The 138,661-nt window shown below is 40.9% G+C and overlaps 2 protein-coding genes across 10 annotated transcripts; one reads left to right on the plus strand and one right to left on the minus strand.

Moving 5' to 3' along the window:
• Positions 1 to 19,055: 19,055 nt before the first annotated feature.
• Positions 19,056 to 104,941, minus strand: CDK8 (cyclin dependent kinase 8). 5 transcript variants are annotated; one of them, XM_032496420.1, is made up of 13 exons: positions 104,321 to 104,941; positions 70,301 to 70,376; positions 60,544 to 60,654; positions 56,537 to 56,677; positions 38,716 to 38,773; positions 36,267 to 36,398; positions 29,860 to 30,003; positions 27,396 to 27,465; positions 26,500 to 26,572; positions 23,586 to 23,683; positions 22,859 to 22,937; positions 22,580 to 22,735; positions 19,056 to 20,323 (listed from the first exon to the last, which is right to left on the minus strand). In XM_032496420.1, the coding sequence occupies exons 1-13, from the start codon at positions 104,446 to 104,448 to the stop codon at positions 20,198 to 20,200; spliced, it is 1,392 nt and encodes a 463-aa protein (XP_032352311.1). In that variant the 5' UTR covers positions 104,449 to 104,941; the 3' UTR covers positions 19,056 to 20,197. The 5 variants fall into 5 exon arrangements, with proteins under 5 accessions (XP_032352311.1, XP_032352310.1, XP_032352313.1 ...); XM_032496419.1 differs by having other exon boundaries at positions 22,580 to 22,738; XM_032496422.1 differs by lacking the exon at positions 70,301 to 70,376 and adding an exon at positions 57,358 to 57,430 and having other exon boundaries at positions 22,580 to 22,738; positions 104,321 to 104,439.
• A 14,540-nt stretch (positions 104,942 to 119,481) lies between these two features.
• RNF6 (ring finger protein 6) lies at positions 119,482 to 128,663 on the plus strand. Of its 5 annotated transcripts, none has more exons than XM_032496416.1 (5): positions 119,482 to 119,924; positions 120,585 to 120,667; positions 122,225 to 122,432; positions 123,307 to 123,402; positions 125,844 to 128,663. In XM_032496416.1, exons 3-5 carry the CDS (start codon positions 122,243 to 122,245, stop codon positions 127,589 to 127,591), a joined length of 2,034 nt encoding a protein of 677 aa, XP_032352307.1. In that variant the 5' UTR covers positions 119,482 to 119,924; positions 120,585 to 120,667; positions 122,225 to 122,242; the 3' UTR covers positions 127,592 to 128,663. The 5 variants fall into 5 exon arrangements, with proteins under 5 accessions (XP_032352307.1, XP_032352309.1, XP_006192994.2 ...); XM_032496418.1 differs by lacking the exon at positions 119,482 to 119,924 and adding an exon at positions 119,994 to 120,094; XM_006192932.3 differs by lacking the exon at positions 119,482 to 119,924 and adding an exon at positions 120,035 to 120,139.
• The last annotated feature ends 9,998 nt before the right edge of the window (positions 128,664 to 138,661 follow it).

Genomic DNA, 138,661 nt, shown 5'->3' on the forward strand with positions numbered 1-138,661 from the left:
GCTAATAAGCATCAACTCCATCTCAGCAAAGAAAGCAATTAGATCAAACTGAAAAAAATTATGCTTGAGGGGAAAATACCTTTAATTGAAGCTGGAAAGCCTTGCCTTCACTCTGGTGTGGTCTCTCTTTGGGTTGTCATGCCTCATGCCCTAGAAATCATTGCCAATGTTAAGGCTTGTGGTGGAATCCCTAAGTTTAGCAGGATCCCTCAGTCCCATTACCATGAGAGTAACTCCATCAACCAGAACCAGAAGAGCTGGACAGGAAAGCACATTGTGGTCTGAGTGAACATGACCCCAGAGATAATACACTCTACGTATGTGTGTGTGTTTGTGTGTGTGTGTGTGTGAGTCCTTGTACTGGCCAATGGAGATGTCCTTGGTGAGTAATTGGGCTCTAGTGTGACATCGGGGGGGATCAGGGGGAGATAATTAGGTTTCTCTCTTTCTTTCTTTTTTAATGGGGGCACTGGGGATAGAACCCAGGACCTCGTGCATGCTGAGCATGCGCTATCCCACTGAGCTACACCCTCCTCCGTGACATTGCTTTTTTTTTTCTTAGGAGAAAATGAACATTCCAGCTAGACAATCATCAGATTGTGAGGCTAAGATTGGAAACTTGGTTAGTGGTGACAGTAACCCTCAAAAATGAGCTGGAAGTTTCTTTCCTCAGATACAGTATTTGAAATTTGCTCTTTCCTGACACTCTTATGACACATTCCTTGACCTTTCAGAATTTTCATTTAATTTTAAAAGGAATTATGATAAAAGTACATCTTATCCTAAAATATATTTAACCTTCATTGTCAGTGTCATTAAAGTGTTCTGTGTAGGTTCACACACACACACACACACACACACACACACACACACACACACACACACAGGGAAAGAAAGTACATGGAAGAGGTAGATAAGGAAAGAAAAACAGAGACGAGAGAGAACAGAACAGAACACGCTGGGCCGCCCGCGGGCGAGGACCCAGGTGTGACTGAAGAGCCTTCAGTAAGGACATCACATCTCTCAGGTCCCCTCGTGGGCATTAATAAATACAGGAATTTCTCACCATTGCAGGGCTGACTGCAGTCAAGGGCTACCAGCTGCTTCCTCACTTAGGACGGCAGTCCCCCTGGCTCCCAAGCAAACGTCAGAAATGCCTCCCCTACTCCCAGACACGTATCTCGGGAAAGACATTCTCAGAGCAGCTGAGGACACTTGCTTCCATTTCCTTCACATCAGTGATGTCTCTGACTAACACACTTGACCCCCCCACTGCTAAGACTTCCAGAGGGGAATTCTTTGCAACTCTCTGTGATACATTATCTGGCCCATGAATAAAAACCTGCTTTTCTTTCCTTTGAGGATAAACAGTATCGTCAGTGGATGGGAGAGAGATTTCTCAAAGTTCTCAAAGTTAAGATGGAGCCCAAGATCTTGGACTCAAAAGGTCAGGGATGGGTCATCTTTGATTGAAGGGTTTAAGTTAAGGTGACTTTCACTATCAGCTCAATGTGAATTAACTTGGAAATGTGGTGTGCTCTGGAAAGAAGCTAGAATGACATTGCAGAGAGAGGAATAATAGTCATAACAGAATCTAAAAAAAATGAGAGGAGGGTGATGAGAATTTCTCAGTAAGTGCATGCCACTGTCCCCAGAGAGGAGGTCAGGAGTGTGACCAGATGTCTAATCTCCTTGCCATTCTTATTGTGAAATAAATAATTTGGTAATCCTGGTTTATACAGGTGTAAATCTGTGTTTGAATAGGTTTAGGTTGAATGATAATTTATAAATCCATTTTTTAAAAAACAGCAATAAAAGTGATGGTTAATACAAACAGAGACTTGACTATGTGCCAGACCTTGATCCCTAGAATTTCTTTTCTCTTCTTTATCACCTGGCAAATAGCTAGCTAGCTATCTTTCAAGACTTGCCTCAAATACTCTTTAGCCTGCTCCCTCCTCTGGAATCAACCTCTCTGCATCCTGTGTACAGATATCCATCAGAGCCCTCTCGACACTTTCTTGCACTCATTTTTGTAATTGCAGGCACCTGCAGGCAGCGACAATGTCTGATTCATCCTGATCGTCCCAGCACAGCTCAGGCAGAAGACTTTGGTAATTTTTTTTGTCAGCATCCTTGAAATGTAATCTGCATACGGTGAAGCTCACCATTTTTTATTAAACAATTCAGTGAGTATTGACAAGTGCATACCATTGTGCACATGATCACAATCATCATACAGAATATTTCCATCTCTCCAGAAGTTCCCTCTGGCCCCTCTACATTCATTCCCCCTCTCCCACCCCCTGACCCATGGCAAACTTTGATCTGCTTTCTGTTACTGTATTGGCTTTTGTAGATTTCACATAAGTGAAGTCAAGTAGTATATTTGTGTCTGGCTTCTCTCACTTAGTATGATATTTTAGCAATCCATCCATGCTAATGCACTTGCCTCTGATTCATTCCTTTATCTTCCTGAGTAGTGTTCCATTGTATGGATATACCACAGTTCATTTATCCATTCACAGGTGGATGAGCATTTGAGGTATTTCCAGTTTGGGGCTGCTATGAACAAAACTCATAAGAACATTTGAGTGCAATTTGTCATGGACATGTGGTAGGAGTGGAGGTCCTGGATCCCATGGTAAGTGCATGTTTAACTTTACAAGAAACTGCTGAACTGTTTTCCTAAGTGACCATAACATTTTTCACTCCAATCATCAATGCACAGGAGTTCCAGTCACTCCAGATCCTTGCCAAGGACTTTTTTTTAAATTGAAGTGTAGTCAGTTTACAATGTTAGCTTCAGGTATACAGCAAAGTGATTCAGTTATACATATACATACATACATATGTATATTTTCAGTTTTGTTTCCATTATGGCTCATCACGAGAAACTCAATTAAGTTCCTTGAGCTATACAGCAGGTCCTTGTTGCCAAGGACTTTTTAATCTTAGCTATTCTAGTGGGTATCTCAGTGATTAATCAGGTTAGCATCTTTTCACATGTTCATTCGCCAAACTCAGATCTTCATTGATAAACATATTGTAAATCTTTTGCCCATTTTATTAAAACGTTGGGTTGTTTGTTTTCTTTGTATTTAGCTGTAGGCATTCTTTATATATTGTGGATATAAGTTCTTTGTCAGAAACATGTTTTGGAAATACTTCCTCCCAGCCTGTGACTTGTTTTTAATTTTTCAGCACTATCTTTGGAAGAGCATAAGTTTTAAATGTTTATGAAATCTAACTGATTAGTTTTTGCTTTTGTGTCCTATTTAATAAATCATTGCCCAGCCTAAGGTCACTAAGAACTTTCTCCTCTGTTTTCTTCTAGTAGTTTTATAGTTTCAACTCTTTTATCTTTTATTTGTATCCATGTACCATTTCAAGTTAATTTTTATAAGTGGTATGAGGTAAAGATATATATATATATAGCTATCCAGTTGTTCCAGCATGATTTGTTAAAAGATTATCCTTCATTAAACTGCTTTGGCAATTTTTTCAAAAACTCATTGGCCATATATATGTGGATCTATTTTGAAGATCACTACTCTAGTTCATTGAACTACTTGACTGTCTTTAAGTTGATACCACACTATCTTGATTTCTGTTGCTTGTAACCAGGGGGTGTGGGTCCTCCAAGTCTGTAGTTCTTGTTCAGAACTCTTTTGACTATTCAAGGTCCTTTGCATTTCCATGCAAATTATAAAACCAACTTGTTGATGTCTATTTAAATAAAAAAAAGCTTACTGGGATTTTGACTGGTATTGGTATTGTTTTGAATATATATGTTAATTTGGGAAGAATGGACATAATTGTAGCTGAATACGTGAACTCCTTTTACATGCAAGGTGCTTCAACCCATTTGATTTGTATAGCACTTCATAGTTTCCAAAGTCAATTCACATATGTAATCTCATTTGATCCACGGAGCAACCAGAGGGAAATGCTGACCTCACTTTGCAAATGAGAAAACTGAACCATAAGAGACTGACTCGGGGCAAAGAGTGGGTGTGTGGTGGCGCCAGCTGGCCTGGCTTTTTCACTTCACCTCTACCGGACATTTGATGCCTGATCCTGTAAATATTGATCTGGTGGATCTGAAATGCTGGCATGTAGGCCAACGCAGAGAAGACCTGGCACAGAGCAAACTCAGCCCTACACTTCCACTCCCTTTTATTTGGTAAAGAGTTGGCTGGAGACACAGTCACCCTTGCTTTCAGACCAGCCCTGGGGAGCTGGCGCCAACCATCTTGTGCATCATAAACATCCCGGAGCTTTAAAAATGCAGATGCCTCTGCTCACCCCCAAGGTTTTGATTCACTTGTCTCGGGGTAAAGCCCGAGTATTAATAGTTCATAAAAGCCTCCCAGGTGATCCTAATATACAGCCGCGTTTGCAAACAGCAATCCCAGTGTTCCCAGGGAAAGAAAGAGCAAGAAACCAGAGGAGAGGCTTCTGAGAGCTGCAGAGAGTGAGAGGCCTGTGGGTCAGTGGTCCCCGGCGTAACGGCCCCCGCTGATCAGAAGGGAAGTGAGATGAGAGCTGCGCGGAGGGTCTTGCGAAATTCCTTAGAATCAGGAGCAGAAACCATACACATGACCACTCCCTGCGGGGACCGATCCCCATTCCTTTAAAAATACCCTTATCCTCAGTGAATAATCAGAAATTCAAGTCTCATAGAATCAGATAAATTCATAGCAGGAAAGGGCTCGAGATTATTTTGTCCAACTTTCTCATTTCACAGATAAGAAAACTGAAGTCCTCCGAGGCTAATGGCTGCGTCAACACCGTCCGCCTCCCCTCAGACCGGGCCCTTTGCACTGCTCTGTGCAGCCTGAACCATCCGTCCACTTTTTATGAGGAGGTAACGCCAGCTGGGGTGCGGGGCTGATTTCTGGCTTATGGACCGCTCAGGCCACTGGCTCCCAAATCTTGGCACATCCAAAGCATCACTGGGGAATTTAAAATATAGACTCCTGAATGCAGCCTAGAGCCCAGATCTTTGGGGTGGAGACTAGGAATATGATTCACCCCCTCCCTTACTCCCCCCTGGCTCCTGTCTGGCCTCTCTTGTCCAGTTTAGTGTTTCTTGCAAAACTGTGACCCTGTCTTCATTAAGCCCCAACGCCCCACCCACCTCCCTCCAGCCCCTGGCAACCACCACCTACTTCCGGTCTCTATGAATTTGACTCGTAAAACAGGAGAGCAAGCAAATTTCCATGCATTTTCTATTGACAACATTTAAAACGTGATGGTGATAACTGAGTTTATTTTTCGGTGAATGAGGGAGGAGGGGCTGGGTCTGGGGGCCCAGTTCTCCGTGAACTTCACCTTCCTCTGGGGGGCTCTGTGCTGCCGCAGAGGCGCTGACGCTCCACCCCAAACAGCGCGGGGGCGCAGCGCACAGAGGAAGCTGCGCTCGCGTCTGCGCCGCCGGGGCGCCCGGCCCATCTCCTCCTGCATTCCCTGCAGCCACGCAGCGATCACCAGTGACCCGGTGGGCAGGCGCATTCTGTGTTTCTAGCAAGTTCCAGGCGAAGCAGATGTGCAGGCCTAGGGACCACGCTTTGAGAAGCAAGGCACCTCTCCAGCTGGGGGAACCTTGATACCCAGGCCAGGCAGGGCCTCCCTGAGGTTCAAAAAGTCCAGTCCCAATTTGTTTTTTGCCTTTTTACTTAATCACCTGATAGATTAAAAAAAACTTTTTAAATTTTCTTATTATATTATTTTGGCTGGGGGTAGGTAACTAGGTTTGACTTTTAGAGGAGGTACTGGGGATTGAACCCAGGACCTTGTGCATGCTAAGCATGTGCTCTACCACTGAGCTACACCCTCCCCACAATCACCTAATACATTTTTTAAATGGGAGAAAGCCAAAGCAGTTACAAAAATATTGGAGTATTTTAACTGTTCACGGTTTAACAAATTAACACGTTGGTCACACCCACACAGATACAATGAGTGTAACTGTGCCTGTCACAAAATCATGTGCTACATTTAAAAAACAGATGAATTCCCAGAGCACGGCAGGTGTGCGGTGTGGGAACGGGACACAATTTCAAGGTGTGGGATGAACATCTTGCACTCTTGTCAGTGTTCTCTGGGGCTGAAGGTGTAATTTATTTGGAAATAATGTTGAAGCCAGGGGTCCCGCAGGCCCGGTGCACAAGCCTGGTAAATGAGGCTCGGAGACCAGAGGCCTAGCCTTGCCAGCAGGGCCCGCTGTCCCAGTCCTGGTTTGGGGACCGCCTCTCTCCAGATGACTGTCACAAGGTATGTCTAATTCCTCCAGTGAGTCCCCACCCTCTTCCATCCACAGAGGTTTGGGCTGACTGTGGCCTCAGCAAGATCCTGCAGGACGCGCAGGAGAAAGTTACCCGGAAAACACCAGGAAGGGGGCGTGGGGGCCATGCCCAGCCCCACTGCTCTCCGGGCCTGGGCGGGGTCTGGCCACATCCATGGGACCATCTCAGAGGCTGATCAAGCCTCTCTAAGGCTTCCCAGCCCCTCCCTGGGCCTGTTTCTTGAGCTTCCCCATGTTTACAAATGGGGTGACTTTGAATTACAAAAGTTCTCATTTTAGGAAAGGAAAGATGACATTTCCATCTGTAAGAAGCTAGTTTAGCAGACTTAAAATATTAGTAGGCCTGCAGCGTGGGCCGCCTTCCCCCAACCACCCACCCAGCACACACACTTATTCCCATCAGTCCTTGGAACCTAATATGACATCTGGCTGGCCTCGGTGAATGGATGGAGTTGTAAGAGCGGTCCTGTGAGACTCCGGTATCACAGTGGTGCCTGGACTTGCCTCATGAAATCCCAGCTGACCTGCGGGGCCAGGGCCCCCCCAGTCCCCCGGAGGGGTACAACCACATCAGAATGCCACGGGCCGGGGCCAGCTCTCTGCGTTGTGACTCCGTCAGGGTACCTGTCCTCCCTGAAACACCTGGTCCTGTCATCGTGTTCACTGGCTGTCCTTGTTCTTATGCAAATCTAAGCCACAGCGCTAGGGAAATCAGTCCTCTGTAGGTACCGGAGCCCCGGGCGCTCCACCTCCCCAAGGGCTGGGTTGCTGTGCAGACCTTCACGCACCCAAGTCTGTCTTCTCCAGGTTGCACGCACCTTGGGCACTGCTCCCTCATGACTGTCCCCTCTCCCTGGCCAGGACAATTAGAGCGACCTCATATCCCCATCTGGAAGTCTTTGGAATCTTCTCCGCCTTCCCAGGCAGGGCCGAGCAAACTCCTTAGTAAACAGGTTGGCACGACACCAAGCCCTTTCAGTATTCAAAACCATTTACTCCTGAGCCCCAACTCACCTGGCTGTGTGATTACCCTTTAGACGGCCGCTTCCTCCTGTCCTTGGGGCTGAGAAAGTGGGTTCTGTCTAAGGATAAGAGCGTCATTTAGACATCATCCAGCATGCAGAAGAGACTTCGGCTTGGGACAAAGGCAGACCGTTTCTAAGCCAGTCTCTGCTGTCTGAACGTGGTGGACGCGTCCCACAAGGCTGGGATTGTGCGGCTCGCAAAGAAATAAATCAGCTTGGAAGGGAGTGTGAAAGGGCTTTGTGAGACCATGCTTGCCGTGAATGCGCCACCAAGAAGTAAGTGTCACTGCTTCCTCCCTGTAAGAGCTGGACAGTTCCATTAACTCTTAGGGGCGTGCGATAAACACCGAAGTTAAAAGATGAAAAGAAAATACATTCACGAAAACAAAATCACGCGAACACATTGTTCACCATCTATTGACGTAGTCTGACTTCCAGCTGGTATACGATAAATGTCAAGTAACCTTTCCTTAAAGAAGAGGCTCCTTCAGAGAAGAAGCGCGTCTGTAAGTAACAAGCAAGCGGCAGAGGCAGCAGAGGGAGAGGGACCCCAGACCCAGCTTGCCCGGTGCGTCAGTCAGAGTCCTTCCATTGCAAGTAGCCCCAAACCAACTCCAGTGGCTTCCAGAGAAAGGCTACTTATTGGTTATGGAACTTCAAAGTCCAGAGAGGGGACAGGCTTCCAGGGTGGTAAGTCCACCTCCAGCCCCTGGCTTCGTGGTCTCTCTGCTCTGCCATCCTCGGGGTCAGTTTTCTCCCAAGACCGCTGCCCCCCTCCCTCCCCTTGCATTGACTTCATGGAACAACGTGATGTCACTGACTCACTGTGGAGGGAAAGATGCAGATGAGGCGAAATGTGAACGCTGGCTCTGCCGGGGAGCCAGGCGTCCCGGGCCAAACGGGCACCTCTTAGACACTAGCTCCCACATCTGGAAAATGAGAAGGGAAATAGGGTCTGCACCCTGGGGTTGTTGTGAGCATTAAATGGGACGGGGAGGCGGGGGCCCCCACATGGTGAGCGTGGATACACGTAAGAGCTCACTCTTTGTCTTTATGGGACATATTAAGTGCTTACAAAGTGTTAGGCATTGTGCCAGCTTACAAAGACAAGAGTTAGAAGAGAGAGACGCGTGCGTGGTAGGCACCCTCCCTGGATATCCTTACTCCCACGACAGGAGCAAGGTGGGGAACCTGTCCGACTGGCATCTGGGGTGTGGTGGAGAGAGGTGGGCAGGAGAAATGGGGGAAGGTGACACTGGCCTCCAGGGCTGCTTCAAGGCGTTTAGGCTCCTTCACGTTCAGCACGGAATTGATTTCATGTTTAATTTCCAATCAAACCACGTACAGAGACACTTCGGGCTCCATTCCAGACCACAATAAAGTGCGTAGCACAATCGAGTGAGCCACATGAATGTTCTGGTTTCCCAGTGCATAGGAGTTATGTCTGCACCACACTGCCGTCTGTTCAGTGTGCAATAAAATAGCGTTATGTCCGAAAAAACAATGGACACACCTGAGTTTTAAAAAATTTACCGCTGAAAAATGCCGACTATCATCTGAGCCTTCAGCCAGGCACAGTAGTGACATCAAAGATCCCTGATCACAGATCATCATGACAGTAATGGAGAAGTTTGAAATATTGCAAGAATGACCAAACTGTGACACAGAGACACGGAGGGAGCAAATGCTGTTGGAAAAACGGCTCTGACGGACTTGATCAACACGAAGTTGGCACAAACCTTCAGTCTGTAAAATACGTGGTATCTGCGAAGCGCAATACAGCAAAGTGCAACGAAACAAGGTCTGCCTGTCCTCAGGTATCATGGGGTCAAAAAAGCAAGCAAGAATTTTGTTAACTCAAAGGGAGCAGAGATTTTTTTTTTTTTTAAACACAAAGGGACACAACATTTTCTAGGACTGGAGAGCAAAGTGCCCACACCCTGCTCAAACCCAGGGAGCCTGGGCGGTGCGGGGCTGTGGGAGGGCTCAGGGGCGGGGGAAACGGGGTCCCTACTTATTTATTTTGGAAGATGTTAGGGAAAGTACTGAAGCGTGCTTGGAAATGTTCAATGCTATTAGTAGATGTCAAAAATTGAAATGGCTAAGCAACTTCCCCCAGGAAGAGAAAAACCAATCAAAATCTATTTAAAATAACCATAAAAGTGAAGACATTTGACCTCTTAGAACTTCTGCTCACTATGGGGGGAAAAGTCAACTAGAAACTGTAGCTTTAAACACCGTCTTCCCAGATGAACTAGTTTAACTCTTTTTTTTAATTGAAGTACAGTTGATTTACAGTGTGTTAGTTTCAGGTGTGTAGCAAAGTGATTCAGTTTATATACGTGTGTGTGTGTATATATATATATATATATTTTTTTTTTTTTCTTTCAGGTTCTTTCCCATTACAGGTCACTAAAAGATAGTGAGTATCTTTCCCTGTGCTACACGGGAGGTTCTTGTGTTCGCCTATTTTATATGTAGTAGTTTGTATCTGCTAACCCCAAACTCCTCGTTTATCCCTCTCCCCACTCTATTCCCCTCTGGTGACCATAGTTTGTTTTCTATGTCTGTGAGTTTATTTCCGGTTTGTAAGTAAGTTCGTTTGTGTCATTTTTTAGATTCCTCATATGAGTGATATCATATTTGTCTTTCTGTCTGACTTACTTCACTTAGTATGACAATCTCTAGGTCCATGCTGCTGCAAATGGCATTATTTCATTCTTTTCACAGCTGAGTAGTATTCCATTGTATATACACTGTATCTTTATCCAGTCATCCGTCCATGGGCATTTAGGTTGCTTCCATGTCTTGGCTGTTGTAATGGCTTTAACTGACGTTTTGTCATCAAGTGCCCCCTCCCTGGCAGCCGCCATGCCAGGTGCCCCTACTGGGTGCCCGTGTCCTTGGGGAGTATATCAGGCCGGGTTTCTGCTCCTGTGACGCTCAGAGGGTGGGCAGGTAATGCGGAAAGCAGGTGCGGTGAGCTCATGCGAGGCCCCTGCCAGACTCTCTGGAAGGCTCAGCTCACCCATGCAGACGGTACTGGCACTCTGTAAAGATGCCAGCATGGCTTGGAATTCACCGAGCAGCCCTGAGTCTGCCTGTTGGGACTGGTTACTCCCCACGCTCCCCGCTTCACGCAGGGAAACCCGAGCCCCAGAGAACCAGACTGAGGTGTCCCACTGCTGCCCCAGGAGATGGTGAAGCCCAGACTACAGTTCCCCGTGTCTTCCTCGGGAACGTGCCATGTCCTCAGGCCAGGCGCTAATGGCCCCTTTTCAGTCTGACCCTGGACCGCACATCATCACTCAGCATAAAATACCATGAAGGGAATCCAGTTCCAAAGGAAAGACGGCCGGGCATCCTTTCAAGTCGGCTGGATGAGAGGGGCTGCAGAAGACCTTGGCCCCGGCGCCCTGGCCCTGAAGAATGGAAAAACCAAAGCCCGAAGGAAATGCCATTTGTTAAATGAATGTTTAAAAACTCCCCCTTGAAAGTGCTCGATTTAGCACACAGGCCATCTTCCTCCGCGTGGCCCACTGTGCGGGAGAGGACTGGGCTGGCGGGTCTCTGGTTAGTGTCGGCTGTCTGGCTGGTGGAGAGAGGATGGCTGGAAAGGAAGGCGGGGTGTTCTTTAGGGAAAGGAATGTGATGGAGGAAAAGGCCTTTGAACCCGGGGCTTGAAGAAGCTGCCAGCCTCCCCAGTGCATCAGCCTGCAAGGCGGGGAGCTCTCAAAGTTTCTCAGAACCAGCAGTGTCATCTGCCCACAAGAGAAGCAGCTGCTTTTCTACATAAAAAGAAGAAGAAAGCAAACAAGCTAGAGAAAATCCCTGAATTACAGAAGGCAGTGAATAATGTGCAGAAGGGATTTTCCCAGCACACCTGGGCAAGATCTTCCCCTTACCAACTGGTGAATCTAAGAGCTTCATGCTTCCCAGGGCTGTTTTATTGGGTTACTTCCAAGTTTTATCACTTTACTTCCAATTTGTATCCTTGGGGACAGAACAAAAGTGATTTTCTGAATCATAGGAAATGATTCAAGCCGGGTACAATTGGATACTAACCGAGGGTGTCTGGGAGCCGCAGATGAACAGAGCACCTCTTCACAGAGTCTGAGCCGGAATTCAAAGTGGCAAACATTATTTTTTCCCCCTAATGTAATAAAGTGACAGAACAAGTTAAGTTATTAAAGCTCTGACACCCCACCAGGATTCTGCAGCACTGGGGTAAATTGAGTTACTCTTTCTAAATAACATAGCTGGGGAAAATGAAAGTGTTATTGTTTCCACACCCAAGAATAAATGAAGAAAACATGTTTAGTTTTATGAAGAAATTCAGTCCTGAAGACTTCTGTTTAAACAAAAAGTCAGTGTGATTAAAGGAATTCTTTAATTCTAGATTTCTTCCTTGATCCTACAACTTGCCATTTAAATTGCCTTGCAAGCACTCATAGCTTAGCAAATACCTGCAGTCTGTGGAGTCAGGATGGTGGGTTAAGATGACACTTGCCTTTGAAAAATGCTGCTCTGCCAAGACTCGGAGAATAAATCTGAAGACGTGGACATACTCTTCCAGTCCAAGCCCATGTTGAGAACACCCTATTTTAATTAGTCATGTGGGTTCTGGTGGCATTTTTCAGACCATAGGTGAACCCCGTCTTTTAATACTTTATTCTCCAAAATAATTTCCATCTCCCACCAAAGAAAAAAATTACTTGGAAATACATTCAAGAATGCTTATGGCATTGCATACTGAGGAAGAAATCACTGTTAATGCCTAAATATAAAGTGAGATTGTCTCTTAGTATCACTCAGAATAGAAGGGATTATCTGATATGCAACATTTTAGACTGAGTAGGGCCTAGACTAAACAAGGGTTGTCAGATTCAGCAAGGAAAAATCTGTATATTTTTATTTTCACTGGGCATTCTGTAGAAGACTTTATTCTATAAGACTTTGAGGATAGAAAGTGAGGAAGACACAAGTAAATGAAAAGATACTCCATGCCTATGGTTTGGAAAAATTAATATTATTAAAATGTTTATACTACTTAAGCAATCGAAAGATTCAATGCAACCCCTATCAAAATACCAAGGGCATTTTTCACAGAAACAGAAAAAACAATCCTAAAATTTGTAGAGAACCACAAAAGACCCTGAATTGCCAAAGCAATCCTGAGAAAGAAGGACCAAGCCAAAGCCATGACACTTTCTGATTGCAAAATGTACTACAGAGCTGGAGTGATCACAACGACATGGCATGGGGTCCAGTTTTCCTAATACCATTTATTGAAAAGACTGTCCTTTCCCCACTCTGTGTTTTGGCTCCCATGTGGTACATTAGTTGACTGTCTACGTGAGGGTTTATTTCTGGGTGCTCTGTTCTCTCCCACTGAGTTTATGCATCTGTCCTTTGTCGGTAACATACTGTTTTGGTTTTTTTTGAAGGACTGGACTTTATTCAGATAATTCTTCTTTAAGTTCCAAAACAGTAACACTTACAAATAAGCAAGTTTATTTGCTTATAATGTTTGCTTAAGTTTTTATTTATTTTTATTTTTAGAACCAAAACACATACTTAAAAAGAAAGGAAATACTCCATTTTTCCTATTGTTTCAAAGTGCAGATCCTTAAACGTAAATATTAATATTTAGATAATTTTTTCCCATTTTTTGGAGGTATGAACACCCATGAAATAAAAATACAACAAAGACAACATCAACAGAATCTTAAAGAGGTTTAAAGAAGTCCTTAGTACCAAACTGTAACAGTAATTTTTAATTATTATAGCTTTGCAGTAAGGTCTGAATTCAGAAAGTGGGAGTCCTCAAAACTTTATATTCTTTTAAGAAATTATTTATTTATTTATTTATTTATTTATTTATTTATTTATTGGGGGGAGGCAATTAGGCTTATTTACTTATTTTCAGAGGAGGTACTGGGGACTGAACCCAGGACTTCATGCGTGCTAAGCCTGTGCTCTGCCACTTGAGTTGCGCCTCCCCCCTAACTTTTCCGTTTGTCCAGATTGCCTTGGCTATTCAGGGCCCCTTGCAAGTCCATGAATTGGAGGATAAGCTTGCCCGTACCTGGGGAAAAGGCTACTGAAACTTTGATAGGAATGCCACTGAGGCTGTAGGTTGCTTTGGGTAGTACTGACATCTTAACAAGTCTTCCTGTCCCTGAACCCAGGATGATTTTCATTTCTTTAGATCTTCTTTAATTTCTAAATTTTGGGGAGGGGGGATGTTACTTATTTATTTATTTTTAGAGGAGGTGCTGGGGATTGAACTCAGGACTTGTGTATGCTAAGCATGCACTCTACCACTTAGCTACACCCTCCCCGCCCAGGTCTTAATTTCAGCAATTCTGGTATTTTTTTACCTTGTTGCCTAGATGCATTCCTAAGGATTGCCTTCATTTCTGTGTTGTTTTAATTGGAATTGCTCTTCTCTTTTCCTCTCTGGATGGCTCACGGCTGGTGTATAGGACCACGGCTGATTTCTAGGTGCTGAGCTTGTACCCTGCAAATTGCTGGACTCATTTATCAGCTCTGCTGTGGATTCTCTGCACTTTCCGTATGTAACCTCACGTCATCTGTGATCAGAGACAGTTTTACCCCTTCCATTCCAATTTGGATGTTTTTCTTTTTCTTGTCTAATAACTCTGGCTGGAACTTCCAGTACCACGTTGAATAGCAGTGGTGGAAGCTGGCATTTTTGTCTCGCTCCTGATCTTAGGGGCAAAGCTTTCAGTCTTTCACCATTTCACGTTAACTGTGAGTTTTTCATAACTATTCTTAATCATGCTGAAGAATTTCCCCTCTATTCCTAGACTTCTAAAAGCTTATATTAAATGCCTTTTCTGCATCAAGATGATCATTTCCCCCCTTTATTCTAGTAACAGGATATATTACATTGGTGGGTTTCCTTTTGTGAAACTAGCCTTGTATTCCTGGGATAACTCCTGCCTAGTCATGGTCAACAACCCTTTCCGTAAGCTGTTGGATTTCCTTTGCTAACGTTTGCTTGAGGATTCATCTCTTCCAAGAATCACTGGTCTGTAATTTCCTTGTGATGTCTTTCTCAGGCACTGGTATCAGAGTAATGTTGGCCTCATGGAATGAGTTTGGAAGTGTTACCTCTACTTAAAATTTTTTGGAAGAGTTTGAGAAAAAGAGGCACTGATTCTTCTTTAAACGTTTGGTAGAATTCATCAGTGAAGTCATCTAGCCCAGGACATTAATTTGTGAGGGTTTTGGATTACTGATTCCATCTGTTTACTTGGAGGAATGCTGAGATTTCCATTTCTTCTTGATTCAGTTGAGGTAAACTACGTGTCAGGGAAGGTGTCTACTTCTCTAGGTTATCCGATTTGTCAGTGTCCAGTTTTTACAGTATCCCCATAAGCCTTCTGATCTCTGTAAAGGCAGCAGTAATGCTGCTTTCATTTCTGATTTGAGTTATTTGCACTTTCTCACTCCTTGTGTCAGACTAGCTGAAGTTGTCGACTTTGTTTATCTTTTTCCAAGAACGAGCTTTGGATTGCAGTGGTTTTCTCTATTGTTTTTCCTGTTTTGTTTCTCTTTGCCCTACTCTTTGTACTTTCTTTCCTTTTGCTGTCTTCGGGTTTAGCTTATTCTAGTCCCCGAAGGAGTAGTTACGTCACTGGTTTGAGCCTTTTCTGTGTTTTCCTGTAGACGTTCGCAGCTCTGTGTTTCCCTCTGTGCACTGCTTTGCTCCTCCCATAGCTCGGGGCACGTTGTGCTTCCTTTTTCATTTGTCTCTAAGTATTTTTGTTCGAATGAACGCCACAGTTCTAAAACAGTCACTTCGGACTGTTTCTGCCAGTACGGTTGTTGTCCAGGTGGAGGTGGATTCCTGGCATCTCCTAACCCAGCATCTCCCGTGACATCACTCTCCTGTGGACTATGCCATAACACAGAGTTAATGCAGCCTTGGAACAAGACAGAGTGTATGGCTGACCTTCCCATGGAAACATCAGGTATTTCCATCTTCCTTATTGATGGGGAACCAAGGATGTGTTTGTCTAACCAAAAGCCACATACGAAGCACTAGCAGCTGTGTTGGTCTGGTCTGGTGAAGCAGAACTGTCCAGCACAGCAGCTGCCCTTGCGTGATGACTTGGCTCAGCTTACGCTAAGTTTGCATCTGTCAGCCACCCACTCTGACCCTTCGACTTTTGCAGCATGTCCTGATAGTTGGCTGACCTGAGCTTATCTTTTCACTTTTTTGTGTCTTCCAAAGCAGTTAACGAAGCCAGCCAACCTGATGATCTTTTAAATACCCAGGCCCCAGCTTCTTCATAATCCCATGATCCACCTGTAGCTCATCCCAAATGACCCCAGGGAAAATCTCAGTAACGTTGACACTGTTGCAAATCATGGGTTAGCACGGACTTTACCAGCAATGGGTTCCTTACTGCTGACATCTTCTGAAGACCCATTTGAATACAAACTTTTCTAGCCTGGATTCCACACTCCCCCCAAACAGTAGACAAGACAAAGAATTGCACAGTTGGTTCACATGTGAATGTGGTCTCAGGGGGCAGCAGAGTGAACTAAGGGAGGGAACAAGGAAGGAAACCAATGCAAGGACGCATATTCGGCTGGCTGCCACTGTGGGTGACTGGTGCTCGGTTCTGTCAAGACATTCTGAAAAGCCATATGAAACGCATCTCCAAACTGCTCTGCTTTGGGAATCTACCTACTGATTCCTTTAATCCATTGCTCAAGGTAACCCTATGGGCATCAGTTCCCCTTCGCAACCCGAGTTCAGTGAGGGTCCTATGAGCATTGTGCACCGAAGCACCAGAGAAGCTTAGTGGTAGGGAAGGACACACACTTGACGTGGGCCCCTGGCAAAGCACCTGACCAAACGTGGGTGCAGCCTGTGTGGAAGCAGTCACTGGAGCAGTGGCTGGAGGAAGAAGGGGGCCAAGAGGATTCTTAGGGTGCACAGAGTCCAGTATAACTGGGCATAGCAAAAGCCTTTGACTAAGTCAGAGAAAAATTTTCAGTGCCTCTTTTTGCCTCTGTACAGCTTACTTTTTGCCACTGCGGAAACTCTGCTGGAAAAGCAATTACTGTATACTAATCAAGTGGATTTTAGGGCCTGTTAAACCAGCACCAGTTTTTAAATCCACTGTATTGTTGAGTATGCTTTCAACAGACAGTATCAGTAACTAGTACCACAGAAGTTCTTTTTGTAATTTAAATGCGAAAGCACACCAAGAAATGACTTCCTCTGAAAACAGAGCAGCCCTCCCTGGCAGCGCACAAGCTTATCCTTGTCACCTCTGGCGACTGCTGCCCAGGACGCGTTCTGCGCTCGGACCGAGGCCACTTCACCCTTGGTGACCGTCCTAGGCTCCCTTTCTCTGGGGCCTGGAGCCAGATTTGACTCTGTCACTAGGCTGACTGAGTGAGTGGGGCACGATCTCTCCAAACTTCACTTTCCTCATTTGTAAACTGGGGAAAATAATACTTAATGCATAAAGCCTTTGTGAGGAAACCTTACGTGTGAAATGCTTCACAAAGTGCCAGGTACACGGTGGGTGTTCAGTCTACTTTAGGGGTCCAGATGCGATGAGAGGGTTAATTATGGAAATTTGAATAGAGGTTTATAGTTTGCTTTACACAGTGACTTCCAGCATTTCTGTGACCGTGAAAGCATCACCAGCATTACTGCAATTCTTATTACTGGCAGGGACTTGGAAAAGTTGAATGACTTTACCAAGGACTTATATTAAGTAACCAGCAGGGCCAAGATCCAGGTCTTCTGACCCCAAGCCCCGCCTTCTTCTGATGCTCTGCACCAATCCTCACCTGCCAGGAAGCCCTTCCCACCAGGCTACTCTCTCCCCTCAAAACAGGACAGCTAAGCGGGAAGGGTATAGCTGGTGGTAGATTCAATCTCCAGTACCTGCATTAAAATAAGCAAGTAAATAAATAAACCTAATTACTTCCCCCCAAAACAGAAATGAAAAAACAAGCAATGAATAGAAAAGAGGACAGCTGTGGTTCCCAACCTTCCTTTTAGTGCTTGACCCAATGTTGTGTTTCCAGCGTGTGTGTATCCTGACTCCTTGACTAGAGGTTCTGTTTGTTTCATGGACAACTAACTGACCTGACATGTGTTGGTACCTTTCTGGACTTTCATACTGTTCCATTGATCCATCTACTATTTTTCCAGTACCACCATGCCTCGATTACTGGAGGTCTAGACAGGTCTAAGTCTGAACACCAGCACATCCTCTAGCCACTCCTTTATTCCACTCCTTTGCTTCTCCATATAAATTTTACAAAATTTCATTGATTTTTACCAAATACCCTTCTAGGATTTTAAACGGAATTGTGTTGTATCTATAGATCAGTGTGAGAAGAACTGACATTTAAACAATATTGCATGTTTCAATCCATGAAAACAGTATATTCTCCATTTATTTATTATTCTTTGATTCCTTTCATCAGTGTTTTGTGGTTTTCAGTAAACGTATCTTGCACACACATCTTATAAGATCTGTGCCTAAGTATTTCATGTTATTTTGGTGCTAACATAAATGGTACTTAGAAAATTTTTCAATTGCTAATTACTCAGTGCTAGTGTAGAAAAAATACAATGATTTTTGTATACCTTGTACCCTACAACCTTGGTAAAATTCACTTACTGGTTCTAACACCTTTTTTGTAGATTGTTTGGAATTTTCTATATGGACAAATATATTATCTGTTAATACCAATGGTTTTATTTCTTCCTTTCCAGCTTGAATACCTTTTTTGGCTTGTTTCTTTAATTCGGTGCAAACTGAGGGAAATATATCAGGAGAATCTTAAAATCTAACAAGGTAGGCAGAGCAATTTCAGAAGTGACTGTAGCACACACCACAACTAGGAAATACAGACGATGGTGAGTATTTTGGTTCAGTTTTAAGTTCAGATATAAAAATAGTTATTGAATGCAAACTAAACGCCAAGCACCACCTAGTTAAGGAAGAATGTGGGGAGTCCCTGCCCTCAGGGGGAAGGACAGACGGACAAATCCACAAACAAAAATCCACATGTACAAAAATGCTAGGCAATGACCGCTGCTCTGAAGAGAAATCAAGCAGGGAAAGAAGATAAACTGTGACCGACGGAAAAGAAAGCAGAACTCAGTGAGCTGAGAGCGAGCCTGGCAAATGCTGGGGCCGGTGCCTGCACAGAAGGTACAGCAGGGAAAATGCCCCGAGACAGGAATGTGCTTGACATTTTTGAGGAAGAGGAGGGAGGCAAGGGCAGCTGGAGGAGAGCCGTCGACGGGGAGGGGAGGCAGCGAGGCAGAGAGGGAGCTGCCGGACGGAATACTTGCGGTGATGCTGTGTGCGGGCACCACGCTAGCTCGCTCTCAGCAGGACTGCAGAGTCCCCGCCTTCGCGGTGGAGACAGACATCAAACAAATACACAAACAAAAAGCCACACGTGGATAAAAATGCCAGGATGCCCGGCACACTAGCGTATGCTATACTCACACTGCTGTACTGAGCACTGCAGAGAAGACAGTTCGTGTGGAATCGTAAGTCATTACTTCATCACGGAGGCAGAAGATGCAGGTAGTATTAACAAAAACAACTGAAGAGATTTATTCAGAGGCCACTTGTTAAGGTACATTTTAAAATAAAATAAAACACCTTTGTGTCCATAAAAATACAGCTGACTCCATATTTAGATTTATGAAAAATAAATTTATTACATAACACCTTGTTTTTAACAATGTTCGATTTTTTTAAATTCAGAATACTTGTGTCATTCATGTAAAATAGTTTGATACAGTACATTGTATGTTATAGGGGTTTTTTTTCCTCAAAAATTCTAAGGCTCTCCTACTCCTTCTCCTTCGCTGAAGTAAGGGCACCCTAAACAACGTGCGGACAAGTTTTAAAAAAGAAAATGAACAAAATTTTAGTAGCACTACACCAACCAGCTTCAAAATCAGGACAAAATATCTGAACTGGATGCCGCACCTTTTTAAGGAAGTTATCGTTCATGCTTTTTTCATCTTAAAGCATGCTCACAAGCCAGCAACACCAACAGGAAAAATAAAACACTGTCTATGACAATCATTTTAGTTTGTTTGCTGAACCAAACAGGTTTATATCAATGACAACATATTTAATTACTATCAAATAGCAGCTTTAATACCAGTCAAGTCATAGATTGAAAATAAAAACAACTTATAAGTTGGAAATTAATCTTTGGGAGTTTTGAAACCTTCCTGGAAAACCTATGTGGCTTTTAGTACTTTCAAAAAATCCAAGCAATCTTGGTCAAAAAATACTGATTAATGTAGAAAATGAATCAACCCACCGATAAGACACTAAAATGAAAGGTGTATCGAAATCATCTCATTCTGAGTCTTGGTTATTTTGTTTGAGTTACATATACTGCATGTTTCAAGTACCAGTTAAACGTTTGTGTATGCGTGTGTACTATTGGTCAGGTAATGCTGTTACACTGAAAGAATTCACCACACATGACGACGAATGCTTGCCCCTAGCGCATTTCACAGCTTCAACTGCTACAGACTGTCACTGAAAAAAACGCACTGGTCAGTCTGAACCATGTCAAGTAAACCATGGAAGTAGCAAACCCACAACACAAACTGTGCTAGCACTTTCTCCTCAAGGCTAACTCCAGACAGGTACAACTTGGAAGCCACCACCCCGTCTGCGAGAAGTGGTGGCACTCGGCTCCTGGACGCCGACTCCGGCTGCACAGCACGCCTGCGGGGCCCGCGCCAGGCGCCCGCGCAGCCCGCGGCCGGCCCGCAGCCCAGCGGCAGTGCAGGGACAGTGTCCAGCGCAGCTCAGTACCGGTGGGCCTGATGAGAGTACTGTGGAGGCTGCTGGGAGGTAGCTGAGTATCCCATGCTGCTCTGCGGCTGCGATGTGCTTGGTCCAGGGTTGGCGTAGGCAGCATGTGGATTGGAACGCTGCAAGAGGAGGGGGGGGGAACGTGACTCGGGTGTTTCTGCGTGCTGGCTGTGTCCCAAGCCAGCAAGGCTTACGTGTGTTTGAAATGTCACTTATCTTAAGGCAGTGAGAACCTACAAGTCTTGGGCTGTGTACTGGCTTTAGAATTAAAGTGACAAAATCCCCAAATCTTTGAACACCGCCTTCTCTTTGTGAAGGTCAGAAGTACTGCTAGTGAGCACTACCGAGCTGAGTCTACTGTGCTGAGCAGTTCATTTCTTTTCTGTAGCAGGAACCCCTTTTATGCTGCTTTGCATCTACTCGATAAATAATAACTCATTTGTTTGGGAAGCTTACAGTGGAACTTAATGATGTAAAAGCTAATTTACACACGTGTTTCTTCAACAGAAAACTCCCCAACATACACGTGACTAAGAATAAAGATGAGTAAGACAAGAAAGGGTACCAGAGAATCACCTTCTTCGGCATTAGATACCTTTATGCTGTTTACACTAATGAATCTTATTTTCTGCTGCAAGTGATGTGTGAAGGTAAAGTTACAATTACTGAAATGCAGCAAGAGGGACATTCTCAGTTCTAAGAACGGCACAGTGGGCGGAGTTTAGGTCCTCCAGTTTCGGTCTGTTACAGCCTTATCCTCATTCCTGCACCACTGCTGGTTCCCAAGACAAACACTACAAGAGATTAACCATAATTTATTACTTTCCTCTTTCAAAACATATTTAATAAACCATATACTTCAAAACTCAGCCAACTCTAGCAAAAGTAACATCTTAAAAAGAGTGGACACATGAAATTCTAGTCAGAAAGACGATTTTTGAACTCACTAACATAAACCAAGCACAACAACAACTTCCACAAAGGGCACAGCGCCATCTCCTCGGATCCGGCGGCCAAGGTCAGAGCCCCGCCCCGCAGCACTCTCAGGACGCGTCGCCCGGGCGGGCAGACACACGCGTGTGCTGGAGGGGTGTGCTCCTCCCTCCCCTTCGGACGGAAAGGGAAGGTCCTGGAGCAAACGCCAAGCCCCACGGTGCCTGACCTGGCATCCCCTGCTTGTTCAGCTCACTGGGAGACAGTTACTGCTCAGACAATGATGTCCAGCGTCTGGTGGGCTGGGCCGCTGTTAACCACAACAGGGTTAAGACCTAATTCCTGAGTGTGGCAGCAGGCTGAGAGCCTTATCAGTTTAATAGGATCTCTGTTTCTCTTTTAGTAGGTCAGTAACTCTAAATGGTCAAGTCTGCAGTGTACTTCCCACACTGAAAGCCAGATTAATTGGGAATAGGATTAAGTAAGCGGGGAGGTGGCATACAATTTTCAAACTGGGTCTGCCTGCAAAGGAACTGACAACGTCCCGTGAGGGGACCCACAAGTGGCAACAGAGCAGCCTCTGTGGTGGATCAGAGTCTGTATCCTGGGCCCATGGCCCACTCGCTGGGTGAACACAGGGAAGGTGTCTCACCTCCACGAGCCTGATTTCTGAAATGACAATGGTGACACTCACCTCACAGTTAACATAATGTCTGGAGGAAGCCCCGCCTTTGTCATACTCAGCTGTGCACAGGAAGCACCTGGCAAGCTCCTACTACAATCACGGTCGTCACCAGCGCTCAGCACCTGAGAAGTGCCCCCTGCGCTGGGATCGCTGCTGAGAATTTTAACGATGGCATCGTAACAGGAATGAGCAGCCTGCCAAGGGCCTGTCAGCCAGCTGGCCACCATCCTCTGCCTACATCCTCTCGTCTGCTCCTGACCTCAGCCTCGTGCTTACCATGATCCGAAATCTGCAAGTGACGAGACTGAGCACATCTGAACCACTGGCCCCAGGCTGCCCGGGAGTCGGTGGCCGGGCTGGGGTTTGGAAGCCATCACAGCGGTCCGCTGCTGTTTCAAACCCGAGACACTGCTTCCTGAGCACCTGCTGTAAGCTGGGGCTAAGGTCCATAAGGTCCACTCCGCCCCTATGGTGGCTGCGGGTTGGGCCTCGCGTCTCACGTCACAGACGAGAAACTAAAGCCGGGACGTGCACGTTACCCGTCCCAGGTCACAGAGCTAATGATCAAACGTGTCACCGCGCTCGGCAGAGCCCCTCCCGCACCGTCAGTACCCTCGTGCCAGTAGCTCTTCATGTCACCGTGGGTCCTGGGCACAGCAAGGTCAGTGTTTTCTTAATGATGTCGCATTTTCCAGTGCCCACAAACCCACATGCAAATACCAACACGGCAGGTGAAGACAAAGGGGACTTGGAATACCTGATAGTCTGAGGTCACGATCAGTCCGCCTGAGGTAGTGGTCGGGGGGACCACTCTCACTTTCTTCAGCGGGGGTCCCTGCGCGTGGCCGCTGTCCTGGTTGCCTGGGTGGCCGGTCCCGTTCGTGTGGTTATTGCCCTGCTGCTGCTGCTGGTTCTTCTCAATGGGTTCAAGACAAAAACAAAGTTCAACTCAGAAGGAGAACAGAAGACGTCCACCAGAAAACAGGACGTGGCCCTGAACAAAGCATGAAGCAGCCGACCGTACTTTAATACTTACTTTGTCTCCTTTGTCATCGGGTTCTTCTTCTGTTAAAAATTCTCGTTTTGGGTACGGGATCTGACAACCGGCAAAAACGCTGATCACAAGAAACAGAAAAACGATTTCTGGTATGCCAATCAGTACTCCAAATGCTTCACTGAAGTGGTTTCCCTTTTAATCTTTTAAGGTGGACTCTCTGTCTCCCTGTTTGTGACATAAGCACCTTTCACGCACCTGTGACACACTGAGTCTCCTCCCTGACCAGTGACACCACAGCAGGACACAGGAGTGCCTTGAGGTGTATGGAAAGAATCATCGTCATCTAATTGGACTCAACATCCTTCTCTGATTCTGCGACTACTCCTTTATCACCACAGCCAAGTGCAGACTCCAGCTGGAATGTCACTATTCAAACACATTTTTTTCACTCTCCATACTACATTTAAAATGAGAGTATGGGGAACACAAACGGACTGGGGACTGGGGTTAGAAATGTAAAGCTGGAGCTGTGAGCAGTGAGCAGGCGCAGGGAGCCCGAGGGGGCGACAGCGTGTGCAGCCAGCCTGCTGGGGGTGATGTGACCAAGGTCACGGAGGAGTGGACGGGAGCCTCCCCAACCGTGACCCTGCCGACACTTCCGTTGTCAGAGCTCAGCTTCTGCTGCTCACGAGGATTTCCCCGGAGCTGACAACTAAAAGAAAGCGCGCCCCTCGATCTTCTGTGAGGCAACAAACTGACCACTTACTCTGATGTGGGAAGCGGATCCTCCAGGAAATAGGGATCCTGCATAGCCTGTTCTGAGGTAATTCGCTTTATTGGGTCCATGGTGAGCAACTTCTGAAGCTGAAACCACAAATCACAAGAAACCCCTGCATTACTTCACACAGCTAGACCCTCCGGCACACCTGTGGGAGCCGTATGTTTTTTGATTAATAACACCACAGTTTGGAGGGTGCTTATTCCTCCAAATTAACCCAAAAACTCCTTGTTAAATTTAATGTAGTCGTGGTAACTCACATTTCAGTCAAAGATTCATGATCTCACTTGGTTCTCCTGTAAGAAGTAACTAAACTTAACATCTTCTTACTCTAAACCAGTGATCTTTCCCGGCATTATCTAAATTGCTATATCCAATTTAGTGCAGGGCTAAAATTCTTATATTTTCTATTATTTTTCTATTAAGGGGAAGATCGTAACACAAGTAATACAGTAGCCACATGTGACTATTTAGATTTAAAGCCAAATTAAATTTAAAAACTCAATCTCTTAGTCGTATCAGGTGCACTTCTAGAGCTCAAAAGTCGCATGTGGCTGGGGGCTACCCTGCTGGACCGCACAGACCACCAGACGAAGTTCTCCTGACAGTGCGGCGCTAGGCTGAGAAATACGGTGACTGACCTGGAATTTGTAAAGCACAGAGGTGTGGTTACCAATGGAGACTCTGGAAGGGGACTACTTGGCTTCAAATCCTGACTTGCATTTATTAGCTGAGTGACTCTGAACAAGTTACTTAACCACTTGTAACCCCATCTGTCAAATGGGGATTAAAAACAGCACTTGTTCTCATAAGCTTGTTTTCAGAATTAAACGAGTTAATGCATGGAAAGCAGTTACACTGAGGCTGGGCGGGAAGACAGCACCATGTACGTCTTAGCCATTGTTATTACCACTATTGCTCCACATAGAAATTTCACACTAGTGTGAAAATTCAGTACTTTTTGGTTGAAATATAATTTACTGAGGGCTCTATGAACTAGAGTATTTGACTTCAACATGTAATTTAAGAGATTCTCTAAATAGTGGACACTTAGTGTATAATCTCTGCTCTAACGCAGTGTTTTTCAGACTTCCGAGGACATCCGACCCGCCCCTGGACCTGCAGCGCTTCCTAACGACTACACAGCTCCTGCCTAGAAAACCTGGGCAGGAGCCCCGGCACCTGCACCTCCAACAGCGACCAGTGACTCTGGTGCTGCTGCACTAGGACCACACTTTGAAAACCAAGGGATGAGCAGACACGGGAGTCAACGGGAGACGACACAACCAGAGACCAGGACAAGAAATACTCAGACGTGCAGACAAAATGCTGGGATTCAGAGATTAATTGTAATGATCTGCTGTTTCAGTGGAAGCACAATTTAATTTTGAGATTGAAAGGAAAAGCTTGGATTTGCTATTTAAAATACTCAATGGGGCAGGGGGTGGAGAGTAGAGCTCAGTGGTAGAGCGCATGCTTAGCATGCACGGGGTCCTGGGTTCCATCCCCAGTACCTCCATTAAAAACAGATAAATAAATAAACCTAGTCACTCCTCCAAAAAATAAATAAAATAAAATAATATATATAATAAAATAAAATACTCAACGGTTTTAATGGGATTATATCAGAGCTGTCAGCCGGGACCACCCAAGACAGGTCATCTTAGTTAAAACAAGCAAGTTGCCAAGGCAGACCATCTGGGAGTCAGCGGCTGCAGGGTTGGGGGTCTCCCCAGACTGCACTGAGGAGCCGTGAACTGGCGGGGAGTAAGAGAATTCCCCTACATTGTGACTTCTGGTCTACCACTAGTATCATTATTTTGTTAGAATAAATAAGGCTGTAACTTTGAAGGCTCTAACTTACCTTCCAATTTGGGTACTATTTTAACTATAAGAAGCCATGATTTGAATAATAATACACTGTGTAGTAATATGATAAATTAAGTACTGCTTTTAAAAATGCTGATTAGATACGAAATACACGATACATGACATGACAAAAAAATTACTGTAGAAGATGTAGAAGCAGAAGAGTTAGAAGGAGAAGAAAAAAGCAGAAATAGAAGAAACATCTGCCAAGTAGCCTGGTACTATAATAAAGGAACATTCAATCCTTTCGAAGTAAAAAGAATTCCCATTTAATGAACTCATTTAAAAATACTGGGAATAAGGGATTAAATGAATTTTAAGCCAAGCAAAATACAAACTGCTTCCCCAAATTCCCCCTTTATATTACTTTTTTCAAAAACATAAAACTGAAAAACATTTTAAATTACAATGTAAAAGTGGAAATTTTACTGTAAACAAATTTAATCCAACAATAGTTGAATATAATCTTCCAAGTGACCTTGACGGTGCATGGATTCACTTAGACTCGAGGTCAAGTCATTTTTCCACTATACATTTCTTACATACGGCATCTCTCAGACTCCTCCAGGAAAAGCAAACAATGCATGCTCTCCCTGAAGGACCCCTCACAGACAGGTGTGTAAGAGGTATGCTGGGAGTTAAAGTTTTACAAACAATCTTTCAAAGAGTTGAAATACAAAATAATCTGTAAAAATTATTCCTGAATGGTAGGATTGTTTTCATCTTAATTCTTCTTTGAAATTTTTAAATGATGAAAGCCAATAAATGGAATTTTAAAAATGATTTGATGACTATCTTAGAAAACCTGATGTAACCAAACATTAAGTCTGTCAAACCACATTATGGCATTATGGGTTTGGAAAAACAAGTGTTTTGATATCTTTACTAGTATGCACCAACAAGACTTCTGTATTTACTATTAGAGAACTGTAAGAGTGCTGAGCAACCATATAAACTGGCGCAAAAAAGCCTCAGGTTGGGCTTAACAGGGGGAAAAAAATGCATTTCATTAGAACTGTCCTCTAAAGCTTACCAAGTGGAATGCTTTACTATCTGGTTTAACTTTATGTTTTTCCATATACTTGATAAGGCTGCAGTTGGTATACCTGGAAGAGAAATACTATGAAATATCTCTATTAGATTTGAGGTTAATTTTACATTGGCTGAAGTTTTTCCAAACAGAATTATTTTAATCATAACTGATACAGAATATATACTGAAAATGGTATTAAATCAATTTCATATTTCATTCAATGTTCACATGAGTCACTGTTGAATGGATGCCACTGATTAAATGCAAGATAATTTCATGAATAAAAATTGTATACACTGTTTAGCTCTGTTTCCACAAATGCAATCGCAACAATTATCTTCCATAACATATGGGTCCAGAGTTTAACTCAGCCTTACTAGTAAGTTTAAAATAGACAAAAATTTAAAATAAATTTGCCATAGGACTATAGGTCTATAAACTCCCTCTCCCAATCCCCTGATCTTGCATTGAAAGTGAATGAAATAGTCCTTGTTCTCCATTAAGACTTGCTTAAATTTACAGCATGACCTGGGTGAGGGCAGGCGGCCGCCAGCACCGTCCGTTCACTTCAGCCCCTTGCTTCTCAGCTGTGACCCTTTCCTCTGATGCACAGCTTCCAGAAGGTAATAAACAATGGAAGAAATGAACTGACTTTTCCCCTCATAGCCAAGTCAGCTGCTAATATTAGATATTCATCTTCTTTATATCACCATTTAAATATCTTAAGAAATGAAGACTATCATAATGTGAAAAGATTTATTAGAGTAAATAAGTAAGATTATTTAATAGAATAAGCTTATGTTGCGTATTCTGTTACACTGAATAGTATTCAATCTTAGACTGAGTATTCTAGAAAAGCAAAAATCAACAAAGGGTCCGTTTTTTTTTCAACTTACGTATTTCTTCTGAAATCTTTCATTAATGTTGAATGTTCAGGCATCTTTTTTATATCTTCCCAGTCTTTATCTGTGAAACACATTGATAAAATTTTATATTGTCTATGTTCCTATTCTCAAGAATTTTAATAAAGGTCGCTTCACTTTTCTTTACCTGTCCTGTACTTTTAACTTCCATGAAAGCGCAGACTTGAAATAAATGGTCAGCTACAGTAAATACCTTAAGCCTATAAACGCAACTCCCCACACCTTGTATTGAATTAGAGCTCTCTCTTTTTAACTTTATTTTTCTAATGCCTACTTCCCATGTGTTTTACCAGAAGTCATCTCAATTTCTGTAACAAGGGGGGAACAAATTATAAATAAATACGGCTTTTATTAAATAGTTCTATCTGTAAAACCACTTTTTTCCCCACCAAATTTCAGCAACCAATCTCTTCAACCATAAATTTAACATTTCCCCCCTCAGCAGCTTTAAGATGTGCCTCTTTTTGCACGGCCCCTCCTCACGTTCACCTTACTGAAGACGCGGCTCTCGGCGGTGACCAGCGTGAGCAGTGACAGCTGTCTGAAGCAGGCCAGAGTCGGCTCTGACCAGCGCAGCAGTAAGTCAGCAGGGGCCGTGGCTCGTTCCCGTAACACTGACAGAGACAACCCCAGCTACTGGGTACGTCAGGTGGGGAACATGCAGTCGGGCTTGCTGGCACCAGCGTTGCCCGACAACCCGGGCGACGTCAGAGGCCTGCGGTCACCTCAGAGGACTCAGACGCTGCCAGTGCCCCGCACTCTTCCAGGTGGCGCACAGCGCCTCTGCTTCTACGTGAGCTTCAGGGCTTTGCCTTTCTTTCAATTTATTCATAAAACACTTGCTACCTACCCTCCACAGAGAACACGTATTGTAAAGAAAACCAAACGCATACTTTAAACTCCTAAATGGAACTTCTCCTTAACTACTTCCTCGTTCCAATTTCACGATTTCTGTCAATTTCTCAAGCTAGAAATCTTGAGATAATCTTTTATTCGTCCCTCAATTACACGCTTTCTGTAAAAAGCTGTACATTTATCCTTTCTTCTCCAGCCAAATCACTTTCCCCCCGGAGTACCACTCCAGTACTGTTACCTCTTTTAAACTGATTTTTACACACCACTGCCATACTATTCTTTCTGAAATACAACGTAAACCACGTCACTGGCTCTCAAGAACTTAATCAAGGCTCTCACTCTGCATATCAAGTCCAAACTCTGCTGCCTGCCTCCCAGGTTCCTTACAAGCTAAGTGCCCCCCAACGGTGGAACCACACACCAAGAGCCATCTCCCACAGAGGCCACCCCCCCCACTCCTTCCCCTGGGGCCTCTGAAATGGTGAGTGCGTTCAGAAGTGGGAAGAAGAGGCCATGCGTCTCCATCCACTCAAACTACTCCTGTTCTCCCAACAGTCTACTTTGGAGCAGAACAATGTCAACTCCAAGAGGGCAAGAATCATGTCTGCTATACCGACAGTATTTTATAGTTAACTCAGTGCCTGAAACATGGCAGGTGCTCGATAAACATTAGAGGAATAAATGAAATTCCCATCACGACAAAGCAGTCTTTGCAGAAACGTTGGTCAATTTTGGAGAAAGGGAATGACGCCACATTTACTGATAATTAACATCCTTACAAGGGAAGGTGGAATTAGAACTGTTAGATATTTCTCTGTTAGTTCTGAGTTACTGACCTGAGAAAAATTCCTAAAAAGAAACAACTATTAATAAGTGCTTGACTGGCCAAAATTAGGAGGCGTTTTAACCAAATTTTCACCACTCGGGGCCTCTGGGCAGAGTGTGCTGAACCGTGGCCCTGTGGTATAATGAGGGGTCGGGATACAGCTGGGGCTGAATGCCTGTGATGAGACACCCCAGGAACCGGCCCCTGCTCCAGACCAGGGCAGGCACAGCTGCTGTGAATGCCAGGCCTTCACTCACATCCTGACTGTTCTTCCCGACAAGGATCATAGAGCAAAAAACGCTATTATTCAATACAGTGTGATTCTGTACAGTGCTCTAAACAGAAACAGTGTTCAAATTTGTATTCAAATACTAAGTAACGGCATTATCGCCTGTGCCGCCAGACAAAAATACACACCACTGAGTTTTATTTAGTTTCCAATGGTAAGAACTAAAGGCACCTTTTAAATACACGTATTGCAAATATTTTATCACTTCAAATATTAAACAAAACAAAACAAAAAACAAAATAAAACAAAAATACACTCCTCAAATTCAAGAAACCTATAAATATTTTACACTAATTGTGAAATCTACAAATTTTGCTATTTCTACGGATCTTTGTTTAATGCAAGTCATAAATATAAAGAATTGAGTAAGAGTAGCTTTCAACAGCTAAAATATACACTTTCCAATGAAGACACCTAAGTTCAAACAACAGTGATTTAAAAAGCAAAGACAGAAGCGTAACGTGTACCTGCAGGGAATCCCATTACATTGAATATCCTGTCCAGCTGGTCATGGTGGTAAGGGTTACTAGTTTTGATGTCCTCTTGTCGACAGTGAAATATTGGTTCTGACGTTAGTAGTTCTGCAAATATACACCCTATAGCCCAAATATCTTTAAAACAAAAAAACAAAAAAACAAAAAAAAAAGGAAAAGAAAAAAAAAAGGAAAAAAGAAAAAGAAAGGAGGAAAATAAAGTGGTTCTTTCCAAAAGAAAATGCATTTTTATCTTGGCAGGGAGTGTTTTTTCATTCTTTTTTTCCCCCTAATAAGTCATATTCATTCCTAAGCAATTATAAATACCAAGGAATATTGTTTGTAAATACATATTCCCCCCCACCCACTCCAATTTTTCATTCTGTTATACCTCCGTCCCGCCCAATGGCTTCATTCTAAGTTTAAATCAAATTTATTACCTAAAATTTTTGGCAAGTTTAAGTGCCTCAAACATTACCTTATCTGTGAAACACATACAAAGCTGCATATGGAGCACAGGAACCATAAATAAACAAAACTAAATGAAAAAATAAACAAACAGAAAACCCAAATAGCCTTTGAAACTGGAAATACTTGCCAAAAACAATCAGCACCATATCTTGAGGTAAAAAATATTTTTTCTAGTTTACGCACTCATTAATTTGCAAAGCCTACCTAGTAAGTACCCTCCCATGCTAGTGCTAGTTAGCAAGCGAAAGACAACGCCTGGTCTCAAACACGCTAATGAAACAGCATTTCTGCTGGAAAAGCTTTTCGTTCAGCGTGTCTTTATGCTACAGCAGTGTCAGACTGTGCAAGTTTAAGTATTACATAAAGACAAGAAAATATGGGGCAAAGTACTACTTTTAAATGGGCACGGAGGTTATAAATTCCTAAGAATTATTTATAAAAGCCAGGCAAATGAATTCCTTGGTACACAACAAATCCTTTTCATTCACTTTACAATACAGGCTAACTTTCACTCATATTAAATTCTTACTAATGGAATTATTAGTAGAGAAAAGATATATATATATGCCAATTTAGAATCTGAAGCTGCAAGTACACCATTTCTACTCTTAACAAATCCCTGAACTGACGGTGTTAACTTCTCTACACCAAGAACAATGGTGTGCACACAGCAGACGCTCAGTAAGTGGTTTTCAACTGATCTAACCGATACCTATGGTAAATAAAAATAACTACAGAAGGACAAATCAAAATCACTATTTTATTAAGGCTGATTATTCCTAACTCTATTTTGATAACTCAAAATAGAAAGTGAGAAAAATGTTTGTTTATACTTGAGTATATATTTAACTGAATATATATTTAAATTTATAAATAACCGAGAATTCTTTGAGTCTAAAACTGAAATACAGATTTTTAATTTAATGTAAAATGATCACACTGACATTTTAAAGTAACAAGTTAATCCCCTATTTAAGATTGCAACTCTGACTACAGGCAAAGTGATTTTTAAAATGACACCATGTTTGCCCAATGGTTTTCTCCCCCATTAGAGAACCAAGTCTAGCCAATATGGAAGAGTCTCATCAAGAAATGGAAGCTAAGCTATTTTCTTTTCAGCATCAGAAAGTAAATGGGAAAGTTAATTATCTTGGGGTTATTCTTTTCACATGGGTGCCCCATCTGCAGCTGGCCTCTGATAATCTTAATCCAAGGGGAGACATGCACACTAAGCGGGGCCACAGAAGGGCCTGGGGTTAGCCTGCATCTCTGAAACTCTGCTCATAGCACCCAAAACACTGGGACAACCCATTCTGGTTGTGAAAATTCTAAAGAAGAAAATAAAACACGTAAAGGAGGATGAGAGGTCAGTAAACAGATCAGCTATCCTTAGAGCTACATTGCTTTTAAAATAGAAAGTCAGGGAAGCAGGAAAAAATACTTTATGGAAACTTGCTTAACCTTACCCTAAATAACCTCTTTCTTCCTATTTTTTCTATTATCTTTCACCTTCTACCAACTTCACCACCTTTCCCTTCTTCAAAATCCTGACCCAGCATTAATCATGAATTTTAGTCAGCTGATCAATTATTTCTGACAAATTTCTACATCTCTGTAAACAAGCCCCTCTTCCCTATCTCGCCTGTTCTCCCGACTGTGCCAGGTTCATGGGAAAGTTCCCTCCTGCTCCCCGACCAGTCCAGCTCCTTTTGGAATGAGTTTCCGAACTACAGACACACAATCCCACCTTCTGCTCAGCCCTGTGATGCTCACGGGTAGCTGCTGAGCTAACTGGGCAGAGCGGAAGGCAGTGGGCAGGCTATGGGGACCCACACGGGGGAAAAAGATTGATTAAATCATGTTTTACTCAGAAAGTACACTAATAGCAAGCTTCTATCTTAATGAAGGAGTAAACTCTCATTTTTCCTGTCTTACTGCGTATTTCCCACTTAATAGAACACTACATCATCGGGGCATTCGGTTACCTGAGGACAAGCACCTGAGCATGAAAGTCCATACTTCAGTAAAACTTTTAAGACTGCCCTAGCAACAATTAATTAATTAAAGACTGATAGCCTTCTGTCAGCCTTCTCCACAAAGTCAATCAGATAAACCCCCAAACGCTCAAAACTGAATTCAACCGTGTCCCTGGGAGTACCGTGCCGACATCCTCTCTTTGGGTTACGGATCCTGCTTGCAGCCCCACACGAGCGCTGTAACAGAGGGCGGGAACGTGCCAGCCAGGGTGGGCTCAGATTGTGCCTGTCGCCCTTCTGCTGCTTCTTAGTACCTTCAGTTTAATAGAATCCACCAAACTGGCAGATTCAGTCCTTCTAAAAGATGCCACTAAAATGAGCTTAGGAACATATTAGCAATTGGATGTAAATTCACCTGCACCCAAGTTAGCTTCCTCTGTCACCACCCAGAGGGCAGTGGTTTCTATCTAAGGGCAGAGAACTTTTAAAACTGAAGGGGATCTAAGAGATGATTTAGGCTGAACTTCTCATCTTCAGAAAACAAAGCCATAAAGGACTACATTCCTTAAACACACAGCCACCCCGAGCGGCAGAGCCAAGGCTCCAAGTCAGAGCACTAGCGTTTGCTACTTCCGTTGTTCAATGATGACAAAATTATTTTATGCATATATTCATACTGTTTTCTCACCTGGACTGGAGATCCTTTACGGGTAGATGACAAACTTTGCATTCACTTTGGTTTCTCTTAAGTTTTAAAAAGTTTATCTAATAGTTATCCAATAAATTTCGATGTTGACGAGGAGGAGGAAAGTCATTTGAACAAGGGAATCTACCTAATGGCTGGTAGCCCAGCTGTGTGACAAACGGCCAGGATTGAAACTGCTGGACTGCAGAGTGCACTGCTGAGTGAGAGGTTGTACAAACCTCAATGCTCACAAGAAAACACAGGTGTCTTAAGAAAAAGATAATACAAGATGAGCCAGAGTCACAAGCCTATGTGACAGTGTATTTTTTACTCAATTTAAATCAATTCAGTCTCAAGTCTTCTGCCAAAAGCAGCTAAGATTAGGTCCCTGTTTCCTTATTTCCTTACTTGTACTGTCTGTTAACCTGTCTTACCAAAGGTAATGCTGCTTTTAAATATTCATCTTCTAGGTGGAAAATAACCACGTACATATTAGAATGCACTTGTAGAAGAGATAACCAAGTGTGTGCTTAGGTAGTAATACACATTCAAAAATAGGGCTAGCTTCAATAACATTTACTTTTCCTTCTGACATTTCAAAAAATAAATACTATATTTTGGAATAATTTCAGACTTGTAGAAAAGTTGCAAAGATATACCGAAAAGTCCCATATCTAACTAACTTAATCTCCCTTTATTTTTCTATACAATAAAATGTGACCTCAAAGCAGGTATGAAAATTAGTGAACAGAAGAGATTTTGTGAAAAAAGACATGCTGGATTCAAGATTAATATGGGGGAATGATCCCAAGTACCTGCCCTGTCCCCTTCTTGAGTACACACTGAAATGGCAGCAAAGTAATAAAGGTACAGATCCAATAAAAAGAACAGGAGGTCATCAGGGGCAAGAGTCACTCATTCACTCGGCAGAGAACCCAGTTCTCGCTGCAGAGCACGCAGGCGCCGGCCTCCAGGGGTGAGCAGCCAGGCGCCGCCTACCTGTCTGGCGGGATTTTACATCCTGCATGATGCTCTCCAGACCGTGAGATGCAGGTGTGATGGGGAAGGCAGGGTGGCTACTTCAGACTGTGATCAAGGAGGTTCTCTGCAGAGGTAGTATCTGCACTAAGACCTGAATGAAGAGAACCTGGACATGTGCAGACCTGGCCTGGCAGGGACACAGGTAAAAGCGTTTCTGCAAACAATTCAGAGAAAGCTCCAGTCCACAGTGCTACTGCTGAGTGGGAAGACGTGTGTCCTGGGAAGATTTTATACTTGGAAACACCAACCACAAAGTCTGCATTTTGAACTGCTGACCCTCTCCCCAACACCCCGTTCATTTACTGCCCTGGGGCTACCAGGTACACAAAGCTTGGGCCAAAAGTTGGAGGATCTGTCCCTTAAGGAATCTGAATGTCCTCAGAGCAAAGACGTGAGCACACTGGCATCTAGTTTCCCCAGTTAAGGGCAGTTCCCTGCTGGGCCCCCCTGAAGTAAGGCCTGCCAGTCCGGGAGCCCTCTGATCTGTGTACAAAGTTCCCAGGCAGCACTCTGTAACCTGACTCTTCAACGCAAAGAGACACCAAGAGTCAACAAACAGCTGAACACTTGCCACGTGACATGGAGGACCAAGACACAGAAATGAAGAGTGACCACAAAGAAGGAGACAATTATTCCAGGAATACAGCAAATCACAACAGTTAACACCTTCATCACTGTCCTCACAGACATCTAAGCTTCTCTTTTCATAAAACAATGTTAAGATGTTATGAAAAATTAATAATCATAGAGTAAGAAGGGATTCTTAGAAATAACAAAGACAAAGGTAGAAAAACATGAGAAGAACAGTGGTAACAAAGGATCAATCTAAGAAATCCAACATCCACGTACGCTCAGTTTAGGGAAGAGAAAAACAGCAAACAGAGAGGAGGAAATCCAGACTTTACAAGAGAACTTCCACACACCTGGGATGTAAACTTCGCACTGAATGAGCCTGTCCAGTGGCCAGCACATCACTGTGAAATATAAGGATGAGAAATCCTATTTGTTTTCAGGAAGGAAAAAAGTCCCAGGTAACCTACCAATGACGGAGAAGACTGGCATGAGGCTGCACTGACATGGCGCTAGGAGACAGCGGGGAGCATCACCACTGGAACTGTGTTGTACCTGGAACTAAAGCCTGCCAAACTGTAAAGCATAATCAAGGTCTTTTTTCAGAAATACGAGAACTGGAAAATCTCCTCTAAGATGCCCTTCCAAAGAAAGCTGCTTGAGAATACGCTGTAGCAAAGTAAGGAATGAAATAAAGAATCCAGAAGGAAATAGACCCCACCCAGGGAAATCACAAAAGGAAAAACCAGGATGGAAACCAGTGCAGAACAGAGCAAAGTATGGAAGAGTCGGGGATGGAATTGATCCAACAAAACAAAAGCGGGTCTAATGCCATGCTGGAGAACACAGAGCAAGTTAAGTAAGCAACAAAGACACACAAAAGGAAAAAAGAAAGGCGAAAGAAACACTTAAGAAAAAACTACTTGATGATAAAATTCTACCAAATAAAATGAGGCAGAATAAAGATGCCAGTAATGGGAAAGCTGTGATCAAAGGGCTGTGGTCGTTGAACATCAAATCCATTACAACACATAACCTCAGGATAAACAGTGGGAATTACGGTTTGCAAACAGAACATAAATGCGATAAACGGGGACAAAGTCGTGGTAGTAACAATGATGATAATGATATTACTCATGTGGCTTATAAACTGCTGGGAGGAGCACAACACTAATTCCCTAATTCTGCTAAGAAAGAGGAAACCAATACGACCAAAAATCAAAAAGCGGATAAAAATGTTCTAAATTACTACTTGCTTTCATGATCTTTTTTCCTTTAATTTTATGGCGATCTTTTAGAAGCTACTTATTTTTTTCAGTGAAAGAAACATTTGTCTGAAGCTCAATGATTAAGAAATTTCAGTGTTTTATTTCTCTTTTTAAATAAAATAAAATTTCAAATACTTTTTATTTAGAATTCATAGCATGACCCCATATATGTAAAAAACTGTTTTAGCATCTATTTCTCTCCTGGAAAGAGATGGCTGGGACGATACACCCCTAATGCTGACGATGGTGTCTCTAGGTAGCAGAGTTTAAGGATAGTTTCGCTCTTTTATAATCTTCTATATTACTTGATTGAAAAATATATAGAAATATGTAGATTTTACAACAACAAAGCTACTTTTAAAATATGGAATTTTAATTAGTTCTACTCACCAATAGCTTTGGTATAATGTCTTGCTCCAAGAAGTAATTCTGGGGCTCGGTACCAGAACGTTACAACTACTGGATCCAAATCTGCTAAAGGCTTCAAAGGTGAGTTAAATAATCGGGCAAAGCCCATATCAGCTGTAAAAAAAAAAAAAAATAATAATAATGCTAAGTAAATAGATTTTTACAAATTTAGTTGATTACTCTAATTTTACCACTGTTACTCAGTAAGATATGAAAAGTGTGAGTTCTGGACAGAGAAGACCAACAAAACATCTCATCCCTTTCAGAAGTCTAAATATAAAACAAGTATGAGACCTTCGTTCCTTGCAAACTTTTGTCACTCGCTGTCCCACTGGGTTAGAGACAGGTTCTGCTGCCAGAGGTCAATGGTGACCCTACTTCTCCGGGCAGATTTATTTCATCTGTTTTACCACCACTGGGACGGGGTTGTGAAGCTGCATTTCCATTCTTTTTATTGGTCACAAGCACCATGAAACTAGATCAGTTAGAGTAAGGCTTTCCATTATCTGCATCAGCAAGCGTGTTCGCTGATGTAATCAGAAGTTGGCTATGCAGTATGTTAGCACCGCTACTGCCCCTCACTTATTTGGGTTGAATTTTATTAACTTCATTTTAAAGAATCATGGTATTTTTTTAAGCTGGAAAAGACTTTCAAGGTCATATAATTCAATCACTTCCTTTTTCAAATGAGGACATTGAGGTTGGAAGGAATTACGTGATACGACTGATGTCGTAAACCCCTGTCTCAGAGCTGGAGCTGCGGTGTGCAGCACGGAGGGCAGCCATGCGGGCGTGGCTGTTGGCTACTGACCGTCATCCTCTCATAGACAAAACCTGGGCTCTCCATCTCTCTGCCTTCTAGCATCGAGTGCTGTTACGACAGAAAGTTTTTGCCAAGTATTATGTTACGTAAACAATCACTATTCATACCACCTATTCAAAAATTTCAAGATTCATTTATCATTTGTTTAGTTTTGCTCTCCTAAGATATATTTTTAATGAAGGAGACCCTAATCTAATCTACTTAATTACAGAAGTTAAAAAAAAAACCCACAGAAATTTGGCAAAGAATTAAAACCACAAGTCAGATTTACTGAATACTGGTTTGCAGAAGAGCTAACATTTCTTCTTTGTGAATGCTTTAAGCTGTTAAGTGTCCCCCAACCCTGCCAACATCATGCATGTTATACAGAAGTTTAATTCAAAACTAGGTTATTTTTAACATAGTATATAAATTTTCCCAAAATCTGACAGTAAAGAACACATCTGTAAATACTGTTTGGCTGGGTCTTTTATACTTTGCATGCTTTGAGCTTGCATCTGATTTTGATGCCAAGTGGGACTGGACAAAATCCTTTAAGAGCAACGTCAGGATGTAACAGGTGTAGATGACACTAGGGGCAAGTACGGACAGGGCCTGGCTCTCAAAGGAAGTCACGACTAGGAGTACTTCGAGGTGCATCAAATTTCACACTACTAAAAACTTTGCGAAGTTCATACCATAAAAGAGTATTCTGAGAGTCTAATTAGAAGTGAAAAATGAGATTTGGGGACTTTCTAGGGGAGGACAGGGAAGATGCGTTAGAACACCCAGGTTTTTCTTTGTTGGTGAAGTGCTACAAGTCAGTTGTTAATACTAATCCTTACTAAACCCTGCAATCGGAAACTCCTGTCTAGTTTACTATATACTCCCATACTCCTGCTGCTTTTAAATTATTATAATTTAATTACTACATTTCTCCTACCCTCACACAGAACAAACTAAATAAATGTGACAAACACAACTTGGAAATGACAATGGAAAAATAACCAGTTAGGATAAATAAATTTAGTTCTATCCTTATAGGTTATCAGACCAGAAATGAATAAAATTTTGCACTGATATATAAGAAAACAGCTATCAGGAAACATGCCGAGGTACAGATTGCTCGTTCACTTTTTCCCCTTCAGGCAAAGGTGCGTCAGAACCGAAGGCTCTGCGCCCACCCAGCCTCGGCGGTGTTCCTGGTCTCATCCTAGCCCGGAAGAGGCTGAGAGGCACACGGTCTGCTCTGATCTGGCTCAGGCGAGCAGCCCGGAGGGTGCAATCACCAGTATGCTGTGTGCCCTTGTCCCTAAAGGTGAGGCTGGCTTCCCGCATGGACAGAAGGCACTCACCTGTACATGCTATTTTTTAATGATGGCAAAAATTTCTAAAAATACCTGCACAGCTTGTTTTGTAATTAGAACAGTTCAGTCTCCAAGGAGTGCCTGACACGTTTGAAGGGTGTGGACAATTTTCACTTTTAATGTATCCTCTTTACAAGTGGATTGATCACATGGAACTACGTGAATATATGCATATTATTACAGCAAAAATCAGAAGCGATAAAGCTGCCGGCAAAGGTTTTAAAAGAGTGCTACACTGTGACTTATCAAAGATGTAACATACCAATTTTTACTCTTCCTCGCTCAGGACCTTCACCCATAACTAAAATATTAGCAGGTTTCTGTGGAAACAAAATAGTGGTTTTTTTCAGTAGACAGTAGTGGTTTCTTTTAAATAGACAATACGCCAATATAACATAAATCCACCTTTAAAAAAACCACATAATATCAAACCCAGAAGCAATCAAAGCAGCTGTACGTGTATATATGCAAAGCAAGTCGCAGACCTCAGGAAGGCCCAAGTGTGACAGTGCTGTTCTCCACGCAGGGCTAAGGCTTTTCTTGGCGCTGCGATCAGCCGGCTTTCACGACTGTGGAACATCTGGCAGAAAGTTATAATGTTGTACTTCCTTCTAACTCTTTCAATTGCATAAAATATCCTGCAACTTTAAGGGAAAATGAATCTTCAAATGAAATTTAACACTAAGTAGCAAATTAATTACAAAGAACGGGCCACCTGATATCCTTCTTTGGAAACGGTGCAGTATACACTCATGTTTCAAGTTAAGTTCTACAGAGATCTATTTAATAAAGTCTCTTCTAAATGAGATAGCAAATAGGAATTTTCCCATGACCTGAACAGTTTTGAGGTTTTCATCTTTTAAAAAGAAAGGAAGCTGACAGTTGAGATTTTACGAAAGCAATATTTCAGTTTTAAAATCTCTGCAAATGTGTAAGAGTAACTGCCATGTAAAACCTGTTAGAGTGGGGTCTGCTGTACTATCCTGGGAGGGCCACCCCTCTTCAAGGAGGACGAGAGGGAAGGGGAGACAGCAGAGGAGGAGGAGGGAAGGAAGACCAGTCCCAGGCCTCACTCAGCTGCCACCCTGCGGCCCCCTGATCCGGGCTGTAATCCTACCAGTCTGCTAAACAAAAGTGAAACTGGGTGACAGCGCCTTTCAAATACTGACCAAGGCAACCTGACAATCAAATTAAAGACTTTAATGAAAGCTGTTTACAGTGGTCACCAGCGCACAGGCTTCCCTGGCCGACTGAGTGGCAGCCCCTGTGCTGTCAGCGACACGAGGTAACACAGTGTATCATTCTATCACCTACCAAAGATCTAATCCTCAGCAAAAACACGCTGCTAAAATGGCAGCATATACATTTCGGAGGTGAAAAATTCCTACAGTTTTTAAGGTGAGGAAACTAGGCACCAGGGGGAGTGTATGACCAATGAGACCGGGGCAGCAGCAGAACCTACCCTGTCTCTGAACAACGCAGCCCCTCTTCCAAATATACCATCCTGGAGGTAATTTTATGCGGCAAGTTTTAAAATGAATGTGTATTACCATAACAATAACAACGATGATAATGATTTGTTTCAGGACCCCTATCGCCGTCCACACACTCCTGCCCATGGAGATAACTGGCTGAGCACCTAAAGGAAGAGAAGCACGAACAATGTTCCCCAGGAGCCGCAGGGAGCAGCAGGCACAAACAAAGCTGTTCCCATGCACCACGCTAATCAATCAACACCGGTGAGTCTCTGCAGAGACTCGGAGCTCAGCCTGCTTCACATGAAACCAGAAACCAGAAACCAGATCTCGAAGTCGCCTGTGAAATGCTGATGGCAGGGGAGGGCCCTCCAAGAGGAACAGGCAGCCTGTCTACCTGGCTGAGGGGAAAGGCTTGCTCTCAACTCACAGTGTCTCAGGCTTAGGAGGTTACTTCATGTTTGTGCTAGAACCCTCTTGTCGTGGTTCATCAGGGCAGGACTCCCTAAGCATCTCTTGAACCCCGTTCTGATTCTCTTCCCATCCATCTTCTGTACCATTCCCAAGGTTATCTCTCTAAAAGACAAAGCTGATCATGTCATGCCCTTGCTTAAAATCTTCCACAGTAACAGGGGAAATTATTACCAGATCAGGTGAAGATAGTGGAACACAAAATGATATGTAGATTGTGATTACAACTAGGATAAAAAAAAGCGCTATGAGTAAGGACTAGGACAAGAAAGGACAGAGTAACAGAGATAAGGATAAACCTCTTCAAAGGTTCTTTGAATGCTTTCACTGTACTTTATTATTAGTAAAATATTTCCACTTTCCCTAGCCCCTCCCCGTCGGTAAGACAAGCCTTTATAACGGGACGCCAGGCACCTGTAAGCTCGACCGCACTGATCTCTCCAGCCCCACCTTCCAGCACAACTAGGTCAGCACTTAGCCCATTCTTTCTGCTCCAAGAACTTTCCTGTGTCATCAGGCAAAATCTGATTCTTCCCCCGCCCCTCTTAGCGATTTAAGTAATAGACGAACACATCTGGGTTATAAACGAGTCAAACTATAAAATCACATACAGTTAAGAGTTAAAGACTCTCTGACCACCCATCGCTCCTCCAACACATCCCAAATTCCACTCCCTCCTCCTGAGTTACAAGCTGGGTAGCTGGTTTGCTGTGGTGGATTTTTCTCGCACTGAAGTGCTCCTAAAAGATCCTCTCCGTACCTGCAAAAGCACAAGCACACCAGGGCACCTCTCTCCCTTTCTTCCAGATGCAGTGGCAAAGGTCTCTCTCTTGCTTTCTTACTCATTCAGCAGCTGGGCAGATCTGAGAGGCCCTGGGATGGGTGGTACTGGTCAGCCTGCTACAAGGCAAGGGGGAAAACTCCCTCTCTTGGTCTTCATTTTATTACAGAATAACTGGACTGGCCAAGTCCCAAGCTTGGGTTTGAGCACTGGTGGGAAACAGTTTCTCTGTCAAGGTCTGGCCTAGTACTGGGGTTTGGGGCCAAAGCTCCGGCTGATAATTAAAAACTACTTTGCTAGGCAACTCACTGCCTACTCCATGATACAAAGCAGGTCTGGGGGCTGAAAGTCACTACTCACACTTAAGTAAGTAAATTTACGTTCTGTTTGGGCATGCGTGCAGTCAGAGACAGAAGAGAATGGTTTTAGTGCTGTTTTAATAACACCACTTAAAAAACAGCGGGTCCCTCCTCGTGGCAACTTCCATGGTGGCATTCCATATGCCACGGGGTATGCTATTCTGATTTAGTAGGCAAATCTAATACTGAATTCTTTTGGTGAATGTAATCTAATGGAAATCGCAAGAGAAAATGGTAGAAAGGCCATAAAGATCACGAATACTCATATTTGTTTTGTTGCCTAATACATAAGGAAGGCTTCAAAAGACTCGAAGGATAATTTTTGTTTTAGTACTTAATGTCACATGGAAACAATATTCTGTTCTCCAAAAAGCTAATTTCTTTTTTCTTTCTCTCAGTGGGAGAATTTGATAGCAGTGTTTAGCTCTAGAGTCAAAGCTTCCAAGTGTTGGTGATAATACATGAGATAATTAGTAAGAACAATGACTTTGGTCAACAGTCCATGATCTTCAATGTGCTATCAAACATACTCACCTTAAAAGATCATGTAAGACTTTGCTGGTGACATTCTGAGGAGGCATATACTCCATTAAATTATTTGTTGCTATGGAGACCAGAGGTCCAATGTGACTTAGAAGTACTAGAACATCAAGACGTCTTCAAGAATAGCCATCCTATGCACAGAGCTGATTATCGAACACCCTGAACTGCCTACTGAACCATGGACGGAATCAATGAGACACGTGTTTCAAGTATACTTATTTGACTGTTTCAAGCTATGATATCCTTCTCTTATTTTATTTCTCCCAGAAAAAAACTATTCTTGTAATTTAAAAAAACATGCCCTTGTTCTAGTCTCATGGCTTTTCCTCTTGTTTTCTGTTGCTGTGCTCCAAAGAGCCCCACTGACACTTCCTAGAGCAAGATGTGTGCGTCATGGAGACAACCGCTCCTGCAGAGGCTCTCTGTGCTCCAGACTCTGTCATGCTGGGAAATGGCAGAGACAGGATATCAAAACTCCTTTAGTTTTTCAGTTTCATTCATCATTACGATTTTAACCAAATTTACAAAAAGTGTACCCAACAGTTAATAGTCAAATCTGAAAATCACTGTAACTCCAAATATTAGCCTAAACAGTGTTAACTTACACATTTGGTAGCTTAACAGCGATCACTGAGTAGTACTGTTTTGTGCTGTCTCCCCAGTACGACTTTCTTGATAAATCTGGGGGTTTGCATATTACTTTTACTAACTATATTGTATTCCTCTATTAAGAGACACTTGGTTGTATCCCACACCCCCATCCCCCACTTTTGGCACCAACCCTAATGATGTTCCCATTGACATTGTTTGTATAAATTTTACCCCTCACCCAACAAACCCCTGACACGTATTACCAGGTAATTTCCTTGGGACAGAATCTCAAAGACAGAATTAGAAGATCAAATAATATCAACAGCTTTATTATTTTTATAGATAAGAATGACAAGTTAGTGTTGCAAAGATAAATGTTACTAATGTACATAAAACATTTAATATGTGCCTCATATATTAAAAGCCCTAAATATATTACAATGACAGCTAACACTATAATCTGGTCATACAGGGGCTCACTGCTGAAGTGATTCTTAAGTAAAAACTTCCCTGGAAGCAGGGTACCCATGTGTGATTAAATGATACCCCCGAGATGATTCCTCTGTAACACCCTATGTAATACCCCTAATTGCTTTTGATCATCTTCTAGTTTTTACTCACTTATGCCTTTTATTGATTAAAAAAATGTTATTAGCAATAGCTTTTAAAAGTTAAAGTAATAAAAACAGACACTCTCAGAAAATTAAAATACAGAAATGTATAAAGAAAGTAAAATTGACCTGAAACTTCACCTCACAGAGTTAGGTTATTACAAACATTCTCGTGGACATAATTCTAGATTTCTCCAAATCTGTATTATTTATATTTATATAAATATTTTGGAAAGGCTCTTTTGATTCCTGTATTTGTTCACTCAACAGTGAACAAATAATAAATGTACAAATACAGCACTATTGTGTTTATCCTACTTTATTTAGCCTCCTCTGTCATATCTATTTAGGTTATTTCCAGACCAGAATAGTTCCAGACATTGTTAAATAATAGTGGTAACAGAAAGGTTAGAATAATAGCTATTGACTTGAGATAGAGATATAGATATAGATATATACACACACACACACATATATACACATATATGTACATACACACTTACTCTTTAAGCTTAGAAGTTTCCTTCTTTATTTTTTAAAGAATTTCAATCAGAAATGAGCATTAAATTTTGTCAAGTGCTTGAATACTGAATTTTGCAAAAGTTTTACATTTACAACTATTGAGACAGCCATAGCATTGTTCTCTTAGCATTGTTAATATGAATTTTGTTAGCAGGCCTCCAAACACTGAATCATCCACACATTCTTGAAATGTGCTTCATTTACGTAGAGCATAGCATTCTTTAATGTTTCCTCTGGATCCTGTCTGCTAATATTTTATTTAAGATATATGCATAAATATTTATACGTGACACTGACTCATTATCTTTGTTAGGTTTATGTCAGTGTTACGCTTCCTTCCTAAAGAGTCATTAGGGAAGCCTTCTCTCGCACTGCTCTAGAACAGCTTACACAATGTAGGACCTGCTGCTTGATGGCTGAACAACTGTGAAGACATCTCCATTTGTTATGTTTTTTAGAGGTAGCCCTGTGACAAATGTCTTTAAGTCTTCCATGGTTACTAGTCTATTTAATTTTTCTTCCTCTTCCAGGGTCAATTATGGTCATCTGTATTCATTTTAAAATGTTTATTTTATCCAGGGTTTTGTAGAACACCAGAATAATTCAACAACTATTAAAGAAATTTAAATGGTAGTCAAAAACCATCCATCTTCACTTCAATGTACCAGAATCAGTTTTACAGATGATTTTTACCAACCTTTCAAGAACAACTCTTACATTATACAAGCTATTTCAGAGACTAACATCATTTTCTGAAGCTAATCATGATAACAAAAGAAAGTGTACAAACAGAAGATTACTGACCAACTTCACTTGAGAATATAGACAATAAAATATTAGCAAAGGGAATCCAATAATGACTGGGGAAAAAAAAATCAGGACCAAGTAGTGTTGACTTCACTAATTGCAAGTATGGTTCAACATTAAAAACCAAACAAAACCTCATAAATGTAAGCTACCACATTAAGAGATTAAAGGAAGTAGCCATATGACCATGTCAAAAGATGCAGAAAAAGCATTTAATAAAACCAATTTTGATTTAGAAACAACCAGCTTAAATGGATGTAGAAGGGAACATCTTTAACCTGATAAAAGGTAACCACCAAAACCCCAGAATAAACATCACACAAAATGATGAGACTTAATAATTCTTATTAAAGACAGAAAAAGTCACCCCAATTATTTGCCACTGCATTAGTCAGTCAGTCCTAGCTATTCACCACAACCAAACGACAAGGGAAAATGCACTTATAGATTCCAGTGTTTACTTTCCTTTTAAAATTTTACTATTTCTGTAATTGGGTTATGTCTTCTGAGCTCTAAGGACGACAGCTGAACTGGCAGCATGTTTTCTGTCTTACTGATACATAAACAACGCTGCAGCTTTCAGCTTTCCAGCCTGCGCAGTAAAAAGACATAATACGAAACGTTGAGGATAGATTGAGTGTCCCAGTCTCACAGGTAGGAGGCTACTAAGGAATTTTAGGGAGGGTGATGACATAATGGGATTTACTTTTTAGTAGGATGATTCTGATAGCTTGTAGATGCTAGACCACAGAAACATAAGACCACAAGCAGAGAAGATCACCTGGTGTTTTCTCAGTAATCCAAGTACCTTGGAATAGAACAGCAGTGATAGAAATGATAAGAAGCAAATTCACAAGGCAAGGAGTAGAGTGCAAAACATTCAACTGTGTGAAATGGGATGTCAAGTTATGTAGGGTCAATGAACAGGAGTTAATGACATGAACTGGCAGACCTGGAAGCCTACCTGGAAAAACCAAATCCATGTCCTGGCAGCAAGGAATTTTAGAATCTCCCTGTTAGTCTGGCTCCTGATTTATGGGATTGATCCAGGGACACTGAGCTGGGAGAACTGCAGAATCCCTGCTAAATTTGCCTTCCTTTCACGGTTTATTCTTCCCACCACTTATTCTCCCTGAAAACAAGCACTGCAGTTTACTTTTCTTTGAGAAAAGACACTGTCTTTTCTCAGATGACTGGGACCAATGGCCACTGTGCTATATTCAAATCTGAGTAATAGGAGGGTCTTAGTTCAATCAATGTTTTGAAGGTAGAGTTGATAAGAATCCATTCATTCAGTGAATATGTATTTACTGCACATCTAGTGTGCGCCACTCTGGGTACTAGTGATGCAGCAGTACATGAAATGGACAAAGTTCCTGCCCCCAAGGTACTTATAGTCCTAGGGTGACCTGACACTGGACTGGAAGTAAAGCACACTGCCTGAACACTTACTACGCTAGGCAGTCCTAACACCGCAGACGAATCTCTATCAAAAAGACAAAAATATGGGCCTGGCTCTATTTTGTAAATGAGGAAGGCAGCACTTAGATTAATCCTTCCAAAGGTTACATAATTAAGTGGTGGAAGCAAGATTCAAACAAATCTCAAGTCTACTACAACAGGGGGCTCAATTCTCCTTCCAACTCATGATGATGAAAACTGATCACTAAGGACAGAAAACCTAGGATCCTTTACCGCCCCCACCATATGCAACTCCCTTATTTTTCTTATTTTTCCTTTTATCTTTCCTCTCTTCTCCCCACTTTTCACCCAGCTCTTTTTACTTTCTGATTCTGTCCCTCTTCACCATGACAACCCAGACAACTTTTGAATTTACCAGCTGGTGTTAATCAGAGGGGAAAAAAATGAAAGAGAAGATCAGTCAAAAGAAGAGAGAGGATCAAAGGATGAAGTGTCATGAATCCCAAATTCTCGACTCTATCCTCCAAGGCTTACAGCTGGAAACGCTGAGCAATCGCAGGACGGTTACCTGCTGCAGGTCTTACCAAGAACTGCCACCCCAGCAAAGGGATGAGAGTGGTCATTTCTAAGATGCCTTTCAACTTCACGGTCTATTAGTCTATGAAACCAGGAAAAACAAAAATGGTCTTCATTTCAAATGGCACATGGTATTTATTTAAACAGATTTTTGAACTAATGAGTTAAAAAAATTAGCACTATACCTCCTACCTTTTATATTTTTGTTAAATAATTATCTTAAACTGCACTGACCTGAATTACAAGCTTATCTGTGACTTGAAAAGACTGGAAATTCAGAGAGTTGAAACTAATCTTAGCAATCAGACAGCGATTTTAGTGCCAATAGTTAGGACTCCTCAGCTTGTATACCTACTTAGAGTACTCTACGGCATGACATAAATCTGGAGGCAAATTATATATAAATTAAATAATTAGAAATAGATATAGGTAATTATAACAAAGTGATATAGTAAAAAGGAAAAGCAAAATCCAGCTGTACTGGAGAGTGGGAAACTTTAATAAAGAAATATTTTTTTCAAGTTAATTCAATAACTATTGCTGAATCAATACTGAATTGTACCTAAGGAATTTTTTTTTTAATTTTACTAAATCTAAAAAATAATTCCTCTGTGTTGATTAGGACAACATTTACAATAATTTACACAAAATCTTGAACTTTTAGGTTGAACTGACTTGGAAATGCGGCTAGCTGCTCGCGCTTACGCCTGTAGGAAGGCTTTCTTTTCCCCTCTCGTCTGGACATTTCTCATTCACCTCTATCCAGTAACGAGAGAGAGTTATCAAACTGGAAAAGGATGAATGAGAGATGTATGTGGTCATGGGCACCAGTGACTTAAACCAGGTTTAGGCAACAATTTTAGCTGAGATAAGAGAAAGCCTTATCTAATATATTGCCTTTAAAGATTAAACTACTTTGGCAAATCTTCAGAAATCTGAAAAATTATATAATACTGTAAGGCCTGACTTCATTACTAGAAAGTTAGACTGAGGTGTTAATTTTTATATGCTTTTCCTGAATGTAATTCACAGATTTCAGAAACTTTTTTTTGGAAAAACCTTTGCTTGGTATTCTCACTACAAACAGTGTATTTCTCTTTATCTAACGTAAAAGTCCAAAGGCCAAATGAAAAAAAATAGGGTGACCTGGTAGGGACCTGGTAAACTCTCATCCTTAATAATGTGACTCAGAAGTCCTTTAGATAAAACTTTCCCAAATCTTTCCTGTTTTAAGAAACACATTGCTCTGGATAATAGTAAATTTGGTTATAAAAGTGGGAGCAGTTAAAATTACATAATGGTGTGAGCCATCAATTACGTTAAAAATAGATAAAAGATATATGTGACTTAAAACTCAGTTAATACTTTTAGTTGATTTTCAGGATTACTCAAAAATATTTTCTGAAATTGTATTTTTTTAAAAAGCTTGATGAAATTATTTAAAATATCTGTTCTTTTTTAATTGAGTTTTATTTTTAGTAATTTATCAAAAAAATTTTAATGATTATGTCTTTAAAACCTATAATAATACACTGAAAGCTCTGTCCTAAGATTAGCCATATAGTTTTAAACAGATAAATTTATAATCTCATTCTTGTGCTCACATTACCTTTAGATAGGTATTTACATACCATGGTAAATAGGCTATCTTCCGTATAATTTATAGAAGAAAAACAGAATATCTATTTTTGATCAGTGAGAAATTTGACTAAAAAGATTCTAGCATTGTGCTGATAAAGATCTGAAAAGACTCATCCAGAATCTAAGGAAAAGTAGACTAGAAGCAATATGCAAACCAAGTAACACAGAATTTTATAATCAACTTGTAATCTGCCCATATTAGCATGTATATTTGCAGTTGTGCTATTTAGTAAAACTAAGTGGGCCACTTTTTCATTATTTACAAACAACAGAACGCAGTTCACCGTGTATGCTCAACATCAGTATCAAAATTACACAAACGCAGCCTGTATGAAGAAGCCAAATGGGCTGCTCACAACCAAACGCTTCCAAGAAGGAAAACCGCCCAACTGGTCATTTAAGTAAGCATACTACAGAATAAGCACAACATCCATCATACTAACTGAAATTAATGCAAGTCTCATTTAAGTTCGCCTTAGTCCATTCTTACCATAGAACCCACGTTTTATCTTTAAGCCTAAATTTTATGGATGCAATTTTATACTTTTTACTAGTTACACAATTAAACAAACAAGAAAATTAGAGTAAATCTTTGGAGATTTATTTATTTTCACTTATTCCCAATAAATGCAGCAAATCTCAAGTAATAGGCAGTGATTAAACCTGACAATCATAAAGCATTTTTCTTCAAAAAAGCTCTGTTTTAAAGAAACATGCTTACTACGTTGCCAACACTCACTCCAAGGAAACGGAAGGACGGAGAAGGGGCGGAAGCGGAAGGACGGAGAGGGGGCGGAAGCCGAGCAGAGGCGAGGACACAGGCCGCGCGCGGGCTTCCCTGCAGTGCAAGGGCTTTGGGGCTCCACCTCTGTCAGCATTTGAACAAAGTCAGTGTCCTTTCTGCTTTTTCTTCCCCCTTAAAGAATGTACTGGCCCCTCTTTTTAGGCAGAAAAAAAAGTGTATGTGTGGCTTTATTTATTTTTAATAGTAATCTTCCTCTACCTACATAAAATAAAATACACCAAACGACACTGAATATTATGTGTAAACTTTAATGCAAGACTAAGCAGACATTTTCCTCAGTCTCCTGGTCCTATATGATTGTAACAATAATATATGTTAGCTGTAAACTACTCAGACAATTTAGGAAGGTACTAAAGGAGGAAGCTTTGAAAGAGCTCCAGCATCTCTTAAATATGTTAAACTTGCCTGAAATTCCCCCACCCATGAAAAAACCCTTCTCAGAAAAATATATTCCCTACAGGGCTACTGCTGTTCAAAGTGATTTTATTATCAATGTCAATAAATTTGCATAAAACATTAAAGTAATTATAATTCAAGACAAAGTATTTTCTAAAGATTTGACTAAGTTGCTTCCTTGTTCTCTTTTCCTCACCAGATCCAGTGTCTTTGGGGAAACAGTCTAGTGCAGCAGCTTGCAAACCTTTTTGAATACAACCCATAGGAAGAAAATTATTTAATATTATATGATCATACTCACATATACACATATATAACTCAAACAAAAGCTTCATGAAACAGTAATTTCCCTCAATACATATGATGCACTCTGATGTTTTATATATTCTACTCTATTCCATTAAAAAAATAAAAAAGATGGTTGTACTATGTTATTTCCCAACTCACTTATGGCTTACAACCTGCTATTTAAAAATCACTGACTTAGAGGAAAAATCCCTAAATTCAGTGACCTAGCTTTGAAACAGTTCTCCAAGTAACCAGAATCAAGCCACGTAACCTCCCTTGCTTCTCAGTCTTTCCACTTAGTAGTACAGAGTTCAGCAATTAATAAGAAAGTGCATCTTAAAAAAACCAAACAAATCAACTGATCATTTCATCATGAGCAAACGTTACTATTAGTAAGCAAAACTAATAAACCAGGCAATCTTCCACTCGAATAAAAACAATCAGATCCAAAAATATCCCAATAATTCATCATATTACAATCAACACATAATAAGGTGTCTTCATAAAGCAGGCCCTATGAAACTGAGTTTGAGTCAATGGCTCACTCCGAGATTTTGATCTTACTGAACAGTTGCTAGGAAACCAACTCATCCTTCACCAAACACAGCTGAAACCCCATCAAGTGAATCCAAGTTACCCAGTATAATTAAAATAAACCGTGCGGCAGCAGCACTATCAGATTTTTTTTTTAATAAGTCAGATTAAAGCTTTGATACAGCTCCAGCATCTCTTAAACATGTTTATTACACAACGGCCCACTGGCCTCTTCCACATCACGTACACTCACAGGAGTGCATCCCCACCCGGACACTCCCAAAGGAAATCTCTGCAGACTTATTTTCTAGGACATCTTACCATGACAAACGAACAAACAAAAACAAAACAAAAAGCCCAAAAACCTATTCTGAATTGCTTTAGGACAGCAGTGACCAACTAGTAGACAGCTGCAATACTCCAAGCACTCCAAATTTCATATATAGCCTTGTAATTCAGCTTAAATGAAAAAAGAGAAAACCATGATGAACAGTTGTATCATAGTGTATCTCACTCAGTATCATGGCCCACTTAGTGCAGGAGGATGAAAAGACAACCCCACGTACCCAGCAATTCCAAGTTAACTCCTGCTACGATAAAACCATCAAGGGAGTAATTAAAATAAATTCCGGATATAGATTTTTTTTTTAAGTGGAACACATTAATGACCATATGAGAACTTAATATATACTGAATGAAAATTGATGGCAAATAGGCCAGTCATAACTATTCTACTAAGCTCCTTAGGAAATATGTCAAAAGCCCAGGTCTTTAACACTTACTTAAATACAAGTCTGATTTAAGTGTAAATCATTTCTATGGTACGTCTGATACGGCTGCATGAATATTTTCAACAAAAAGCATAAAATTCAGCCAACATTGAGTTCACCAGAAAATTTTAAATGAACTATTAATAAGAAATTAAAATATCTACATTATGATTAGTCAGAGATCAGTCAGTTAAATTGATCAAGTCAGTTAAATGTAGTATTCGTGAAATACAGGGGGGCGAGTACAGCTCAAATGGTAGAGTGCTTGCTTAGCATGCACAAAGTCCTGCATTCAATCCCCAGCACCTCCATTAAAAAAACAAACTAATAAGTAAATAAATAGACCTCATGACCTCCCTCCACAAAAATATATTAAAAAATTTTTAAAAACGAAATATGAGAGTTGCAAGTGCAGAAGAGCTGGGATGTTTAGGAGAAGGGAGGTATGACCCCTTACCTACAATTAAAGAATAATTCACACAGAACTTTAAGATGTTCTTGAAAAACAGGGAAGGATGTAAATGAACTATGATGGAACTGTTCTACCCCTGAGATTAAAGGAAAAAAATTGGAAAAAATAAATGACACAAAGAGAACAATATCAGAACAAAGAGGCAAAGGGCCAGGAAATAGGTCTCACTGGGTGGAACAAAAACCCTGTGTAGAGGAAGAGTGTGACGGAAGACACCAACAGACCATCAGTAGCTGAATGGTCTTTGAACTGACTGATAGGAGCTACGTTCTTTCAGGTGGAAAGAGGAAGGCTGCTGAAAGGACTCACAACGTAGTACGAATAGAGAGACTTTCCTCTCCACTGACCCACTGCACTATATACCATGGCAGGGGTAAGAGGGAGCAAACAGCAGCAGTGCAGCAGAGACCGTTTCTGGACAGATGGAGAGGCATCAGGTAGTTCCAGAGACAACCTACGGAGAATAACCTTGGAGGCCACTTTGTTTCTGTTAAAAAGGGGTAGTTCACTCATTCAACAAAGATAAGCAATACTGTTTATACATAGTGTGTATTTTGCTAGGCACTGGGAAGGATACAAACACATAATAAACCACAGTCTTTGCCCTTAGGAACTTATCATTGAACAGAGGACACACAATTACCAAAACCAGTAAGTGCCCCATGGGTAGTTCAAAGTAACCGCAATGGCATTTTAGATGTAAACATTCTCACTTCCAGCTAGTGTGATGGTGGTGGGGGTGGCCCTTTATTGATGAGGTAGCAGGAACAGAGCTTTAAAGGATAAACAGATTTTCAGATGCTGGAGATGAAGGGAGGAGGGGATTCAAGCAGGCAGGACAACCTCTGGGTTGGCTGGATAACAAGGATAAAGAGTGAGACGGAAAAAACAACTGCAGCGGCGCTGTCAGTCTTCAGGTCACTAACACCAGCATGCATATGCATGTGCTTGACACCGCTTTCCAAATTTTTAATCTATCGTTGAATTTTTCCTAGTAAAAGAAAAATTAACTGAGTTGGAGATTTCACTACTGCACAAGAAAACCATTCCTAAATTTAGAAAGTTTTATAAAAACTAGTAAGTTCTATGGAAAGAGGCCAGATAGAGAGTGAACTGGCTGCATGTCCTCAAAAAGGTCACGCAGAGGCCCTGGTGGTGAGAACTTCTCACGCCCCCACCGATCTGCTTTAACTCCATCCGGGAAGACCATCTCTCAGAGGAAAGAGTTCAGTCACCACTGCTGAATCAAACCTTGGCTTCTATGCAAAAAGCACTCAATATGATTTTGGTGCTTCATGTTTCTTTTATTTGACCACCAAACTCAATCCAATTAGACTAAAAGACTTCAAATCCTTCCTTATTTTGAATCACTTAAACAAATCTTTATTTGAAACTTTCATAATATTTCACCCTTGGTTCCTCTTTATGACATCCAGGCTAAAAAATCTTATTGTTCCTCAACCCAACAGTTCTCTTTTATATAAGCAGGTACTGGGTGGGGGCAGCGGGATGGGCCCCTGAAACACCTTGTCCCACATTACTTAGACTTGTGCCTTGGTTAACCCATTTATATAGGATGGTCTTTTCATGCGTCAACTTGGCTTGGCCATAGTGCCTAAGTATTTGGTCAAACATCATTCTGGACGTTTCTATCAAGGTGTTTCTGGATGAGATTACATTTTAATTGGTGGAGTTTGAGTAAAGCAGATTACTCTCTGTAACTTGGGTGGGCCTCATCCGAGCAGGTGAAGGTCTTAATAAAACAGAGACTCAACTCCCTGAGCAAGAAGGAATTCTGCCAACCTACCCTGCAGATTCTGGACACAGCAAGACTCCACAACTGCCTGAGGGAATTCCTTAAAAGAAATCTCTCTCTATATATATGTACACATTCTGTTTCTCTGGAGAACCCTGGTTAATATGGACAGTAATGCCAGAACCAGGACTACAGACTCTTAGCCACACTGTTTTCCTTTCTCAAGAAGAGGCAAATAAAAGAAAGGGGGAAGGAATTAGCCAAAGGAAAGAACAAAGCTAACTTACACACAGCTTTGTTTTTATTCATCTCTACCTACAGCAAACAGAAGACCAACTCATAAATAAATATTTTAATGCTCTAAAACCAGAAAGCTTGGTTTGGATTCATAAGTTATCTCACAAAATAAATACTGCATGTTTTTCCTTTCCAGCCCCCTTTTTCTTAGAACATCCACATGTGTACTTATACCACCTTCAGAGTTCCAGAATTATTAAATCTTTATTTCCCACCAAGGATGATGGCCCCGGTTACTGATCGGCTACTACATAGTGAATAACAGTGACAAAGTTAATCTTTACTGAATAGGATTATTAAATGGTAAAGTTCAACCATACATATCAAAGAAAGACCTTCATAACCCAATCATGTCAAACCAGTATTTCTATTAATAATAAGCCAATTTTATTATGCAGAAGCTTCAATAACATTCTGAACTATTATCAAAATGGTGTTTTTAGGGTATCTGTGCCAACTATCCACCTTAGTATGAAGTTTCTTGTGGAAAGTCAGCCACTTAACCAGTTAATGCAATTCATAACATTAGAAATCTGCACAGATTTGTTAAGGTCAGTATCGCCTAATATCATCTAAAACTGACTGACAAGGAGCAAAGAATATAATTAATGAGGAATTATATTTGTTCTTACAGGGTAAATATTTCATCTGCAAATAATAAATATTTGAGAAGGGGTTTAAAAAAGTCACGTTATATAGCTTCTAAAGGATGTCCTTCAGAGTAAAGACCTTACTACTACGTATATTAATAGCTTATGTAGCTAGAGTTGAAAAACTATAAAATATCAAACTCTAAAATTTAATTTTCAGTTGGCAGGAAGGTGAGCATATAAATAAAAAACTATGATAATAAATCTTTCTTTCAAGAACTGAAGACCAGTTCAAGCGGCAGGCACCCGGACCAGTCAGAGCCAGATTAGGGGCAGAGGTTACCATTTTAATGAGACAGTGGTTCTGTGGGCCTCTGTGTTCCTGCAATGCACAGAAGGGCTTGGTCTTTGGAAAGAGTGCCTAGAAGTCATTCACAGACAATACAGGACATCTCACTTCAAATAGGAAAATCAAGGCGGTAGCAGGAGACGAGCAATGTATTACAGTCTGGGAAATATTTCGGATGAACAGACTTCTGAGCAGCTAGCAGTGGCACACCGAGGAGGGGAGAGAAGTAGAGCTGGTTTGCCTCAGTGGACAGGAATATTTTATCACCAATACTATTCAGAATTGCCAGAGTACCGTGACAATACAAAGCAACTATTTTTAGTCTGTTTCATTATCATTTTTAAATCAGCGACTGACAGGCAGCCCTTTGTTGCCTGCACCTAGGTACACTGCTCCACTGCCCCTGGCTCTAGGTACCATGACCAGAGGCTTCTGAAATGACCTGCTCTACACTGCCCCTGTGCCAAAGACAACCTGTTTAAGCTGTATCAATAGAAAGAGCGCTCCCCAAAGAAACAGAAAAGAAATCAGACTTCGTAATTATTTTCACTACTGCAGTTAATACTAACATTAAGTGGTTCAAGTATTTTATGACATTAATGTAAAAATTAAATCTTGGCTTAAAAATCAGTTTGTACTCAACCAATATACATTCTAGTGATGAAAAATATTTACATTAAAAAGAAAATGTAGTGTTATCTTAGCATAATTAAATCCATGGGGGGGAGGGATATGCCCTTTAGCCACATTTTACTCTTTCAGAGATCATTAAAAAAGGTCAGTAGTAACAGTTTTTCCCTAAGTTAACTCTCCTCCTAAAACCTGAAATTTATTTTTTGCTTCATAAAGGGCAAAAGGATTTATCTTATTTTGGTTCTGTAAATTCATTGTTTATAAACAAAACAAATTCTATTAAAAATAAAGTTTGCATAAAAAAAGTTCCTTCAGCCAAATTTCTGATGTGTTACTGGTCCTATTCTAAATGCTTTCTAGGTTTGAGAATTGGAGATAAAACAACTACCATTAAATGTATTTCAAGGAGGTTTACTGAAGATAGATGAAAGAACCAGAGACTATGACATTAAAACACCTGATCGAAGGCCAGACTGAGTGCACTGAATACAGAGCAGCTTGGAAAGAATATCTGAGTGCGGGGCCGAGCGGCTCCACCTCAAAGCCAGCCGTTCTCTCCTGTGTGCACATGTGATTATAGAGACCGGAGCATCACTTCCAGCACTGTGTGTATAATTGTTTGAAATGAAGGCACTGTTACAAACCTTGCTAGAATTACTACCTTTACAAAGAACAAAAAAAAGCACAATGTAATTATGCAATACGAAAGGGGGAAGGGAGAATCTGAGATTTAAATAATTTAGATCTATGAAGATTAAATGAACAATGCACAACTTAATAAACAATCTAAGGCTATATGGGTTAAAGAAAAAAGGGCACAAACTATTCTACCCTGTAATACAAAAATAAGAAAGTCAATTTCTGAAGTTTCTAAATTCTTAAAAGTTTAATACTCTTTAACATGACAAGGCTTCTCAAAAACATATTTAACGATGATTAATAAAGACTATTCATTGAGAGACTGCTACTAATATAGTAAGGTTCAAAAAATAAGCAGATTGAATAAACATCCCTTTTTCTAATATACAACTCAGTAGGCTCCAAAGGTTTTATTTTCAAGTTATTCATAAATATATCAACTTCCAGTGTTTGCCTGGCATCTAATAATCAATGTAAAGCAAGCCAACACCTTATTTACAGACTTAAAATTAAAAAAGGCTTAGCAAAACAAACACGCCCTCTTTCACCTCTTCAGTAAACAGCAGCTAGTGTCTGTCAGGGAAGCAGGATGTGCTACACAGAAGCATAGGCTGGCTATGATTCGAGACTGTGGCATTCCCACTTCCTCTACCAGGTCTGCAGGCCTGGACGGCACTGATACCTAGAGACAACTCGGAAATCACCCAACCATAAGTGCATCTTTCGAGCTTAAGCCTAACTGCATTTTAACTTACCAGATCCCTGTGCAACACCCAGTTAGCATGCAGGTAGTGAATCCCATCCAGAATCTGATAAAGCAGTGACTTCACCATTCCCCGAGGTAATTGAACTGGCTTCTTGTTTGCTTTAGAAGCTCTGTGAAACTTGATTATATGCTGAAAGAAAGAAAAATATCACCAGACACTTAAAAAAAGAAAAGGAAAGAGTCTGATACATCATGTTTTCCTAACAGAAAAAGAAACACTCAGGGGTTTCCAAAAGTATTGAAAATAAAATTTCACATTCTGCTGGATAACATAAATAACTTTAGAATTTTCAAATAACTAGAGCTAAAATGTCATTTCCTAAGCATATGATAGGTTGTCAGAAAATAAATGATTACAACAGAAAAGTAGGAAATAATGTAGTTTTATTTTTAAAGTATAACAAAAAATTACTTTGAGTTACTTGACCCCTGTTTATCTGATAAAAATTTTCAAGAACAGAATACTTTTTATTCTGTAGTGATTAAATGAAAAGAAAAAAAATAGAACAATTTTCAAGAGAACTGGCTGGTTGACATAGCATAGATGTAGTACCTATTTATAATATATGGGTTATAAGGAAAGAAATGGGGAAGTATTTTAATAAAGTACATACAAGAACAAAAAATTAAAAGGTAAATGACCAGTTCATACTGGAAATATTGAGAAATATGAAAGATTCAGATGAAAAAAACTTTTAAAAAAACAGCCTTGTAACATCCATCAAAGCTTTCTAGGTATAATGTTGGGGGACACCCGGTAAATACAATACCACTGAATGAACAGAAAAATCATTTCATAAATTAATGTACCTCAACAGAAACAAGATCCAATGTTTCAAACTCTCTCGACAGGTTTCTTCATTTTAATTAAAGCATTCTTAAACTGCAAGAAAATCTAGAAGTCAGCTGCAGTCAACTCTGCTGTACGCAACACTGTGCATATGCCCGGCATCTAATATGCACAACAGCAGACACTTGGCCAGTGTTTGTGAGTGAATATTAGGCGCATTCTTGCACTTAGTAACAATAATTAAAACAGGAAAACAGGAGTGAGACATTTAATATTATAGGTTAATCTTTCCATTTCTATTTTCTTATGATATAGAGGTAGAAACTGGATAAGCAATAACTATGATTAGTGTGTAAAGGAGTTTTACTTTCCAAAGAAAAAAAACAGAGCAAAGAGCCCCTGGTGGGGAGGTAAGGGTATCGATCAGCGCGTGTGTAGTATGATTAATCTATACTTTATTAACAGCATTACATTATTCTAATTTTCTTCTCAGTCTTTTTTTTTTCCCAAAGTATTTAAAAGCAGGCAAACAAAACAGAGCTACAACAACTCTTAATAATCTAGAATGTTTTGTCACCTATCCTAAGACATGACGTGACAATCAAGTCTGTTCACCTTCAGAAGAATCAGTGGCTCTCAAGAGCTTAAAAAAAATAGATTAAAATATATTTTAAAAATAAAATAAAATAAATCTGCCAGAGTAAGAATGGAAGGAACAAATTCATAGGGGAGCTAGGATAACCAACTGATGCGGAACACATTTCCTCAGTTAACACTTTCGCTAGAATACCATAACAAATCAGTGTTTACTAGTATTTTATAGCTATAAACTACAGTGGAGGAATTTCTTACCTTCATTTCTATTTCAGGGCTGCACAACAAATATGCAATGTGTACACCATAACATTTCACCAATACCTAAGTGATTTTTTAAAATGACTCTTTTTACTACAACTGTTTTCGTTACCCTCTGCTGCCTTACACCAGCTAATTCATTTGAATATTCCAATTAAAATAAGGAAATAAAATGGATAAAGTACATTTTGGCAAATTGAATTACCACTTGGTTTTTATTAAAATGAGCATTAAAAGTACTTATTTGGCTTAAAGGAGTATTAATAAGAAGATGATAAACCAGCCTGGAAATCTTCTCATAGATTTGGATTATATAATTTGATTTTATGTTAGATTTGAGTATGATGAGTGTTCCATTCAATACTGGCTACCCTGATTTAGTAAATTTCTGTTAACAGAATCCTGATTTGATTTGATTAGATTTTTTCAAAAGAACAGAAGCCAACATAGAAAGAAATATTTACAACCAGCATGGACCTTGGACAATAGTTTTGTAAAAACAGAGAAAATTTCATGTGTCTATTTTCTGCTTGAAAACAATTATTTCCAGATAACTTATAAAAATTTTATTCAAATCATATTTAGTCATGGAAAATAGGAATCTACAGTGTGAAAATATTTTTTATAAATCTACAATCATATGAAACTCAAGTTTCAATTTCTGAAATCTGTTAAAGTTCAAATTATGTGAATAAGGCTAATTCTGGAAAATAGCAAGAGTTTGAAACTATTTTACTATTTTCAGAAGGTGACTTTACCTTTAAACAGTTTTACTGGAATTTGTTCTGATTTTATTTCAAAATTTTGTATTTGCATTTACAAACTACGGCTGAATAAAAAATTTTAATTACGTTGAACATTTTGAAACTGAGCCAGGTTATTACAATCCCTTGCATATCAGTATGTGTTTTCTCTTATTTATCCCAATAAACACACAGCCGTGCTAATTTTGTAATAGATCAGTTATGCAAAACACAGTGAAATATTTAAAGACTTATTATTTATTAAATATCAGAAAAAATAGAGTTCACAGTAGTAACATGGTTGTTAATGAATTAATTTGATGTAATTCTGGGTTTTATTTGTTTTGTTTTTTAAATTGTAATGTGTGTCAACATGTTCTTCGCACAAGACTGGTCAGGAAATAAGTTTTGTGAGTATGTTTCAAAATTATTTTGGCTGTAGATTTTCATTATATATATATATCATAAAGTCTTATCCCTAAGATGGCATTTCAGGTTTTTAAAAAATGCAACATATTTAATAAAGGAGTAAATTTTATAGTCACTTAAGACTCTGTAAATTCTGTTTTAAAAGCAATCTGCTGAATAAACGCACAATACTGAGTCAGCTGTTTGCATTTCACCTATTTAGACAAGATGAATTGAAATCCTCAGTTTATAATAATGTTTATCAATACAGAATCATTTTTTTCATTATATTAGCTAAACTAATAAACATAATTTCTTGACTTTCAGAATCTTCAACTATTTAATTGGGTCTGGTATCTAAAAATAGTCTTATCATAGGTTGGACACACACAAAATAGAAGCCAAAACAGACTCTATTTTCATGCCAATCTCATTTTGCAGTAGAGCTCTCTTCCATAAGGAATTCTTCCTATGTAAGAATGTGCTGAATTCAAGAAAGTACAATACTGAATTTCTGCTGATGAAAACAATACACTAGAATACTGAAAATCAATTGTGAATAATACCCAATAAATGATTAATAAGTTTCCTACTGTATTTGAATAGAACACTTAGTTTATAAAGCTTTTCAAATACAAAATTGTTCTTCAGAAAAATCCTGTAAAAAAAAAGAAGCAGTTAAAGTATCACATTTTACAGATGAGGAAACTACAGCTCTGGAGCCAGTATGAGATCTGTGGCATGTGACAAGTAACAGACGGACCCGTCAGATCGCAACCGCCTTTCCAAACGGATTCATTTCCCTACACGAGGGACCTCCTTCTCATCCTATATTCCTTGACACTACAGAATAAAAGGAAATATGCTGCTTTTAAATTCTGTAACAAAATTTATTACAGTTACCTTTTCAAATGTTATCAAAAATCTACAGCTAAGAAACAATATTTAAGAGCTGTTTATATGCTTCAGATTCTGTTGTTTTCTGTAGTATGTTTCAAAGGTCAAAGTGGTAAGATCAAAAGTAAAAATACGAAGCAATACTCTAGCCTTGGTAATTCACCAACCACATTCTAGGAGGTTACTTTTATTTTAAAATTGTAAATCTCACAGTAAGAGGAGCTCCCTAAAGCTATTTTGAGTGGGTCCCTCTTCATCCCTGACTGGAACCATGGCTCCAGGTACACCAACGAGTCCCCTTACCCAGAGGTCATGCTCAGCGTAGTCAAACAGAAGCCACACTTTCCTATCAGCATGAGACAGAAACACCTTTTGAAGAGAGATGACATTTGGATGCTTAAGCTCTCGAAGTAACTGCAAAACAAAGGAGATTCATTAAAAATTGTTGCCATAAAAGTAACATTACAAACCCCAGACCATTTGTAATTCAAAGGCAATACAAATCTAATGGCAATTAATCCTAACAATCTAATTTGAGGTGCCCAGACAGGTGCTTTAGTAACAAATGAGAAAAAAATCTGTGGGGAAGATACTGAAAGATTTAACTGAGTAAATCTATCCATACTGTTGTTGTTTAGTTGGTTTTTTCAAAAAAATTTTACTATGGTAAAATATATGCAACATAAAAATGACATTTTAACCATTTTTAACAGTACCATTCAGCAGCGTAAGTACACTCATGATGTCACTCAACCATCCCTGCTGTCCATTTTAGAGCTTCTTCACCACCCTGAACAGAGACTCTGTTATTAAACAGTAACTCCCCATCTTCCTTTCCCCTTCAGCCCCTGGGACTGTTCTACTTTCTGCCTCTCTGAATTTGCCTCTTCTAGGGACCTCAAATAAGCAGGATCATACAATATTCGTCTTTTGTGTCTGGCTTATTTCACTTAGCATAACATCTTTAAGGTTCATCCACGTTGTGGCCTGTGTCAGAATCTCATTCCTTTTAATGGCTGAATACATTCTATTGCACATATAAACCACACGTTGTTCACCCATCATCAGCTAATGGACACTGGTCGTTTCCATTCCACATTTAGGCTACTGTGAATAATGCTGCTGTGAACATTTGTGTACAGGTACCCGAGTTCCTGCTCTCAGTTCTTTGGGTAAGTACCTAGGAGTGGAATTGCTGGATCATGTGACAATGCTGTCCTTAAGTCTTGGCGGAACCACCAAACTGGTTTTCACAGCAGTTGTACCAGTTCACATTCCCATCAGCAATGCATGAAGGGCTCCAGTATCTCCACACCTTCACCACCATTTATTTTCCTTTTTAAAAAATTTTTTATAATAGCCACATCCTAATAGGTATGATGTGGTATCTCAAAACCATAAGCTGTGGTTTTGATTTGCAATTGCCTAATGACTAATGACTAATGACGTTAAGCCTCTTTTCATGTGCTTATTGGTCACCTGTGCATCTTCTTTGGAGAAATGTCTACTCAAGTCCTTTGTCTATTTCTGAATTGGATTTTTTTGTTGCTGCTGAGCTGTAATCCTTTATGTAGTCTAGATATTAACCCCTTATCAGATGTATGATTTACAAATATTTTCTCTCATTCTGCTAGTTGTCTGTGTTTTGACATCACAAGACAACTGAACTCAAAATAAATTTGTAGCTTGTAATTCTTTCAAAAAACTAACTACAGTCACCCCTCAATATCTGAGAAGGACTCGTTCCAGGATCACCCCTCACCCCACCTGGCCCCAAGTGGTACCCAAATCACCCAGTGCTCAAGTCCCTTATATAAAATGGCATAGCATTTACATATATAACCTACCCATATCCTCCTATATACTTTAAGCCTTTAGATTACTTATAATATCTCATACAATGTAAGTGCTACGTAAATAGTTGCTGGAGTGTGGTAAATTCAAACTACGCTTTTTGGAACTTTCTGGAAATTTTTTTCCCCAAATATTTCCTATCTGTGGTTGGTTGAATTCATGGATACAAAGGGCCAACTGTAATTGCAACATTAGTAAAAAAAAACAACATTCATCACCACCAGATGTCAGATCAGAATTAAGATCTGTAACTCTGTGAGATACAGAATCTATTTTTTCAGGAATTTAAATTATAAAGGAAAATTGATGAAAATTTTGTAAACTTTTCAAAGTCATAAAGAGCTTATACAGACAGAAGCATCCAAATAGAACATATTTTCATGGGTTTGTTAACCTTTCTCATCTCCTAGAAGAGTATTCTTTTATTTAAAATCTTTCATCTCCTTATTTTATCTCCATGTAATAACCCAAGCAGCCGTAATAGTCCGTCAGTTAGAAAGCATTCCCACCCCACCACCAACAAACACAACAGCAACAATGACAAGAGAAAACCTTTCCTGAAGCCTGATGTTAAGCCTTATCAGTCAGAACTGACTTACGCAGTGCCTTCCAGACACATGACAGCCACGTGAGCACGTCAAGGTCTCAGAACTTAGGACCTCAGCACCTTTTATAAGAACACTGTCACCAAAACAACAGTCAACATCAATGTAACATTAACAATATATGAGGGCTCTGGAACGAATTCAGCGAAGGAAAGACTATGAGTGGACTACATATTAAGTCACTTATATCAATGATTTTTCTCTCGAAAGTGATTATTTTATTCAGAAGCAAGATTAAATTCAGGTTACATATTTCTGCTTTTAGAATATCATCTCAAACTTATGAGACTCTAGAGATCATATACAAATGCTCAGAAACTGAAGGCCAATATCTAAAAGGGACCACTTCCTATTAATAAACAAGGCACAGACTGTGGTACGGGAAAGCCTGCCGTCGGGGTGGCCCGGGATCGCCCAGCTGGCTGGAAGAGCCGGATCTGGCGCTAAGTTCGTTTCAGTTCTGGGTCAGGGCTTTCTCCATTACCTCACAACTGGAACACACTTCTCAGCTGGGAAGCTAGTTCAAATCCTTTCTGGAAACAAGCAGGGTAGAAATGACAACAAACAAACTCCAAAGCTTTGGCAAACGCTCTCTCCAATTATTAGGAACCTACATATAAAGCTATTCTTGGCTATTGCCTCAACCTCACCCCCAAGATGAAGTTTAGCTCCTGTATTTAAAAAAAAAAAAAAAGAAAGAAAAGAAAAGGAAGGAAGGGGAGGTGGGGAGGGGGAGGGAGAGGGGGAGAGAGAGAGAGAGAGAGAGAGAAAGAAAGAAAGAGAAAGAAAGGGAAGGGACAGGGAGGGGAGGGGAGGGGAGGGGAGGACAGCAACCATTACATTCAGCTCTTCTTAGGTGCCAAGTACGGGGCTGAGCATATGACATGCAATATCTCACTTAATCGTGAACTACCCAATGAAATATTTATGTTACTCTTATTTACCAGAGGGGTAATAGGGTTAAAAGGATTAAACAATTTGCTCAAGGTCACATTCCTAAGTAGCAGATTTAAATGCTTTTAATGTTAATTAATTAATTTCTAAAATACAAAGCCAGTACTCTATGGTCTAACACCAATACCTCCCAAGACCTGAGATCCAGGGGAATAGCCTGTCCTACAATCCAGAGACACAGATATTTTATGTATATACTAACGGGACAATGGCAGGCACTGTGTTTTGCTCATGACTGCCCTGCCAGCTTCGAGCACACTGCCTCGTACCTGGCAGGTTCTCATTAAATACTTGGTGAATACAGGAATAACTGAATTCACGAATAAACAATACATACCAACTAAAGGACATCATACAACACACCCTTTGGCTTCTGAGCTATGGACTAAGATCATTGCTTCCATCAAAAAATCCATTCTATTTTTAAAAAATCCATCTGATTAGTCAAATAAGTCTTTGAGGGTAATGATTTTACCAGTGAGTAGGTACTATGACGACGGCAACAAGTAACAGTAAGTGTTATGGACTGAACTATGTTCTCCCAAGATTCTTGTGTTGAAACCCAAACCCCTGGTACCTCGGAATGTGACTATACGTATTTGGACATAAGGCCTTTAAAGAGGCAATTAAGTTAAAAGGAGGTCAGTGGGATGGGCCCTAATCCAACCTGAATGGTAACCTTATAAGAAAAGGCGATGAGGGCGCACAGAGGCAAGCAGGTGAAGATGGTGGCCACTTGCAAACCAAGAGAGGCCTGTGCAGGCGCCCTGATCCTGGACCAACAGCCTCCCCCATTAAGGACAGAAGTTTCTGTTGTTTAAGCCACCCAGCCTGTACTCTGTTATGGCAGCCTGGGCAAACTAATCCAGTAAGTAACTATTACTACTGAGTAAGTAAAACACTCTATGTTGGGAGACGGGTCACTGCAGGGCTGGAGCTGGAACTGAGAGGCTCAGCAGGGAACTGCCTCTAAGTAAATATTTACACTGAAGTACTTCCAGAAGCCCAGGGAGCTGTGCTACATTTAGCAGGGCTAGCATTTACTGAATGCCTGCTACATGCCAGGCCCTGCGGTGGATGCAGCACGAAGTCCCAGGACAGAAAATGTGCTGAGACCGTCTGCTGGGGTCCCCCGCCATACACAAGTCCAAGTCCAAGTCCAAGTCCAAGTCCCAGGCAGTGCTCGGCTGTGGCTGTGGCGCTGCTGACAGTCCCTGAGAAGCGAACATGCACCCAGAGTTCACTGTGCCCCAAGAAGTGCCCTAAGCTCCTCAAGCAAAATAACCCTATAAGATATTATTATTCTCACTTTACAAAGAGTAAAGTAAAACACAGGGGGATTGAGTGACCTGCTCTGCGTCCTACAGGCTACTTAAGCGGGACAGCCAGGGTAAGAGCTCAGGTCACCTGGCTCCCGCGACCCTGAGGCCGGTGCTCCAACCCGGCGAGGGCGCCGTGCAGGCTTCACACCCAATGGGCTTCACCACCCCACACAGAGCCCACAGAAGGCAGATGCCTATTTCTTGACACTGTATAAAGTATTTTTGCCTTTCTGAAGATTTTATGTTTAAAAATGTTTAAAGGAAAGGTTTAAAAAAATTTATATAATGGTTTTCAGCAGAGATCATCTAAGTTTTCCTAATTCTACTGGAAATAAAAATCTTATAATTTCCTGAGTACTAAGATCACTGCTAAAAAATACAAATGTTTTAAATCATCATTCATCATAAACTTAATTCATTCCAACTGTGTCACACAGTATCTCAATGTGAACTCTAACAGTACAAATATATGAAAAATAAATTAATAATATTTAAAACTGTCAATAAATGCCACTTACAGTGGTGAGTGAAAAAATAGGTAAGTAAACCTCTAATATTCTCAAAACATTGATTTCAAATATTAAAAATTTACAATATAGCAAAAACAATAAATTCTAAATTTATGCCCTAAGTATGATAGTCGAGTTGAAATTACTATAAAAGCATCAAGAAAATTATTCCAAAATGATTTCAAAAAAAATTTTTTAAGCTGTGGACAACTTTTCTTCAACTGAATTCTTGCAAATTGATTAAAAAAAAAAAAAAAAAAAAAGCCTGAGGTGCCTAGGCTAAAGCAAACGTGAGCTTTCAAAGCAGCCCAACTACAAGGCGGCCCCGTGGTACAGATGGTCCACTGAGACACAGCCTGAACACCACTCAGTTAAAGGGACTGCAGCTCCCAGGAAATTCTGGAAATACACAACAAACCACGTGTAACACACTGAGGATGAGTGTATACAACGCTCCTAACTTCAGTAGAAATTCTCAGAGTTCTTTCCTTCTCCCCTCCCTTTTATAATTACTTACTGAGCCAAAGACTGTGTGTCAGACATGGTACACACTGGGGAAGAAATGTGTTAGGTGGGGGTAGGGATGACAAACAGAAAATAAGGTAACAAACAAAGAGATTATGATTTGTAATGAGTGCTATGAAAGGAACAAACTGAGTGCAGATCACAAGAGAATAATGGAGGTGAGTGGTGGGGAGATGGGTTTTTCAGAGGAATATTTAATACGTGGAGGGAGAGGTCTGATAATACTTGCTAGAAAGATGGGATGTTTTTTCTTTTTGATTTTTTATTATAGAAAAAATTTCAAAAGTAAATAAAATACAATAGTAAAATAAAACAAACCTCCATGTATCATTATCCACTCACTACCTATTCTATTTTATCTATATTCATACCCACTTCTCCCACCTCACATTGAATTATTTTGAAGTAAATCCCAGGCATCATATGATGTCATTTATAAATATTTCAGTATGTATCTCTAAAACATAGTCTCTTTTCTCTGACCACAATAGAACAAAATTAGTAAATGACAACAATAAATTATCTGGGAAGCCTCACATATTTAAAATTAAATAATATATTTCTAAATAATCCATGAATAAAAGATCACAAAGAAAACTGAAATCCTTTTGTACTAAATGATAATCAAAATACAATGTGACAAAATTTATGAAATTTAAAAGAGCTTAGAGGGAAATTTATACTTTTAGTTGTTGATATTAGAAAACAACAGTTTAAAAATCAATGCCCTAAGGTCTACCTTAAGAAGATAAAAAAGAAATGTAGGTCAGAAGTAAGTAGAAGGAAAGAAAGAATAAAGGTAAGAGCAAAATACAATGATACAGACAAAACACAGATTAACAAAATCCACAATGAAATAGGGACATTACCATGGAAGCAACATTTGTGAAAACAGATTAAGAGAATATTATTGCTGTTGCTTTGTGCCAATAAATTCCACAACTTAAACAAAATGAACAAATTACACAAAAAATACAACTTATCAAACACAAGATGAAACATTAAATGTGAAGAGCTCTATATCTATTAAGGAAATAATAACAGTTTGGTGAATTCTGTCAAACATTTAAGGAAGGGTAACTGTCAACCACGGAGAAACTCCGTCAGAATGTAGAGGGCGAAGAAAGACTGCCTAACTTGCTCTGTGAGGACAGTACGACTTGGACCTAAAGACAAAGATATCACAAGAACCACAGACCAACATCCCCCAAAAGACCTAAAATTCCTTTAAAGAAAAAGAAACCAAAAAACAAAATGTAAAACTCCTTAACACATTAGTAATTCAAATTCAGTAATATATATAACCAAGCAGGGATTATTTCAAAACTGCATAATTGGATAAATATTAGACAGTAATCGATGTAGCCTACCCATGTAACAGAGACAAACTATATGGTCACATCAGTACATGCAGAAAGAAGTGTTTCATAAAACTCATTACCATTTACAAGAAAACAGAAGGGAACTTCCCAAATCTGACTGATGGCATCTATAGAAAACCTATAGCTAGCATTCCACTTGATGGTGAAACACCGAAAATACTTTCTGCCAAGATTGGGAACAAGTCCAAGACGATGGCTCTCACCACTTCTCAACATCGTCTGAGAGGTTCCAGCAACACAATATGAAAGAAACAAATTGAAAGCATAAAGACGGAAAGAAATAAAACTACTCCTATTCACAGGTGACATCATTATTTATAGAGAAATCCCAAGATATAACCAAACCTATCAGTGAACTTAGAACACAATTTACGTAATATATGTAATAAATAATATTTTTAAAAAATCAATCCTATTGCTAAGTTTCTAAGAAGCAAACAAGTGGAAAATAAAAATTTTAAAATAATCTCATTTATAATAATGTCAGAAAACATAAAATCCTTAGGAATGAATTTAACAAAAAATGTGTAAAGCCTCCATACTAAAAAACTATAAAATTTTTGAGAAAAATTGAAGAAAATCTTAAAAAATAGAAAGTATATCTTTCTACGATTCATGCCTGTAAGTTTCAATATTATTCAGATGTCAATTCTTTCTAAACTGACGCAAACTATAATCCCAGTAGGCATTTTTAAGAAACAAATTACTAGCTGATTCAGTAATTTATACGCTAAGGACCTAAAATAGCCCAAACAACCCTGAAACAAAGAGTAAAGCTAGTGGCTTTACGCCACCTTACCTCAAGTCTTGCTGTAAAGCAGAGCGACCTATTATTAGCTGAGCATAGAGAAGAGATCAATGGAAGAGAACAGAGCCCAGAAAGTCTCACATTTACAGTCGTTTAATTTTTTACAAAGGTTCCAAAGGAATTCAATGGGGAAGAATCTTTCCAAAAAGTGCTACAACAACTGTCCAAGCTACCTGAGGTGAGGGGAGGAGAGGCTCAAACATTACGCCAGACTGCAAACACAGATGAAGTGAGTAGATCACAGACTTAAAGGTAAAACTAAAATTGTAAGAATTTAGAAGGAAAAGAGGGAAATATCTTCACAATCAGTGAGCAGAAAAAGCCCGACACAGAAAACAACAGTCATAAAAGGAAAAAACTAGTAAATTAGACACCATCAAAATTAAAAACTGCTGCTCACCTTAGGTCAAAGAACCACAATCAAGTACATTAAGAGTAAGCTTCCGTGGTCCTTTTTGTGCTTAACTTTACTTACAGTTATCAACGTAGAAAAAAGCTAAGAATGTCGGTTCCTGAAATGAAGTGGGGTTTTGTTTGTTTTTAAAACTTTGTACTGAAGTATAATCATGACAGAGAAAAGCACATGGTCGGCAAGCACACAGCTCAGTGAGTTTTCTCATGTGAAACCAACATGACCAGACCCAGAGTGAAATCGAGAAACAGAACATCACTAGCACCCTGAAAGCTCTCTCGTCTCCTGCTCTGGTCCCCCCATCTCTCCAAAGGTAACCACTCTCATGGCATCCAACATCACTGACCACAGTTCAACAGATTTAATTCTTTAAAACTAGAGTGTAGAGAACTGACATTTAGTGTACAGATGTCTTGCCTCAAGGTTCAGGAGCATGAAAAATGTATCAGTTAAATGAAATACCATTTCCAATACGGTATACCTCTGGTTAAGAATGTCCCCATCTCACTCCTGTTCTCCTCTCATGGAGGGAACTCTTACATGCCCTCCAAATTCTAAAGCCTTCCTCGATTCTCCAGTTCAGAGGCACACCCTTTCCCAGTCTCTGTACGCTTGGACCGCAGTGCGCCGCACACCGCTATCAGCACTGGTGTAACACTTACAGGTCTCTTTCCTCGCAGCGTGTAACACTTAAGGCCAGGAAACCTGACTTGTTCTACGTTTCTTTACTTTCACTTAGTTTAGTTCCTGTCAACATGTTACACAATAAATGACCGTTAGTTGAAAACCCAGTAGTATAGAATCTGTTAAATGAGTAAAACTATTTAAATTAATACCTCCAGTTCACAATAGCCTATGTCTGTGTAGACAGATGGCTGAAAGCAATCAAAGCAGATTATTATAACATATATATTCTAAAATATTCTGATTAAAGACAGAAAAGACAAATTTGGACCCATGGTTTTACAACAGGAAAAACTGAAGTAAAGTCTCATGGGAGTAATACTCACTTTAAATTATGAATAATTATTTAGTAATGCATTAACGACGTGAAAAGTATTTTCCTTCAGGATCAAAATGAGTTTCTAATTACCATATGGCAATGGTTCGCTTCCAAAAGAAAAAGGCATGTGTTTTTACATATTCAAATGAAAAGGCAGATACAATGAAAAATCAAATGACACAATCTCATTTTAAGTTCACATAAGTAATGAGTAATTTATCTCATCTTATTAAAAGAGAAATAGTATTGATATGAACTAACATACCATTTTTACTGCGTTTGATGAGTTAATAAGAAAAACTGCACCTTTACCTATTTAGTGACATTTCTGGGAAAAATACGTACTTACATAAACAACTGAGATTTACTTAATCCCAAATAAATAAATTTATATAGAATTTTTTTGCTAGAATGACTTGCCACCTTTACTTCTCTTCAAAAAACAAATGCATGTGTGACTGAAGCACAATGCTAGACACCAGAAATTGATACAACATTATAAACTGACTATGCTTCAATAAAAATATATTTACAGGAAAAAAAATGTACTTTTCTATAGATATTTGACAAAAATATATCTCAACTTTCAATGAATGTGTCTATGTGACAAATACAATCCAGAGACCTACAGAATGGACACCCATAAGCCAGCTGATAATAATGATGATAAAAAGAGCTTCACTTACTGCTATTTCTCTACATGCCGACATAGAGATCCCGGTTCCTTCTATTTGTTTTAAAGCATAGTCTTTATCATCTTTCCTGTAAAAACAAAGTTATTTTAATATACAGATATATCTAAAAGTATGTGTATTTTTAATAAAAAATATAAATACATATAAATCACATATACTTTGACACTTTCAACATACACTCACAAATTTCATATGGGAAAAACATTTTAAATGATCTAGTCCAATTCCACTACTTGATGAGGGAAGTTAGATTCAAAGGAATAAAAAGACTTATTCAAGGCCCTGTGGTTATTTGAGGAAGACAAAGATTCAGAGATGACGCTCCTGACTCCCAATGACAGGCTCTTTCTGCTATAACGTGCAGACGCTCCCTCTCTCCGTGCGTGCACGCATGCGTGTGTACACAAGATACATACACATAAAACAAGAGTTGCTTTCTTAAAGCCCATTCAGATATTAGGGGCCAAGAAAACTAAGAAATGAATGTATCACTAAACTACAAAATGATAGGATGTAAAACATGGTACAGTCCTTACGTCTCCAAATACCTTCAAAGAGATTCACTCAGCAAGTGTTTACTGAGCACTTACTATGTCTCCAGAACTATGCTCAGTCCTGGGGATACAGCAGAGTTCCCCCCGGGTCCGCCGGCCCTGAAAGGTGAATAACCCACCACAATGCGATGTGGCGAGTGCTCCAACGGGGCCTTCACAAACCGCAGAGGCTCCCCGAAAGCCACGGGTGGAGACCCAAGCAAAGCCTTCTCCGAGGAAACACCACCTCACTGAGGCTGCAATGGCAGTTCCCAGCCTTTTTGGACTCAGGACCCCTTTACTCTCTTGGATATCACTGAGGACCCTGAAGAGCTTTTGTTATATCTACCTACGTTAACCCTCTTTGACTTTAAAAATGGGAATTTTTAAAAAGATACCTACAAAAGCATGATATCCATGAGCCACCAGGGCAACGGTATCATCACGTTACATCACCACGTTACATCACCTTTGAGAAAACCCCACTGCACACGCGTGAGAGTCAGAGTGAAAAAGCACACAACACAACACTATTATGAAAACAGTGTTGATCTTGCAGACCCTCTGAAAGGATTTTGGGGACACCGAGGGGCTCCCAGATCACACTTTTGAGAACTGCTAATTTAAGGGGTGTGTGTGTGGGTGTGTGTGTGAGTGAGTTAAGAGGGGAACACAGTATGAAGGCATGTGAGGTAAGGGAAAATCATTTGAAGAACAGATATAGTAAACAATGGGAGATGAGGCCAGGAATATAATTAGGAACCAGATCATAAAAGTCTTTTTACTCCAAGAACAAGAGGAAGTATTCCATTAAAGATTTTTAAACAGGAGAATATCCATTCTATTTTGTTTGGGGCAAACATCTTTGGCTGCCTTTTGAAGGCTTCGGGGGAGTAAATAAGAGCAGGAGGCAGAGACCAGTCAGAAGTCAACAGTGTTAGAATGACGCAGGTGACATCTGGTGAGAGGTGACGGTGGCTGCTGCGGAGAGCAGACGGACCGGAGCTGTGAGGTGGAACCTGCAGCACTTGGGGACAGAATGCCGGGGATGAGAAGGAAGAGGCATCGGAGACAACGACGTCGGCCTCGGCGAACAGGCTAACGACAACCTTACGCACTGAATAAACGCAGCAGGAGGGAGAGCTCTGAGGGAGCCGGGAGGTACAGGTCCCCTGTGAGACACCCACGTGGGGATGGTAACCTGAACAAACATGTCTAAAGCCCAAGAGAAAGCTGAGGACATCAGCACATACCTGCAGCCATCAGAGCCACCAGAGTACGTGAGGGGAGACCGAACAGAAGGACTGTCGAGAAAGAGACTCCCCCAAGAGGGCAGGACAGTAAACAGCATCAAAAGCGCAGAGAGGTCTAGCGAGGCGAGGGCCGAGTCGCGTCCACAGACTTTGGTGCTGGATGAGGCAAAACCCACTGCGGTGGCGCGGTGGCGGGGTGGTGGAGTGGTGCGGTGGTGCGGTGGTGCGGTGGTGCGGTGGAGGGGTGACGGGGTGGCGGGGTGGCGGAGTGGCGCGGTGGCGCGGTGGAGGGGTGACGGGGTGGCGCGGTGGCGGGGCGGTGCGGTGGTGCGGTGGCGGGGTCTGCACCGCACGGGGCCGAGGGCCGAACGGGGCCTAACTCGGCTGAGACAGTACATGCAGGTGATTCTTTGGCGGGGAGAAATTAAGGCAGCAGAGTTACATACAAGGTTAAAGAACTTTTTTAAGATGGAAGAGACTTCAATATGTTTAGTACTGAGAGGAAGAACCCAGGGGAAAGGAGGTGACAGGGAAAACCGGAAGAGCAAAGACCAGAACACTGGGGAGAGATGAGACTCAGCTGGAAGGGGAGATGCGTCCTCCTCTGCAGCAGGAGGAAAGCGGCTGGAGGGAAGGAGAGACACGGGTGCAAAGAAGTTGGTTCAGAGGCAAAAAGCCAGGGATTCCTCATTCTGATGGCTTTCACATTTTTCTGATGTTGGAGATGAGGTCAAATACTAAAACTGAGGGCAGAGTGGTAGAGCTGGAGTTCTGAAGAGAGTGGAGTTGAGTGAACAAATGAGTAAGTCCTTAAAAAAAACTATCAGGTTTATTTAATACTTTATTATTTTAAATTGTTAATAAAGCTTACATAACTTTATCTTTGTTTTTATGATATATTTACACCAAATCCTTAGTTGCAAAAACAAGTCCCAGTTACATTATTTTTCTGAAAAAAAAAAAAAAAAGATTTGTTTTATGACAGTTTTACAAGTGCTTTCTAGTAAAGCACCATGGGCACACATTATATTAAAAATACATTAAGAATATCTATAGCTAATATTCACCAAGTCTAAGTGATTTCTGAAAGACTTGAAAGGGTATTAAAGAGGGTGACACAAAAATAAAATGCAATTGGGGTCAGACTAAGACCCCAACTTTCATGCGCATGTTATTAATTTAACCACATGGTCAACCCAAGAGTGCAACACTCTGTTATGTCTACCGTTGAGGATAACGTCCTAGACTTGAGCCCTTTAAGGAGAGAGAGTGCTCTGAGAGGAAATAAATTTAGCCAGAGATTTAACCATTCACTAGCCCTGGGCTTTATTTAAGAACGGCCAAGTCATTATGTGGAAATTTCTCTGCAAGGAACTAAAAAATTCTAATCTGAAATCAGTCCTCTCCCCTATCCCAAGTAGTTTCATGTTTTATATTTTATAAAATTATCAGAAAAGTAAAATGGGAGAATTAAAAATGAAGCTTTAGAAAGATGTATGATTATCAAAAAGGCAACTGTCTCTTGAAAATCACTTAACATAATTACAGTCATAATATAACAGTGTTTTGTGGTTTACAGAGCTCACTTATTTATCTAGCCATTCACACAGTCACTTTTTAGTAAAAAAGCACACTGGATTAGAAAAAGATTCACTTCCTAGCTCTGCGCTACAAGCAGAGGGATGGTCAACTGCACCTTCAAGGGTTGCAAGAAAGCTTCAGAAAGAGTCTACTGAAGCAGAGAGTCTTAGGACTTAAGAAGTGTGTCAGGAAAGGACGGAGGGGTTGGGAAGGAGATCAGGAGTTACACGAGACACCCCGGGAAGGGGAACAGCTGGCACGAAACCACAGCAGCACAGCCGGGGTCTCAACGCTCAGCAAGGAGCAAAGGGAAGCGGCAGCAGCTTAGCATCAGGGAAGAACGCCCACAGCCCCACCCAAGGGAGAGGCGGGGGGGGGGGGCACTTATGCCAGCTGCCTCCAGAGAGGGTGCAAAGTATGTGTACTTCACTTCAAGGAGTGTACAAAACAAGTGAGTATGACAACAAAATAGCACCTTTAAAAACAAATAAATCAAAGCCGAGACAGCGTGTGAACGTGAGAAGAGCAGAAAGAAGAGGGCGCGGCCATGATGAACGCTTGCCTTTAACACATGGGAGGATGAGTCGCAAATGTAAAATGGTGGTAAAAGAGGGGTTAAAAAATGAGTCTTGTTTAGGCAAAATAACGTACTGAACACAGATATCAAACTTCACTCCCCTCCTAAATCCTACTAAAAACTATGGGAAAGGAAATGTTTTAAAGACATAAACCCATAAAGGATGAAAAATGGAAGAAGACAGCATAAAAATTTGGAAGCCAGAATGTAAGTGGACAAAGAGGAGCTGATTAAGAGGATCCAAGAAAACTAAACCAGAAGCTGAGAGCGGACAAAGCTGAGAACCAATTAGGTCTGCACAGCGAAACCCTCCAACAGCAGAGAGCAGAGCACAAGCCTCCCCTCCCAGCAGCAGCTGGCGGGACGGAGGGTAAACTGAAGAAGCAGCCTAGAAAACAGAGCAATAAAACTAAGGTAAAGAAATGGGAACGAAAGTCAGGACACCAGAGAACCAGTCCATGAAATCCAATACACAAATAAGTAGGAGCTTCAGGAAAAAAGAGCAGAGAGAAGAAAGGAAGAAAACTTACAAAGTGAGACATGCACAGAATGGGTTATATTGTGGACATAAGGGTCAACAGGATTTGGTGACCGCCTGCAATATTGGGCACTGACAGAGAAATGCATCCAAGATAACTCATAAGTGATTGGGTGAATAATGTTGCCACTAAATACAAAGGAGAATACTAAGAAGTGGTTCAAATTTGAATGCGTTCAGTTTGAGAAACGTGTGATACATCAGAATGGAGTGTGTGGATGAGCATATGAATGAGTCCGGAGCTCAGAACCCAGGCCTGGCCTGGAGATGCAGACTTGACAGTCCTCAGGGCACAAACAGCACCTGAAGCCTGCAAATCGACGGTACTACCTCAGGGGACAGTGAAAGAGGAAAAAACAAGGCTGACATCTAGACTCTGAGGCATCCAGCTCTGAGGAAGGCCAACATTTACATCTGAAGCAGAAGACAAGGAGGTCCCCCAGAAGGAGGAGGAGAAGTCATACGTATAAAATAAGAATGAGTGCAGTATAAAAAACCAGAACTTAGAGATGTTTCAGAAAGGGAAACTGCGCTGAAGTGTAAGACGGGGGTGGTGACAGGAGGGACCCACTGAAGGACCACAATGTTGGAAGAATCGTAAAGGTAGTGACTCATTCCTTTCTCACAACAACACTGTAAGAGAGCTTCTTTATCCCCATTTTACAGATGAATAAATTAGGGCCTAGGGAAGGTAAGCGACATACTCAGGGTCACAAAGCCAGCAAGCCACACAGATCCAGAACCTGAATTCTTAACCATTCTGTGATCTTGGCTCCTAAGTGTTGCTGGGTTTAGCAATGTAGAGAATGGTGACATTAGCAAGTAGAATTAATGGAATGGTGGCAGCAGAAGCCATTCTGGAGTGGGCTGAGGAGTACACAGAAAGCAAGGAACAAGCAACTCTTAAGAAATATGCCCATGAGGAAAGGCGGAAAGACGGCAGAAACTGGGAGTCACTGCCCAGAAAGTATTGTTGTTGAACTTGCTACTAAAAGGAGGGGTCACACACTCGAATATCTACAGCGATCAGGCAGACATCACTTCTACAGCAGTAAGAACCACCAGTGCTCGCGTACATTCACAACGCACCAGGTACCATTCTAAGTATTTGGTATGTATTAACGCATGTAAGGCCAAGAACAGGCCACTAGTGCCATTTTACAGATGAGAACAGTCTAGTAGTGGCCAAAGTCAAAACAGCTAGCTGGAATTCAGACCTCAGCAGCCTTGCTCCCAAGTATCATCTGTTAAAGAAAAGGTCAGGATATGCATGATGCAGGGGCTCTGGTAATGTGAAGGGCACACGGACCCTGAAGAGCGTGCCTAAGGCTCCCACAACGGCGAGCACTGCACACACACAGTGCTCTGTGAGGTGACACGCTCCGGGTCTGCTCCGCCCAGTACAGGAGCCACCAGCCTCACGTGAGCACTGGGCACTTGAAATAAGGGTGGTGTGAATGAGGAATGGAACTTTACATTCTACTCCATTCTAATTAATTTAAATTTAAACAGCCACATGTGGCTAGTGGCTACTGTACTGGACAGCACAACTATAGAACATTGTGAATGTTTTAACTGAAAGATATGCCAGAAATAAAGATTTTACAGTGAAATCTTTTCATTTTAAAATGCTGGTTCCTTTCAGAAAAAAGCTGTTTATCAAACAATCCAGATATGCATCAAGAGAACAGATACATGGTTTTCACAAGTTACAATGAAATTTATGGCAATAAAATGAGTAAGAGATAGCTATATGTACCAATGTTGGTGTCTCAAAAACAATGTCTGAAACAACGTTGTGGACTAAGTACCACTCAACACCATTTATGACATTTAAACACGTGCACAGGACCACGTAACATATATATATATATATATATATATATATATATATATATATATATATATATATATATATAAAATACAGACATATAAAGGCATTCATAGGAATTTTAACATCAGGTTGCTGATTACTTCTAGGGTGAGAGATGTAAATTTGATCAGAGAGGGTATAATAGTTTCTTATTGCTGTTCCAACAAGCTACCACAAACGTGGCTTAAAATAATGCAGATTTATGATCTTGCAGATCTGTAGGCTGGAAGTCCAATATGGGTCTCAGTGAGCTAAGATGAAGGTGCTAGCAGGCAGCACTCTTTTCTGGAGGCCCAGGTGGAGAATCAGTTTCCCTGCCTTTTCCAACCTACAGAGGCAACCACTATATCCCTTTGTTCATGGAACTCTTCCTCCATCTTCAAGGCAAGAAACAGTGGGTCAAGTCCTTCTCATGTGCCATCACTCTGACCTTGCTTCTGTTGTCACACCTCTTTCTCTAACACTTCTATCTTCCTCTTCCACTTTTAAGGACCCTTGTGATTACACTGGGCCCACTCAGATAATCCAGAATAATCTTCCTGCTTTAAGGTCAACTGATTAGAAACCTTAATTCCATCTGCAACTTTAATTTCCTGTTGCCACGTAACAACATTTTCAAAGGACATGGATATCTTTGGTGGGCAAGCACGACTCTCACGCCCACAAAGAGCACACAAGGAGCTTTCACTTAGCTTTATTCCTCAAGTAGAAAAATAGAGGTGTTCATTATGTTTTTTATTATATGTCTTTATATACCTCAAATATGTTTAGAAGCTTTTGATGTGAGGCTTTCTTTCAAGACAAGCTTTTCCAACTTTCATAGAGCCTTAAAACTTTAATGAGCTCACTCAGGAGCAGTAAGGGGTAAAGGGAAGGAAGCAAGGAAAGAATCAAGACTTTGGCCCTGCTTCAACCTAAACACATCTTCTTTTTATTGCCTTTTTCTTTTCTACAAATATTTCACTTGAAAAAAAAAAAAAGATTCCAGTTATTCAAACAAACAAAAAAGAGAATACCACTGGTCTGAGGTTATAAGAAAAACTATAATAAAATAAAAGCAATTTATATGGTACAAGAAGTAGATAATTAAACAAGCTAACTCAGGATTTAATGACAGTCAAAGAGATATGTTTAGTTCTACAAAGAGGCTATTGAGGAGCTGAATGATGCCTTGGATAGTTCTGTAGGGCTAAGGAGATAAAATTTACAGTCCAAGGACCACTAAAGCCAGGGAGGAAAAAGCAAGGGGTGTCAGGGAGTGCCCACGCACTTTGCTGAGGTCCTCAAGAGCAATACTCTAAGAGCAATATGAACAGGTGTCCTGGCTCTCATGAGGACTGCAGCTCAGCTTCAAATATCAAAGCTTAAAAAGAGATGGAGTCCCAGACTGCTAGCTCCTTCAGGCACCAAATAAAAATGTTCACTGTAGAAGATACTATCTCCTAGGCATAAAGTTCTTTCTACAGAAAACTTCCAAACATAACATCTAACATAATAACAAAATAACCAGGCTCACAAGGAGACAGAACTAGCAGGAACTGCGAACAGACAGACTCACAAGGGCCCCAGTCTATGCGGTGTGCAACTGTGCACGCTGTGCTCGAGATGATGAAGGCCGGAGAATCCTCGCAGCCTCAAAGCCCAAGAACAGGCCGCAACAGACTTCTGAGGAGGAAAAAATTCTAAAAATGAAAAACGTAACTGCATCGAATAATACTATGGGTGAGTTTAAAAGCAGAAGCACATCAAACGGGATTATTAACAGACTGGGAGAGAGATTATAAGAAATTATACAAAATTAAGAACAGAATGACAAAATGATGAAAATTATGAAGGAGAAAGTAAGAGATATAAATAATACAGTTGAGAAGAGTTAGCATACATAAAATTGGATCCCATCAAGAAAGAAGAAACAAACAAAAAAATAAACAGAGGTCACAACCAGTATTTTAAAAGACAATGGCTGAGAATTTTCTAAAACTAACGACAACAAATTACAGATTCAAGGAGTATTATGAACCACAGCAGCAGGGTGATCTTCAGGCAGAGAGAAAATGACCCAAAAAGGAAGCACAGTAATGCAGACACATTACCTGCAAGGGAATGGTTAACTGGACTACAGTGATTTCTCAACAGAATCAACAGAAAACAGAAGAATACCTTAAAATACTGAAAGAAAACAACTGTTAATCTAGAATTCTACACCCAGCAAAATAATGACATTTTCATTTGTTATGGGAGCTAAACCCATCAAGGCTTGGATTGTCCCATCTAAACATCTACCCAAATTTGGACAATATTCTCTAAATGCAGAAGCTAAGAGAAGGACTAAAACCAACAAATGAACACTTTATGGAGAAAGGAATCATTATACCTCATACTAATCCTTGTAACACCCAGTCTTCCTGATTTACAACAAAATCAAAAATACAATGGGAAGGAATATAAATTTATTCAGGACCTTAGGGTCACAGTAAGATAATTCACCTCCCCTCCCACCTCACCTTCCTACATAACCAAGCCAAAATACTACTTTATCTTCACTGCCCCTTGAAGATATATATTTCATATTTGTACAAGTGTCTTTCTGTAGTGTTCCTTTACATCAAAGTACTCACACTTGTTTGCCTTGGGAAAATCAACAATACAAATGGATAGTTACACCCCAGGAGTTCACAGAGTCACCCTCCAATTTTTCAACAAGTCCTCACCCAGTTTTGTTTATTATGGGGTAGACATAAGCCTTTCCTTGTTGGAAATACACAGCTCAAACAGTAACAACAACAAAAGCAACAAAAAAAGTACTTGATTTTGTGTTCCCAGCCTGAGGAATTCCAATCTTTCTCTCTGATGAGCGGTACCCATTTTGCTGAAGCTGTTATTAAGGAGTTTTCCAAAGCCCTTCCACTTACTCAAGAAACTTCACTGTCCTTAACACCTCCAATCTTCAAGAAAGGGAGAAAGAACAAAGGGAATTAATACTAATACTAGCCAAGGTCTCAGAGTCTCTCAAGCTTCTCTGGCCTAAGATAAAGCCATTGGCTTTAATGACAATGAAGTCAATTTTTCCTGGAGCTCAGCCAATCTCCAGTTATGACTTAGAGCAGGCCAGCCCACGTTCCTAGGAATGTTCTCTGATACTAGACTCCACGCTCCGGCAAGCAGACAAGGCCAAACACTCTCTGCCAGGGACTCAATATACTCAGTCTTACCATCAGCAGGTACGACATCCTGGTGAACAAGTCCTACGTGACCTGAAACCTGGAGACACAGTCTTCTGGAAGAGACAGAGAAATACAGGCCTTGCACCTGATGGAAAGAACTTACCTACTGTTACCTACTCTAAGACTCCTCGGAATCATGTTGCTCAATTAAAACGGTGTAACCCAGCCTTGAATCACTGGATGACTGTTCCAACCAGACACCTCAAGCTGAGGATTCTTAGGAAGCTTCCAGAAGCAAAAGATCATTGGAAGCAGAGGTCTTCAACCGAAGACCTCCAGATCAAGACTCACAGATCAAGACCAGTGACTGTCATGCTTTAATCTCTACTGTTCTGTTCTTTGTTTTCCTAGCTATCTTCTTTCCTCTTTTGCTGTTAAGGTTACCTTTGACTATGTCATCTAAAAGGCCCCTATTCTTAAAACTGGTTTTTCCATTTTCAGTCACTCCCTTGTACGAGGCCAATACCTGGCTAAAATTTACTCATGATTTGATTAAAGCATACAGTCAAATTGCCTCAGTTCATCTAGGTTGCTATAACAAAAATATCGTAGACTGGGTGGCTTATGAAAGAATGAAGGCATTTCTTGGACATGCCTTCATTCTATCATGCAATATTTTTAAAAATGTGTCTTCCATTCACCCTCTCTCAGAAAGCTACTCAAGGAATTGCTTCAGCAAAATATGGGAGTAAATTCAAGACAGATGGAGACCCAGAAATCAGGATCCCACACAGGAAACCGGTGATAGAAATACTAAGGATGGTTTTCTATGGAAGTTCTAAAACATCCATGAAGATGGAAGAGGAAAAATGTAATTATACATGAGGACGAGAGAAAGTGCGTAACAGAACTCAAGTCTTCATATTCTATTTTAGGAAATCAAAAGCAAAGTCTAAAATTCAAAAATAAAGAAATAGGAGAAATAATATGTTATGCTGAAATTATAGGGAGGAAATAGCCAAGACTTGAAAGTACTTGCCTTTTAGAAGCAAAAATCACAAAGGAAACAGGATGGGGGCCAAAGATGCTACCTTTCCTTCTAAGTTTTGCAGTACCATTTTACTTTTTAAAATTTGAACATGTATCATTTCAATTTAAAAAATTTTCGAGCAGTTACCAGTTCATTGTTGTATTCGAGTTCATTTCTATGACTCCCAATTTCACCATTCTACTAAGAGATGAGCAATAACAACTCTTTCCCTACACACGAAATACGTGGGTGTGTGTGGATATGTTATATGTATATATAAATATCAAACATTGCTGATGTCACATTTAGTCTAGCTTTTTAACTTAAGTGTAGCTCAGTAAATTATCTTCACTATCTCTTAGGGCTTCTATGTACTGTGGCTTCAAAAAGGTCTCTTTGTTTTTCTATACACTGTAAAGAGTTCGGGTATGCAAATCTGGACACAGAGAGGAGTTTGAAATGGGGCAGGCACATCCAGGTGAACCACAGAAGCCAATGATGCTGGATGCTGCATGAAGGCAGAATCAAAAGGAAGAGGGACTGTCAGGAACAAAAACATCTACTAGAAACTTTTGAAGCATGTGAAGCTCTTCTTCTATTTCCTTTACAAACACTTCAGTAAAGTCTACGGTCCTGAATAAAGCAGCTGTGTGCGTGCTGTGGGGAGGCAGGAAGAGTGCAGACGGGACTGAAGGATTAGAAGTGCTGAGTTCAGATTCCAGGATGCCATGGATCGAAAACAATGGAAGACAAAGGATCTGAAGAACTGAAGACACAAAATGAAGTGACAGCTGATACCTGATTACATCTACAATTTAAAGAACGTGAAAACATGCTTAAGCGTTTAGCAGACCACCGAAGTACAATCATCTGCCTGTTTACACGACGCTTGAGCATGAAGGCTGGCTCACATCCTGATTTTTTAATAGACACTATTGGACTCTACGGCAGCTCTGATTAGATACAGCTCCTTATTTTATAAACTATGCTCCACATGTCAAGTAGTAATTTTTCTATTTAAATATAAAAAAGCTCACCTCTCTGTCTACCTAACACACATCAAGAACCTCACCAAAAAAATCTAAGGAGACTTTTATTTTTATGTTTGCCAATACATAAATCAAGTCAATTTGGAAAGTAAAATAATTCAATGAATTAGGTTTTAATCAGAAATTAAGCCATGCTACTCAAGAGAATCATCCTTTTTTTGCTATCTTTTGCCTTAAATTCAAGAGAAAAACAAAGAGAAAAGACACCTAAATGAGATAAGAGAGTTATCCAGTTTAAGTTTTATAACTGCTTTTAGTCCCATGTTACAATTAAAAAAAACAATAAAATTAAACAAAAACTGATGATGGTGCATTTAGTTATCTAATAATATTTCTGCCAAAAAAAATTACAGTGACTTATAACCTGTAGTAAAATGGATATATGGGATCTTGTCCAAGGAACATTTGTGACCAGTTTAAGATTAGACTATATCACAACTTCATTTGTTCATCTACCTACTGCTCAGAAAGAACTTTTAGTCTGAATGTTTGTTTTTCTGTATATGTGCTCACTTTAATGTTTTATGTATGATTTTTGTCATTTTCCAAAATTTCAACTAGCACATTTTACATTTATGATATGAAGAAACAAATGTTATTTTCCTTAAAAACCCAAATACCAACATAATGAGGTATCAGTTCAGGTTAATGTTAGCTAATTAGTGAAAAGAAAGCAAAAAGAGGTAAATTTAAAGTAACCTTCAAGAAATCTGTTCACAGGGACCTGGCAGAAGAGAAAAGGTTTACACAGCATATATATATACTGTATTCAGCAATCATACTCCAATTGCACTTTTACTATTTAGCACAGGGTCTTCCTCCAGTATGGATTAGATGATCCTTTCCTTTGCTCCTGTAACATTCAGACATACTACCATCAGATTAGTATCACTCTACTGCAACTATTTTATCTGCTTCCTGAACCCCTACCTACGCTCATTGATCTAAACTCTGAGCAGTGAAGGGACACAACAGGCACCTAATAAATGCTTAACAAGTGGCTAACAAGTAAAAGAGAAACAAGGAGTATTTCTGAAAAGTGTGAATTAGCATAATTTTCATAAGTAAAATTATAGTTTTTAAAGCAGCTTTAATTAACACATTTAATACACAGCTATGCTAGTTATTCCTAGAAGAAAGTTCATGGTAAGAGCTAACATCTTCCTGGGTCTGGTTTCTCTAATTTTGTTATACATAAGAAATCACGTTCAACAAAATATTTGGACAACTGGCAGATTCTAAAGTCAAACTATGTAACATTATTTTAATACCAAATATTCATGACTCCCAATCTAAACGCAATATAGCACTCAAGAAAATCTAATAGGTTTCACAAAAAATAGTGTTGGTGTATTAGATTATGGTAGAGTAATCTTAGGCATAATATCAAAAATTAGAAGAATTTTTTGACAAATTATTAAAATTAAGAATCAAATTTAAAGATTGATAGAATCAATGTCCACATAACAAAAACCAGCTGTATTCCTATATACTAGTAACAAAGAAACAGAAAACAAAACAAATAAATACCAATTACAATAGGATAAAAAAAAAATCAAACACCATGGTGTAAGTCTTAACAAAAGATGTATACAAACTTTACTGAAAACTGTGAAAGACTAGGAGAAATTATTAAAGTCCCAAAGAAATGAAGGGTATACCATGTTCATGGACTGGAAGGCTCAGTCTCATAAAAATGTTAATTCTCCCCCAAACTGACCTATAGATTCAAAGCAATCACATTCAAAATCTCAGTAGGGTTTTCGGTGTGTATTTGTGTTTACATTTATTATAAAGACTTATTATATAAAGTTACAGTAATATGACAGTGTGTACAATAAATCTTGATCCTAACACAATATACAAAAATCTACCCCAAATTTTCCCAAATTTGTCCAGTAAAAACCTCTTCAAGTCAGCTCCTATTCCTTTTTAAATAATTTGACATCTCTGAAGACAAGATGTCACTAGAGACCAGAAAATTCAGGACATAAACAATTAAATCAGACAAATAATGTAAGACAATTCAATAAGATGGCCCCACACAGATTCCTGTTCTTCCAAGTCTTACCTCATCTCTTCATTAATGGCACCACCATCACTCACTCTATTACTCAAGCCAGAAACTTGGGGATAATTCTTAGCCCTCCCTTTCCCTTATTACTAGCTGAAGAAGGAAACACGGTGGTCAGAGGAGTGGCGCACTAGTACTTTCCAGTTCATACCCTTCTGTGTGCTAGGTATATACTGTTTATCTTCTTCCATGATCACTTCATTTTTTTTTAATTTTTAAGTACTGTTTAAAAAATGTAAAGCAAGTCTGTGGCTCATTAACTTTTAAAGATAAACCAACCATCTCCAGGTTTCAGCATAACTTGTACTTTTTCTAGATTTAGCCCATTCAGAATATTGTTCTTTAACTGATAATGATTCCTGATATTTTATTATAAAACCTCAGAGCTGGTAGGACCACACAGGTCATCAAGTTCAAACACCCATCCAATACTTAAGTTTCCTCTACAACAAATCCATCAATTTGCCATTTAGGATATGCTGAAGCCATGTGTAGAAGGAATTCTCTGCCTTTAATTCCATGTTTGGACAACTCTGTTACAAAACTGCTCCTTATGTTACAGTGCCAAAGTGTGTCTTCTTTAGTTTCCAGTCATTGGTCACAGCTCTACATCTTGGGTCACAAAGTTTTGTTCTTCCACGTATGTGAAACAGCACCCTTATGGGAAAGTATGCTTATGCCCCTTGATTTAAACCTCAGAAGACTGAGGATAAAACCTCAAATTCCATTTAGTAATTAGTTATAGATCTATCATTCATAAACACATCTATAATTTTCTAGAAATTCATTATGTTTTCAGCAGCAAAATAAAATACTATAGAGCTTCTGCCCAACTGTCATATCAAGATTGAGAAAGGAAGAAACAACAGCTCATAAGCCTGAGATTTAGAAACAAGCCCATATTCAACCTACCTGCACAGTCACAGTTTTTGCTACAGCTGGCCTCTGTATCCGCAGGTTCCGCATCTGCGGATTCAACCGACCGCAAACAGAAAAATATTCAGAAAATTCCAGAAAGTTCCAAAAAAGCAAAACTTGAATTTGCTGCACACTGGCAACTATCTGCATAGCGTCTGCATTGTATTCAGTATTATAAGTAATCTATAGGTGATTTAAAGTCCATGGGAGGATGTGTGCAGGTTACGTGCAAATACTACACCATTTTACATAAGTGACGAGCATCCTTGATTTCTGGTATGTGGGGCAGGGGTCCTAGAAACAACCTCCCCCCCAATACTGGGAGCCAAATATACTTCAAATCTATCCTCTTAATTTCCAAGACGAAAGATCCAAATCTTTTTAGATTATCTCCTATGGTGACTGTCCCCAGTCATTTAATTTGCCTTCTCCAAATCTGTTCTAGGTCTTGTCTTCCTACAATATAACAAGATTTGTCAAAAGCAAAAAGTCACTATGATTTTATACAATGGTATCATTACATTTTCTACTTTGTTTTCAACACATGGTCTAAATGATACAGTGAATACAGTAGTCCCGCCCCACCCCCTGCGGTTTCACCTTCTGTGGTTTCAGTTTTCCATGGTCAACCACAGTCTGAAAACACCAAATGGAAAATTCCAGAAGTAAACAATTCATAAGTGTTAAATTGCATGCCATTCTCAGCAGCATGATGAAATCTTGCATCTTACAGGGGATGAGAAATCTCTGTCCAGTGTAACCATGTTGTGTATATTAGTATAGGAAAAACATAGTAACTATAGGGTTCCGGTACTATCCATGGTTTCAGGCAGCCACTGGGGGTCTTGGAATGTATCCTCTGTGAATAATACTGTACCTGTTTCATCTGCTGAACTCCCACCCCAACACAAGTGTTTTTCTACAGATACCCTCCCCCTGCAATTTTCTGGAACCCACTCAAAATAGCTTACCATAAGAACCACATTGGTACAACTAGATCCTATCAATAAGCACAGTTTACTGAGCTGAGCGTGAACACCTGCACTAAGCTAGAGCAATGACAGTGTCTCAATCTACGAAATGGGTCATCTGGTCCCTGCAATCAACAAGTATTTACAGTACTTACTATTTACCCAGTACTGGTAAATACAGGCAATTCTCTTACAGCATTAGTTTTTATAACGTAACGTGGTTATAACATCACCAATTAATTAAGGGGAAAAAATCACCACATAAAGGCATTATTATATGATGCAAACTAGAAATGGCACAGAGTAAATAGGAAAAAATAATAGTTGCACGCAAAGAACAGGCACACACAGATACCCTGTTTGAGTGTCCAGGTGTTCCTCTAGAGTGGAACTGTTTTGTTTACTCAAGCATTCTTTTATTCTTTTGTTTACCACTGGCAGTGGTAACAGTACTACAAGCAAGACTGCATAGTCAAGGTCAAAGTTGAGAGGGGAATCTAAGAACCTTCTAAGTAAGCAGACTAAATGGAGGAAACACTCAGTTTATTTCTGTCACTTTTAGTCAACAGATGCATTCCTTTTAGATTACAACTATAAAAATACTTGTATCACAGCAAGTCCTACGGAAACCCTCTACCCTTTAAGAAAACTACCTACACAAATTCTTCTTGAAAAATGTGAATTAGTATAATTGGGCACTGAAGAAATAGGGAATCACAAGTGGTTAAACAAGTGAGATTAATTTAATAAATACATTAAAACACATGTAACTTTTAAGGCCTTATGAGAGTGCAAAAACTTCCTTTACATGTTTTATTTTATGTTATAGAAAAGAACTTTGTGGGATGAATTTATTTTACAGACAAGAAGTCTGAAGTGCTCAGAGAGATTAAATGAATTGCTCAAGCTCATAAAGCTAGTATATTGCCTATGTCAATCTCATATCTAATAATGTTATAAGAATAAAAATTAGCATTCTTACCTAACAGAGGAACACTAGAAACATTCCCATTTAAAATCAAAAGTAAGGCAAAAATAATCCCCACACTACTAATATTAAAAAGTTAGTTATTAAATAATTACAGCCAATGCAATAATATCAGATTTTCTAAAGTATTGGAAAGGAATTATTTAAACTATTAATATTTGCAGATGTTATGAATATCTGCCTAGAAATACCAAGACAGTGAACTGAAAATGTTTAGAATTAAATATAAATGTATGAAAAAGTGAGTATTTTAAAAATATAAGACGAAAGAGTCACAAATACAATAAAAGATTTTAACTAGACAAGAATAGAAGAAAGGTAGGTTAATGGGGAATCACTGAACTATCTTTACTTTTGGATATATTTTTAAAATTCCATAACAAATAGCTAATGAATCATTTTCTAGCCTAAGTATGTCAGAAATACTGCACGAGCCCACCTGACACACGAACCTATGCATGACTACCAAAATAAAATAAAATTCGTAGCAGTAAACAATATGTAGGATCTATATGAAGAAAACCATAAAGCTTTATCAAAGTTCGTAAGATAAAATCTGAACAGATGAAAAAACATAACCATACTGCTGAGTATGGAGAATAATTAACATATTTAACACAACTTAAACCCAAGCAAAAAATATTTTTCAGAATTTAAGTTGCTGACTTTAAAGTTTAAATGGACAGTAAGTTTATGGAATAAATAAATGGACAAGAAAAATTATAATTTTTTTAAGAGGAGGAATGAAAGGGTATGGCCTTACCAGATGTAATAAACCTGTAAGACTTAACACAATAGGGAGTAACACAGGAATAGACAGATCAGTGAACTAGCAGAGAGTCCAGGATACGAGAACTTACGGTAATGATGAAGGTGGCATTTCAGATCAATTGTGAAAGAAGTATTCAACAGTATTAACAAGACTTGAAAAATTACAGTTAGAACCCTAATAACACTCTAGACTAAATAAATTTAAGATAAGTATAAATATGACTACAAAATTTTTTTTAATCTATAAAAATGTTAGAAGGAAATGTAAGAAAAAAATGTCTATAATGGAGAAGTCAGAGGCAATTAAAGAATGACAGACGATGACATATTAAAATATCATAAATATGAAAATAGGCCAAAAATTGAAAATACTTGCAATATGAATAAAAGGACTTAATATCCCAATAAGCAAAGCACTTCACAAAAAAATTTTTAAAGAATAATATTATAAGAAAATGGGTAAAATATGATTGGGCAATTGACAAAAGAAATAGTAAAAAACAAGAAACTGTAAATTTAAATGTTAGTGAAACAAATGTAAATAAAACCATAATTCCATAGGTTTCCTATCAATATAATCAATAAAGATTAAAAGGAAATTATTTTAAAGATTAAATAAAAAAAACATGGATCAGGAAAGTGACAAACATTACTCTTGTTCATTATGAATGAGATTACAGATTAGCTCAAACTTTCCAGGAGAAAATCTGGCCTTACATATTAAAAGCTGAAAAACTGATCTGGCAAATCCATTTCTAGACATTTTTCCTAAGGATAAAATCATGGATATCTACAAAGACATAGCAACAAAATTTTAATTGCAATGAAAAGTTGAAATGTAAAAGTAAAATACAAATACAGAATTACAAAAAAAGATATCATCACACAGCACAATAATAAATACACATACTAAAACATAACAGACATATAGTTAATAACATGGAATATATACACTTTATTGTTGAGGGAATGAAGGTTTTAAAACAATAGGCACAATATAATCTGATTTTAAGACATGCCTAGAAAAAAGTCTGGGTGGCAAAAATAAGGTGTATTTTATTTCCTTCTTAAAATTTACTTGCTTTTTCTATAATTGATATTTATTATTCCTATAACTTAAAAAACATAAAGTTTCCTTTTTAGGTGACAGGTGACAACAAGGGAAGAGTAAAGGAAAACAACATAGGCAGATGAACTCTAAAAACACAGCTATTCAGTACAGGAACCAATACACAAATACACACATATACATAGAAATTACATAATACACTTTAGGATGATTTTCATGCACAATGATTTTAAAATAAAAGTTTGGTGAATAAAAAGTGAACCACTAACCCAGAAAACTTAGTAACCTGGAACAATACATACATACATAAATATTTCTAAGATATCCCAATCTATCAGAAGTTTAAGATAATACCAGATGCACAGAATTTAAACTTTATGAATCACAGAATAGGCAAAACAATTTTGAAAAAGTAAAAAACAAAACTAGAGGACTCACACTTCCTGATTTCAAAACTTAGTACAAAGCTACAGTAATCAAAACAGTTTGGTAATGACATAAAGACAAACACATAGACCAACAGAACAGAATAAACAGTCCAGAAATAAACCTTCACAGATACGTTCTAATGACTTTTGACAAAAATGCCAAGGCCATTCAGTGGAGGAAAAGACATCTTTTCAACAAGTGCTTGAAAAGTGGGTATCCACATGCAAAAGAATGAAGCTGGACCCTTACCTAACACCATTTACAAAAACTAACTCAAAATGGATCCATGACCTAAATCTAAGACCTGAAACTATAAAACTCTTAGAAGAAAACATAGGGCAAAGGCTTTACAACATTGATATAGCAATGATTTCTTGGATATGACACCAAAGGCATAGGAAATAGAAGAAAAAATAGACAAATTGGACTTCATGAAAATTTTTCAAATTTATGTATCAAAAGACAATATCCACAGAGTAAAAGGCAACCTACGGAATGGGAAAAAATACTTACAAATCATATATCATATTAGGAATTAATATCCAGAATATGCAGAAAACTCCTAAAACTCAACAACAAAAAATAATGAGATTAAAAAATAGGGAAAGGACTTGAATAGACAGTTTTCCGAAGAAGATATACAAGTGGTCAACACCTGTTATCTTTTTTTTTTAGTAGCCATCCTAATGTGTGTTAAGCAGTATCTTGTAGTTTTGATTTACATTTCCCTGATGATTAGCAATGTTGAGCATCTTTTTGTGGACTTACTGGCCATTTGCAAAATCATGTATCTGATAAGGGTCTAGTATCCAGAGTATAAAAAGAAGTCCTACAACTCAATAATAAACAGATAAATAACTCAATTTTTAAATATGCAAAGGATTTGAATGTTCTTCCAAGAAGATAACCAAATGGTCCGTAAGTACATAAAAGTACTTACTGATACTGAATGATACAGTAAGTACCATTCATCATTTGAAATGCAAATCAAAACCATTATGAGATACCACTCAATGCCTATAAGGATGGTTATTTTTTTTCAAAGGAGTGGAGGAGATAAGTGTTAGCAAAGATGCGGAGAAACTGGAACCACTGTGCATTGCATGTGGGAATGTAAAATTGTGCAGCAACCGAGGAAGCAGCTTGGTGATTACTCAGAAGTTAAGCATACAGTCCCCATATGATCCAGCAATTCCACTCCTAGGTATATATCCAAGGAACTGAAAGCAGGGACTCAGATAACTTGTACACCTACGTTCACAGCAGCATTATTCATAATAACCAGAAATTTTAAACAACTCAAATATCCAACAACTGATGAATGACTAAACACAATGTGATACATGCTAAATCATGGATGAGCCTTGAAAACATCATATTAAGTGAAAGAAGCCAGTCACAAAAGACCACATATTGTATGATTTCATTTAAATGTAATGTCCAGAATAGGCAAAGCCAGAGGCAGAAAGCAGATTAGTGGTTGCCTAAGGCTGGAGGATTGAAGGGAAAGGAAAGCGACTGCTAATGAGTACAGGGTTTCTTCTGAGAAGGGATAAAAATACTCTAACACTAGATTGTGGTGACAGCCATACAACCCTGTGAATATACTAAAAAACAGTGAAATGTACACTTTAAATAGATAAACCGTATGGTATATGAATTGTATCTCAATGAAGTTAAAAAAAAAAGTTACGTACTTTATAAACGTACAACTTCTTGGAAGGTAGTACCTTTTCCATGAAGACAACTGGTATTTAGTTTCTCTACTTAGTACACTGCAACGAAATCAAAACTACGTTTTAAACACTTAAAAATAAATAACTGGTGGCCAATGTTACCTTATACTCCAAAACGTTTCAGGGATAATCACGTTACAGAATTCCACTGAAGGAAAAATATAATTGTCCTGCATTCTGATTTGAAAACCAGCAAGCATGCTTAAACTCAGTGAGACCAGTTCTACAAAGTGCAAGAGAAATAGAGCAAATGCTACATGATCAAAGTCAAAAAAGGTTAAAAAGTGGTACACTTGGTTAGCATTTTTTGCTTGTGCTGAAAACTTAAGTACTTAAAGACTTTCAGGCTGAATCACCTTTTAGAATTGAATGGTCCCACCCACCCTCCCCCCCAAAAAAATCCAGAACAGTAGCTGAAGTATGAGAAGTGAGTGCTACTTTAATAAATGTTCTTATGTTTCTCAGTCTGCACGTCCGAGCCCAGCACTCGTCACAAGCCTGAGGGGACCTGCAGAGGCCAGCTAGTCTTGGCCAAAACAGGACAATAGTGACTTTCAGCTACAGGGTATCTGGTTTAAACTCTCAAGAAGAGCAGGACTCATTTGTACTAAAATAGATTTTCAGATAAAAAGATAAAATGTTTACTTTTTCAGCTTCTTATCTACCAATAAGGAGTAAGTACTTTCTAACTTCTGTTGAGCAGAAATTATGCCTATGAAGAAAGAATTATGTTTAGCAGTACTTTAAAAAATACTTAAAATTTTTTTAAAGTCTCTTCAAAATTAACAAAATACAGCAGAATTGTCTTATAGATAACCCCCTGCCTGCTTACCTACCACAAATCATTTCCTCTGCTGAATATGAAAAGTCAAGCAATTCCACTGGCAACAGAAGGGGGTCCAGCTCTCTAGTCTATGGTGGCAAACCCTGGAGTGAATGCTGCTGAGACAGGTGACAAGGAACAAGGTCAAAGCCAACATCAGCACAAAGCAGGAAAAGTGAGACAAAAAGTAGGGGAAAGGAAAAGGGTGGGTAGAAGAAGGTCGGTGCTGGGCAAGGGAATGAGAGGATGACCAACGCCAAGCAACAGGAAACGGAGAGCAGGATCATCTAAGCAAGAGCGAGTACTGACAGTCAGCACTAAAGTAAGTGGCTGGAGGCAACTACATCAAGAGCATCAGTCATCTGTGGTGGAAGCAAAGCACAGCAGCAGTGTTAGACTGGAGCAGAGAAATCTGATGAAAGTGAGCATAAAATCATGTAAACATAATGATGACTGTAATTTTAAACATCCACAAGACAATTTTTTATGCCAACCAGTAACCTAAAATATACAGAACTACGTGGGGAAAGAAAACCCAAAGCAAAATTTCGGAATGAATAATCTAAACAAGGCGACGTTACAATGTATTTAAACCCCAGACTCAAGCGTGTCATTCCTGTTACCTATTCCCATTTCTCCCTTCCAGGTAAGTTTTGTTTCAGGAGTTCTGATGAGAGTGCAGTTGGTAAGACCTGTCTGGAGAACAGATGACTGGACCTTTGAAGAGCCTATTGAAGAGACACTCCTGGGAGACTGGCCTGCGCTTCACCAGTGTGGCAGGGATGGGGTACTGCAGTGGTTACCAGCAACTCGTGCTTGGACATGATGATCAGTCTCCGGAACTGCTGAGAGATGCCGGGAGGGATAAAACTCCCTGTGGATACAGCAAGGGAGTTTCTCTTCATGAAAATTTTACTCCTTGCCAGTGGTACCACCCGCAGCAAATATCCCTGTGGGGAACTTCCTGGGGACCTGGGAAGTCCTATCTCTATCGGAGAGAATGCTGCGTGCAAAGACAGATATAAAGGACATTTGCTGCTGTACTATTTTAAGAGCATAAAAAAATGAAAACAAACTAAATGTGCTTCATTTGGACCTGGATATTACATTATGTTCATAAAACAGAAAGAGGAGCTGAGACATGAACTGTGTTACATGTGCTGTTATCCATCTCCTAAACTCGTGAACTGAGAAAGGCCAGGAACAGAATGTACGTTTACCCTATTATACAACTTGTGTTGAAAGATGACATATAGACCTTTCTAATTCTGACACATAACCCGGCAGCCATTAGAGAAATGACTGATAAGTGTGACTTTCTAAAAATACAAGAGTTGCACATGAAAAATAATACTATAAACAAAGTCAAAAGACGTTTGTGTCCACAAACTGGAAAGCATACAGAAGAGACATGTCAGTGGACAGCTCTGGAAGAAGAAATGAGTAACTGAAGGAAGACAGAGGTGAGAAGACAAGATCTCACTGCCTTAGTAATTTACATTTTTTCCATATGCATGAATTATCTGTTCGAAATGAATGAAGTATTAAAATAAATTTTAAAGTCTGCTCATACATATACACACTTCTATCTGCATACACACAAGGAGGACGATGATTCTACTGGGTATCCTGATGTACTGTCTGAATTTTCATCCTGAGAGTGTATTAATTTTATAATCCAATCTTATTTTACAACAGAAATACAGTTATTAAATGTATATAACCTTTGACCCTAAAACTCCACTTCAGGAACTTGGTTCTATGTTGGAGAACTGCAGACATATTTTCTAGGAGGTCCTCTGCTAAGTGAAACAGCTGAAATTTCGAGACTATTTAAATTTCATCTATCGTTAGAGAACTGCTTAACTGGACATGTATTTACATGTGTGTATGTACTGTGATGCCTGCAATAATTACAACTAATGATTTAGAACTGTATTTACTGACATGGAAAGATGCATAATAATATTGAATGAAAAAATATAAGATCATAGCAGATTTCATTAATACATACTTACATCCACAGAGTTTATCTGGAAAAATAAGGAGAACGCTACCTAGTTGTAGAGCTGGGGCTTTACGTTTCTGTCTACATTTCTGGACTATGGTTTATTGTTTTTTTTTTTTTACAATGAACATGTATAATTTTCATAATCAGGGAAAAAACTATTTTCTTTTTAAAAAAATAAGAATGATCTTGAATAACATGGTATAAGAAAATGAACAAACAGCACCTACAGGTTTAGCTTCAGCAACGTGGCCAACGTGGAACCAGAGACGGAAGTGAAGTTTTCACGGCTTAGCCCTGAATGATAAGGCTAACCACCAAAGGACCACGAAACGTTTGGGATAAAATCTGCAAATTGTTATAATTTAAGCTCTGATGTCCAAAAATCTCAAGTGGGATTTTCCTTTTGTTCAAAATATTTAACTTAATTCAGACGTGTCACGATCTCCTGGGTCCTCTGTGTGGTGTATGGTATTGCTACCCCTCCTGAAAACACTCCCTCCCTGGTTATAATTCGACCTAGAAGGTCCTGGTTTTTCTCCAAGTTGCAGTTACAGCCAATAAGCTGTGTGCTGTACAATTCCTGCTGCACGACGGCGTGACCATGGCTTCTCCTCCCCCTCAGGACTCGACTTCTTGGCTGCCTGGATAGACATCTTTCTCACTCTACACACTCTCCCCAGGCAAGTTCAGGATCATTCGAAGATATTACTTCAAGTTCTTAGTAACTCCCAAGTCTGTCTCCAGCCAACAGATCTCTCTTGAGCACTAGACTGATGTGTCTGCCTAATGGACATTTCTTTCTAGATGCTCAACAGCTACCTAAAATTCGATATACCAAAATTCAGGTCATCATCTTCCCCCTCAAGCCTGTTCCTCTTCCTGTTTTGACTCTCTGTATGGATGGCCACATCCTGCTGCTCAAGCCAGAAACCTAGGCAGCGTCCTTGGTTCTTCACACGTCTTCCTCTCTCATGCCCAACAGATCACCAAGTGCTATGGACTGTTCCTCCTCAGCCACTCTGTCACTTGCTGAGTTCAAGCCACCAGCATCTCTCACCAGGATCACTACCACGTTCTCCTAACCCCAGTTCCCTATGGGCATTCTGATTGTGCTGCCAAGCAATCCTTTCAAATGATAAATCTCAACTTGGTACTAAGTGTTTAAAATCCCACAAATAGTCCTCTTTGTCTTTAAAATAAAGTATGGAGTCCATAACAAGATTTACAAGACCCCTCTTACTTCTCCAACTTTATTTTTCATACCTCTCACCCTACCCATTCCTCCTTTCTAAGTTCTGGCACTGGAATTCTTTCAATTCCCTCACCACAGTATCTTTCCTTCATAACTTTGTAAACACCATTCAGTGGTGGCTCCGAAAGACACTGGGGAGAGCTTTCCCTCTACGACACACAAGCTCCCCAGATTGCCCTAATAATTTAAATTAAAATCTGTTTACTATACATCATCCAACCCCTACTATACCCCCTTTTCAACCAGACTGCACTCCTTCCTGTGTAAAGAAATTCTGGAGCCAGATGCAGCCCCTCTAGCCTGCACTGTAACTCCCCAACCCCATTCGCTCTCATTTACTGCCCACTCAGGTGTGTAACTTCTCATTAGCTTTCAAGTCACAACCGAAACATCATCCTTGAGCCCCAAGAACAGATTAGGTACCCCCATGGCAACCTTTAATTTTCTCTATCACAGCCCTATCCCACATTATAATTACCTGTTTGCTTTCCTGTGCCCCTCAAAGTCTTGACTTTCCCCAAGGACTTACGACTTGGCCTGGTCACTGGTGAATTACCTATACCTGACACATTACAGACATTCAGTAAATACCTACCAAATAAATTATAAATTCAAAAATTTGCCCCAAAAAATTGCAGCTAAAGAGAAACTATATAGAATGCCAAATATTTAAATGACTTAATCTCATATTTAAAAGAACCTTCAATGTTAAGTCAGCATTAGAAAACAAATTACAAGTATGCCTTACTCTGCGCTTAACATTTTCTTGGAAATTGTGTATGAACTGAATTTTTCTGCGAACTGAGTCGCACAATAAGCATGCCAGGACAGCTTCTATACTTAAAGGGATTCTTTCATAAAGTGAAAAAAAAAAAAACCCAAACAAATATATCTATTCCACATGAGCTTAAATTTGCACATGATTTACTGGATTTCCTTAAAACAGCAGCCTCATAAAAATAATTTTTCAATACCTACCTTCTCTTTCCCCCAAATATGACTTGTTTAACGTAAACCATACTACTGTTTGACAGGTTGTTTTTTTAATCCCTTAGTTCTCTAGACAACCTATAAAATTCAGGTGTGTAGAAACACCCAGAGTGGGCCTTGCATGGTCATGTGAAGAAATCCTCTCCTCAGGATGACTGTTTGTTAGAATTCATGGGCTCTAATTAAGTTACAGATTTTAAAGAGCTTATCTAGAGAGATGAGTAACTAGTTACCTTGAGTAGTAGTTAAACTAAATAATTTTTTATTCCTATAACAAAAGTAAACTTCAAATATAAAACCACCACAAAGTTCAAACAAAATTCAATGCCAACTCTGGTTCACCAATTACATTTTCCTTAAGTTTACAAATATAGGGTCTGATCCTCATTTAAACTGATTCATTTGTAAGAGACACTTTTAGAAGATACTTTATTCTTTGTAGTGGCTCAATTTTTCAAATACATGGGCCTTCTATCTGGTTCAATTAACAAATCTTGCATATGCCTTTGGCTCTCAGTGTTTTTCATTCTGCTGGTATCAATTTAGCCAGCCCATCAAACTGCTTCTCTGGGCATTTTCACAAAGCACTGCTTTTCTTTTCTGTAATGCTCAAGTTTTTAAGTTTAGGAAGTTTAAAAGGAAGACTTTCAAATGTGAATTTTAGGTGTGCTAAAAATAAAAAAGTATTAAATACCTGTCAACGTTCGGCAATGTGCCAGGAAGTGAGGGCAACAATCACTGCCCTAGAGGAAATCCGTAATATCTAACCCTAAACATTCACCAGAAAGACCCAAAGGACATATAAACATTAACCACATATACACTGAAGGACTTACATAACATATCTATGATGAACTAACTATGTTTTGTGGGGTGGTGAGTGAAGAGAGAATTATTGGAGTTGTACGTTAAGATAAAGTCGTTAGGATATCTGAAACTAAATGTTAGAACCCATTTCAGCCGAGGGAAAACAATTCCCAGCACAAGGTGCTGCCTGAGACCAAGTTCGGAATGGCGGTCTGATTTGATGGAGGAGGAGTGGCTATATTAATCTATATTTCAGAATCACTGCAATAGACCAGTGTGTGCACACAGTCCGGGAAATGCGGTGGGCTATTAATAAATAAAGTGTTCTGGGGATTAAGGTGTCCAGGTCTGGTGGACAAAGGATAAAGATCTTGGTCCTAAACCAAAGTCAAGGTAAACCCACTCAAAAGTGGTTCTCAGCTGCTTTGGAAAAGTTCAGCAGCTTCTCAATAAGTTAAACATAGAGTTACCATGTGGCCCTGCCTAAGAGAACGGAAAGCATACATCCACACAACAAATCACACACAAAGGTTCACAGCAGCATCATTCACAACAGCCAAAAAGAAGAAACAACCCAGATGTCCACCAACTGATGAATGGATAAACAAAATGTGGTACATCCATACAATGCAGTATTTTTCAACCATAGAAAAGAATGAAATACTGATATATGCACAACATGGATGAACACCGAAAACACTGTGCTGAGTAAAAGACACAAAAGGCCACATATTGTATAATCCTATTGACATGAAATGTCCACAACAGGCAAATTCATAGAGAAAGAAAATAGATTAGTGGTTGCCAGGGGCTGGGGTTGAAGAGGGCGAGTGTGGAGTGACAGATAATTGACATGGGGTTTCTTTTGGTGTGATAGTGGTGATGACCGCACAGCCTTGTGAACATATTAACCACCAGTAGATCACACACTTTAAAAGGGTGAATTTTATGCTACATAATATATCTCAACTTTAAAAAGGGGGTTCTCAGCATTTTTTCCGCGACAACACACCTGAAGGACATGACATAACTCTATCAGTAAAAGCAGCTTACTACAGCAGGGACTGGTTTTATGACTTTGACAATCACCGCACTAAAGAATCCAGAGAAAATGATACTAAGGGGTCTTTAAGTATTAAGACCAAAGTAACAGGTGAAAGTCACTTCTTAGTGACAACTTCAAGAACTGCCTTCAGGTGACAAGAGATATTTAAAGGCAAAAAATATCCCAGCTGTTTCTAAGTAACAGAGAAATGGCCAAGGCCCACTTAAGCTGCTATAAGGGACAATTTACAAATTGTTCTGAAGGAGGAAAAGGCCAGTAGGATTTTCATTCTCTAGCAGCAGCTAAGAATAGAGAAAGAATAAAAAAGAACAGACAGTGAGGATTGGATTCAACAATAAAAGGCACTGCAAGAAAGATGCCAGCAGCCACAGGGAAGAGCATCCACTTACCAGCACTGACGGGGCGCATACAGCTCCCAACTTACAGAGATCACATTTCAAATGTGTGTTCATCATAATTCTGAACACAATTGCCAGGAGAAATAACTTTTGAAAAGGTAGGTAAGTTTACAAATGGCCTATGATAATTTATAATAATTTGTCATCATTTCTGTTTCCCTAGCTGAAATCCACTATGCCGGAAGCCACCTCCCTACTGTCTCTTCATACACCAGAGAGTCCCAACAAGAGAAGTTCCCCTCCAATCTGTTGCCATCACCGTCTCGGCAGCACAGAAAATTCGGGATCCCTACTCCTCACAGAGGTGAGGCTGAAGGAGAACCATCTGCTCCCCAGAGCCATAATCAAAAAGGAGCCCCACCACGGCAGCCTTCCGTCTGAGAGAGACCCCTAAATCAGCAGCTGGGGTTACAGAGGCTGCCTGTATCCTCCTGAGTCACCAACGTTCTTGTGATGGGAAACTGCCACACAGACAATAAGGTGCTCGGTGCATGCTGATAAATGTATCCCCACTGTGACATCACAGAGACCTCATCACGTCCAGTGGGACACGGAAGCTTTGTAGTGCACGTATGTAGCGCTACATGTACCAGGAGCTCAAAAATGCTAGCAACGGAAGAGGTGTCAGAAGAAATAATTCAAACCCACAAAATTTGTTGGGGTCTGTAAGAGCACAGTACGAAAGCTCCCCCTTTGTCCTGTTTCTCTTGAAATGCCCTTTCTGATGACAGTCCCTGTCTTCCAAGATCAAAGAAGTGCCACCATCTTTGGAAGGCTTTTCCTGAAAACCTTAAGCAGCTGGAAGCTCTCATGTCTATGTCCCAACAGCACCTTGTATTAATTATTATAGTACTTATTTAGTTGCTACAGCATATTTATTTTTATTGAAATATAGTTATTTAAAATGTTGATTTAGTTTCTGGTGTACAGCAAAGTGATTCCATTTTATATATATATACTTTTTCATCATGGGTTACTACAAGATATTAAATATAGTTCCCTGTGTTCTACAGTAGGACCTTGTTGTTTATCTATTTTATGTATAGTAGTTTGTATCTGCTAATCCCAAACTGCTAATTTATCCCTCCTTCCCACTTTCCCCTCTGGTAACCGTAAGTTTGTTTCCTATGTCTGTGAGTCTGTTTCTGTTTTGTAAATAACTTCATTCGTATCATTTTTTTAGGTTCCACGTGTAAGTGGTATCACTAATACATTTGTCTTTCTCTGCTATAGCTTCTTTACATGTTTGTTTCCCCAGTAGTACCTTCTCAAATAATGGAATATTTTATTCATCTTTGCATTCACAATACCTTGGACAGTGCTTGGCAGGGAGAAGGGTCCAATGAATATTAGCTGAATTAGTGAGGAAGTGGATTTCTTCCAATGTTGAAGAAACAGTGAAAGTAATAATCAAATGGACCAATCCAAAATGAATTAATCTGCCAGTACTGCTACTAAGAAAATGGGATCTAAGCGTGAAACCTCAAAGTGGTCTAATCAGTAATCTGAGTGCACTGAATATTTAAGGCAGAAAAATTCAACTGCAAGTAGGTAAGAAATGCATAGTAAATATACTGCTTATCCCCTTCCATCATATTTTTTAAATGTTGTAAGGAATACTCCTTATTGGGCATATGAAATCCCCAGTGATGAGCATTATTACGTGTTATATTTGGCATTTCTGACATGTAAGGAAATATTTAAATCAAGTTGAACCAACCTAGGTTCAAATACTCGTAAGAAAAACTGTTAGAATCCTTTAGGGGAAATAAAGGGTTCCAACCAAGTGCTGATCACAGCTAAGGAATTAAAGCCGAATGAAAGCTCCAATGCAGATAGAAGAGTCCCCTGTGCTAGCCACCAAATGGACGGGTCACAGGAGTGGGAGCAGTCACATAAACCCCACACAGTAAGAGAGAAATCTGAGGGGATGCTACAGTGACACACTAGGTAACGGAGCCGACAAGTCTTTGGAAGTTACTAGTCTTCTTTTTGGCGGGTGTTGAGACCCCAGCTAAAGCATGAGGCTAAGAAATATGGAAAGGTACTACTGTCTAAAGTAAAATTTTTGTTTTAGTGGTTGTTTTCCTAATCATGCAAAAGTATTACACTGTATATTCATAATTTTTACTTCCTCAAATTATAATACTATGAAAGGCCCTAAAAATTATCAACTCAAACTCCCTAATCTTACAAATAAGTAAGTCAAGATCTACATGGGCAAATGACTTGCCCAAGGTCACAATGGTGATCAGAGGCTCTCTGAACTCAAACACAGTTGTCCAGGCTCTCCAACGTGGAACTCTTGGCACTAGATGAAGAATTTTTGTATCTTAACATAACTTACTAGTCTGCTCCTACACACACACACACACACACACACACACACACACACACACACACACGGAGTCATACACATATACATATACGTGTGTATGTGTACAGAGACACTCACATATCTATATACGTACTTTAGCAGCACTTGAAAAAGCCAGGGCCATTCAGAAACATACTAAAAAAGTCTACCAGTTAATTGAAAAGACTAGTCCTGTGATAAGCAGGTCTGAAAAACCTGCTAAAACACCAAATCCCCATGTCTGTGTTTCTGTGTATCTTAATATGAAGCATAATGGTTAGCAACATGGGCTCCGGAGTAAAACATCTGCCTGTAATCCCCCAATTCCAGCTCTGACATTTTAACTGGTCATGTAACCATGGAAAAATTTGCTTAACATTTTTAAACCTCAGTTTCCTCACCTGTAAAACTGAAAAAACACAACTGACTTGTATGGTACTTGTGGATTCAAGAGATGATGACTATAAAAGACTTTGCCCAAGACCTAACACCTACTCAGTAATTTAGCTATTATTATTACCACTGCCTACTAATCTCTGGGTTGTTTACAAAAATGCCCCAACAAAAGTATTCTGTGTATTTCTCTCACTCTCTTACACACACATACACACACACTTCCAGTTACATAGTATCTGTTCTCTTGAACATACAGCACAGCAGACCAAGAATCCTATTCAAGAAAACTCTTTTTGCTTTTCTGTTTTGGAGATCAAACTCTTCCCCCAAATTAATTTTTAAATTCTACAAGGTCCAGTCCAATAATGAGAATTTAGAATTTTAAAATGCAAACTGTTTTCTGTCTTCTCACACTTTTCTGTTCTTCCAAACGAGGAGTTTTTGGTCGCCTGAATTCTGCAAAGAGGAAATGCAACTGACTCAGAAAGAAAATGAATCCCCTGCTTCCCACTGAGCACCCTTTCGGTGTTCAGACACAAAGGACACTATCTCATTTATGGTGACAATGAGAGCGAATTATTTCCAAGATTTATTGTGCATTTATGCTTTAACTCTATTAGAATCTGAAATTAACATAATTATAAAAGGCCCCTTTTCCAGGTATAATCAAGCCTCAAATAAAGTATTTCCCATCCCCTATTCTTTGAAACACTGAGTTTATCAAAAGTGTGGTGTACTAGCAGGATAGTATTACTAATTCTTAAAATCAAAGAAATGACCTTTGAGCTGTTTTATTTCCTAAAACAATAATTTAAGAAGCCAAGTCCTCTAGTCTAAATTTTTTCACTAATCATTCATGTCTATGATGCTTGCTGGACAACGGAAAGGATACATTTTCATACATTCATTTTAACAGCCAAACACATCACAACAAAATTTATTTCATTTTTTTTTATAAATCTCAGTATTCTCTTTGAAGGTGTTACTTTCTGGGTTACTAGAGTACTCCGAAATTTCAGTTGCAGAATATATAATTTAATTTGAAAGTAAATCAATACTAGAAACAAATTATTTGATCATCATCTTTTTATAAAAGATTAAACAGCCACAAATTTTATTTTACCAGGACTGAAATGCATTAAATTACATTTCACTGACATGAGATCAAAAGAAGCTCATAAATACAATGCTGCATTTTAGCAGAGTGAGGTTATAGGAAGCCAAACCGAAAAATATTCCCTCTGGAACACAAACACTGTTTTAAGTAATTTTAAAACTCTCTTGACATTTGATCCATTAAAAAAAGAAAAGTTCTTCCTATAAACAAAATCATTAAAGGCTGCTGAAAAACAAGCCCCAAGAATTATAAACAAAAAGTTAATTTTTTCAAAATGCAATGCTACTTTCTATCAAGAATGACTAAAAAATGTTCATGTACTATATACTATACATTCAGCTATCTTTAAATTGGGTAATTCTTCTAAAATTATTCTTAGCCTAAATTAAGACTTGACCATGAGATATAAAATGTGGTCAAAAGAACCTCTTACCAGTAAGCAGTATTAGTTTTTTAATAAAATATAAAATCAAAGTTAATACAATTTACATGTTTTATTAGCTTAAATTGGTAATTTATGAAAACAGAATCGGCTTTTCTCAGAGAAGTTAAAAGAATTTAAAGTCACCAGAATTTTATAAAACAGATGACAGACTGGTCAAATGTACTAAAATGTCTAATCTCATGGGATTGGGGATTTTATGAATATCCCCCAAATTATATAATACTGGGGGATGGGAAAATGGCTTTAGGCTTTTGGAAAATATTGTATGGGAAGTTAACAAGGATAATTTTTAAACTATGTATGTTATTACAGGGCAATCCGTCAATGAAAAATACAATTAAACAGCAAGAGTCAACAGCATCTCTAGACGTGGATTCCTCAAATGTCACCAGACTATCCATCCTGCTAAAAGGTACTTTGAAACACATGCAGCACCCAGAGTATCGAGTTTTCAAATCCCTGCCTTTTGCAGATATCTGTACTCCTTTACTGCTGCGTATAAGCACTGAAATGAACATTACAAATTCACTGGAATTAATACCTTCTTCCTCTTAGAGTCCATTTTAAGTTATTTTAGAAAGCTATCTCAGGAAATCTAAGAAAAATGTTGAATAAATATACACTTCCTTTCGCAATATTTAGAATACTAAGGTATTTATAAATATGGCTTCCCCCCAACCCAGGTAACTTCAACTTTATGAATGGTTTCATTTTCTTAGTGCTAATACAGTTCAGTTCTGAACATATCCTCCTATCTAATTGGGGGGGGGGAGCAATTATTTTAAATGTTAAAAAGCAGCTAACCAAACTAACTGTGATGTTCAAGTAAAGCTACTTTGGTCATGTTAAAGTCTAAAGATTATGTAATAAGCTTTGACATTATCTTTCCAGAAATCTTCTAGAGTGTCAAAGGCAATAAAGACAACATCCGTTTCTACAAGAGGAAAACAGGGAGTTAATAAAATATATTTTCTCAACTAAGAAATGCCTTCTCTTTTGTCAATATTACAAGACAGTCATGTACTGACAAAGGAAAAGTGAACACTTCACTTGCCTGTTTAGGAAACTAAATTGGGAGCATTAACAGTCATTGACTTAATTAAGTTATTTCTAGGGAAGAATATAAGCGACTATTTAAAGTTCGTTGCCAACTGCTAGGTTTTGGGGGAATCGTCTGAACAAGATTCCCCAATTTGTCATTCGCTTTTTTCCCCACCACACACCCTGCACCAAACCCCCATTGTTCTAGATAAAACTCGCAGCTAATGGTATCTAAACAGCAACTGCTACATTTATGTTGCAGAGGATCACTATGAGGAACTCTTCAGAACCACACTGACTTGCTGTTTTCTCTCCCCTGAATACAATCCGAATTGGGTGGGATCATAAATCAATCACACACTGATTGGGGGAGGAGGGGAGGATCACAGCTTCCCTTCCAGACTGACGGATGTCACTCCAGAGGTGGGTGAGGAAAGCCCCAGGTTACCATAATAAGTCGACCCCCCTCCAAAATCATTTACACTGATGTTTTCTAACGAAATTTTAAAGAAAAATCTAGTATCGAAACCATGGAAAAGTCCACAGCCGAGGAGGTGCTCCTTTTCCCCGTGAGCCCCGCAAGTGGAGCCCAGCGGCACAGCAAGAGGGTCTGGCGCGGGCTCGGACCCCGCGCACCACTTCCTCCCGGAGCCCGGGCTGCGGGGACCCGGGCGGGGACCGGCAGGCGGGAGACGCGCTCGGGCGGCTGCTCCGCTCCCCCGCGGCTACCTGCCCGGCCCGCGGCGGACACTCACCCATCCTTCCTCTTGGCTTTGTAGACGTGACCGTAAGTGCCTCGGCCAACTTTGCAGCCCTCGTATTCAAACAGGTCCTCGACTCGCTCCCGCTCGCTGCTCAGCTTCACTTTAAAGTCATAGTCCATTGTCACAGCCTGCGAGGCCGGGGAGCGGGGTCGGGGCGCCGGGGGGCAGGGGTGGGGACCAGGGGAGCTCCGGCAGCCGCGGCCCCCGGGAACCCGCCCGCTCTACGCCCGGCGGCCGCAGCACCGGCCCGACCGCGGCGGCAGGAGCAGGAGGAGGCCCCGCGAGGGCGCCGGGGACATCCAGGGGGGCGGCGGGGCAGAGGCCGGCCGGGGAGGCGGCGCGGAGGTCCCCCGGGCGCAGGAGAGCGAGGAACGAGGGCTGGGGGCGGGGAGCGCGGTCGCTGCCCTTGTCCCCGCGGGCTCCCGGGGCGCCGGTCCCGGGCGCTCCGGCCGCGCGCTCTGCCCCCGCGGCGGGGAGCGGCGGGGCGGCGCGGCGGGCTCTCCCTCTGGCGCTCGCGCTCGCGCCTCGCCGCTCTCACACACACACGCTCACACTCACTCACTCACTCTCCATGCACTCAAACAGAAAGGCAGCGCCGCACAACAGCCGGTACCTCCTCAGAGAGCGGAGGGCGGGGACTCGCGGAACCCGGCCGCGCTGTCGCAAAAACGTCGCGAAGCCTCGGCGGCTCGGCCCTCCCTCCGACCCGCGCCGCGCCCGCCGGACGGCCGCCCCCGCCGGGGCCCGCACCCCGAGGGCTGCGCGGGCAGGACGCGGTGGCCGGGGCCCGGAGCTGCCACCAGACGCACCCCGTGGGCCTCCCCGGCGGTGGCCGCGGCCGCAGACTACAGTGCCCAGAATGCCCTGGCCGCCGCCGTGGCCGCCCGCCCTGCGGCTCCACCCCCATGTGGGAAGGTGGGAGCGTTGCGGGATGGGATCCGTAGTCCGAGGGGAGGGCAGTAGTTCCAATCCCTTAGGGGGAAAATTTTTCTTTTGCTTTGATGTCGCTAGAGTCTGATTTGGGCCAGAAACTTAACGAAAGAAATTCAAGTGTGACGGAGGTAGTTTGTATTAGGATCACATTATGTGCCAGTTCCGAACAGCATAGTTTAAAGGTTTAAATTATTATCGAGAAAGTCTATGTATTTGTCAACTGCCCAAGGACTATTACTTGGTTATTCTTGTCGTTCACAGGCTGATAAGGGCTGCACGGTGATATCGGCGTGCTGACTCACGTTGCGAACATTATTAAAAGTGAGTCAATTAGGAGAGGCCACGCTGGTCCTAAATAGTGTCATTCTTGTGACCAGATGACCATCAGAATGCGTCCCATCCTCTCAGAGGGGACATCATTTTGAGTACGGTCTCCTGCATCACAGCTCATAAAAACAGCAGTTATTAGCCATGATTACAGCAATAGGTCTAAATCCACGGAAACGTAGTAATTTTAAGGTAGGAAGGGTGTCAGGTGGAGGACTCCTGATATCTTGATAATAATCCCTCGTTTTGTTTTATCCCTCTTATTTAGACCTCTGTTTTTCATGTTTTGATTTTATATGTATATTCATTTTACTTTCTACAATTGCTGTCATTTCCACTAAAGCTCCCACTCCCCAGAGGACATATAATCTCTCCCACTTTTAACCCTCATAGCACATTTTCTCACCTTTCCTGTGGTATTCATCAAATTCTGTTCTTATTTTCTGCTCTCTTGCCAGATTATAAATTCCTATGGGAATTCATATTTGCATCTTCCATAACACCTAGCATCATGGCTCGATGGTGGTGCACAGTAAACACTCGTTGAATTAATGAGTAAAAACATTTAGGTCAAAAATATCCACATCCAAATGTTAAGTGTGAAACCATTATATGAAAACTCCTCAGAAGGGCTCTTATACAGATTTCCTTGGAGAAAATAATGACTTCACCACTGGTTTAAAGGAAGTTGTTTTTACCGAGTACATCAGATATTATTCAGTGTTTGAGTACACTGACTGGTTTGGTGGGCCTGGGTTTGGATCTTGATGTGCTGCTTATTAGCAGTATGTCCTCGGCCCCTCAATCTGTTTCTTTGCCAAATGGAGATACAAAAGACATCAGTTCAGAGTAAGGGCACCAGAAAGGCAAGCTTCCACGAATGGGATGCTATGTTTCTATTCCATGATGTAATTTCGGTGATTCTCTAGCAGGACTGTTCTTTTGCATAAAGAATTCAAATTTTTCCCCCTAAATACGGATTTAGAATAGACCCTTCCTGAAACATATAGTTTGTGTTTCTTGAGGGATGTATCTTTTCATCCAAGTAATGACTCACAGATCTTGAGAAACCAAACCACTAGTCCAGATGAAATGTTGCAAAGTATGGGACTGGGCTAGCCCTTCCCCCAGTCCCCACCCGCACCCATCTCCCAAACCACCTGTATGTGACATTCCCCAGCCCTGAAGGTCCCAGACTTCTAAAAATGTACTTTGACGACTGTTTTGACTCTCTCTACCCTGTGGCTGAAGATAAGACTCCCCTATGAAAGTGGGTTTTTTTTTTTAATACAAGTGGAGTTAAAAATTTGGGGGGGGGAGGTAATTAGGTTTATTTATGTATTTATTTTTCTAATGGAGGTACTGGGATTGAACCCAGGACCTCGTGCATGCTAAGCACACACTCTATCGCTGAGCTGTACCCTCCCCTCCAAGTGGAGTTTTTTAAATAAAAACTGTATAGATTTTAGAGATACAGCATGATATTTTGATACATACGTACATAGTGAAATAATGACTATAGTCAAGCTAATTAACAGAGTTTTTACTATCAGTTATCCTGAGGCAGGAAAGGAAACCAGCCTTGGACAAGGTCAGAGAAAGGCTGGCTTTTCTCTCTAAAGCTATGGTGAGAATCAGGGGTCTGGACTCCAGGCCGGTGGCCCCTTAACAGAGCATCAGGAGAGGGGAGCGAAGGAAGAGAGAGCCACCAGGGCCCCTTAGAGGGGAGCTTGGCTGCTGTATTAGGAGAGTAGTATCTAATATCCCAGCTTTAGGTTTTTATTTTCTGTGGGTAATTCCCTTCTGTTGTCCCCAGGATTTCAGCCTGGCCTGCCCTGTGGAGACTGTGTCCATGCGTGGAGGAAAGGAAAGAGAAGCAGCCAGAGACTCCACTATGAAGAGGAGAAGGAGCCAAAGTACGGAGCTGGGAAGCCCTGGGGCACAGGTTTGGTTTCCAAAACTCTGAGGGATGGAATCTGTGTTTAGAAAAGGTTTCCTCTAGTCAACGGATCAGACTATTATTTAAATGAATTAAACACATCGGGGACAGAGAGGTGCCATCTGAGTTTGATTTTTGACACAGGTCATCCTGAGATCACGCATCTCTTTGCTCCAGGATGACCTCCAGTGACACTGTAGAGTCTGTGACCCTCATTGGTCCACGTTCCAAACCGTGTGCAAATAACGTTCAGGCTAATTTTCATAAAATGTGGTTTTCTTTACATTCTAAAATGAACAACTCCAGTCTAAACATGCCTCTCAAATACAAGCCCCACATTTCAACTGCCTCCTGTTCGGCCTAAGAGGATACTGTGCTGACATCTCAAACTTAAAATTTCTGAAACCCAACATACCATCCTGTGCCGTGAACCTCCCAATTCCTGTGAAGAGCGATGTCGGTAGACAGACATTCTGTTGTTTTCCTGCCAGCCCTTCATTAGCTGTTCATCGTCCACCATACTCACGCCAAATATGCCTTTGTCTGTCCTGCTCTCAAAAACTGGATGCTTCCTCATACCGTCTCTGACCTCTGCGGTCCTACCCATCCTCCAAGGTACAGCTTAAATGCCTAACTTAGTCATGCAGACTTTCCTGGTTCTTGCAACTGCATGTGACCTGTCTTTACCACCAACTCGTACGCCAGCCCTGGCACCACTGCACTTTGTTTGTAACTCACATAGAAACATCACAGCTACCTTGTGTTTTAGTCATATATTTTAGGTACTTGAAAAAATCTTCCCTTTAATAAAAACCTTAGTAACTGAATCTCTGACTTATTCGTCTCCATGTCTCCCGACAGAGCCCAGCACATAGTTTGCATAATTATATTTAATTAGGATGTGTTTCATTGGATTGATTTCTATAGATTGAAAAGGACCTTAATAATAAAAGGGGAGGTAGTCATTTTGAAACATTTGGCATTTGCCTCAGTCCTGCCTCTGATCATGTACTTTTACAGCATGCAAAAAGTTTAGTGCTTTGTGATATATTAATGTAAAAATCCTTCCATGTCTTCTCTGCACTGACCACTGTCTACAACTTTTAATTCAGTTTCTTGCTCAGTATCAAAGTGTGCTTTTGATGTTAAGCGTCTAATCTCTCATTCTGCAGGTGGAATGTTCATCACCTTTATCTTCAAAAAGCACATTAAAGCACCTGTATTTGAGTTTTGTGTTAGACACAAAAAATGGTAAGTTAGATCAATCAATACTCCAGTCTTTTATCATTTTTCAAAGAAAATACTATTGCAAAAAGTATCTCAACTAACTCTAGAAGCATCCAGAATTTAATTTAGAACTTAGAAACAGCTAGAACCAAAAAACCCTTTCAAAAAGGACTTTCTTTCTCCCCTTCGTCATGTGAGTGTCATTTGTTCTTATGGAGTCATTTGCTCCACATGACTGAACACATGACCACCAACAGTTGCTGAATTTTCTATCAGATGCCTGTCATTAGAGAAGAATTGACTCTATTTCTCAATCCCAGTTCTAAAAACCCCAGGAAGGGCTCTGGTCCAGCTGGGTCAGGGGCCCATCCTGGACCAGCGACGTGTGTCCAGGAGGCAGGGTCACAGAGGACTATGAGGGCTCTGTCATCCGGAGGGATGAGGAGGACGGGGGTGGGGGAGTTTGCAGGAGGTGGAAGAAAGCGCTAAGTAGCACAAAGAGGTACAGCAGGGCAATGAGATGGAAAGTGGGCCGGGGAGGAGGTTACTTAGATTGGGGGATGACAAGGACTCTGAGGTGATGCTTAAGCTGAGACCTGAATGATGAGGAGCAAAGGCTGCCACTGGGAGGGAGCAGAGCAGTCCAAATGGGTGGGTCAGATGGACAGCGAGTGCAAAGGCCTCAAGCTGGGAGCCAAGGAGCAGAAAGAAGGCTTGTGCGACAGGGAGCGTGAGGGAGGGGCTTGTGTGAGATAAGGACGAAAAGGTGGGCAGGGCAAGACTACACAGAGCCCTTTAGGGCACAGGAGGAGCTTGGGTTTTATCTTAGGGCAACTGGAAGGTTGTAAGGAGGGGAGTGACCACAGTCCTCACTTTGAAAAGAACATCTTGGCTGCTATGTTAAGAGTGGACTGTAGAGGCGGTGGGGAGCTCAGGGGCAGAGCATGTCCTTAGCATACACAGGGTCCTGGCTTCAACCCCCAGTACCTCCATTAAAAGAACTGAATAAATAAATAAACCTAACTACCTGAACAACAACAAAATTTTTTTATTTTAAAAAAGATTAAAATTTTTTAAAAAATGAATTGTAGGAGGCAATGTAGGCAGACAGACAGACAGGTAGACAGATAGGGGACTTGCTGCTCAGTTGGATGGGAAGTAACAAAAAGGAAGGAATCAAGATGACGCCTGAGGATATTGGGACATTTAGGGGAAAAAGTAAGAGATCCATTTTGGACACACCCAATGTCTCGGAAATCTAAGCGAACATATCTAGTGAGCAGGTGGATACAGGAGCCTATATCTCAAAAGAAAGATCAAGACTGGGGATAAAAATTTGGAAATCACCAGCCAGACAAATTGGGTAGGTCACCTGCAAAGTACATTCCAGTGAGAACAGAACAGATCCCTGAAAATTCTGTTAGTGAAAGCAAGACTTGAGACCAGCCCAGATTCAAAGAGTGGGCAAGCAGACTCCACCTCTTAACCGTAGGAAGTGCAAACTGTCACGGCCACAGTCTTCAGTCCATCCCGGGATGGACACATATCAATCTGCAGATTTGGTGAAAGCTGAAGTGGTTCCTTTTCAGATGGCTTTGGTTTTCTCTACAAAAAGAAAAGTTCACCTGCTGTGAATGAGCAGACAGGGGTGGAAGGAGAGAAAGCAATGATTTCCTGTCTGAAAAGACTGCAGGTTTAAAACAATCTTTGGGCAGAATTAGAGAGCTGGCAGGAGGCCATCGGAGGACATCTAGCCAATGTCGGGCCCGTTTGCAGGTGCAGCCATGCCTAATACCAACATCCATCTGCCCTGTTGTGAGATTTCATCACCAGTGCTCAACAGCCCAGGTGGAGACCAGGCAAGGACAGATGTTGGATTCATCTGGAGTTAGGGCCCTGCCAGCTGAGTTGGATGAAAAGAAGATGAAAGATGGGAGGTAAGGATTATTGGCAGCAGAGTGGTCAAAATGACAGACCATGACATTTAGCCTAGGTCAGGAGGGACATGAAGACAGGATTTCCCCTCTTATACCATAACACAAGCTTGAAGTTTTTCATTTAGTTTTCTGCAAAATAATGTTAAACAAATACCTTCCCTCCTCCCTTGCTTCGTTAGTACCTGTGTATGGGGCCAAAACCCTCCCGTCAAATGCACACTAAGTAAAACAGACAGCGGGAAAGATAGTGTAACAGGTTAAAAGTGATTTCTCCTTTTCTTAACTAATGGATTCACATGACAGTGACTGATAAGAGCATCCCAAACTGAGCATCTCTCCCATTGGTTGGTGATGAATTCTGCTCTCCAAAAGTAGTAAACTGTTAAAGAAAATTTACCTCTTTAAACTGACATGCAGTATTATAATCTTGTCCTCTTTTCCTCTACTGGACACCTTTTTTCTTGACTAAACAATATTACTTTAGTTTTCAATTCAAAATATTTTGCCACAAAACAGTGTAGCAAGTCATCTATAGGAACACAGTTTAGTTTCATGTTCAGTTTTTTTCAAGGTTTAATGTGTTACCCTGGCTTCTCGTTCCAATCTGTTTTGCCTTCCAGGTAGCCTGACCATGTTATTCAGGCACAATCATCAGAAAAGCCGCGTCTTTTCTGGCTGGTTCCTGTACAAACATGGATCTCCTGTGAGTCACATGGCTCTCTTTCTATTAGACACAAACATGGTGAGGTCACCTCTGCAACCACCTGATACTTGACACCCCAGGTTACTTGTTTCCACTCAACTCCATGCCCAGAACCTCTGGAACTTTTTCTCCCTTAGTAGCCCTACCCCTCCACCAACCAGCCAAGGTCAAGTTCCATCAGATATTGTCCTCCTTGCTCAGAAATCCTACATCCTGTTTAAATTTGCAAATGTTGTTGTACTTACATCATTATTCTGCTCAGAAATCTTCAAGGACCCGATGCCCTTTCATTGCCTACAGCATAAAGTTCAAACTCCTTCATCTAATATTCCAGGCTCTGTATTTACTGTAGCCTGACTCATGAAAAGACTTTAAGGCAGTCTGCAATAGGAATGCTAGAATTAGGTTAGAGTGCTCAGCTGCACCCAGCTTGGATTTCCACAATCTGAGTTCTTCTGTATCAGCTCCTAACCAGTTTCCCCGATGCTGCTCCCCGCCCAATAAACAGTGGTTCTTGACCTTGGCGTCCATTGGAAATACCTGGGGAACACCCCACCCCACCCCCCGCACAGCAATGTTGATGTAATTGATCTGGGCTACAGCTGGGCACTGGGATTCTTAAAGCTCCTAATGAGACTTCAAGGTTGAGAACCGCTGTATGAGGACAAGTGTATTGATCCTCCCTAAAACGTTTATCTTTCCACTCCTTCCCCATCCACTACCCCTTGGCTTCTTTACTTACTAAGCCCTACCCCCTCTTTGAGATGATCCTCAGGTACTGCCGGGACCTTCCCACCACCCGAAGCCGACACACTCCCATAGCAATGCCCTGTTTACACTTACTTGGCACTGAGCATGTACTTCTTTCTTTGTGTTTATCTTGTCTCTTCAGCAGGATTCTAAGGCGTAGGAGGACAGGGCCTGTGTTCTACAGCTCTTTTGACCTCCAGAACCCACCACAGTGCCTTTCATACCAGGTGCCACTGTGTTTCATGGGAGACGGTGACGATGATGACGATGATGTAGCAGATGACTGACTAGTCAATGCTCTGACCACAGCCCTTCAGATTTCTCTCTTCATGGAGCCACCACCCTCAGGCTACTGGAACCCCTTTCACATGCAAAACCGAAGTGCCTGGGAATTAAGCCACCTCCACCTTAACTTAATGACCTTGGGCACAAGTATGAATACACCAGCTCTTACAGCCTCTGATTGGGACAACACTGGGGTGACCCTCACTGTCTCCTGTGTCCCCCTTAATTTAGGTCCAAGTTGGGATTGAACTATGACTCTGTCTCCTTTCTTCCCAGTTCCACTCCCCAACTCCCTTACTGGTTTTTCCTGGGAACACTTCCTAAATCATTTTCACATGAATCCTTGCCTAAGGTTCAGCTTTTTTGGAGAGGGAGGAGGGGAGAGTTAACCTAAGACAGGTGATAATAATGTAATAGTAATAGCAGCTAATGTCTATTGAATATTTTCTACATGCAAGGTATTAATTCATTTAATCCTAAGAATTAGGTAAATTATCCCCATTTTACAGATTAGGAAATTAAGGACTGCCGAGATTAAGTAATTTGCCCAAGGTCACACATATAATCAAAGCAGGAACTGAAAAATGAAAAGGATACGCCTGCAGGTCAAGGACAGTAGGGGATGAAATAAAATTTAAAAATTAATTTCAGTTAGTTGCCACTTAAGCTTTGTGGGCGAGTCTGAAACTGAACCGCCATGTATACTTTTATTTTTTCCTTTATGAAATGAGTTCTAAGTTCTGTTAAGCAATTTATAAACTTTCAAACACTATCAATTTGTAGCTTAGAAACTTCATTTCTAAGTGACTGTCATATAATCTCTTCTACTGCCCCCCTCCTCCTCACTCCTTCCCACAGTACTTTATCTGCTCCCAGGAAGTAAAACCCATATTTGGACAATCAATAATTTTAGGTCTACTACAGGTTAAATGTGTATTTTTTGTGGGGCAGGTATAGCTCAGTGAGAGCATATACTTAGCATGCACAGGGTCCTGGGTTCAATCGCCAGTACTGCCATTAAAAAAAAAAGTAAATTTCCATTATAAATAAATAAATACGTAAACAAACAAACAAACCTAATTACCTCCCCCAAAATGTGTATTTTGGAACCTGGGAACTAGCATGCCTGCTTTCCCTCTAGGACATGCATTCTAAGCTGTGAACAGTGCTTATTGAAATGGTTTCCAGCTCTTCCAGCTCTGTGTCCTCCCCTTTCCCTCCCCAGTGCACTGCTGTCTCCCCCAGATACGACACAGTTTTCAACATGGCGTTTGTGGACTCTTCCTTACCCAGGAGTCACTCCTCTGTTCCATCCCACTCCTTAATTCCTGTGACTGTTTACTGAGCTCCTATCTTAAGCTGTGCCCTGCTGGCTTCTATGAAACCGGCTGGTATGGTGTCTAGAACGTGGCGGGTACTCAAATGTTTATTTCCTTTTCCACTGACACTGACCCTCCCATGAGCATGTCCTTTCCTGTTCTGATGTCTCTTCCAGTAAAATAGGTATGCTTTAATCTTGCCGTCCTTTGCCAAGACTGTGTTTCGTAAGTCTGAGTAAAATTTGTGTTTCCTGTCCGTAGCCTGGAGATCCTGACCCTCAGACGTGGGATGCTTCCATCCGAGGACACGGGAAGAGTCCCTCTGAACATAAAACTGCTCTCTGGTTCTGCTGGGCTCCTCGTGCCAGAGACTGACAAGCAAATCACCCAAAGGAGGTGGGGCTGCTGCCTAACAGAGGCAGAGAGAAATTTGCTCGGCACCCAGAAGGGCCACTGGGGGCAGTTCTTGGGATTCCCGTGCCTGACTGTAAGTCAGGGCAAGGGCAAGGGCAAGGGCAGCACTACGCCCTGAGAAGAGAGTGATAACCTGCTGGGTCAGTGCATCCATAGAACCACCTCCACCGGCAGAAGGAACAGCTGAAGAGGAGGGGAATCTAAAAGCACAGCGGACAAGGGAGATAATCGTGTCAGTGACAGCCTGGGGGCCAGGTGTAGCCGCAGGGACTGTAGTTCAGCCCATTATAAAATTTCCCAGAAATTGTGACTAATAAGAATTGTGGAGAAACCGTGCTTGGATGGAGCACCTTAATGGGAAAAGCAAGTGATCTAAGCATTGCAGCGGGTGGACTGTAGTGAATCCTGCTTGTGCCCGGCCCAAACCCACTTTGTCAGCTGGTGCATCTGTACTCCAGCTGCTGTGGGCACTGGATAACAATTCTAGAGGCCACCTTCTGTGGAGAATTGTCCCCCTGCCCCTGCAGACCTCGGCCAAGGGCATGGGGGTACGGAAAGCTGGCCTTGCTGGGTAACACTTGCTGGAGAAGGTCGTGGGATCAGCCAAGGCTCATTCTTACCTCCTTGCCCCCCTGGCCAGTCCTGCTTCCTCTGCTCTCTTTCTCCGGAGAGCACTCCTCGAGCAATATCACTTGAATAAGAATCCTTGTCGCAGGCTCTGTTTCTTGAGACCTGACCCAAGACAGTCTGAGGCTGAGCTGGAGACATGAGAGTGACGAGGGCAGGGCTGGAGGCTTTGGGCACTCTTCCCTTCTTTGGGGTGCCATCTTGTGTACAGGCTGGGACACTAAAAATGGCATGACCCAGACTGTCTTGCAACCACTGTTCTGGATGCAAATTAGATTCTGCCACTAAAATGTATTTACCAAGGTGTGGAAAACAGCACTGAAGGAGAAGCCATATTTCCACCCGATTCTGGCTGTTTTTCTGATGGTGAGCAAGGCTTTGGAGAGGGAGGGTTTTCTGCATACTGATGCAGCACAGGTGCCAGCTTTGATGGTGTTAAGCGGTGACTGGGGGCTGTGGTGCCAGAGGCTTTCCCGTGTTGGCTTCCAGACCACTGTGTCACAGCAGGAATGCCACCCGTTCCCGGCAGGACTCCAGCGGCAGCCTCAGAGGTGGCAGTGCTGCTCTCAGGTCAGCAAATGAACAAATGTGGGGTTGGTCTGAGGCTCGGTCTGCAGCCCGCTCCACTACCCACTGCACGGATTTTGTAGGTGCCCAGTTCCCTGTAAGAAATACATTTCTGCCTTAAAAAAGTAGAGTCATTTTTGTATCCTGCCTTAAATCCTGGCTGATTTGAAGGAAGATTTTTTTAGCTGCAAGAACCCTAGTAAAATAACCTAATTAAAGACAGAGAATGATGTGAGGACACAGGAGAATCACACAGACCCGTTTGCTGACAAAGTAACTGAACTCCTTGGGAACCAGCAAGCTCTCTGTTTGTTTCTTTTCTTCTCTAATTACAGTTTTCTTGCCCATGGCCTCCATCTGAGAGGTCTTAGCCTTTCAGTCTACGTGACATTTCAGTTCTGTTACAGTTAACCAACAAGGTCTTCGTGACATAATTCCAAACTCCCTGAAAATCCGAGACAGGTACCTTGTTTCAAATAGCTGTGGCCAGAGAGGTGGGATCGCATGGTCCAGAAGGACCCCTTCCAAGGGGTCCTGAAAGGAATGGGGGACCTCTCTCAAACACAGGTTTAAGAGGCTGAGCCCCCCCGTTTCCCTGGGTCCACACATCTGTCTGAAGGGTTTCTGATAGAGTGAGACTCCTAAGCTGTCGAGGGAGGGGGTCCATTCGTTTGCTAGCTCTGCCATAATCAAACAGCGCAGACTGAGGGGCCTGAACGACAGATCTTTATTCCTTAAAGCTCTGGGGGCTGGGCGTCCAATGTCAGGCTGTCAGCAAGTTGTTTCTTCTGAGGCCTCTCTGCTGAGTTTGCAGACGGCTGCCTCCTCGCTGTGTCCAGACGTGGCCTTTCCTCTGTATACGTGCATCCCTGGTGTCTCTTCCTGTGTCCAAATTTCCTCTTCCTCCAACGACACTGGCCAGATTGGTTTAAGACCTACCCTAATGGCCTCATTTTAACTTAACATTTTAAAGGTCCTCTCTCCAAATGTAGTCACATTCTGAGATACTAGGGGGTTAGGGTGTCAAAATATGAATGGGGGAGGGACACAATTCAACCCATAACAGAGGGTGTCCTTGAAGGTGGTTTTCTTATGCAGGAAAAGACTATAAAGAAGTTTCTCTTTAGGAATGGAGTACTGACTCATGTTACAGCATGGCTTTACAACAGTCTGCTAAGTGAAAGAAGCCAGGTGTAAAAGGCTGCCTATTGCATGATTGCATTTATAGGAACTGGCCAGAACTGGCAAATTCACAGAGACAGAAAGTGTATTAGTGATTACCAGGGGCTAGGGATGGGGTGGCAAGGAATGGGATGACTGCTAATGGCTGTGAGGTTTCTTTTTGGGGTGATGAAAATATTTTAAAATTAGATTTTGATGATGACTGCACAACTCTGTAAATATACAGAAAATCACTGCATTGTATACTCTGGGTGAATTTTATGGTATGTGAATTGTGTAGCTCAATAAAGCCATATAAAAGATATTTTCAGATGAAATTAATAAAATACTCTGTAAAAAAACCCTTTGCTTTAAACAGTTAATATTCAATTTAGCAAATTCCAATTCAATGTCCTAGTTAAAACTTAGGCTTTTAAATCTAGTTTACAGCTCTTATTATTCTAGTAATAAGTATGGTAACTTTAACAGATTTAGAATTAGACTTCTACTAACTTTAGATCTCATTCACATACTTATTTAATCATCTTGAAACATTTTAAATTATTTATAAATTTAATATTTTATTTCATTAATAAGTAATTCAAATGTTGTATTTATTGCTTTCCTGAATCTTTAAATAATCATGTTAAAATTAATCATAACACTTAATATGATGAGCCTAAATTTCTCTTAGCTGTTCTTATATGTCCACAAACTTATTAAGATTTCAACTTAAACTTAGAAGTCTAAATCAACTACTTACATGCATTTTAAATTTTAATTAAGGCTGTCAGTCTAAGAAGCCAAAATCATTTAAACATTGTAAGTATATAAAATAGCAAATATACAGAAGACCCTTTTAATGTTTTGGTTTTAATTCTTTTATACCTTTTTATTCTTAATTGTAAAAAGCCCTGGAGTTAAAAGATGCATACACACTAAAAAGGCCAGGTACCATCCCAGTAAACGAGATTAATTAGGCCAGAGATTTGGGCATGTTATGAGACCTGAAAATACAGATATCCAGAATGATCCATCCCTCTGTTCCAATGATCATATCTAGAACCCTTTTATAGTCACTCTGTCCTAAGCTACAAAAACTGAAGCAGCATGTTAGATTCAAGTTACATGCATTACCTATCTACTCACAGAAAACTGCCGCTTTCCACAAAGTAAATCACTTGATCAGACTTCATATTTTTTGACTCTTAGGATATATACAGTTTAACATTTAAAAATACTTGCACTTGAGTTACATACTCACTAAAAAGCGTATAGATATTTTAAAGGGTTTCTGCTTGAATTTTGGATATCTCACATGTGATTTTCTGACTTGTACTCACAAATTTCTAATTTCTTAGGCTTTATACTAACATGCATTGATCATGTTTGAGAAAAGTCTGCATTTTTCTCTGCTCATCTACGCAGCTGGCTGAGGGGAGTGTTGTGCCAGGTGTTGTGCTAAGTCCTGGGACTATTAAAATGAATAAAACCATCTCTTGGAACTTGAGGAGTTTAGACTTTTACATGGGAGAGACCTACAAATGAACAGAAGATCAATGTAAGTACTTGTTCAGTGGCTATCGTTTTCCATCGAAAAGGAAGGCAAGGGGCCTTGTTTGTCTCTTTTTTTAATTGAGTTATAGTCATTTTACAATGTTGTGCCAAATTCCAGTGTAGAGCACAATTTTTCAGTTATACATGAACATACATGTATTCATTGTCACATTTATTTTTTGCTGTGAGCTACCAGAAGATCTTGTATATATTTCCCTGTGCTATACAGTATAATCTTGTTTAGCTATTCTGCATATGCCTGTCAGTATCTACAAATTTTGAACTCCCAGTCTGTCCCTTCCCACCCCCCACCCCCTTGGCAACCAGTTTGTATTCTGTGTCTGTGAGTTTGTTTCTGTTTTCTATTTATGCTTTTTTTTCTTTCTTTCTTCCTTTTTTAAGATTCCACATATGAGCAATCTCATATGGTACTTTTCTTTCTCTTTCTGGCTAATGGCCTTGTCTGTCTTATCGTCTGCTGTTATCACTTGCACCTAATACCTAGTGGCACTCGGTATTTGTTAAGTAAATGAATAGGTGTTACAATAGTTATACAAAGGAAGCTATAGGAGCCCCCATACTGGGAATATCTGCCTATGTGTGTTTTATGTGTGGCTAGAGGGTGAGGTGAGGGTGTCACTTCAGAGGTTATCAGAAAACATTCCTTGAAGATGAGATATGAAGTGAGTCCTAAGAGATAGAGGAAATTATGTAAAAGTGGGGTTGGGGGTTGCTTGGGAGTTCATTGCGATTGTTGAGGAATTTCTCATAGTTCTGAGGTGCCAAGAAGTGTTCAGTCTGGAGTTATGCGGCAGAGAGATCCTGAAGGGCTTTGTAGATTGCATTATATATATACTTCCATGTTAGTATCTAACAACATGCTGATTAAAAAAAAGAGAACAAACTTGCCCCTCTACCCCTACTGCGCTGGTAGCTCATGGATGCTAACGAACATCTGTTTGTTACCCAGGCGCTCAGCATAACGGCGGGGACTAACAGCTCCTACAAAGTTCCGGCAGGAGTGAACCAATGAGGAATGACAGCAGTTTGAGCGCCTTGCGATGATTAAGGCCTCTGGATGGTAGGGAAGTCAGGGAGCCTTTCCCAGGCTGGCCAGACTTAGTCAAGGGCTTCACTAGTGGTGAGGTGAGTTCGGTAAGTGTCACACCCAGAAATAAAACCAGAGACGCGACTGTGAAGGAGTTGCAAAGTGCATTCCTAGCGGGAAAGTGAGTGAACCCGAATAAAAACGCTGGGGAACTGATTCGGTGTGGAGCAGCGGGGGAAGAGCGCCTGGCTGGGGAGCCACCTGACACTGGGCAGCAGAGGGGTAAGAACAGGCGGCTGGGTTGCACTCTAGCCCGCTCGGCAAACGAGCGACACCACGGCGCAGAGGAGGTGGTGGGACTTCCCAAGAGGGGCGGCAGGCTGCGTCCCGGCGACAGTGCGGCCGCCGAGAGCGCGGCAGGCGGCCCCGTGACCGCCGGCCCTGGCGCGAGCGCTGCGGGCCGGAACGCGGGACGCCGGCCTCCTGGATCCCGCCGGACGCAGTTTCCTGTCGCAACGGCGAGCGCCCGGCGGCGGCGCGTCTGCCGTCGCGCAGGGGCGGCCCGGCCGCAGGGAAGACGGGTGGGGCCGGCCGTCCCTTCTTCAGCGCCTTCTCTCCGGTGGGCAGTCCCGCAGCGGCACGGGCTTCTCTTCGGCAGACGACTAGAGGGCGCCGCCGCCTCCGGAGGCGCGGATGCGAGCCCCGCCCGCCGGCCAGTCGCAGCCTCCGGGGCCCGAGAGGACAGCCGCCCGCCGCGCACTTGTCTCCCCGCAGCGGCAGGACGGCCCAGGCCCCAGCGAAGTGAGCTCGGGCAACGCTCCGGCCACACTGCCGCTTCCGGGAGACGCGGGGTCCGCAGGCCCGCCCTGGGCCCCGCGCCTCCTCTGATTGGCTCCCCGCGCTCGCCCCGCGCTCCCCTCGTCGGTGATTGGCTCCGAGGTCCCGCCTGTCACCTGCTTCCCGGTGGGAATGTAGGTAGCTAAGGGAAGCGTTACCCCAGGGCCGGCTGGGAAGAGGTTGGTTGGGCCCTTGAGCCCAGTTTGTTTACTGTGGCGGGGGTCGTACCCTGGCGCGAGCTTCTGTCGCAACGGCCAGGAAGGGAACCAGTACCGCGACGGGGGGCGGGGGTGGCGAGAAAGTGAAGGCGTGGAAGTCAGCGGGGGCACCCAACCCGGGCAGCACCCGAGGGGAGCGGGATTGGGAGGGAGGCCTCTTAGAGAGGAGTTGTAATCCCAGGAGCAGTGACAGTGTGGGAGGTAGGCCTACTTTCTGTTGGGGGAGAAACGGGCCTTGCGGGAGATTCACATGACCTAATTGGGATCTAATTTTCTAGGTGAGTTTGTAACAGAATCCAATGGAGATTTTGCTGTGGCTTTGCAGCGGAGTTGGGAGACTCCTAGCCGATCCGGGACTTCAAACAGACAACTTATTGAATAACTGAACTCTCTTTTATTGCTTCAGATGGGCAGCTGTCAAAAAAAGCACAAACAACGGAAGGATGCAAACCATTTCATGTATTAAAAGCATGTTGAAAGGCTGATAAGGTATTCACTTTGGTTTAATTGTGGTTAATTCTATGAGAATATTACCTTTTGAGGAGAAGCTCTTAAAGTTTTGATTAGCATCAAGGTATCTAGACTTTATGATAGGTTTCACATTTTTAAATTGTGTAATACAAAAATCATATTACTACTGTACCTACCAGATAATGCTCTTTGCTAATGATGGTCTAGTCCTGATTATTCTGAAAATGGAAAGAAATCTTGAGTTTTCAATGATTTTATTTTGCACATGATTAGATAATGCTACTAGATCTTTCCTTAAAAAAAGACGTAGTAATCACTTGAAAAATCGTTGAATTTGTAATTTAATGTTAGAATGTGCATGAGGTTGGATAGTTGCTAACTCACTCAATAGTTTACCCTTGTGGACTCATTTCACTTTGTATTTAAAGTAGTTTGCTCATTAAACACTAAGTCATAGTCAAAACAGTTGCTTCACTGGCCCCCTAGTCATTTGCTATATTACACACGCCCTTTAGTGGCATACCAGAAATTGTCCAGGAATGGTTTTTTTCAGCCACAGAACACCCAGCTTAGGTCTTAAAGTTAGACCTGGGCCCTACCCTGCAAAATTCTGACCTAGGATTGGGGGTACAATCTGGGCATGTGTACTTTTAAAAATTTCCTCAAGTGACTTTGATGTGCATTCCCAGTTGAGAACTGTAGCTTTAATCAATAGATGCGTTTAAGAAATTCTAAGACATTTATGAAACAAATAGTTTTCTCCCTTGATTCCTTACAGCTTAAAAGTAAGCTTCTCATGAATGACATTTAAGTATCATCTAAAAGCAGTGTTTGCCTTGGCAAGATTAGGAAGTTTCCCTGGCACCCAGAGACCTCTGGGACTAACCATTCCAGGCTTAGGCACGAGGTTCTGTATAGGGAGACCCACAAGCTCTGATGCACTTTCACAGTCCGCAGAGCTGTGCATGTAGTATTTTTCCTCTTAGGTTTAAGAGAGATCAACTCCAAGTCTGGAGTATTCAGCAGATATAGTAGACTAAATTATTTCTACCTCAACAAAGGGCAAGGGGGTTAATATTATATTTATAAGCTTTATTTTGGGAAGAATACCCTTGCTGGAAATAGAAATGATACCTTCCCACTACCCAATAACTCTTTGCTTGTTATTTGCTTTTTATTATTGAATAATTCAGACTTAAAATTTGTATGCTAACAAGGCGTCCAAATATTTGTAATATCAATGAGGGTGTTTAACTTTGCAGGAGAGTCAAAGAGGTTAAAAAAAAAAAAAGAGAGATAATCACTTTAGTTTTCAGGTGTGCAAAATGTGTGGCGAAACCATCCAGCCTAACTTAATTGATGGGTTTAGGCAAAGAAGTAGGTCTAAGTGTGTTCTACCTCCTAGCAGCTGTCTTTCATTTTATTTATAAATGCTTACCTGCAAGATTTGGCATGTGAAGTATTTCAGTAGTGGACAAAATTTAAAAATTAAAATAAAAAAACTGTAAGTTAAAACACGAAGCCATGTGTAGTCCATGACTAAAGTCTTGAATTTTGTATGTGTCGTTTGAACAGAAAGCCAGGAATCTCAGCATGAATCGGGCTAGATCCAGATCAGATGATGGTGGTGAGGAAGCCTCATCTCAAGACCTGAATCATGAAAATGAGAGAAGATGGCAGCAAGAGCGTCTCCACAGAGAAGAAGCCTATTATCAGTTTATAAATGACCTTAATGATGAAGATTATCGGCTTATGAGAGACCATAATCTTTTAGGCACCCCTGGTAAGAGATGGGTGAAAAAGGAAATACCCTTTTCAGCATTATAAGGAAGAATTTGAAAATAAGGAGAGTCTTTTTTTTTCACCCTGTCTTCCCTCTCCCAGAATACAGTGTACTATTTTTTTTAACCTTAAGAGCTTTTTAACATAACAACATAGGAAATCATTGGCTTACTTCTGTGTTTTATAAGTTAAGTAAGAATATTGGACATACAGTACTGTTACATAAGGGCCAAACTAACCAACAGGTTAATGCTCATAATAGTGTCATATATTTACATATATGGTTCTATTTCTCTTAAATAATAATTGTATAAATAAAATATTATTTATTTAAAACTTAATTCTAACTCATTTGAGGTGTTATTTATTAATGAATTAATAACTGAATTTAGTAACTCCCAAAATGTCCATTGTGTTCCCATACATTTTTTACAAATTAATTTCACAGATGAACTAACGGGACCTGGTATGTTTGTATATATTGTATATTGCATATTTGAATACTGTATATTGGATTACCCACATAATGAACTAGGTAAAATTCAAATAAATAAAGATTTGAAGTTTTCTCCAGAAATACTCCTTTCTTAATTTCTTTTTAACTCTGGTAAAAATCCACAGAATTATAGCTTATAACTTCCTAAGTGTATCAACTGCACTTATTAATTATTCAAATTGAATCTTAATTTTAAGGAAACAATGAAAGTGATGTGTACTTGCATCGATTAAACATTTTTAACTTTCAGTTTACAGAACATGAAAACAATAGAGTATCTTCTAAGATTGCTGAAGATTCATCTTACCTTTTGTGAGTTTTCATAAAACTTAGAAATTAAAAAATTTTAATTTCAGTGAGCAATTTTCCATTGTTTTAGGAGAAATAACATCAGAAGAATTACAACAGCGGTTAGATGGAGTCAAGGAACAGCTGGCATCACAGCCCAACTTGAGAGATGGGACAAATACCAGAGGTACCGTGGACTCCTTTCTGTAAGGAGCAGGTTTGACTGGAACAACTGTAGACTTGAACTTACAGGATATGTTGTACAATCTTGTGTTTTTAATGTTTTCCAGACTTAATGTGATACTCATCCAGATAGTCTTTATGTATTATGTGCAGAGCTGTATAGTGTGGTTAGGCAATACAGGACAGGATGTCTCACATACAGATGGTCTTCAGGGAGCTCACGTATCTGAAATAGTGTACCGTTAATTTCCAGCAGAGTTCTTTTTAATCTTAGAAGGTACACACTACTATTTTTTTAAGTAATATAACTAAACTTAGCTTCTAAAAATTTATACAGAGCAATACAGAAAGACTGAGTTAGGAAACCTATTTTTTTGTTACTTTGTTTTGTTGTTTTTGTGTGTTGCTGTGTTGTTTACTGAAAAAACACTAAGGCATACCATAAGGAATTCTTACAAAAAAACAAATCCTCTTAAAAAAAAAATCAAACTAAGCAGAAGTACATAGAGTTAAAAGTAAAGCCAACTTTCATGTACCTCTTACCAGTCCTGCTTCCTTCCTAAGAAGTCTTCATTAGTAGTAGTGTCATGCATTGTAGGGTGAAGACTACTAGAAACCCTAAAATTCAAGGGCTCAATAAGATAGAAGTTTATTAGCCACCTTCAGGCATTTAATAGTCACGTGTGGCTAGAGGCTTCTGAATTGGACAGCACAGGTAGAGAGATCTCCACTAGTGTGGGGGGTTTACTGGACACTGCTGCTCCTGGGTCCTGCTTGGTGATCAAGCTAAGTCACCGCCACATCTGGGTTCCAACTGGCAAGTCCAGTTTCCAGAACGAGGTCCAGGCACCTGCCAGAAAGTGAGATCCATCACTTCCACACCCATTCCACTGATGAGAACTTAGTCACATGGCCACACCCAATTGCCAGGCTGTTCACAGGACCATTGCAATGCACTTACAGTGGACGAAGCTGGTACAGATTGTGTTAATGAGTGAACTCTTTCACACACACCGTCAGCATTATGTTCTAGTGATTAAAGAAGTAGCATTTAGAACGATTTATTGTTTATCTGCCTTTTACTCATACGTCTTTGCAAATTAAAATGGAAAGTGAATATTAACCTTTTTTCTTCTTTATATTTAGTTGTGTAAATTGTACTATGTTGGTATAGCTGGTAATACTGATCCTTTGAATATGTTTTAATGGAAAATGTACCCATCACACGTGAAATAGCTTATACCTCTAGAATATGGCTAAAGTTGCTGTTTATTTTATTGATACCAGCAGCTGATTAACAGGTTTAACTTTCAACATTTAGAAAAGTTTTTTATGAGAGATTGCAGTAATGAAGTAAAATCAAAGCAATTTCATTTAATAGCTATTTTTGAATAAAACAAACTTTAAGTCTAAAGTCTATATAGTTAATGTGCATTAGATTGCTTTTCACTGAGTTTTGTACTTTTTATAATCCACTGATTAAAAATGGAATACTTAAGCTTCACACAGTAGCACTGTCATAATAAGTTTTTTAGGGGCATGTTTATTTTCAAATTGGTTCAATCAGCAATGTTAATTGAGAGTATGGTTTGTACCAAGTACTGTTGTAGAGGTTAGGGATTTAACAGAGAATAAAGCCATACAAAACTCTTTGTCTTCATGGAGTTCACATTCTAAATGAACAGAAAATATATTTTATTGTATTATATGTAATGACTAACATTGAGGGCTTCCAGTGTGCCAGATATTATACTAATCATTTTATATAATGTCTTATTTTATCCTCATGATAATCCTTTGACATCTCTACTATTATTATCTTTAATTTACAGGTAAGGATGCAGCCACAAAGACCTTAAGTATCATGCCTAAAGCTTTCCATCTTCATATAAAGACATAGTGTGGTTCTAACACTGTATTCATAAAGCCACATTTCTTGAGATGTACATTTTTGGCAGTTCCTGAGAGGATAAAATTTTCAAGGTTACCAAAAGACGTGGTTGCAAAAATGATTGGATTGCCTTTACCAAAAGGATTCCACAAATTCAAGATGAACTATATATAAGTTTTGCCACTGTATTTGATTGATATTGCCATATGAATAAAGCAATTTAAATGCACAGTTTTGATATTAGATATAATTCTCATTTGCCTTAATATTTTGCCAATAATAGGCACATAGAAAGCAAGAGTGAGGATATCTTCACATCTTTGCACAAATAGTATTTAATATTTTATGATCTTAATGTGTGTATTATAGTATGCTTGTAGTATACACCTTTTAGAAAGTTCAGGTTTTTGGCCGTTTTTTATTCATTAAAATGCACAGGTATTCTTAAATATGATTTAATTTAATGAAAACTTTGTTTATCTTACAAATTTTCAATAAAAATCTAAGGATGAATTTTAGGAATCGATCTTAAATTGATTTGGTTTGCTTTCCAGACTCAGGAGTCCCTAGAGGAAGTCCGAACGACGCCTCTCTGCTGGAATGGCTGAACACCTTCCGTCGCACAGGAAACGCAACTCGAAGTGGACAGAACGGGAACCAAACTTGGAGAGCTGTGAGTCGAACAAACCCACACAGTGGAGAGTTCCGCTTCAGTCTGGAAATCCACATAAATCACGAGAATAGAGGATTTGAAATGGATGGCGAAGATTATCCGGGCGTGCCACTCTCAGCTGTTAGCAGGGATCACACCGCAAACAGGCAGCAGAGAGCAGCTAGTCCCGTGGCCAGGAGAACGAGGAGCCAGGCTGCAGGGAACCTCAGCGGTAGTGGCGCCGGTGTTCCAAGGACTAGGCTTAGTTCAGGGGGGCGGAATTCAGGAGAAGGACCTTTGTCCTCATTGGGAAGACTGAGGAGTGGATCTGGGGGAGCAGCTGGTGTTCTTAGAGCTGGTGCTCCCCGTGCTGATTTTAGCAGTCAGTCAGGTGGTAGTGAACTCAGGCAAAGGGAGGGGCAGCGGTTTGGAGCAGCACACATTTGGGAAAATGGGGCTAGAACTAATGTAACAGTGAGGAACACAAACCAAAGATTAGAGCCAATAAGACTACGGTCTACGTTCAATAGCCGAAGCCGATCACCAATTCAGAGGCAAGGCAGCACCGTTTATCGTAATTCACAAAGGGAAAGTAGACCTTCGCAGCAGACCACGAGGAGGTCTGCTAGGAGAGGTGTAACTCGTGTCTTTTTAGAGCAAGACAGAGCGCGCAGAGGCGCTGGGTACTCTCCGTTCTCTAACTCGAGACTTGTGTCAAGAATAACAGTAGAGGAAGGGGCGGAGCCCAGCAGGGCCTCTGCCGTGCGCCGCCGCCCCACAGTCACACTGGACCTTCAGGTGAGAAGGATTCGGCCTGGAGAAAACAGAGATCGGGACAGCATTGCAAACAGAACTCGGTCTAGGGTGGGGCTCGCAGAAAACACAGTCACCGTTGAAAGCAATAGTGGGGGCTTTCGCCGAACCATTTCTCGTTTAGAGCACTCAGGGATGCGGACCTACGTGAGCACCATAACCGTTCCTCTTCGTAGGATTTCTGAGAATGAGCTTGTTGAACCATCATCAGTGGCTCTTCGGTCAATTTTAAGGCAGATCATGACTGGATTTGGAGAACTGAGTTCTCTAATGGAGGCCGAATCTGAGTCAGAGCTTCAGAGAAGTGGCCGGCATTTGCCAGAGATGCACCCGGAAATGAGTAACCTGGGGATAGGTAATGCCATCGGCCAGCACAGTGACGGTTCCTCTCGGGGCCGGCAGGACCAGGAAGACAGCCCCGAGATGCGTGGTGGGAACGTGGCCACCCCGCCTCTCGCCCCGAGCAGTGACGGTAGAGGTGGCAGGCAGGTGCGAAATTCAAATAACTTAGTGGAAACTGGAACGCTGCCCATTCTCCGCCTCGCTCACTTCTTCTTACTTAACGAGGGCGATGACGAGGATCGCATACGAGGTTTAACCAAAGAGCAGATCGACAATCTTTCCACGCGGAACTATGAGCACAGCAGTGCGGAGAGCGAACCAGGCCGAATCTGCAGCGTTTGTATCAGCGACTACGTCACGGGAAACAAGCTCAGGCAGTTACCCTGCATGCATGAGTTTCACATCCATTGCATTGACCGATGGCTCTCAGAGAATTGCACTTGTCCCATCTGTCGGCAGCCGGTTTTAGGGTCCAGTATAGCAAACGATGGATGACGTGATGGGTCTATTCAAATATCACATTTTAGTAGAACGAGTATTCAGGCACTCTTTTGTTGAATTATCTGTGATGAACTAACCAGGATGAAAAATAACAAATTATTATAGTTTGAACTATTTTTTGTGTGTTTTTTAACTTGTTGAAAAGAGAAAATTTATATAAAATTTAAAATACAAACGATAGATTATCCTAAAGTGCAAAATAGTTGATATTGCTAGAACCAAATAACCTTTAAAATGTTTTTATTTTGGAAGTTTTGTCATGCTAAGCACTTTTGTATCTGCACAGTTCAGTAGGTTAAAAATCAGTCTTCTTTTTCTCAACAGTACCACAGACTTCGCTTGGACTTTTAAGTTCCATGGGCTTCATACCATGTCCAGACATTGGTGTGTAAATACACCTTTCTTTTTTTATTCTAAGGACAGTATCTTTTCATGAAAGAGTATTTGAATGTTTGCTAAGTGTATTTGTTACTTGAAATATTAAATTTAATATGCAAGATATCATATATGTATATTTAGATGTATAATTTTAAGGTTAAAATATTCAGTCTAGAAGCTACCAGTTTGGTTCTTATTTAAACTTTTGGGCTATGACTGCATATGGCACAATGTTTAATATTTACAGGATCATCTGTGGGAGGAAGGGGATTAAGATATTTAAAAACAGAGATAATTTATGAAGCGTCTCTGACAATCTGACTTATTAGACAGCAAGCAGTATATAACACTGAGCAAGCTTTTCTTTACTCAGAAATGGAACATGGATATTTTAGAACATATAGGTTATTTAACTTGAGTTGTGACTTTTTTGAAAGTGCAAACAATTTTTTGGATTATATTAAGTAAGGTATACAATATGCATGGTTTCTCAAGTTTCATTTAAAATCTAAAAAAAAGTGTCTGTAAAGAATCAAATGCATAGATAATACGTTAAGTTCACTTGGAGGCCAAAAAACTCCAAACAAAACAAAACAAAAACGTTAAGAGAATGTAGAATTTATATAAACACAGAAATATGCATTGAAGATCTGTTTCTACCAATAAATACTGAAACGTGTGAACTGTTCTTTGTTGCTTCACTGTGGTTTATTCGCTCAAGGAAGCAGTTATTTCGCACCTAGTAGAGGCCAGGCAGTGTCAAAGGTGTGAAGGATTCAGTAGAGGACAAACAGACAACGTCCCTACCTTCACAGGAAAGACATATTTGCTCTTAGAAATTGAAAATTGATTGACGAGTTACTGGTATGACTTTTGTTATTTGTTTATGAATAAATGACACAATTTCCTGTGCTTGGGCAAAATCACAAGAACAAATATCCCCAGGCCAGATTCTGTGAGATATAGATGTATCTCAGGGTTTAGTTTTTCCTTCTGATTAGTGCTTCTAAGCAGTTCATTCAGTAAGATGCACGCACGGGAACTGTGGGGGGCGGCATTTAACACCGGAGTGAAAGGTTTTAGTGAAGGTGATTCTGTTGTGAATCACTGGCTCATGTAGGTCACTTATGGGGCATACATAGGGCTCAGAAGTTTGATTTGAAGGCTTTAAATACTAGACTAAGGAATTGCTACCTTACAGACTTCTGGTGTCTCTCGGTAAATTTTAGTGGTGAATAGTGAGATCATTTCTCGTGTTGCAGGAAGATTGGTGTGGGGCGGTGTTCAGAACACAGTGGAGTGGAGAGAGGAAGCCAGAAAACCAATAAGGACACCATGGTGATGAATTTTTATTATCAGTTATCATCACCATCATCAGTTATTACCTAATCTACGGTGGTGACAATGAAACTGGAAAGAAAAGTGTATCAAAGTGTTGGGGCAAAAAGACATCATTTGGTTTCCAGCTCCCTATGAAGAGGTGGCGGAGTCATCTGTCGCAGGTGGAGAATCTCTTGAGTGGAAGAGGGAGCGCCGCTACAATTTACAAGCTTTGCCAAGTCAGACGTTTATCTGAAACACAGCCTTATTCACGTATCACACTCACTTCAGTGTCAAGGTTTGTCCCCAGCCTGACAGGAGACTTAAGTCAGCAATTACTGCTCATGTGGAATCTTCCTCAGGAAGTTCCTCCCTTGGTCTGACCAGTTAGGGAAATCAAGAAGAGAACAAAGAAAAGGGGAAATGAAAAAAGCAGGGATAAAGAAGAAATAAAAGCACGCTGACTGCAAGGCTGGTAGGGCCAGCATGTGAAGGGATCCCAGCTGGGCCTTTCAAATGGAATTAGATCGTGCCCTGCGTGGACAATTCCCCGAGAGCAGCAGGAAAGCTAAATGCGTTTTGTAAACTGGTATCCTAGTTGGGAACAAAGTATTTTCTTTAATATTTTCATTCATTTCCCGGTAAACCGGGACAAATACAGAGGTTCGTTATCTGTTTATATGGCTTCTACTTAGCAATGATTGTACCCTTTCTGGTTCCAATAGAGAAAGGAACAAATGGTTTAAAATTCTTCCTTTTAATATGATGTCCCATGACATGTCCTTAGAGCTTGTTCTGTGTAGTGTGGCTCTCTTGCAAACTTCTATTTCTAAGCTTGGGCCAGTCATGGGCTAGAGGCAGCTGGGGGAGCACAGCCTGGGCCTGAGTGCCTGAGTGCCTGAGTGCAGGCCCGAAGGTGTGACAACGGGAGGGTGTCAGTCATGCCCCCACAGCAGGTTCTCTTGAGCATGCACCTGCCTGACTCCTGCAAATACGAAGCATCCTTCACATATAGAAACAGTCACGGTTTGATTCTGGTTTACTCTCAGTCCTCTGTTGCTCTCCCAAACCACCTCTAACTATTTTCTATTCCTTGATCCCAACCGCCATCAGATAAATTAACATCACTATGGGTCACATCTTAGCTTCCTCTTTCCCAATTTATATAATCTTACTCCTTTCACCGCTACCACTACCCGCTACCCGGAGAGTCCTTTTACAGTTGGCCGATCCCTTTGCTAAAGCCCAGAACTGCAACTTGTGTTCTGCACAAGCAGGATGCTCTCTGACAGGCAGTTTGCCACATGATAGGTGGGAGGCCTTGTGCAAGAACTTCAACATTCTGCTCATCATTTTCCTCCTTTGAGAAATGTGCATAACAATCACACCTACCTAGTGGGCTCAGACAAGGTGATGCATGTATACGGTGAAGGTCCCTGCAACACAGGACTCCGTTAACCTCAGCTTAACATGTTGTTAACATTGTACCCAGTCTTGAGCTTAATTAATAAAAGCACTTTTGTTGCTGATTCATATCCAATTTGCGATCCATTTGGCTTAGCCTGGGGTACTTTTGTTCATTATTTGTTCTCAGTAAGTATCCGCCAGTGTGATCCTGATGGCTGTTTTTCTTTTCTTAAATGTACTCTACCATTTTTATTCTTGCTCATTGACTTTGTCTCTCCTCCAGCTTTTCTGCAAAGTCTGTGCTTCTGGGAATCAGTTTAAGGTTTTCATTTTTGTTTTGTTTTTAGTGATGCCATGAGACAAGAGATAAGACACTGCCTTGTATCACTGATAAAATATTCCATCTCTGAGCTTTAACAACTAATGCCTCTTCTGGATTCGTAGTGGTTCCTAGGTTTTCAGGAAGTTGGCATAGCCACAAGACTCTTTGATCTGCATTTTATGAATAGCAATATATTGAAAGGTAATGGGAATGCCCCAAATCTGATTGTGATCCTAATTTGATCCTCTCTCACTGCCAATAATCTGGAAGGGAAGGAGAGGGTGCCAGCCCCACTCTGGAGTGCCGCTAATACTGATCAGCACATCATTGTAATTTTCTATGACATTTCATTTGCCCAAAGAGATTTCATGCCATTGTCATTGGATATTCAAACCAACTTGAGAGCAGGTTGGATAAGAATTATTTATGCTGAAGTAACTGGACTACGGACAAGTGAGTAATTTGCCCAAATCAACCAAAAGGAGGCCAGGGGCAGTGCCAGAAACAGACCTTGGGTTTCTCTGGATTTTTGGATTTTTGTTTCATGCTAAATGATCAAAGAATCAGAATGGTGTTGATCGTGCTGGTGCAGAACCCATGAAGCCACCAGCCATGACATCCTCTGGGGAAGAAAGATGGTGAACAATGACAAATTAGGTAAAATTAACAGTAGGAAACTTTTTTTCTTTTTACAGCAGTCACTTTCACTGGCTAATGTGACCTCCAGCCCTTCTCAAAGTCTTCTTGCTGCTTTCTGTGAGTCTCACATGTGCTTGCAAACAAGTTCTCTTAGGTCCCACTCACTGTCTACAGCTACAGTATCAGTAAGGATCTGATATCGCAGTGGCCACATCTTAGATCTAAAAAACATGGTAGGCTTTGAGGATTGGGGTAGGTTATTTTCTATAGCATTTGTGGACATGAAATGGGTAGGGCTTGGTTGTCTCAATCATGTTGCATGTTTAAACATCCAAACTTGTGTCCAAATAAGGAAAAAAAAAACAAGTTTTGGACACTCGCCCCAGAAAGATTACATCCTGCCCAGCGGGAAAGGGAACCACTGACCTCTGCTACTAGTTGTACCCAAGTTTTCTGAGTTGATACAGAGAGTAAAAGAAGAGGGTGATCAGGGTTCTCCAGAACCTTACAGAGAACCGAGAAAAGATAAGATATCAAACTCATACCTCTGTTTACTCAGCCCTGCCAGCACTGTGCTACCTTTTTGTTCTCATTTTGGGCCCTGCCTGCTTACATTGGAATTTCAAGTTTCAACTCAGTATACCCCCTTAGGGGCCCAACACAATTTAAACATAAGAATCACTGAGAGTAAGATTATATCATCACAGGATACAAATTTGGTTCCAACCAAAACCATGTCAGACACACTTCCAGCAATGATTAAGAGGGTCTTCAGAAATATGGTTGAAGTTGATCTGTAGTCAAATCAGAATTATTCTGAGTCTTAAAGGCAAACATGCCAAATAAAAAATAAATACATAAACTTAAATGATCATTTTGGAACAAAGCATTCAAATAAGAAAGTCCAGTCGAAGGAAAGACCTCTAATGTTAATTACAAAAGGCATCACTTTCCAAACAATGGAAAGGTGCTACCAGATAATGCAATCCATTAGTGAACTTTCAGCATGACAAAGTCAGCAACAGAGCCTCTAGGAAAACTGAACTGAAAAAAATTTTTCATTCTCTGTCAGAAAATTTGAGTGAAATTTGGTTAGCTGTATTTACAGTATTTGAGTTACACCTGTATTTTAGAAGCAGTGGTATAGAATATGACTGCAAATTACACTTTCCTATTCCCAGCTCCCAGAAAGCATGTCGTGAGGCTGAATTTAGATCAAGAGAAAAGGGTAAAATTTAAGTAAGAACAAATGCCTTGATGACTCTCACCCATCCTCCAGATCTTGCTTACAGGTTGCCACAGCCTGGAGCTCTGCAGGCAACTCAGGGCAGCTCAGTCACAGCAAGCTAAAGGGCGTCCAGCTCTGGGTTTTGTAGCCAGCGGAGCCGGTCCTTTCCTGCTTTACAGGATCTTTGCAGATAGTATGGGGAGCTGCCAGAGCTGTGCTACCCAACTACCACTGAATTCCTAGTCTTCTCAGTGCCTTTGAGAAGACTCTATTTAACATTTGATTAAAACATGCTGAATGCCCTACCCACAACCAAAAGTCTCATCTGCCCCCATCGTCCTCCCATCTGACTGCCATGGTGTCCGCAGGAATTTCCAGACTGCCTTCGCCTCTAACCTTTATTATTTATCTGAATCTACTCATCTTGGAAGACTCAACTTTTCCCAGGAAGCCATCTTTATGTACTCTAATTGAAACTGTTCTCTCTCACTAAAATTGCACCTCCCTTGGGGTTCAAGTAAGATTTTCAGAGGACATTGGTTGTGAAAAGGTTTTAGTGCTCCTTCTTTATAATTCAAAACAAAAACAATTCTAAAATACAAGACACATGTACAAAGGTTCTAACTGCTCCCTGCAATTATTTAGATTATTTTTTTTTTAAATAGCAAATTTCTTTCAAAAATTATTTTGGTACCCTTGATTTGATGGTACTCACGGCAATGCTAATGCTATCTGTTGGATTATCCACCCGTTAAGGAACATTATGAGATTAGGGACTTTGATTAATTGCTGTATCTCTGAAGCCTAGAATAGCACCCACACATAATAGGTTCTCAATATGTTCAACGAATGAATAAAAGGGAAGTCTTATAGCTGTCTTCAAATATTTAAAAAACAACGTGGTGCATGTGTGGGTGGGGACTTTCTTCTGTGCTTCCTGAGACAAAGACCTATGTATGGGAACTAGTGGGACTGAATACACAAACTTTCTGACATTTAGAGTTGATAATCACCTCTAGTTTAGAGTTGATTAGAGGTAGAGTTGAACATTACCCTTGGCAGACTCAGAAAGTGGTGGCTTCTCTTCTTCAGTCGAAGCACTCAGAATTAGAGGGGCATCTGTCAGGGGATTCCCTCTAACAGAAGCCGGTAGGCAGAACAATGCACCCCTCTCCACCCCACCCCAAGAAAGATCTCCATGTGCTAATCCCTAGAACCTGTGAATGTTACCTTACAAGGCAAAAGGGACTTTGTAGATGTGATTTAGATAAGGACCTCAAAATGGGGAGATTATCCTGGATTATTGGTGGGGGGTGGGGGATGCTCAATCTAATCACTTGTGTCATTAAAATCAGAGAACCTTTCCTTGCTGAGGTCGGAGTCAGAGGATAATATGAAGAAGGGTCACAGAGATGCAACACTGCTGGACCACGAGAAGAAATGGGGTAATTTACATTTTTTAACCAGTCCGTCAGATGGGGGCAGGGAAGGGTGGGGTGCATGTGGCTCAGAGAGGTCAGAAGTTAACCGAGATCAGAAAATTGAGAGGTGTGATACTTCCGGCACACCAGAGCTGACATTGGTACCAAGGAACCAGACACCACGAGAACTTCGGTTTTCCGCGATCCCCAAGGCTGTCGGCTTTGCCAGACTACCACACGTTCACCCCTTCTTGGGCCGGCCTAGTTTTCCAGGCCTCTCCCCTTCTTGTTAGTCTCCTGCCGGGTTCCCAGTCCTCAGGCTGGGACCCCCACGCTGCAGCCGGGGCCAGAGGTGCCCTCGGTGGAGAGACCAACGGTCCTCAGGCCTGTGGCCCGCGAACGGTCCGGCCACGAACCTCAGACCAGCCGAGGCCCTCGGGCAGCCGCGGCGCGGGGGTCGCTCCCCGGCGCTCCCCGGCGCTCCCCGGCCCTCCTCACGCCGGCGCTGCAGTCGCGGGGGACGCACCGTCCGTAATCCTCACGCGCCGCCCACGTCCGGGGACCGGGGCGCCGCGACACGCGTGACGATCGATCTGGCGACGGCGGCCGAGGAGGCCCAACCTCAAGTGCGGCCCCGTCACGGTCCCCACGGTCGCGCGCGCGCGCGCCCTGACCGGTGGGTCCAAGCGGCGGCGCGCAGAGCCCGGACGCCCCTCTGCGGCGAGTCCTCGGCTGGGACCCTGCGCCCCCGCCGCCCTCGACCGCCCTGCTCGCCAGCTGGAGTTTTGATTGTTCAAAGCCGCACACGCCCCGGCCGGCCGTTCAGACGCAGCGCTCCAGAGCTGTCAGATTTCCAGAAAAGTCTTGATGGCTCGCGTTCTTTTTTTTCACTCTGTTTTGACATCTTCCTCTGCAGTGTGTCTGTCATGACTCTCGGACACGCTTTAGGCAACCGAGGGCATGATAAATTGAAATGGAAGCTTCCGTAAATGAACTTGAATTTTTACCCCTGACTAGAATCTGTGACTGGTTCCCCCACTGCATTTGTAGATGCAATGTAAAACTCTTACAGGGTCCCCAGCTTCTGAGTGACCTGTCCCCAGTGGACAGGTCTGACCCCACCCAGCCTCATTCCCTCCCCGTGGGCTCCAGGCACAGGGACCTTAGATTCTTCAGGGAGATGAGATCTCAGCTCCGCTGAGGCTTGTGCACCGTTTCCCATGACTGAAAGATTCCTTCTCCTCTCTGCATACCTCATTCTCATCCTTTAGATTTCGGCTTGAATGTCACTTCCTGGGAAGGGCTTTCCGCTCTTCTCTCAAAACTTTATTTTTCTTGGCACTTAACACAATATACAATTTTTAAAAAAAATGTGTCTTGTGTTTATTTGTTCAATGCCTGTGTTTAGTAGACTGTGAGTTTCATAAAGGCAGGACCCTGTATTTTCAGAACTTAGGAGGAGCTGAGACATAGTGGATATTCCCTAAATATGTATTGAATGAGGGAAAGAACTTTTCAAAGATGTGATTACAGACCTTTGATTCTGGGAAAGTGCAAGGTTCGCAGTTTGCCTTAGTGGAGACAAGTTTAGAATCATGACCTCTAAACTTTTTTTTGATGGTACATTACTTTCAATAATACTTTTTTTCTTTTTCTTGCACTTTAAATACACATATATTTATTTACAAATTATAATAGTATAGTGCATGCTCATATGTATTTATATATTATTATAAAGCACACGCCACCAAATAGAAGCTTTTTAAAGTTAAGGTAAAAATAATAGCTATAAATAAAGGTTCTAAAATTTTTTCCTGCACCGTGCTTTGGCGCCCACTATGCAGATAATTTGTGAGAAGAGGGCTGCCCTCTTCTGGTAGAGGCCCGCTAAAGATATTTGCATTCCCAGGTCTACACTATTTTCATTCATGGAAGATGTAAGGTGAGGCATTGTCTTAAACCAGCATATCTTTAAAAGGCAGATACACCTGTATTGTGCAGTCATAATGGACCAGGAAACACTGAAACATCCGTATGTAGAAGTGTCTCAAGCTGAGTGTCCATTTTTGTAACATCATGGTCTGTGCTTGATAAACGGAAAAATAATCTGTTCTTACGTTTCAAGTCCTTCAACTTTCACATTTGAAGACAACTGAATTATTGTAGTTTTTGATGGTGAGATAGTCCCTGCTGATTTGTATATTATATATACTTAAACTATATTATGAATTTATTATCTATTCATATTTTGTTATAAATGTTTATATATTTATATATAAATAGTCATATATATATATATTTTAAAATTTCATGTAATTTTAGAGTAAAACATAACAGATTTCTATAAAACAGCATGTCTTTTTGTCTTAAATAGTTCAGTGTCTGAACAAATTTTGAAATGCCTTTACGCAGGAGGGGAAGTAGGGGAAACCAATTATCATAGGGTCCTAGGAATATATTACAGATCTATGTGTGAATTTCCAGCAAAGTCAGCTACACCTTCTATGAGACATAGGAATGAGACATGTAACACAGAATAGAGTCAAAAGTGAAACTGTTTATTGTTTGCATTTGCCAGTTGTGCCAATAAATAATTCAGTTACTATTATCTGTTCCTCCAAAGCTAATTTTTACTACTTGATGAACATACTCAATTTTACCTTCTCAGTTCTAATTCTGCAAAAACTAAGCTGCTTTAGAATATGTCTAAGTTGCCCCTGTCTGCAAGCTGTGATCTGTTAGGCAATGAGACAAACTATCCTCAGCAAATGCATCCTGATCTGTCTCCCAAATAACATATTCACCAGCAAATATACACAAATGCCCTCAAATGCCTAGGCTGGGTGGGGAAAGGCGGGAAGAAAGACAAAGCAGAATTGCTTTAGATGTTCCACTAATTTCTGAATTTCTCACATCTGATAGTAGCTTCTCTCACAATCACTGTATTTCAGGACGTCATTTCCATGACAAATTTCAGGCAGAAATATTATGCAGGCAGCACACAATCCAACTACAGTCTCCGAAGGGCACAAATCTCCCAGAATTACTATGTCAAAGCCCACATCCTAATCCAACATTCCCATCCATTTGCCTGTTCAGAGTCACGGAAGGAATTTCCTCAGATCCATACTTGGGTTCTGTGGAATACCAACCTGCGTGTTACCAGTTTACGAAAACAGCAGCTTACTTATTAATTACATGTTGCAAAAGGTGCCATCACCATGGAGAAATGTAGAGGACACTGTTTTAACTAGACGATCAGTTTATCATCACCAACAGCTTGGAGCCCTGGCTGGACCACTTCAGCTGCAGGCGGGCACCGCGACGGCTCTTCCGTCCCGGGGTTGTGGCCCGGCCTGGATGAAGGGCTCTGCGCACGGTAGGTGCTGAGTGATGGTGCGGTGACCTGTTTGTGAGGCGTCCTTATCTCGGTCCCTGGAGCTCGCGACGCCAGGGGCCGCTCCTGCGCGCCGGCCGAGGGCGCGTCGCCGAAGCCCCAGGGCGCCGACCGCGCAGGCGCAGAGCCCGGGGGACCCCGCGCGCGGATGGCGCTGAGCGGGGCGTCTGCGGCCGAGCCTGAGGAGCTGGCGGGGCCGGGGGACCCCGTCCGCGGTGGCGCTGAGGGGAGCGGCTGCGGCCGAGCCTGAGAAGCCGGCGGGGCCGGGGGACCCTGGAGCAGCGGCCGCAGGCGCCGGGGGACCGTGCGGGACGCAGAGCGGGAGGCCGACCCGCACAGACTCCGAAGAGAAGCAGAGCTCGGGGGCTGGCTCGACCCTACGCAGCCAGGCGAGCGCTCGCTCCCTGCCTCAGTTTCCTCAACTGTGACCCCTGCCTCTTGGGGACCGTGGGCGACAGTGTCTGCCACGTGGCAGGTGCTCTGAAGAAAGAGTTGCAGGAAAAAGGCGCTGCCACCGCGCGCGGCCGGCGGGCGGTCTCCGGAGCCGTCCTGCGGGGAGGGCCGGCGGGCCCCCGGTGGCCGCGGCGCTGGGGCTCGAGCCCGCTCTGTCCCCCGGGCCGGCGCAGCCGGGTGCGGACAGCTTCGCCCCCGGCGGGGACGGCTCGCTCACACCTTTCACATCTGCACTTAATCTCAGTCTTCCATGTCAACTTTGGAATCGATTGAAAGATGGTCTAGTCCAAACCTTTACTGAATGAATATTCGAAAATTATGAAAAAAAATTCTAAGTGCTATGTTAGCAGGCGGGGAAGCCCCCTAAAAGGGGGAGAACCCCAAAGAGTGGGTTCTTGTCTTCCGGCCGTGAAAGAATTCATAGTGGAGACAAAGGGGCCGAGCGAAAGCTGCTTTATTGCTCGAAAGAGGGAAAGACACTCGAGTAGGGAAGATGGAA

The sequence above is a fragment of the Camelus ferus genome, chromosome 14, assembly GCF_009834535.1.
Source record: "Camelus ferus isolate YT-003-E chromosome 14, BCGSAC_Cfer_1.0, whole genome shotgun sequence".
NCBI lineage: Eukaryota > Metazoa > Chordata > Mammalia > Artiodactyla > Camelidae > Camelus > Camelus ferus.

Coding starts and splice junctions, on each gene's coding strand:
- CDK8 (XM_032496419.1), bottom strand. CDS start 104,448: ATGGACTATGACTTTAAAGTGAAGCTGAGCAGCGAGCGGGAGCGAGTC. Junction 70,377..104,320: donor AAAGCCAAGAGGAAGGATGG/GTGAGTGTCCGC, acceptor TTGTTTTTACAG/GAAAGATGATAAAGACTATG. Junction 60,655..70,300: donor CGGCATGTAGAGAAATAGCA/GTAAGTGAAGCT, acceptor TTTGTTTTGCAG/TTACTTCGAGAGCTTAAGCA.
- RNF6 (XM_032496416.1), top strand. CDS start 122,243: ATGAATCGGGCTAGATCCAGATCAGATGATGGTGGTGAGGAAGCCTCA. Junction 122,433..123,306: donor TAATCTTTTAGGCACCCCTG/GTAAGAGATGGG, acceptor CCATTGTTTTAG/GAGAAATAACATCAGAAGAA. Junction 123,403..125,843: donor AGATGGGACAAATACCAGAG/GTACCGTGGACT, acceptor TTTGCTTTCCAG/ACTCAGGAGTCCCTAGAGGA.